Source organism: Esox lucius, chromosome 3 (assembly GCF_011004845.1).
Source record: "Esox lucius isolate fEsoLuc1 chromosome 3, fEsoLuc1.pri, whole genome shotgun sequence".
Taxonomy (NCBI): Eukaryota; Metazoa; Chordata; class Actinopteri; order Esociformes; family Esocidae; genus Esox; species Esox lucius.
In genome coordinates this window covers 26,848,570-26,977,602 of record NC_047571.1, presented here as the reverse complement: position 1 = coordinate 26,977,602, position 129,033 = coordinate 26,848,570, and the positions used below count along the sequence as shown (strand labels likewise).

The following is a 129,033-nucleotide window of genomic DNA, read 5'->3' as shown; positions in this document are numbered from 1 at the left end:
TTAGACACGTTATTAGCAACACCTTCATCTTTAAACCCCTAACTCCCTTATTTTTCCAAGTTATACCCGCTTTAAAGGGACAGCGCCACTTTTCGGGTTTATTGTCAACAATACGTTCTCGAATCCCCCTTAAATCCCTTTATTCACGACAAGATCTCAGGATCTCCTCAGCAAATTCACCCGCTGAAAGTTTTCGACCTGTCAGTTCCCTCTAAAAGCTGTACAATTCTCAATCCCTTTCTCTCTTTTCACCCTCCCCTATTTTATTCCTTGTCTCTCTATCCCTTCCTCTACCTCTTTTGCTACCCTCTGTTCTTTTTATATGTACCTTTTAAAAAATATGTCTTTCTCCCTCTCTCACCCCGTTTCTCTTTCTCTCACCATATACTTTTTTTTCTCTCCCTTCTCAACCTCTCTCTCTCTCTCTCTCTCTCTCTCTGTCTCTCTCTCTCTCTCTCTCTTTTTTTCTGGCCCGAATCCCTCAGCACAAGGCCCCATTGTATACTCCTAATCCAGAGGCAACACAGCTTCAGCGACATGGTGGGATAAAAGGCCCATCAAGCCCACAACTTTATGGGGGCAAATCTCTCCCTAATCCCTCGCTTTATCTAAACAAAAGCCCCTCTGCCTTAATCCACCTTCGCTACGAAAAAAGAAAAAAAGTGTGTGCTGGGGGACGACAAGAGGGGGTAAAAACATCTCACACACTCTGGGGTTAAACTGATCGCTAACGACCAAAAAGAGTGAGTTTCCTAAACTAACCATCACTGACAAGCTTTTGCCATCTGATAGAGGGTTGCCCTGGTAACTACAAACAGTGCTGAATGGAGCTACAGTTTTTTTTTTGTCATCCGCCGTTTGCATTTCTATTGAGAATATGCTATAGGTTAGTGGTTTAGTTTTTGGAGGCACTAAGAGTCTATGTCATAATGATCAACTTCATGTACAGTCATTCAGGAGTTGTCATTTTGCAACAAGCCTTAGAGTGAATCCTGGAATTTACACAAGCAGAACAATTCTGATATGTTTTTTTCCCCCCACATCAGTTCTGGAAGAAGTTCTAAAGTGACAAGATATGTTAACGGTAAAAATGTGTGGAAATTAATGGAAAGATGATCAGAAATTGGTCTTTCTGTAAATTCATTCCAAGTGACCGAGGGGTTTTGAGTTTGAATTGCATGGATTCTTTTGCACTGTACGTCTGAGTTGCCAGAGATTTTGGAAATGTCATCATATTTAGTCAATGTTTAACAATAGGTTTTCAGGTCCTTTCAGCCCAGTGAGTCCTATAGGATGAGAGGGCTCATTAAGGGTTCCACCAGCAGGGTAGAGGTGGGGCGTTGTTGGGGCAGCAAGGTTGAGGAGTGGAGTTAGTGGGCCAGCAGGGTGGGGGAGGGGTGTTATTAAGGCAGCATTGTAAAGGAGTGGTGGAGTGGAGTTAGTGGGCCAGCAGGGTAGAGGTGGGGTGTTATTGGAGCAGCAAGCGGAACGAATGGAGGCGGGGTGTTAGTGGGCCAGCAGAGTGGATGAGTGGTGTTAGTGGGCCAGCAGAGTGGATGAGTGGTGTTAGTGGGCCAGCAGGGTGGATGAGTGGTGTTAGTGGGCCAGCAGAGTGGATGAGTGGTGTTAGTGGGCCAGCAGGGTGGATGAGTGGTGTTAGTGGGCCAGCAGGGTGGATGAGTGGTGTTAGTGGGCCAGCAGGGTGGAGGAGTGGTGGAAGGGTGTTATTTGGTCAGCAGGTTGGAAGAGTGGTGTTAGTGGGCTGGTAGGGTAGAGGAATGGTGTTAGTGGGCCAGCATGGTGGAGGAGGGGTGTTATTGAGGCAGCAGTGTTAAGGAGTGGTGGAGGGGTGTTAGTGGGCCAGCAGGTTGGATGAGTGGTTTTAGTGTGCCAACTGGGTGGAGGAGTGGTGTTAGTGTGCCAGTAGGGTGGAGGAGAGGTGTTAGTGGGCCAGTAGGGTGGAGGAGTGTTATTAGTGTGCCAGTAGGGTGGAGGAGTGGTGTTAGTGTGCCAGTAGGGTGGAGGAGTGGTTTTAGTGGGCCAGTAGAGTGGATGAGTGGTGTTAGTGGGCCAGCAGGGTGGAGGAGTGGTGTTAGTGGGCCAGCATGGTGGAGGAGTGGTGTTAGCGGGCCAGCAGGGTGGATGAGTGGTATTAGTGGGCCAGCAGAGTGGATGAGTGGTGTTAGTGGGCCAGCAGGGTGGAGGAGTGGTGTTAGCGGGCCAGCAGGGTGGATGAGTGGTATTAGTGGGCCAGCAGGGTGGAGGAGTGGTGTTAGCGGGCCAGCAGGGTGGATGAGTGGTGTTAGTGAGCCAGCAGGGTGGAGGAGTGGTGTTAGCGGGCCAGCAGGGTGGAGGAGTGGTGTTAGCGGGCCAGCAGGGTGGATGAGTGGTGTTAATGGGTTTTAAATTATATCTGGGCTGTAATGAAGTGCATATAAATGTTTCCATTCTGCACTCATGTAGAGCTGAGCATCTTTATCAGAGGGCATGTCCCTACATCCCTTATTATTTGCGATCAAACGTGGACAAAAACAAATCTAGATTTTCTTTCTTATGTTGCCAAAACTCAACATAGCATGCCTGTATGCAAACTACACAGCTAGTTTAACGGCAGGTCTTCACTCCAGTAATATGGATAGCCAGAGAGGGCCATGCCCTTAAATCACCCAGATTCTTCCCCCAATTACATTGAGTAGGAGCTGATCTGCCCGACGATGACAATTCCTTGCAAAGCCCTCTGCTCCCCTGAGGCCAAATCCTTTCCTGTCCATCACCTAAAACATCTGTCTTTACTTTCCCAAATCCCTTTGTATCTGCTCGTCTTTGGAATATCAGGCCGTAATCTGGGCTGGGGGTTGGTGGTGGAGGGGGTGGCCTTCGTCGTTGGTGTCACCTGCTGCTCTCAGCAGTGGGGCAAGCTAGACGAACCACCGATAACTGTACACACTCAAATAGGTCCACACGTTTTAATCGTTATTTAAACCAGGTAGGCTGGATCCCCTTGAGGATGAATCCTCTCTTGCAAACGAGGTCTGGCAAGGTCGGCGGGCAAACTCCTGCTACACAGTATTTGTGTAAGTGCTCAGTAGATGACCCCTGCATGTTGTACTTGCTGTGTCTTCCCGGGTGGAGCAACGTGGATAGGGTACTGCTTTGACTAGTGGCCTACACGGACAGAGGAGCAACATGGATGTTTCCTCAGGCTTCTGGTGTTCAGCCCACCTGCTGTTCCCATCGTAAATAAGTCACTCTGGTTATGAGCTGAACCCCCGGCGGTCACGGTACCTTTGGCAGAACCTCTCATGCAGTTGATTTGGCCAAACTGTCCGGAATGTGATCTTGACCTGAGGAGAGGCTGCATGCTTAAATGCACTTGATTGGGGCATCTCTGCTGCATTTTATGGTTGAAAAAGAGCCTTTCAGAGACTTATTCATTCAAGAGTATGGTTACATTTCCCCAGACCCATCCTCTTAACTTGATACCAAAACACAGAAGAGGTGTACTTTTCAAGGGATCCCAGATTTGACGGAGCTAAAGTTAAGCTAATGAAGCGACTGGCGAGCCATTCAGGCCACTGAAAGCAATCCAGTGCAATCCAGCTCTTTAGGGGAACTGTTGAGGGGAGTCACAATGGTATCATCAATCACGCCACCTCCTAGGATGGTAGATTGCATGACTTGGGGTTAAGGGCCAATACCATTTTGGATCATCCGAGTACGACTGGATTGCAGGACTTTTTCTCTAGGTGGTACCTCCGCCATTTCGGATAACCAAGCTACAGCTTCTCTGCACACAGGGATTATACCTGGCCTGGGAGCAAATGTTTCTCCGTGAGGCTGCCTGATGTACTGCATTACCACAATAAGTATAAATCCTCTTCTACACAGTGTATTACGGGAATGAACATAAGGGATTGTGTTATTGTTGTCCCATAATCTGGGTTTAAACTCCTTGTTTTACAAATGGCCCTTTTAAAAAGCTTTTTTGCCTTGTATCGGGTATAAAAAAACCCTCATCCTGTATTAACCTACTGTCTCGTCATTTTCTGGAGATTGGCTTTTGTTTCTTGTTCCATTCGCAGTGTTTCAGACATGTCGCCATACGCTTCCCTTTATGAGCATCATAACTGTGTTGCAGGGGCGTTACAGCATTGGTCAGGCCTGATTCTGTCAAGGTGAGTTTCAAGGTTTTGGCACTTCTCTGAAGAACATGTTGTGTCAGCCTATAGGAGTTGGTCATGCAATAACAAAGTTGTCAATATATGAATCACACAGCATTCTCAAATGTTTTTTCATATGTCCTCGAAGGCTGAGTGTAATATTCAAAGTTTTTAAATTATTTGTTTAGAGGGTCCCTCCTCGAAGTAAGATTTAGCTAAATTACTCAAAATAAGGAATTCAGTGAACCAACTGTTGAAGCTAGAAATGTTTCCCAGAACCTTAACTTATCAATTAAGTCCAATTGCATCCCTCAATTGTTTTGGTTAGCACTGCTGCTTCTTAGGAAGGAGCTATTGATTTAGACGTAGGCCATTTTGTGGTAATCAAGATGTTTTGAAACCCTATCAGGCTAAGTAAAGTATTTATCTGTTTCCCATTAGGGTAAATTAAGTTAACAGATTGATTGGTCCAATACTTTTTAGTGAACGTGGAAATCTGGCAGATAATAGAAGTAAGTAACTGTGACTGATGGGGAGAAAAATAAGTATATTCAAGTAAATTATTTCTTTACTGTGGAATAAATTCAGTATTTTAATTTGAGCTTCCTTAAACAGAGCATCCTTGTTAGAGGGCAGAAACAGTTTCAAAAGACTGTAATTAAGTTTGTTTTGGAGTGGCAATGAAACATATAGAAAAACTATATATAAATGTCAATGATAGAAATGAATGTAAATGCTTAAGATTAACTCCAATGATTGGCCGTCACAAGATACCCCAGAGTCCCACAGGTCCATGTCGTCATGACAGTTGCCCACAATTATTGAGCACAGACCCCATCCTCCCTATCAGTTAACTACGCCCAGTGGGTTTCCTGGCACTCCAAGACTAACAGACAACACACACCTCCCATTATCTCCCAGATGCCTCTGTTTCGCAGGGCAGATTGTGCGAGGCCCAGCAGCAGGTCTGGTTCCACTCGGCTGTGCTCTGGGACCCTCCTCGCTTGTTCTGCAGTGTCTCTAAGGCCCCTTCAGTCCCGTCTCTGCCTGTCAAAGGAGTCTTGCTGGGCCCAACTGCCTGTGTAAAGAGGTGGGCTGGTCCGTCTCAGTGGGTAGAGTGTGTAATGTGTGCATATGTGTGTGTGTGTGTGTGTGTGTGTTTGTAAGCAAGGCCCTCTGTTTGTGATTCTCCAGCACTCTTCTCCAGTCGGGGGAGGGGGGGAGGGGGGGAGGGGGGGTTGATGGCGGTGGAAAAGTAGGAGGAGGTACAGAGCTAATGGACATATTTGTTTACCTATTTGTCCTTAACGTGATCAATTGATCAGCATGCTAATTCACTGCCACTATGGGGTCCTTACATTTCCATTTAAATTGCAAATGGATTTCTCCCCTGCTCCACTCCTTTTCATCGTTTCTGTAGCAGTTCACATAACACTTGTGCAGCGCGCACATACACACACACACACACACACGCACACACACACGTATTACGCATTAACGTTTTGAGTAAACATGAAAGCCCTGAAATAAACACAGTGTGGGTATGGTCTTCTGCTAAGGCTTCAATTTTTTATTTTAGGGAGCAGTTCATTTACAGTAACGATTCCCCCACATTCATAAAGGAGGCAGGTCTATTTCCCGGATGCCACTCCTACCGTGTGTGTCTGTGTGTGTCCCTGAGTGAGGAGGCGGTCTCGGGCCCGAAGGACGGCCCACTCAATTATCATGTCATTATGTCAAGAGGGGCAACGCCTGCCCAACATTCCTCCCTCCCCTCTTGTACTCATTGGGAGAACAACAGTGATAATTACCCACATCATGGAGATGTCAGTAATTTAGTGGTGGCCATTAACACACCCCTTATCCCATCACTGACACACACACAGACACAAGCACTCTCTCCCACAGTCCTCTGAGAGGAAAATGAGCTGATTCCTGGATAGAAAAGCCTTGTGATTAAGCGGTACTCGGGAGATTACAGTGAACGATTACTGATTTGGAATTAAACAGGGGTGGAAAAAGAGCAGCTAAATTGGGCAGCGGCGGGAGATCGCTAAGCTAGGCGCTAATTGATGCAATCTTGGATGAGCTACGGTATGAGCAGAGCTACGCGGTTACTGCACAGTCACATTGCTACCACAGACCCTACGGCATGTTAGCCAATTACCTGCCTTGGTCTTTGATGTCATACTTTTCAGTTTTATCTCTGTGATTTCTTCATTTCATAGTGGAGTACATGCAAATTTGGTAATATGTTTGGACCGTCATTGAATGTTTACCTTCACCACCCTGACACAATAACTCGGTTGACCTGATTTACTCAGCGGTGTGCTGGGCTTTCCTCACAACACACACACACACACCCTCAGCACAATCAATGCTCATACATTTGATCCCTGACAAGACTGTCACCTTGGCCCAAGAGCCTCTGCCATTCCCTTTCCCTTTTCACACCCACAGACCCTCCCCTCCCTCCCCTGATACACTTGTCAAGGACCTCGGCGACCCCTGACCCCACTCACTTGGCCCCTGCTATTGATTCCTCCCGTTGCCCCTCTCAATCTGGATGAAGTGGGCGCCGGGTGGCGTTAGCCAGGTATACAGGAGGGACGTCGGGGATGAAGGGCCGATCAATGTGGAGTGATGGTTGAGCTTGCGGCAGCAGAAACAACAGTGAGGAGGAAATAAGGCCTCCAGGCCTGGGTGGAAGCCGGAGAGGCCGAAGAACGAAGAGAGGTTTGTGTTGCGGTACGGGCTGCCCGGCAGTCCTCACCGCAGAGTGATCTCTTGGATCCACGTCAAGAATTAAGCGTAGACTGTAGCCCACGGCCCTGATGCCTGCCAAGAAAGGTTTATCAGGACCCACAGTGCCGGCGCTAGACTTTAGGGGGCCCTAAGCAAAATTAATTTTGGGGCCCCCTCTCCTCTATTGGTCAGGGGCCCTAAGCGGCGGCTTGTGTTGCTTATGCCTGGAGCCGGTACTCGGGACCCATGTTGAGATGTGCGGGAAAGCTATATCTAGACCAAGATATTTTTATGGATATCATTTCTTTTAGGTGTTTTGTATACTTTTTTTGGACAGAAAAGTGGGGGGGGTTTTTGCTGAAAGGGCAGTGCGTGGGATTCAAACCCATGCTGTAGCCGTACGTGATCCGGAGGCCGTGGCTAAACTACTGGAACACCCAAGGCCACAAACCAGAGATATATGATGCTAGATCCGCTGTACACGCTGAGCTTGATCTACCTAGGCATGTTTTCCAATCCAGCTCAGGCTCAATCCCAACTATGAGGGAAGAGACTGTATTGCTCATCTGCCTGTTGATAACTGTCTCTGGCTTGTAAGTGCGTGTGCATGTTCAACACCGATGTCTACATTTAGACACCCACTTGTTGTATCTCAAAGAGTTGACAAAAGTTACTTCTCTTACTTGATTGGTAGTATGTCCTAGAATACCCCAGCGAAGACCCAGATCATTTATGTAGTCCTGAGACCCAGGTCATTTACATAGTCCTAAAATCCAGATACATTATGTTGTACTGAGGCCAAGGTGATTTATGTAGTCTCAAGACCCAGATCATTTATGTAGTCCAGAGACCCAGATAATTTATGTAATCCCGAGACCCAGATAATTTATGTAGTCCAGAGACCCAGATAATTTATGTAATCCAGAGACCCAGATCATTTATGTAGTCCAGAGACCCAGATCATTTATGTAGTCCTGAGACCCAGATAATTTATGTAGTCCAGAGAACCAGATAATTTATGTAATCCCGAGACCCAGATCATTTTGTAGTCCAGAGACCCAGATCATTTATATAATCCAGAGACCCAGATCATTTATGTAGTGCAGAGACCCAGATAATTTATGTAGTCCTGAGACCCAGATCATTTATGTAGTCCTGAGAACCAGTTAATTTATGTAATCCCGAGACCCAGATCATTTATGTAGTCCAGAGATCCAGATAATTTATGTAATCCAGAGACCCAGATCATTTATGTAGTCCAGAGACCCAGATCATTTATGTAGTCCTGAGACCCAGATCATTTATGTAGTCCAGAGAACCAGATAATTGATGTAATCCAGAGAACAAGATAATTTATGTAGTCCTGAGACCCAGATCATTTATATAGTCCAGAGACGCAGATCATTTATGTAATCCAGAGACCCAGATCATTTATGTAGTCCTGAGACCCAGATCATTTATGTAGTCCCGAGACCCAGATCATTTATGTAGTCCTGAGACCCAGATCATTTATGTAGTCCAGAGACCCAGATCATTAATGTAGTCCTGAGACCCAGATCATTAATCTAGTCCTGAGACCCAGATCATTTATGTTGTCCAGAGAACCAGATCATTTATGTAATCCAGAGACCCAGATCATTAAAGTAGACCAGAGACCCAGATTATTAATGTAGTCCAGAGACCCAGATCATTAATGTAGTCTCTCTACCTTTATTTACCACAGCCCACCTGTTGCGGCGTCGTACCTGTAGCTTCCTGACAGTACCCTACCAGCGCCGCGGCTGGGCGGAGGCGCTCCCTCACTGTTAAGCGCCATGCCTTTCCACCTCCCTCTCCACAAGTGCTTCGTTTCCCCTCTCAGCGAGAGGCGGCGACACCAAGACTCAGAGTGGTTTGGTTGAAAAACGTGGCGCGCTGGCTGATTAGTGTCATACTGCACTTCACTGAGCTCCTATTTACTGCCACTCCAAAGGCTGCAGACACCCCGCTGCTGCACAGCAGTTTGGGGTGTGTGTGTGTTTGTACTGTCTGGGGTGTGTGTACAGTTTAGTATGTGTGTGTGTGTGTGTGCGTAAATTGTTGTGTGTGTATGTGTGTGTGTGTGTGTGTGTTGACAGACAAATAATGGGAGTGCGATTGAGGAGGTGTGGATTGGATGTGTGCTAATGTGAGGTGCAGAGTGCCGGAGTACATTTGTGTGCGTGTGTGACGGAGAGAAAGAGAGACACAGGATATGTGTGTGTGTGTGTGACAAACAGTGAGACACACAAAAAATGTGTGTGGGGAAGAGAAAGTGACACAGAGGATATGTGTGTGTGTCGCAGAGAGACACAGAGGGTGTGCGTGTGTGTCACAGAGAGATACAGAGGGTGTGCGTGTGCGTGCGCGTGTGCGCACGTGCAGTGGGTAAAGTCGGGTTTAAAGCCATGACAAGATGCCTCCTTTTGTTTTTGCCGGCTGTTCTTCCTCAGGTGTGTCATTCTGTAGGTTACATAGATGTTCTGCCATGTGTGTGTTCACTTCCGGGAGGCAAACCCCCTTTAAAGTACCTGGGCCCTTTTAAATAAGGCTTGGAATAATCCATCTCCACCTCTCTCGTCTCAGATCAGGTTAGGGATTTCGCGGTGACACAGTCAGACATAATCTTTAATTTCCCAGCATCGCCTTCCTTGATTCTCCTCCTGTCACTTTAGATGCGGCTAAAAAACTGATTTGGGTTCAGTCGTCCTCCCCTGCATTTTGCCACCTCTTAAAGAAAACCTTCGAATATCGTAAGGAGATTATTTCATTCCTAATTGATTGGGTGCCTTTCCAGCCACAGCCGGGGGCACTTCAAAGTGACTGAATTAAAGGGGTGGTGAAAAGACAGGGGGGGCTGAATTTGGAAGGCGCGTGTAAATGGGAAGGGGTGGGGGCTCGTGAAGCTGGGTCGACCGGCTAAGCCTCTTTTGGCTGGCAAATAAGAATCGAGACTGATCCCTAGATGGCGGTTAATTGGCTCACAGAAAGCATGTTGGTCAGGAGGATCTCTGTGATCCAATGACATGGTGGGTTTGGATCTAGAAGGTGACTGTTTATTGGAGGAGGAGGTTCAGAGGGAGGCTATCTACTTATCAAGTCGTGGCCTCAAGACTGAGTTTAAAGGTCTCCGGACCCAAATCAGTGTACTCTTTCTGATCTCCACACACTGGCCCTCCTCATCCATTCACCATAATGAAGAGGCCTTATTTGCCCCACCAAATCACCCCCATCACCCTGGGATCCTCCAATCTTCCCACCCAGAGCTGAGGATTTGACCATCACTCCATCACCGGGGAGATGGTTCTGGAGACAGGGAGCTCTGAGTGACTCACCACGGCAACCCTGTCTGACCCTCTGTTAGGGACATCTGGAACCAAGACCCCCCCCCCCCGCCCGAAAACCTGATTACCCTATCCCAATGATCCTTACCAACTCTATTGGCCCTGCCGTGTGAAGGAGGAAAGCAGCTTCTCTCCCTCGCGCTCTCCCTCTCCACTTCCTGTAGCTGCTATCAGCCCTGGTCCAATACTGATCATAATCCTCTTACCTGTCTGCTCCATTACCCAGCAGTCCTCGCTGACTTTAAGTATGAGGGGCCAGAATGCAGCCATAGGCAACCCCCCAATAAAGGCAGGAATATTCAGGTTTTTGGCAGACACAGTATTCCATATGAAAAGGATGAGTGTGTCTAAGTCCATAGAGGTAATGGAAGGAGAGGTTTAAAAAAAAAAAAAAAAAAAAAAGAAAGGTGGGTGGATGACACTTCACCATTCGCCCGCCCAAATCCTTGCACAAAATGAAAACCAATTAATGCCTTCCCCAGATGGGGCTGCGTTATGGCATGATATCCCATATTGTGTTGTTTTAATCTCTCCCAACCTCCTCTGTGTCATTATTGCTGGAGGGGCGTCTGTATCTTGTCATTTGATATCTTTAATGGCCCTGCCCTGTTTATGAAAGGGGTGTATACTGAAATAATGAAAATATTTAAAATACATTTGCATAGCAATTTTATTCGTATATTTCGGAAGCAATTTATCTGAAGCAATTTAATACTTTTACTTGATCACACTTTGATTTACTCTCTCTCCCTCTGGGGACAGATTAACCCCCAATCCCCCAGTTTCTCGTTAATTGATATTATTTAACAGTTTGGAGGCCACCGGGTTTCACATGGTTCCCCACAGAGAGTTTTATACACTTCTTTATACACTCCCATTCTCCCCCAGGAGTCGGCAGTCAACTGACCCAGCCCCTGGAGTCTGACGAGGTCATGTGACCATGGGTTTAATTGCACAGGAAATTCCACTACCATACAATGGAGGTACAGTGGTTTACATGAGTAGTGGTTAAACAAAGGCATCCAGTTTTGGGCCTAGTTCCTACTTAATTGCTTAAAACCTGAACAGTAATTTTATCTGCTAGGGAAAATGTACGACTCCACAAACAAACATCCTGTTGTGTCATCATTGCTTGTAATGGCTCTGCTGGGAGGGATATTGAATCTACTGAGACACCTTTATAAACGTTTGCATCACAATGCCTTCTACATGAACAGGTGAGAAGAGTATAGCTTTATAATGATGGCACAATGACCAAAGAAATGTTGATGCAAGTCAAACTGGCAATCATGAAGCAGAACAATCTAACAAGCATGATTGTAATGAGCATTGATGCTTCACAAAAAAATGAACACAGTTACATTTTTAACACTGAACACTGAACCAACAAAATGTGAAAGTCCACAGGAGGTGAATATTTACTCAATCCTTTGTAATGGTTCAGTATTTCAGTCAACCCACATGGGAGTTATCATTAGCAACTGGCTACACATGGAATGATAAACAAAGCTGTACACCACATGGACATGTAGAGGCTACATGCTAGAAATAAAGCAGCGTCTCAATGGAACGTTTGAAATGCATGTACTTTCACAATCATTTGGCGAGCTACAGTGGGGAGAACAAGTATTTGATACACTGCCGATTTTGCAGATTTTCCTACTTACAAAGCATGTAGAGGTCTGTAATTTTATCATAGGAACACTTCAACTGTGAGAGACGGAATCTAAAATAAAAATCCAGAAAATCACATTGTAGGATTTTTAAATAATTAATTTGCATTTTTTATTGCATGACATAAGTATTTGATCACCTACCAACCAATAAGAATTCCAGCTTTCACAGACCTGTTAGTTTTTCTTTAAGAAGCTCTCCTGTTCTCCACTCATTACCTGTATAAAAGACACCTGTCCACACACTCAATCAAACAGACTCCAACCTCTCCACAATGGCCAAGACCTGTGTAAGGACATCAGGGGTAAAATTATAGAACTGCACAAGGCTGGGATGGGCTACAGGATAATAGGCAAGCAGCTTGGTGTGAAGGCAACAACTGTTGATGCAATTATTAGAAAATGGAAGAAGTTCAAGATGACGGTCAATCACCCTCGGTCTGGGGCTCCATGCAAGATCTCACCTCGTGGGGCATCAATGATCATGAGGAAGGTGAGGGATCGCCCAGAACTACAAGGCAGGACCTGGTCAATGACCTGAAGAGAGCTGGGACCACAGTCTCAAAGAAAACCATTGGTAACACACTACGCCGTCATGGATTAAAATCCTGCAGCGCACGCAAGGTCCCCCTGCCCAAGCCAGCGCATGTCCAGGCTCGTCTGAAGTTTGCCAATGACCATCTGGATGATCCAGAGGAAGAATGGGAGAAGGTCATGTGGTCTGATGAGACAAAAATTTAGCTTTTTGGTCTAAACTCCACTCGCCATGTTTGGAGGAAGAAGAAGGATGAGTACAACCCCAAGAACACCATCCCAACTGTGAAGCATGGAGGTGGAAACATCATTCTTTGGGGATGCTTTTCTGCAAAGGGGACAGAACGACTTCACTGTATCGAGGGGAGGATGGATGGGGCCATGTATCGTGAGATCTTGGCCAACAACCTCCTTCCCTCAGTAAGAGCATTGAAGATGGGTCATGGCTGGGTCTTCCAGCATGACAACGACCCGAAACACACAGCCAGGGCAACAAAGGAGTAGCTCCGTAAGAAGCATCTCAAGGTCCTGGAGTGGAGAAAATCTTTGGAGGGAGCTGAAAGTCCGTATTGCCCAGCAACAGCCCCAAAACCTGAAGGATCTGGAGAAGGTCTGTATGGAGGAGTGGGCCAAAATCCCTGCTGCAGTGTGTGCAAACCTGGTCAAGAACTACAGGAAACGTATGATCTCTGTAATGGCAAGCAAATGTTTGTTCTGTACCAAATATTAAGTTCTGCTTTTCTGATGTATCAAATATTCATGTCATGCAATAAAATGCAAATTAATAACTTAAAAATCATACAATGGGATTTTCTGGATTTTTGTTTTAGATTCCATCACTCACAGTTGAAGTGTACCTACGTTTACAATGACAGACTTCTACATGCTTTGTAAGTGGGAAAACCTGCAAAATCGGCAGTGTATCAAATACTTGTTCTCCCCACTTTACATAAATTGGTGGTGCTCTACTTGCAGCTCGCAAATAACACGTTGGAGAGTCCTTTCCTGCTGGTTAGTATTGGGCCTGTAGCCAAAAGGTTGCATGTTTGAATCCCCAGGCTGACAGGTTAAAATTATGTTGTTGTGCCCTTGAACACCAGGATAAAAGCATCTGCTAAATGACTGAAATGTAAATGTATTGGCTTTCCACTTTCTCTTGACAAATAAGATTTGAAGATTAAAAGCGATAGAATTTGTGTTTATCGGCTAATAGCTGGATTTGCCGTGGGAAATGCCGGGAAATCCAGGGTTTTAGCCAGGATTTTGTCCCAAATCCTCTGTGGGAGTCACACTGGTCACTGGGTCTAAGCATTCGCTCCCTGCCACTGGGAGTATCAGCCTTTTTTTCTTTTTTGTTTACCACAACCTTGCCATGCCAACCAGACATCAGGACGTTGACATGTAGAGCAGGAGCATTCATTCTTCTCCGTCTGGTGATCTGGTCGAGGCCGGTTGAGTTTGTCTGTGATCTGCTTTGTTCTGACCCATACAGAACCTCCAGTGCACTTGGTCACACACGCTTTCAGGCCCTTTCATAGCTGTGTGTGTGTGTGTGTGTGTGTGTGTGTGTGTGTGTGTGTGTGTGTGTGTGTGTTTGTGTGTGTTTGTGTGTGTTTGTGTGTGTGTTTGTGTGTGTGTTTGTGTGTGTTTGTGTGTGTGTGTGTGTGTGTGTGTTTGTGTGTGTTTGTGTGTGTGTGTGTGTTTGTGTGTGTGTGTGTGTGTGTGTGTGTTTGTGTGTGTGTGTGTGTTTGTGTGTTTGTGTGTGTGTGTGTGTGTGTGTGTGTGTGTGTTTGTGTGTGTGTGTGTGTGTTTGTGTGTTTGTGTGTGTGTGTGTGTGTGTGTGTGTTTGTGTGTGTGTGTGTGTGTGTGTGTTTGTGTGTGTGTGTGTGTGTGTGTGTGTTTGCTCGCTGCATCAGTTTTTGGGTGGCAGGGGACCCATTTAAGAAGCTCTGTGTAGGAAAAACATCACTGCACTCAGCAAACTGTCAAAGTCAACAGAACCGCCAAGAGGTCTTGGAGTGGGGGCAAAGGTGCAGTGAGAGAAACAGAGAGAGGCGTTAGGGAGGGGGAGATGGAAAGGTGAGGCTTACAGGGATTTGGGTTACACCTTAAGTGCTTATGAACTGTTTATGAACATTGGGGTTTCTTATACTAGGTAACATTGTAAGCCTGCAGTAAGGCAGCAGTTGTTGGAGAACTAAGTCAATAAACTGAAAGGTTGCTGGGTTAAATCTCAGAGCCAAGAAGGGGAAAAATATGTCAATGTGCCCTTAAGGTTGTTACATTATGTTCAATACCCCTATAAGTTTCTCTGGTCTCTGAGCAATACCTTTAGTTTCTTGTCTAGTTCTTGCAAAGTATAGGATTGTGTAATGCTTTTTAAAACCTTATGGTGATTCAGTATTGTAACATGTGGCTGGTGGTTTTGTATTTTTATTCTAGGTAATTTTACATTCCTCATATACATCATTCAGCCTCTAAACCGGTGTAGAGTACTCTATTATCGGGGTTGTGTTGAAATGTTGCACTTGGACGACAAATACTTAGAATGAACTTCCTTTAGCCCCGGCTCTCCGCTCTGTCTGCTCTCTTGTATTCACCAACACACACACTTGTGTGTACACACACTCGCCCCAAACTGCCTACACTGAAACCTGAGTGGGTATCGGGGAAATCACTGTCATTTCTCACACATCAGTGGAACATTCTGCCTAGGTCTGAAATCAGAATGAATCGACAGGCACTCAGTCTGCTCTGAGCTCAGACATGTTTCTGTAATATGGTCACTCTCCACCAATGTGCTTTTATAAGCTACTGCTTTTTTTTTTTTACTGTCATGGTAAGTATCTGTTTCCCCTGGGATATGGTTTGCACTGGCTAACATTAAGTACAGGCAAGAGAGATAGCAGTAGGAGTAAAAAAAATCATAATAATTCAATACCAAACATATTCAACTAATATACTGAAAATACACACCGATCAGCTATAACATTATGACCACTGACAGGTGAAGTGAATAACACTGATAATCTTGTTATCATGACACCTGTCAGTGGGTGGGATTTATTAGGCAACAAGTGAACATTCTGTCCTCAAAGTTGATGTGTTAGAAGCAGGAAAAATGGGCAAGCGTAAGGATCTGAGTGTTTTTGACAAGGGCCAAATTGTGATGGCTAGATGAATGGTTCAGAGCATCTCCAAAACTGCAGCCCTTGTGGGGTGCAAAACTGCAGCCCAAGGAAGGTGAAGCCGGGAACCAGTGACAGGGACATGGGTGGCCAAGGCTCACTGATGCACGTGAGGAGCGAAGGCTGGCCTGTGTGGTCCGATCCAGACAAGCTACTGTAGCTCAAACCGCTGAAAAAGTAAATGCCGGTACTGATAGAAAGGTGTCAGGACACACAGTGCATCACAGTTTGTTGCGTATGGGGCTGCATAGCCACAGACCAGTCAGGGTGCCCATGCTGACCCCTGTACCACTGCCGAAAGCACCTACAATGGGCACGTGAACTACACCACAGACCACAGAGCAATGGAAGAAGGTGGCCTGGTCTGATGAATCATGTTTCCTTCTAAATCACGTGGATGGCCGGGTGCGAGTGCGTCGCTTGTCTGGAGAACACATGGCACCAGGATGCACTATGGGAAGGAGACAAGCCAGCGGAAGCAGTGTGATGCCTTGGGCTATGTTCTGCTGGGAAACTTTGGATCCTGCCATTCATGTGGATGTTTCTTTGACACGTACCACCTACCTAAGCATTGTTGCAGACCATGTGCACCCTTTCATGGCAACGATATTCCCTGATGGCACTGGCCTCTTTCAGCTGGACAATAAGCCCTGCCACAAAGCAAAAATGGTTCAGGAATGGTTTGAGGAATACAACAACGAGTTCAAGGTGTTGACCTGGCCTCCAAATTCCTCAGATCTCAATCCAATCGAGCATCTGTGGGATGTGTTGGACAAACAAGTCCAATCCATGGAGGCCCCACCCCGCAACTTACAGGACTTAAAGGATCTGCTGCTAACGTCTTGGTGCCAGATACCACAGAACACCTTCAGAGGTCTAGTGGAGTCCATGCCTCGATGGGTCGCGGCTGTTTTGGTGGCAAAGTGGAGACTTGGCACAATATTAGGCGGGTGGGCATAATGTTATGGCTGATCGGCATGTCTGTAAAGGGACTGCATGTTGAATGCCATCAGTTCCAAGCCATTCCTTTAAGCTTACTATCTGTCATCGTGTGTGTCTGTGTGTGTTTGTGTGTGTGTGTGTGTGTCTGTGTGTGTGTGTGTGTGTGTGTGAGAGAGAGAGACAGTGTGTGAAGGGGGTGTTAGTGGGATTCTTTGGCTGTATTTGGGAGTAGTGGGTAGGTGTTGAAGGAGCACGTCAGCAGAGGGTTGCAAGTGTTTTAGGATCCAAGCGTGTTTGGGGGTTGGAGATGATGACGGGTATGGCTAGTGGGTGTGTCAGGAGAGTACCTTAGCCTTTATCTCAAACCTTTCTCCTTTCTCTCCACTATTTCCTACTCCGTTTTGTCTTGCTCCTCTGGTTCTTCCTGCTTCTCTTGTTACTTCCTGCTCCTTCTCTGTTTCCTCATCCTCTGTTTTCTTCCTGTTCCTCCATTTCCTCATGCTCCTCCTCCTCTGTTTCCTCCTCCTCCTCTATTTCCTCCTCCTCCTTATCTATATCCTCCAGCTCCTCATCCATTGTTTCTTCTTGCCCCCCACCCCCAAGTTGTACCTGCTCCTCCACATCTGTTTCTACCTGCTCCTCCCCTGTTTTTACCTGCTCCTCCCCGTCTGTTTCTGCTTGCTCCTCCCTGTCTGTTTCTACCTGCTCCTCCCCTCTGTTTTTACCTGCTCCTCCCCATCTGTTTCTACCTGTTCCTCCTCCTCTGTTTCTTCCTGCTTCTCCTCGTTTTCCTCCTACTCCTCCTCTATTTCCTCCTGCTCCACCTCAAGTGTTTCCTCCTACTCCTCCTCTATTTCCTCAAACTCCTCATCCATTGTTTATTCTTGTTCCCCCCCGCTGTTTTTACCTGCTCCTCCCCCTCTATTTCTACCTACTCGCCCCTCTGTTTTTACATACTCCTCCCGTCTGTTTCTACCTGCTCCTCCCGTCTGTTTCTACCTGCTCCTCCCGTCTGTTTCTACCTGCTCCTCCCCGTCTGTTTCTACCTGCTCCTCCCGTCTGTTTCTACCTGCTCCTCCCCGTCTGTTTCTACCTGCCCCCCCCCCCCCTTTGTTACCTGCTCCTCCTGTCTGTTTCTACCTGCTCCTCCCCCTCTGTTTCTACCTGCTCCTCCCGTCTGTTTCTACCTGCTCCTCCCCGTCTGTTTCTACCTGCTCCTCCCCCTCTGTTTCTACCTGCTCCTCCCCCTCTGCTTCCTCGTTAGTCCCAGTAAGTGTTTGAGGTATTTCCACATGAGTGTGTCACTGTTAATATTGACTCTGCTCTCATGGCTCAACTGGAAAAGGGCTCTCATACCCACGTTCTCTGTTAGTCAGCCATGTTGCCTCCCACAAGGTGTGTTATGTTCCTGATTCTAAGAAAAGAATTAACAACGTAATGTGACTGTATTCCAAATACAACATTTATAAAAGAATCATGAATACAGTTGTCCCTAGAACGTTCTTTCATGTCTCTGGAAGGATACAGTGAATCAGTTTAAATCTGGTGTTTCTACGCAGCCCAAGAGGTTGTTCACCTGAGAAAGAAAAGGGAAGTGGTAGATCAGTGTGGTAGAAGAAAAGAAACTGCCTGGATGAGGAACAGCCAATCAGATCCCTAATACCCACGGCAGCCTGACTGTTCAGAGATCCAGGGCTTTTTCTGCTCGGCCTGGACTGAAATATGGCTGGGGAGATATTGAGACAAACCCTACCCCACCTCATTCATTGGCATGGGGGATTCCCTGGACCAGCTTGTCAAAAGATTAAGCTAAGTGTGTGTGTGTGTGTGCGTGCGTGTGTGTGTGCCTGACTGTGAAGCTGTTGTTTATCTTTTCATAGTGCGGTCTTCATGGAGTTTAGTGGTCTTGGGCCATGAGGGATCAAACCAACAGGTCACAGGTTGCAACCTCAGGGGTCATGAGTTCTAGCAAGAGAGCTCCCACTCCCCGACTCTGCCCAGTGATAAGCCTGGTTTAAAGTAGGATCTTCTGGACTTGGTCAGTAATATGGCATAGTCAAAAACAATCCCGGCTGACTTTATATTTGCTTCAAACTTTGTGTTGGAAATTATATTAAATGCATATTTCACCCTGTTGATTTGTGATCGAGCATCATCACCAAATACTACACCGTCCGGACATTTACTCATTCAAGTGGAGAGCATCGCCTATCGACAGTCAATTAAACGCAACCCCAATCAAAGAAATTGAGCCTTGATTTTGCATAAAGACTCAAAAAAACAACCAGCACTCTCTTTTCCTGCTGATTGAGAGCAGTGATGACTTTGTTAAACTGAAAATCCAATTCGTCCATCAGCCCGTCTGAGCAGTGCTGAAAAACACCTTATCCAGTTGATCCGGAAAAAAGGCTTCACTCTCTCTCCTTCTCAGAGAAGAAGGGATAACAGCCCGCGTTGAGGGAATATCCAAGCCTGCCAATTGCCGTAATGGCCTCTAATTCCAAATTAATTCAGTCTAAATGAACTGTCAGAGGAAGATTGATTTGTTGGAGCTGCTGTCTTGATGAGTGCCGTCTTGGGAGGGGGTGATTAGGCACTGAGGCCTGTGCGGCTCCCTCACAGCCTGGGGCTAGATTTCTTGAGCAGCCCCAGACTTGGGTATAGGCAGCAGCTGCTGACGGCTGAGGGGACGTTTGGTCACTTGGGGGCTCCGTTCACCTGGTTCTGATTAGAGGGTGCTGACCACGGTGAGAAGGTCGGGGTGGGGGACTGGGGGGGACTGGTGGGGGGGGGGGGGGGGCTACCTACTACACCTTCCATTTTGTTATTGTGTGTAAGTGACTCAAAACAACAAAGAAACCGATCCATCAGTTCCTCTCCCTACCTTCTGTTTTCTGGGTTATTTCTTTGGGTTCCAACAGATACGACAGGCATGGAAGTTGGATTTAGTTGTCCAGTGTGCCACTGACCACAACATATCGCTTGGCAACCCAACATCCTGTAGGTCGGAGTCTTTCATACTTACCCCATAACCGAAAGTGCAACTTTCTCCGTCAATGTGTTCGTCCTCATCTCCAAAAAATACGTCGATCTCACTGATCTTCTCCCAATATCGGCCGTGTGAAATACAAAATCTTATAGCCTCGGTTTTTATTATTATTATAATAGCTCTTTTTTTTTTTTTTTTTTTTGCCTTTTACCATTCTCATCTTTCATTTATGGAATTCAATAAAAGGCGTCCATTGCATTTGTACCAGTTGTCATGTAAAGAAACCTTATTAATGGGTCCTTCTCTGGCTCAATTAGCTGTGGAAAAGAGGCCAGGGGCGGAGCATTTGGACCCAGTGGGCTTAATGTCCCTGCTGATTCCAGGGCTAGGCTAATTATTTTCCAATAACCTTACTTACTGGGCGCTCTCTCTTCTGGGCCTTACCCTAACAAGCGTCACCCCTCCAGTCCCAGTATAGGCTGTTCTGGTTTGAGCTGAGCCTCCCCAAGATGATTTCCTTCCTTCTGAGAGGAAGTGACTTCAGAACTTCTAAAATCCACAGCCATGAAGGAAGTGCCCCCTTCAAGGTCCTGTTTGATGTTTAAATCAGTCTCCTTCAAATTCGCCATTAACGCTATAACTTAAAAGTATTGGACACACCCCGAAGAACCCAAATGGCATTAGGTCTAATGTTATTCATTTAGGGCAATGCCAGCCTTCCCCCAGATATCAATATTGAAAGCCTAAATATTTAACCTCATTATTGTAGCTATTATTTTTTTCCACTGTTTATTCCCCCCCCCACCACCAGACCTTAAAGTAGAAGTTCTGCACTCATGTATTGCAAATATGAATAAATATGGAAAGCAGATATTTGCGCTGGGAAGCTCTTTAACATGCAAAGACGGAACATCACAGGCTAACAGGGCCAATGAAATAGGAAGTACTATTAAAATGGATATTGGAATGCTGGAAATTATACATAAGCCTATTGTCTTTAAGTTTATTCTGAGATAATTTATAAAGGCTGTGCATCACACGGGAAATGTTTCCAAATTATTGAAATAGTTACTGCCGTTGTAAAATAACATTGTTCAAGGATATGATTTGGTTGCCTTTTGGCATGTGTTTACACAATGTGTTTTATGAAAGTGTTCTGGAGCGATGGTGATACCGATTGTCTTGTTGTATAATATTCTTGTTTGACTCAGTTAGTGTAGTTGGACACACTGTACATACATTGCTGTGTGCACACTGGCGGCTTTATATTCCTCGTGCTGCTTCATAATCTCTCTAAACCCCACCCTTAACGTTCAGGACCAGACATCAAAGGCCTTCTACTAGCTGTGTACATATCACTAGTCAGAGAAACATGTTTTTCTGCTTTATTGCCACTGATCATCCTCCTGATCAAAACAGATTTACTCCTAAGTTTACTCAATAATATCAATAAGATTCCGGTTGTTATGGTAGACCTTTCATTCAGACTGCTTAAGTCCTGATAAATCCTGATTACGTCCTCAACAACATCATTTTTGTTATTCGATATGAGATAAAGTAAAATCATTGATATTGCATGTGGTTTCATTGGTCCCTTTCTAATCTCTACTAAACAAAATCTGTTTATTTTATCATGTACTGTCAAGGTCAGTTGTCAGCAGACACTGGCACGAAATGTGATCATGCGGTCCTCATCAGTTCACTACTGGATGGGAACATGTACTGTATGTAAATCGTATTCCCTTCATAGTCCCATCAGAATGCTGCTGAAATACTCCTGTGTCACAGCATTCAGATAGAACCGACCATATGTTAAAATATCAATTTCCAGTTATTACATTGAACAAAACAAGTCATAAAATCAAAATGCACAAAATGCAAAAAAAAAAAAAATGAAATAGGAAAACCCGCAGTCCAAATGATACACTCAAGAAACCTATTGACATGTTGGTGTTATTTATCGCGATGTGAAATGTTTTTGAGAGGCAGTACCACTGTTCAGACGCCTTCTGATTCTGTCTTAACTATGCCGCTCCATTTCCTGGGCGCCAGCGTGAGGATATGAATATGTTCTGTGCATAATCTATCTCCCCAAAGTTTCTGTGTCCTCCCACAATGCACCTCAGGACATACAGAGGCCCATGTCTCATTCCCCTGATGGACCTCCTCTCCATATGACATCGCTGTCGATGAGCTCGTTAACAACTTTACTCTTTCGGTTGCCCCCCGGCGATGCAGGCAGCCGGGGACGGATGGACAGCACATCCCCTCCTCTAACCCTCTTTTTCTCTCCTTCTCTCCAACCCCTCGTCAGTCACCCCCCGCCTCCTGTCTTCTCCTGCAGTTCTCCTGTCTCTTTGTGTGTTTTATATTCTCTTCCAAACTCCTGAGCTATTTCAGTTTAAGCCCACTTTTTTGATCAATAGTGGTGGGGCTTTGCGACTGCATACATTATACACCTTGGCAGATTAGCTTATCAATACCATTTAAATACTCTTCATGGCCCAGGCTCAGCGCTCTGCATTATTTAGAAGGCCTCTGGCCAATTGCACATTATCTGTATAACATTAGCTGGTAAATGATGATAGCCTTAGCATCTTCATTAGACAGTCAGTGACGTAGCATTAGGTGCCAGAGACCTATTTTGCTCTCTCAAACCATCACTGCCCGTGGACAACCTGATATTAATCACAGTGAAGTGGCTTACTAAAAGCTAGAAAATGGCTTTGATTAAAGGTTACACCTTGCTATGTTCGGAAACCACGCTGACACACAGCTGAAGTGGTTTGTTTAACACTTCTTTTGAGAGTGTGAAAGTCCTCATCTACTTTCATTGTGGACAGCTTTGTTGAATCCAAAACAACAATGGAATATCACGTCCTTCACAATGCCTGAGTGCCAAACATTGTGACAGAACTACTTGGCAAAAAGGCTGAGTCTCATTTAGAGGCGAAATGTTTTCCCATCTTCCTGAGTTGAACTGGAAAATATTCATCAACGAATAAATCAAATGAGCCATGACTGCTACAAGGGTGCCGTGGAAATTCAATTTGTATTCATAAACAGCCACTAGCATGGGGCGATAATTCTGAGTAGTTCGGTTATTGAAGCCGTGTCTCAATTTTGCCTGTTATTTACAAGGCCTAAGTGTCTACCACAGCCTGGTAAAATAATGTATTCTGTCTAAAATCTAATAATGGTGATCATTTTCAAAGCATTATTTAACATCAGATCTTAACTCAGTCATAATAGAAGTAAACAAACACTTGAGTTAATGTAACCATTAATAGAACATCATACACAGTAGTTAGACAGAAATGACACATTTTAATAATGGCTTTAGCTGTTCCCTCGACAGTAGCACATCACAGAGGTACAATCGAAAGGAAGTCGGTATTGTCTTAACTAAAGTCTCTCTAAACTCTGCCCCTTGTTTCTCTGGTTACATCCAGAGAAACAATGTCCATGTTGTCTTCTGAGGTGTGAGCATAGCTGTGTGTAGGTATTTGTGTTTCTGAAAAAAGACACAAGTGAGGGAGGCAATGGAAGTGCGACGCAAGGCTTAAATGGGCCCGGTCTATTACAATGTGCAGAGTCTGCCTGTGTGTGGATAATTTGTTGCTCCGTTCCTACGAGTCCAGCGGAAGACAGGCCGGGGCGCTACTGTGAAGACGTGTCTCTGCGACTCGGTCAGGCCTAAGCTCTGGTTGGGTGGAGCCATTTGGCCGTGGCCTGCCTCATCCGCCCACGCTAACCTTGTGTTAATGATGCCCTCCGTCTACTCATCCACCCTACGCACCATCCTTTGACCTCGGATTGTTTTTTGCCGACATGCATACCCACACGCACGCACACAAACCTGCACGCACACAAACCCACAGACACACAAACCCTCAAATACTAACTCACACACACACACACATCAACTCAATTTTCAATGTTGTTTTGAAATGTTGATGGAGGTAACAGGTGTCAAATTAATTAAGTTAAATACAAAAAGACTGTGTTCAGTGACAGCGACAGCTGCCATTTTCACCTGCAGTATTCTCTAGCCCTGGGTTGGACTGCAGAGGTTTGAGTGCCGGTACCAAAGCAGACTTCAGGCAGAGATATTGGTTGCAGTTGTTTTATAGACCTTTCCTGAACAACTCCCCTTAAACCTCCTCCTATCCTCATAGTCCTAACTCTCCCTCCTTAAGAAGTGGCTGGCAGAAGAAAAGAAAAACATATTTAGAGCTGAGAGGGAAAGAGAGATAGAGAAAGAGGATGAGTTTTCTAGAATGCCAAAGAGGCTGTCAAAACCCATTACCTAAGTGTCCTTTATCTTCTCCATATGCTTTTGTTGCCTAATCAGCTTTGTATCTCTCCAAATCCTGGATTGAGATAACAAACAAATGGATAAGCCCTCGATTCAAGGCAGCGCTCCTCTCTAAGTACCTCAGTGCTGCAGCGCAGCACAACCTGGTGGTCAGGGGAGGAAGTGCAGGCTTAAAACATTTAAAACAGCAGCAATAAGGCGTGGGAGGGGGGGCAGTGATGCGACTAAATTGCTAACTCCGCTTTCCACTCAGTCGGAAAGATCTCCATGCATTCCTCTGGCCTACTCTTCCCCTGATCCTCTTGGCTTTCTCCTTCCCCTCCACTCTTTGCTCCCGACAGGATTGGAGTTTATTTCAGACAATCCACGGCAGTATAGCGGAGGGAATCAAGAGAATGCAGGATCGTCGACTGACTTTCCGAGGGAAAATCGCCTCACAACAGTGCAGGAACTCTTATCAGATTTAAGTGAGGGGTTTAAAACACGAGCCTGAGCTCCCTCGATAGTAAACTTTGGGGGCGGGGTGTCATATGGTGATTATAGAAAGCCGATGGCGAGAAGAGCCAGAGTAGGGCCTCTAATCGACCAGACGGGTGAAAGAGGGACATTTTGTTGTTTCGTGTCATGGTTTAGAATGCCAATTATCCCTCACGGAGACAGCGGTTAGATATGTACATGGTGGACTTACACTGTAAATGATTCAATGGGATGGAAATACAGGTCTGCTGATGATTCTGGAACGCGCAGCAACAGACAGACCACAGGTTTGAGGCCCCAGGAAAACTCTGTTTTTTTCTTTTTTCTATTTGGATCAATTGCAGACAAATGATTAGCAAGATGACAGCACAAACACACACACACGTGCAATCACAAACATACCACAAAAAAACCACACACAAACACACACTGCCTATGCTTACCCCTTCATCCACTAATCTATACCAGACAAATTAGGCGCGCAAACAGATTGGGGAGAGAAAAGATTGACTCTGGGTCGGCTAATTAGCTCTGAGTCATTAGGAGTCTTTAAGAGGCTGTGATTAGGGATGTTTGTTCACACGCCATGCTGTGCTTAATGGGCTAGATCAACAGCCAGGCTACTGCCCACGGGCAGAGGAGACACACATCAGCCTATTGACAGTCATCAATATTTAGAATAAGTGTCCATGGTGGGAGGGGGGAGATTTAGGTGTAGATTATGTGTGCTATTTACACTAATGAAGAGCCACAACAAAAAGAAGATGGCCTCTGTAGGTGGTGAAGAAGGTTACTGGTGGGTTGGAACCCGACTGTTAGGGGTACAAGAACAGAACCACAAACTGACTTTTAAAGAGCATACCGAAGTAGAGCCTCCCCTATTTACTACAGAGACGATATTGTTGTCAGCTTCTCAACACCTGCTTTTATGACTCCATTGTTGTCACTACACAAACACTGTTATGACTCCTTGCAAGACAACTCTGTCTCAATACCTCCGTCCAGTATTACACGGGACAGACTACCTGGAGGTGTGTCTTCTCTCCATGTAACACAACCCCCTCAACAGTAACACAACCCCCCCCCCACCCCCCACCTGCCCTGGGGCGACACACACTCCACAATGGAGAACGGAGTGGCTAGGGAAATAGGGGCCATTTATAACTGCCTGACGCTTGCGTTCCACAACCACCCCCCCCCCCCCCCCCCCACACACACACACACACACACACACACCCCCGCAAACACAGGTTTGGCGCATTGGTGGCAGCGTTGAGATGTGAGACAAAGCGAGAGCCCCCCCCCCCCCCCCCGCCCCCCCCCCCACGGCTAATGTCACACAATTACCTCTTAACCGCTCAGACGGGCGGGCGGACGAACGCAACCAAAGAGTGACATCAAATCATAATTGTCACCAGTGATCGAGTCAAGCCATTGAGTGAGCCCACCCGCGCCTGCTCGTCTGTCCGTCACACTGATGACCGTGTGATGCGTGTGATGTGTGGGGGGGTGGGGGGGTGGGGGGGGAATGAGAGGGTGATTTGAATTGATAACAGTACACAAATATCATATCAAGACAGCGATGTCATCACTCATGCTGCTCAGCCCTCAGTCAGAGAAAGATGGATCGCTTCCGCCCTTTTGAAGCTTCTCTGTCTCGCTCCCTCTCTCACTCACCTCTTTTTCTGCGCTCCCTCTTTCTCACACACACACACACACACAAGGGATTGGGCATGCAAGAATGAAAACAGAGTGATTTTTCACTGACAATATCTTTGGAATGATTTCAAGTAAGACTGAAAGAAGTCAACCAGATTTACCACGGCTACCTTTCAAAGCACTGACCTTTTTGATGTTTTTTTTTTAACCTAAAGAATGAGAGGTACTATATGTATAGTAGGTAGAGTGGTGACAGTTCTAAAATGTTGGCAGAATAATCTGCCAGTGTTTAACTGGAGAGAGGACACCCACAAATAGAAATTGACAGATATAGAGAGAATGAAGAAATGAAAAATGTATGAAAAAAGATTCAGTACATTCCAGTTGTCCTTGCATTAGCCGGGCAGTCAGGTGTCTCCAGCATGCTGTGTTTCCAGAAGCTGGTATGACTGCTCCTCTCTCGTCTCAGGTCTAGCTGTCACAGCACTGGATGGGCTGTCACTGTTCTAATTGCCTTGCTGTGACCCCGCCCCCACTTCATTCGGCTGACTAATTAGGCCGTCTTTAGGGTTAGCAATTCAGCTTTTTTTTGGCATGAAAAGTGTAGGGACCACAAATTATAACAAACTCTCTCTTTGTACAGAGTGTATTCTTGAGTATTTTGAATACTGGTTTAGTTGTTGAGCTCTAGAATGCTGGTTTAGTTGTCGAGGTCTAGAATGCTGGTTTAGTTGTCGAGGTCTAGAATGCTGGTTTAGTTGTTGAGCTCTAGAATGCTGGTTTAGTTGTCGAGGTCTAGAATGCTGGTTTAGTTGTTGAGCTCTAGAATGCTGGTTTAGTTGTCGAGGTCTAGAATGCTGGTTTAGTTGTCGAGGTCTAGAATGCTGGTTTAGTTGTCGGGGTCTAGAATGCTGGTTTAGTTGTCGAGGTCTAGAATGCTGGTTTAGTTGTCGGGGTCTAGAATGCTGGTTTAGTTGTCGAGGTCTAGAATGCTGGTTTAGTTGTCGGGGTCTAGAATGCTGGTTTAGTTGTCGAGGTCTAGAATGCTGGTTTAGTTGTCGAGGTCTAGAATGTCGGAGTCTGGTTTGGTTGTCGGGGTCAACAAAAAATTGGGACAACAAAATGTATTCTCCTTAAAAATCCTCTTTTAACTCCTAACCCTAACCTTATGCTAAGCTTAACCCAAAAATGTAACCGTAACGCCAATTTGTACTTTTAATCTAACCTCCTTAACACTTCTCCTGTGTGAACAACAGTTTGGACCGCACATCATTTCATCAAGTAAGAGAAGTTTTCATAAAAAGAGAACTGAAAAAGGTGTGAGAATCAGAGCGTAGATTGAAGCCATGCAAATGACATGCTAATGGGATGCTAATGAGCAGGGCGAGGGGGGGGGGGGCAGGCGGAGGGTAAAGTTTAGTTAGGGAGCGGGGTGGCGAGACAGCGGGCAAACGGGCGTCGCTTCGGTGAACAGTGAGTACCAACGCTGCCATGCTGAGAGAGGGAACATTTAGCGACAGGGAAGGAGAACGATTGAATGAGAATGAGAAAGAGAACGACCATAGAAGGCCCGAAGCCTAATGGATGCTGATTGATTCCCAAATTACATTTCACAACTTCGGTTCTGTTTTTTGTTGTTTTTTTTCCGACCCGTCCACCCCCTCCCGTTGTTGTACCGCTTCTCATCAGCTTGAACTGTCCTGTCTTCATGGCTCCTGTAGACACAGGAATACAGACAGGGAGACCAACACCATTCTTCAACTCAGTCTACAAAATCAAGTTGAACCTTGGGACCAGGGGGTGGAGAGTGTGTTTTGCCTGTTACATAAATGCAATCTGATTAATAAAACACTTTAAGTGTAATCCCTTGTTACTAGCAAAGATAGATAATTTTTAATCAGATTACATCCGTTTTTTTGGGGGAAAAAAACAGATTGGTTCCTTTGAATTCAGAAATGTTGTTTGTGCAAATAAAATTCTGTTAATTATTAATGACATTATTAATTAGTATTGAAAAAAGGCAGTTGGTCAAGTTTGTTTCACCTCCGTTTCATCACAAGCGACACCACCTTGATGGCACAACAATACACTTTATGGAAACTTAAAGTCTTCTAATGCCACTTATAGTGAAAGATTCTACATTTGGGTATTTGAAAATGTACATGATTAATTACATTTCTGGACAGGTTACTAGCAATTGTAAGGGATTACATTCAGGAAGTAACCTGCTCTGTCCTGTTTTTAGAGTTTCTACCCAGTTTTGTGGCACACAATTGTACTTACGACCTTCTCATTACAGCAACTCCCTAAGGCCTCTGGAAAGTCAAAGACAGTATATGCGCGTTCTCCAACAAACATGGTCCACCTAGCTGCTCTGCTCTTTTACATATTTTCTCGCTCAACCATGAAGCCAGTGGACTCATAATGTGAGAAGGCACCAACAACTTTAGTTACGCTTGCAAGTGCCTAACCTGAGTTGCAAAAGCTGAATACATCCTGTCCATAATGCCCCTCTGACTGTGGGCAGTGCAGGGCCAATATGCCAGCCAATGTGCCTGCCAGTGCTTTGATTGCTAGTGAAAGATTGGGCAAAATATCCCTTTGTCTTAATATTATTACATTAATTAATAAAAGCAGGTTCAAAAATGTATCTCTGCTGTGAAACAACAGGAAGTGCTGGCTGTGCATTTGGCTAGGTGACTGGTTATTTAGCACAAAGCCACCTGGCAAATGATTATTTGTGAAAAGTTATATAGATTTCAAGCACTCAAAATGAGTTATAGCTTGCATTTAGGAATGAAAAGGTTAGACTTAAACACCTGATATAAGTTCACTCAATCTCTATCAACAAAATGTGTTAGTTTGACAACCTGAGAACAAGGCATCCCATTATGAGAACGTAAGGTTAATCTGCAGAACTGACATCACTGCATGAAAATGTGTATTTTAGCCAACAAGGGCAACCAAAAACAAATCTTGACTACGACCAAGCGTTGGAATCTCAGCCATCCTATCTACCTATCTGACAGAGATGTCTTTGAAAGCAGGGACTTAGCATTTCTAGTCAGACAGATTAAGCATGACAAAGTGCAACAGCCTTATTACCCCTTCAGCTCATGCATTTGATTCTTCCTTGTTTTTTTGTTTAGTTTTTTTTGTCAAATACACACAAAGAGAGTCTGGCTGGGTTTGGCAACCTGCTAATGACTCCAATCTGTCTTCTCTGTCCTGACAAAACCAGGGAGGCCCATACAACCACTGTCTCCATTTCGTCTTTAAAGGGACTGAACAGGGAGAAATAGTTGCCAGTTTGTTTTTCAATCTGTTTTAAGGGTTTGCTGGCGGGGTAGTGGCAGGTTTGTCATTATCGAATAGGTCTTCATACATGAGACCACCGCGTGCCACGAAGGTGTGATAGAACACTTCACCTAGAGACAAGCGCGGGAAGGAGGAAAAAACAATATAAAAAAAGCAGGCGACGGAATTCTATTTTTTTTAAGCAAAATATTAATGATCTTTCATTTGGGTCTCATCAGAACGGCGGCCGGGGAAATTGCATTCTATTTGTCGAAAGCCTGGGAAACCGAAACTGTATAATGGGCAATAGGTGTGTAGCCTAGAAGAGAGAGAGCGAGAGAGGTGTGTGTGTGTGTGTGTGTGGGGGGGGGGGGGGGTGGTTGGGGGGGGTTGGATTCCGTGATGGGTTGGGGGAGAGAGCAGGGTAGAGCGGCTAAGGTTGGAGTAGGAAAGAGAGAAGAAAAAAGAGAGAGATTGGAAATTGAAATTTATGACATTGAAAATGACTATGACGGAGACAGGTCCCTTTACTCTCCTCTCTTTGGTAGCAGTCAACCTTGCAATGAGGGCAGATCACGCAGAAATAGGCTGTTGGGGGGTGCTGAGCGCCGCGGACGGGATGAATTGGGGGCGAGTGGAGGGAAGGGGGTGTGATGTTGAGGTTTGGGCGGGGTGAGTTGCCTGGTAGACGGGAGTGAAGGAGGACATTAGCGGGTGAGATGATGTTGTCAGTGACCGATGTAAATCGCAGCGCTACATAGTCAACAGACACAGTCGGCTGGCTGCGCGGTCCGGGGCCTGTCGCCACTACGATGGCACTGACAAATGGAATATTTTCGGAGGACTTAATCAGAGGAAAATGGGGTTTCATCTGCACGCCTCCCTGCTCCGCCGCCCGCAAATAGAGAAATGATTGCCTGTCCCTCTCCCTCTCGTTTCACCCTCTCGTCCCTCTACTTCCTTCTGTTCCTTCGACCGCTCGCTCTCTCTCACTGAACAGAGCCAACGAACCCTCGGAAGGTTACAAAAAAAGGGCGTTTATCTGAGGTGTTATACAAAAAGAAACACACACACACACAAAACACATTATGGTTTTAAGTGAGGACCTTGTGATATTGAAAACGTTTTTTCGTAACCTTAAGCCTAACTTTAACCTAAACTTTAATTCAATAACTTAATCTTTTTGCCTAAACTTAACCGTAACTCCTAAACCAAACCCTTAATGCCTAATTGTAATCCTAATTCTGAGAGTCATTTTACCCCTTACCCTAAACCTAGCCCCAGTTTCTTGTCAAAGTGAGGACCGGCTAAATTTACCAAATGTAGGCCTATAAGGAAAAACAAGATCACACACACACTCATTTAGACTGATTTGTTTTGTTGTCAAGGTGGGTTTTAAGTGTCTGAGCACCAATTAACTCAATGGTTGAAGAGAATTACCAAACACATGGTATTTCACACACATACTGTGTGCTTGTATATATCTGTTATTGAGACACACACACACATATTACCAATCACATACCTTCACACATAAACGTGTAGACACACTGGCCCTCTCCCTGTTCTGGTGGTATGCATGGCCCTGGTCTCTCTGCCGCAGGTGACCAGTCAGTGCTGCATAAACACTAATACATCTTCTTCCTCACCCCATCAATCAGTCTCCTATCAGCACTTCACTGAGTGTGGAGTGTGTGTGTGTGTGTGTGTGTCTGGGGAAAAATAGTTTTGTGGTATAAAATGCGTGTTATGTTTCAGAAGGGTTGTGCAGAGAAAGGTTTGTGTGTTTTTCTGCAGGGTGAGCAGGGAAGAGCAGGGATAAAAGCAATACAGGACACAAGTAACATGCCCGTTATACGAGATATCACTAAAGATAGGATCACATTTTAATGTCAGCTTCTTCTGAACAACTCAGAAATAAAATCACCTTAGACTGATCATGTTTTGCAGTTTTATTAACCAAATTTTTTATTGAGCAGCATAAAAAAAACTCACGTGTTTTTTGGCAGTAATGTAGATTTATCATCAAAGTGTTGTAAACCCATTTAGAGATTCGATAAAGCATTCGATCCTGATGCTAGCTAGACATGTGTGTTATCCTGGGAGAAGATACAGGAGAGATTTAAGTAACACAAGTATATTCTCTATGGTGTCATTACAAATACAGTGTTGCATCGCATCATCATCAGCTGAACACCTACTACCGTCTCATTAAAGAATGTCATGGTTAGGATACAAAGAAAGGTCTCTATTAAAAAACATTGTTTCATGTTATGTCTATGTTTTGTTTTGTAGACAGTGGAACGGACATTGGGAGGCTTTGATGAGAATGCAGTGGTCTGAACATAAACCCATTCTGCTGTACGTGTGGAGCACTGGACCACCAATAAGGCAAAACATTGGCACAACGTTGGCACAACACTGTGTGAGCGGACCGTGTCTTACGTCGGTTTGCTCTTAGGCGGGAAGGTGGAAAGAATAACGAGTCAGAGGCAGGTTTGATCCAAACAAAACAATTTCTCTATTGAGTTCTTCCCGAAACATGTGCGCACAACAATGGACTGTTCCCGAAGTACAACATAAAACCGGTAAACGGTAAACAAGCCAAATGAACAACTTTGAACTGCAACAGAAAACACGGGCGTGGCACCAGGCTGGAGAGCTCGCTTGCTACTGTGGCCTGTGTCCGCTTGTCCCTGCCGTGAGATGGAACCGTCTCTTTTCTTTGTTTTCTCGGGTGTATGTTACCCAGGTGGGGACCAAACGTCTGTCGTCTCCCCTTGCCCTCCCCGCTTGTGACCTGCCTGTGCCTTTTTGGGAGGAGGAGAGCAGGTGATTAGTGCCTTCAGGTGCCCTTGATCGGCCCCGATTCCCTGTACTCACATTCCCAGGAGGATGGGCTGCTACTAGGGGAGTAAGGCCTGCCACACTCAGTGGTCCTTTCACAACTGGCACAACCCTTGTTTAAGTGAAACCCTTTTTTAATGAATTGCCGCAAACATAACATTATCACAAGGACAAGGCCTTTGCTGAACGTGACTAAAGTAACAAACCAGAAGAGTAGAAGATATAACACTTTCTGCCAGCTGTTACTTATGACCCAAGCCTTTGTTACAGTGAACAGTACAACATTTATGAAACAGCCCCCTGAACTGATCTTTTAGTCTACTCATAGCAACCCCCCCCCCCCCCCCCCCATGGTTGTCTAGTTGGCTGAAATTAACATGCTGCATATTTAGTATATCTCTGGTATATTACATTAAAAAACCTTGTTCCTAACAAAAATCAGATATATTTCCTGTAACTTCCTATACATTATGTGGTGCAAAATTGAACCTGTCAGGCCTTTTTCCTGTAGCTGCATTGGACTTTCTACCGCCACTACCTCATCCATGGACCCGATGGTAGCGGAGAGGGCTTGGATGACATGATCTATTTCTCCCGTGATGAATGTAGCAATCTCCGTCTTCTGTTTCCCTGCCTGACTAATTTGTTGTGATGTGACACACTGGGGGCTTTGTCGACTTGTTGCCATTAGGGACCAGCAGCTAAGTAGGATGAGGACTCCAGGAAGACCATGAGGTTGACACTGTATTTCTTTCTTGTGATTGATTTGTGCTCTGGCGTCCCGAAGCGACCTTGCTGGTTTTGTGGCAGGCTAGCTTGTTACGTACTCAGCGGGGTTTCACTCCGGTTTGAGTCCACGGTAGTTTTGAGTATGAGCGCTAGTCGCAATTTCCAAATGCTTGGAAATTACAGCAAATGTATGTCGGATACGTGTTGCGTGATAGACCACGTTCTGGGAACATATTCGGAATATAAAGCATATTGTTTATAATTTGTTATTTTGGCGAAATCTTTGTCCAAGGCATGTGGGTAGACAGTCTAGTTCAAAAACACAATCTCAAGGCGCCGTACGATAGATTCGTCCCAGTGCAACGCTGGACCAACTAACCACAACAGAGCATGAATCACTGGGCAGAGCAACAGTGAAATTTGTCACCTTTTGCGGCCGATCAATGATAATTACCTCCATGACATGAGTACAGTTATTACTTTACAGGTTTAGGGACAGGAGGAGGGAGGGCTGTGAGCTGGTCGATACCCTCTAAGATATGGCTTCTGCCAGCCCCCGGGCCTTGCTTTATAGCGGCTCAACAAGCCGTTACTGCCTCCCCTGGTCTGGTAGGAAAACACTAAACGGCTGTGTGTGTGCAAGTACAATGTCTGTCTCTCTCAGTCTGTGCGTGCCTGTCTCTTCATGTGTCTGTCTGTCTGTCTGTCTGTCTGTGTCTTTATGTGTCTATCTGTCTGTTTCTGTCTGTCTGTGTGTGTATGTCTGTCTGTTTGTGTCTGTTTGTCTCTGTGTGTCTATCTCTCTATGTTTATGTGTCCATCTGCCTGTGTGTGTGTGTCAGTCTCATTGTGTGTGTGTGTGTGTGTGTGTGTCTGTCTGTTTGTATGTGTGTGTCTGTGTACATGTGTGTCTGTCTGTATGTGTGTGTCAGTCTAATTGTGTGTGTGTCAGTCTCTCTGTGTATGTGTGTGTGTCTGTCTGTTTGTATGTGTGTGTCTGTGTGCATGTCTGTATGTGCATTTGTCTGTACGTGTGTGTGTGTGTGTGCGCGCTCTATTCCAACAACATGCTGATTGAAGCTTGCACAGATGGAGGGGCGAAAAGCCCACCGCTTTATTAACCCAACTGACTACACTGCCCCATTAAAAACACATGCTGGAAATGCATTATAAGACTGCATCTTCCCAAGTGGCTCTGAGTGAATACATCCAAGTGATGTAATTCTTCCAGGGGGAGGACAGTTTCCCAGAAGCCCGAGTAATAACCGTAACCATGCACCTCCTGCTACCTGACTGCGGAGGAATATAATAACGCTCCTTCTGGGATTCTGTTGTTGCAGGATTGCTCAGAGCTGTAATGCTCAGGTATTCACTCCCCCGTAATAAAAGAGGCCCAGCAGAGATATGATGAGCTAGGTAACTTCACAGGTTACGAGGTTATGTCATCGCCGTGGACACTTGGTGGAGTACAAGTGTCATGTCACAGCTGGTCAGGCCCTAAATGTGTCTTGAGGTTGCGTGGAACAATTTTCCATTGCATCCGAATGATTAGTGGGACAGCTGAATGTATGATACAATGTAGGGAGACGTCCACCGGGCACCTCGTTCTCTGTCTTACAAAGACAGACCCTTTTAGCAGCCGCCAAGCCCAGGGCAGACTGTCTTCTTCCCTTTTCCCCTATTCTCCGGGGTTCCTCTCCATTCGCTGTGAGGGAGAAAGAGGGCGACGGTGACGGCGGTGGCGGCGGGGGGGGGGGGGGGGGGGGGGGGTGCTCGATGGTCATGGGCTGCGTAGCAGTGGCTCTCAGTCTCCAAGACGGGATTTGAATTGTTCGCCCCGGCTGTGAATCGGAGGGTTTTGGCAAGAAAAGCAGTCCGGCCAATCAGAAGGCCCTCCCCAGTAGGGGATAGAGGTCAGAGGGTATATATATATATAGAGAGAGTCCTCCACTTGATTCTTATCCTAGCGGCGGTCTGAAAATAACACTGTCTTTAATACGGTTGTGTAAATGAAAACTGCATAGATACAAGACCAGTTTTCCTAAAAAATCTAATACGCTGGACATATGTTGGACAGTTTTGTTGCTGCTGAACTCAGACAAGTTTTCTGTTTCATTGTGTAGGCCATACAGTTGAAAGTCCATTTGTTTTTAACTTTTAAGCATAGCTATACAGTAGTGTATTGTACAGTTCTGATGTGTTCTTATAGAGACTCTGGTTCAAATAAAGTGTTTCCCCAATAATACCCCACCCCAGCTGGCAGATTTTATGCAGCTTAAGTACTGGATACCAGTGTCTTTTGTTTTAGCATCTTATCTGACACTTCTTTTTAGACTCATTTGCAATTCTGCCCAGGCTTGTGCCTGCATCCTCTCTTATAACTTAAGAATATTTTGTTATCATCTGTTTCCTTTTGAGAATCTTAAACTTCATGACTTAAAACTGCAGTGGTTGGCAGAGTTTACGGTCTTTGGGCTTATGTTCTTTTCTCTGCAAGTAGTTAAGTTTCTTTGAATTTCCTACTAATTAAAGTGGTCCAAACTCTATTTTGTTATTGTAATGAAATGTAAAATTATGGAAAGTCGTACCTTACCAAAAGGCTAATGTTGGTATATGTTTGGTGAATTTTAGACACAATAATAGCAGTTTTGTAAATCAGTTCATATTTCAAACAGTATACAGCCACTCGTGCTACTCATAAAACCTCTCCCGGTTTGTTGACTATGGCTATTACCCATTTGTCCATAACACGTACCAGTACATTTAATTTATAATGAGGGCAGTTATCCTTATTGGAAAGTCATACACATTTCCTCTTGTTCTTATAAGGAGCTCAGTCTGGGGTATTTCTCCCCTTTTCTTACACATACATACACAGTCCCAGATCTACAGTCTCTCCTCTCCCTCCTCCACAGTCCCAGATCTACAGTCTCTCCTCTCCCTCCTCCACAGTCCCAGATCTACAGTCTCTCCTCTCCCACCTCAGTCCCAGATCTCCACTCTCTCCTCCACATTCCCAGATCTACACTCGGTCACACTCTGTCCCTCTGACTTTATTATACGACCTGTGCGTCCGTGTATGCTGTCTGTCCCTGGTGGCACCGTATGTTAAATTCCGTCATTAAAACCCAATACCCAACTATCAAAACCCCCCGTAATTCCAGCTAATGACCTCATTTCCTTAAGTGTCACCAGTGTCAGTCAACGGCAGGGCGTATGTCCAAAGGGGTTCGGTCGTACCCCTCCCCTCCATCTTTCAACCCCTCCAAAAGGACTTATGAGAAATCATCGGCCTAACAGAACTGAAACAGCTAAGTGGCAAGGGCACAGTGTGTGTGTGTGTGTATGTGTGGCTGATCAAATATTCCACTAGCTAGGCCAGATCAACCAGGGTCTGATTTTTGATACAACCTAAAGGCGGAGGAGAGGAGAGAACCGGGCATGAGGCTGGGCTGCTGTCCGACAGGAGGCCATTCTAAATCCCACAACCCATCCATCATACCTGACTGTTTATGTACTCTGCACCTGTGGTCTGAATCTGAATGCAGTGAAAGAGGGTTGGAGAGAGACAAGCTGTGGGACGCAAGTCTTTTCTTTTACCTCCTCTTCCTCCTCCTCCTCCTCCTCCTCCTCTAAGAGTCCTTCCTCTCCTCTCCCACTCTTTGGAAAATCATTCCCTGAATTGGAAAAGGGGCCCTGGGGCCACCAGGGGCCCAGTCACTCGTTTAAATATATATTTTTTACAGTGGATAATTGACTCCCTTCGCCTGGTAATTCATCTCTTGCATATGCCTGCTAATACATCAGTGGAAGAGAAGCTGCCGACCTCCCAACCTTGTCTACCCCCCAACACACTCCACCACCCACGTACTCAAACCTAACACACTAACACACGGGTCCAGGCTGCTTCTCTCCTAACTGAAGAGCCAGGAGCTTGGAGTGTGGAGTGGGGCGGTGAAGGAAAAACTTGAAATGATCGATGGGGTGCATTGTGGCATTATGAATGAATTATGCCTTCCAAATACCTTGAGCAGTGCCGACTGTCAGCCTGTATCTATACTAATCTGGGAGGAAATATGACTGTTTCCACATTAAAGAGGGCTGCAAGAGACCCAGCCGCAGAATTAATTGAGCAATCAAGCCATTAGGAGGAATGTTGTACATGGCTTCGTGGTTGCAGAGACCACATTTTTCATCGCAGACTGGCAATCCCATTCTTTTCTGTTTTACCCCCTCCCCTGGCTTATCGTTTTAATGTGCCTCCGTCACCAAACAGATTAGGATTATTGTGACAAGACAGAGGTATCTTTTGTCTTTTTGAAAGTGGTGTCAGCACCTGATGCATTTATCATAGGTGTTGCAGAGACCTATTCTCTTTAACTTCTGTGCCCGGCTCCATTTTTCTCTCAATGTGACACTATCTGACCAGTACAAGAAAATAAACTATTTAATGGGGCTGAAGGGTTTAATATTTGAATAATTGTTAATGCATTATTTCTTAATTAAAGACAAATGGCCATTTGATCATCTTTAATCATGAATATTAATTAATGTGCTCACCTGGTATAAATTTAGCATCATTTTTTTATGCAGGATGCTGTATATTTCAGAAGTAGATGTAAATAGTTGTTCATTTTAGTACTTACCTTTTAATCAATGCCTATCATACTTTATGATGCACCTCAAACATCCCTTAAAGCAAATTTTCAGTGGTAGTATTGTACTGGCACAAATATAAAACAAGTTGAGGCAGAAACGATACCAGTCGCGCTGAACAATGGCGTGATTTATCATCTGATGGCCCTGCACAGGAAGCACATTATGCTCCCTCTCTCTGGTGTGGAGCGGTGAAGGCTCCAGGCCACAGGGTTAACCTTGCCCTTGTCCCTGGCTGCAGGCTGGAGGGAAGACCAAAGTAAGAATGGGGCTGTTGGCCCCTCAAGGGTACAGTAACTACCACTGCTCCATGCTAAGGGACAGTTTGTAATTTGCTAGGGGTGTGAGGGAGGATTGAAGCGTAAAAAGAGGAAAAATATTTTTCTATGATCAGTCTCGACAAACAGAAAGTGGATCCCTCTCTGGCTTATCCACATGTATCAAAGGCTTGGCTCGACAATCTGGGAATCTCATTAATCTCATTTCTGCTGTTTTGAAACAGCTCTTCTGTTCATCAAATGGTTGGATGCTGAAATTCTAAGAGGAACGGAACATTGTGTGTAGGTAGCCTAAATGAGACATTTGAGATTAAGATTAATCAGATTACCATATTGTGGCTAGTCCTGTTTATTTCAGACATATAAGGTAATATATTTCAAAATGACAAATATTTGGGCTGGGTTGAAACAGTATGGTCTAGGTCAAGGAATAGCTGATTAGATCAAAGGATAGGCAGAATGTCCCTGATGCTTTTTTGAATAACTGGACCTGCTGGAAGCATAGGCTTGTGTGGTATTGAATGACTTTTGTTGTGCTGTATGCTAGGCTAGGTAGAATAATTTGACTATCCCTAATCAAGATCAATAGAGGAGTTGTTTGTACTGTGATTTGTCTTGACTTCTTCACTGCCTATCAGCAATTTTTTAACATTAACATGGGAAATTGGTGCAGATTGAAATTATGTAATGCGTGGTATAATTTCTAGTTAATCTATTGCAGATAAAGCAAACGGTCAATCTACAGTAGCACTAGATAAAGCACAGGAAAGACAGTTAAGTGGTGTACACACGTTGAACTGTGGTATAGTTGGCACCAGGAAAGACACTGTAGTTTGTGCCAAAAGAAAGCTTAAAATGTAAAAAAATTATATACCAGGAATAAACTACCCTCACCTGTGCCAAGTACAAAAAATACACACATCACAATAAAAAACATAACCCTCCCCATAGAGGAAAAGAGGACAGGTGGACCGTCCCCCTAAACTCAATTGAAAAGGGAGCTTTGAGCTTTGGCCATTAACCAAATCTCCCTGAGGTTCCAATAGATTCATAATACTTTTAGGTTTGATACAGTATTCATGGGCTCGCTTTAATAATGACATTCATATGATGTACATATTCTATTTGATTGCCATTTCTCTATGAAGTAAGGGCTGCTCAGTAACCCACAGTGGCTGTGGAAAAATATGAAAATGTATGCCTACACTACTGTTAAGGTTCTTTCAAGAAAAGCACCTATTAAATAACTTGAATGTAAAAAATAGACCAGGGACACAAAAACATTGTATACACATGACTGCACTGTTTCTATGTTATATATAAATGATTGTCTATTTTCTAGTGTGATAACAACAATAATGATTATTATAAAATAAATAGGTACTATAAATACATTTTAATTCTTGCCTACAGTCTTCTGATTACATGATTTGGTGGTAATTTATAAAAATAAAATAAAAATCACAAAGTAATGATTTAAATGAGTAAAATTGTAATTTACACTGATGTGCTCGACCAAATGTTTTACCATCTGTGAAAGTACAGTTAGGCATCAGACTATACTGCACAACACTGTGGGTTTTCTAAGACTTTCAATTCTGTTCTATGATCAGTGAAGCTTTGTGTCCCTCTAGTGTATAAAAATGTACATTACAGGTTGGAGTAAAAACTGACCTATGATACTGCAGAACTACAAAATGCAGAAAAACTGTCATATTGCTTTGCTGCAGGTCAAAAGTACAAGTAAAATGGACATTAGTCCTAAGGCAAGATGCCTGACTCATGCTCAATTTATTTACCCTTACGTTTTTTATATATTTTTTTAATTTAATGTTAATAATATTGATTGATATAGTTCGTCCTCTCGTTCCCTCACCAAAAAATTTTAATTAAGACACAGAGTCATTTTTTCAAACTATCCATTATTCAGCCCTGTCCTAGTCTGTAATTAGCGTTATTATATGGAGTTAGATGTGTCTCAATATTGATAAATATGTCTAGAAAATCACAACTCACGAATAAAAGTATCTGTTTCACAAATATAAATATAATTTGTGAATATGTAAAAACATATTTCACAAATAAAACACAAATCTGTAAAACATTTACAACTGTTGCTTATTATTTCTCGTGTCAATCCACGCTTACACGAAACAAATCACGTCCCGTATTGATTCTGCAAGGGACAGTGCATTTCATTTTACGGGAGGGGTGGCAATTAGATAACTTGGAGTGCATTAATTAGATTACTTTAGTTAAGCTACAGTAGCCTACTAACTGGCTAGCTGGCTGTAGGCTGACATAACTAACTGTGCTTAAGGTAGTTGCCTGAACTCGAAAACACCCTCGGCGTTGTATTACCCATTGGGGATGCAGTCAAAAATTGTTATACAAACAAACGCTATTCTCACATTTCAGGAAAAACGTGTTCTATGCACTCCAATCCACCAGGTTCCAGTCCGGATATTCCGTAAGTCCAACTCTGCCCTCTGACTGAAACCAAGCAAAAATTCTAAATATAAAATTCAGATCCGTAAATAAACTTAAGATTTGTAAATTTAAGTCAACACCTGTACATTTTAATCAGTAGTTGTAAATGTTTTACATATTTATGTTTTTTGTGAAATATGTTTTTACATATTCACACATTTTATTTATATTTGTGAAACATGTTTACATATTTACAGATACTGTTTTTATTTGTGAGTTCTGATGAATATACGCACGGATTGTTTAGATATACGAATATTGAGACACATTTAACTCCATATTATTAGTATCGTCCAAATTCATGAATGGAAACGTTTTGTGCCTTTATCGCAAAGCTGCATTGCAAGCGGAAAAGTACATCAAAACACCTCAAACTACATTCACTAATCTGTGTCGCGCTAGCATTGATTTTTCAAAACTGTGAACTGACGAAACAGCTAGCAGAATTGGCTAAATTCAAACTGGCACTAGCGAACTATTTCCTATAGCCACTGCTGCAGTTCTTCGGCAGTGGTCATGGAGGTGAGCGTGAACTTTAACCACAACAAGCTATGTGAAGATAGGTTGCTCCGCCTAGCTGGCCCCTTTTCGTAGGAGGACATCAGAATAATATTTCTAACTGTGGAAAATGTCGTGGCCATAAGAAAAGCACAAGGAACGTGGGAGAAGAAACTTGAGCTTTCACTCGTTGCCATCTCTGTAAGGTCTGATCACCGTTCCATCTCTCAACCCCCACACCAGGACGACATATAACCTCCAGGTCCCAAGTTCCTCCAGATCCCAATCACAACGAATCCTTTTGCTTTATATATTGTAATGATCCATTTCCATTCAAGAATTTGGACGGTGCTAATAACGCTAATTACAGACTGGGACAGAGCAGAATAATGGATTGTTTGAAAAAAAATGCTATGTGTATTCAGGAATATCCTTTGTAAGCGGACTTTGAGAAACTATACCTTTAAGTGGCTTTAGTATCAGCGTCCTGATTTGGCTCAGTGAAATAACTCGTTTTGCACCGCGGAGGGCACAGTGACAAAAATAACTGGACTCCCAGGATGCATTGACACGTTATGTCAAATGCAGTCATGATGTGTGGTTGCTGTCACTATTACATGGGGAAAGGAACGTTTGAACCAGCATGTTTATTAAAGCATTGATTCAGATTATAGTACAAGCTAGATCGTTTGGTATCTATTGTTTTTACAATGTAATGTATAATTTTATAGCAAACATGTTCAATTCGTACTTAAACTTATTAACTTGTGGAAATGTTAAACAAAAACAATTCCTTGATCCATATACCAAAAAATTTACTCATGTACAATTATGATTTGAACTGCAGTCGCATCCTTCTCGGGGCAATCTTTTTGTTGTACATAATACGTAATACATAATAATAATTATTATGTCTATGGTCTCCAGACCCAGTTTTTCCCCTAGTGGTTTATGAACGTGACCTCTTGACCGACATGTCGTCATATGATGGTTCTCGCCCTAACCCCTATAGTTCTGGGCAAATTTGGAGCGGTTTCCACTCTGCTTTTGTCCGTGTCATTTTCACTCACTTGGGCAACGTGTTCTTGTGTGGAACTAACATGTGGGCATATCAAATATAAAGTGTTCCCAGTCCAGATACAGAGCAAGTACAATTCGTGCTGTGTTCTGTTTCTAAAATAACAGATACACACGGACAGATAGGAATGCAAATCACGTATTTCAGCTACAAAATGCTACAGCTGGAGGAAAAACCACGCCTATCTCAAATGGTCCAATCGGGTTATTTTATCACTGTTGCTACTCATTTTACAGGCATTCCAAATACAGAAAGGCCAATGATCTTAAGTATGCAAATAATGGACATTGCGCAACACGCTTGCGCTTGCATTGTTCATGCGAATTTAACTGTGAGCACCAGTTAAGTTAATGCATTTCTATCTGGAAGGTTGGTGGATAACAGTCAGTGTCAAATACTCGCAGTAAAATATCAGCAAGCAATATAATCGTTTCGATTTGGATTTTATGTGCAAGATGACATTTGAGGAACTAAGCGGGGATTATTCTGCAGAAAGGTAATCTATACTTGAGTTATTTTACATCGCTACATCAGACGAGTGCAATCTACGGTCACATCACTGTTTTTACTGTTGTCAACTTGGCTAGCTAGCCAGCCATGCTTACACGTTTAAAAAAAGAATGCGCAAAGCGTCAGACTTTCACATAAGTTACTACAGTAAAAGTATCTAAGTAATTTGACAACTTTGACGTTACTGGTCAGCAAATTAGTTAGTCTTGAGTGAACTTTTTGCAGTATTTTAATCAGTACAGTACGGTGAGCTTTTCAGTTGAGCTCACGAGACACTCGGTCTGCTTGCCGGTCTCTTACTGTGAACTACTGTACTACCATAACGCCGGCTTCGAGTATTTTAGGAAAGCATCTTGTATTATATGTACTATATAGATATTATATTGGATTATCATTCTAATCGTAATATAGTAGTGTTTGATAATTTATGGAGTGACGTGCACCCAAAAACAAACGCAATTTCATTCTTGCAAATCAGTCAGTTGGCCTCACGCCTCGGCTACCTGAAGCAAGTTGCAACTAGCTAGCTAGCTTATGCAATCTTCTAGTGGCGCACATAGACGGCTACTGGGCTCGAGCGTAGTCTGATAGCTGAAAGACTAGCCCCGGTATGCACTTGGGGGGGGGGGGGGGGGGGGGTGTATTTGACCATTGGGTGAAAGTTATTGTGAGTTTGATGTTAGTTTATATAGCTAACAATGACTTCTTTATAGGATGGATACGGTTGCAAAAGCCTTGGAAGAGGTTCTCTCGTCGGCTTTACCCCAAGGATGCATAACAGTCGGGGTCTACGAAGCAGCGAAATCATTGAATGTGTAAGTAGGCTACTCTTAAGTACAATGTTGCAATTGTGTTATTTGAATTTGCATGACTGTTTGAAAGGTTTAGAAATCATGTGTCGTTACGGTGTCACTAACTAACTATAGGTATGTTTCTTTCTTCACCAGTGATCCAGATAATGTCGTTCTGTGCATCCTGGCTACAGACGAAGATGATGTGAAGGACGTGGCCCTTCAGATCCACTTCACCCTGATCCAGGCGTTCTGCTGTGAAAATGACATCAACATCCTGCGAGTTAATAACACCAGGCGTCTGGCAGAGATACTTGACGGGGGTGGAAAACAAGGGGGCGAGCCCATGGACCTGCACTGTGTGCTAGTCACCGTAAGTATCCATTCCCACTCATACAAAATGTTGAATGTAACATTCCAGGTGACTTTCAGCAGGAGAAGTGTGCTGCAGTTAGCTTCGGTGTTTGTGTTTTTTTTTCTTTTCTTTTACTGGCGCAAGTGAGAAATTCATGCTCAGAATTTGCCAGAACATGCTTGTGCCCACTAGCTTATTACTCCTGTCTTCCCCCTAGGACTTCAGTAGAGTATTCATTTATGGAATTTATTTTGTTCATAGATAGGAAAAAGTACTGTTTTCCACTGAAATCTGACATCATATTCGACCCATAGGCTCAAGATATGGGTCAAATATGGTCTTTCTGTGTTTCAGGTGCAATTATTTACTTTCTCTCATTTTGTCCTGTCTTCCCAGAGCCCACAATCCTCATCCTGGAAAGACCCTGCCCTAAGCAAGGTCAACCGTTTCTGCAGGGAGAGCCGGTGTATGGACCAATGGGTACCGATCATCAATCTCCCAGAGCGATGAAACATCACCAGCTAGGCCTGCCAAGGACTTTCTCTGAACGGGAGTATTGTGATCCCTGATGGACACACTACCCTGGTAAAATTCCTGAAGGGAGGAAGAAGGAAAAACAACATAATAAGGCATTTCGGGAAAAAAAAGATCAGGTCCTGCTATCCAGGTGGGATGCAAAAGGGGATGGATTTCCCCTGGGACTGGTAGACTTGAACACTTGGCTAAGGCTGCTGAGTCGAGATGACCAGGCACTTTTTGTGTTTGACCACGACACCGAAACCTATGTCTGTGCATTTAATGGAAGATGGACACACTGTACAGAAGAATACCATCATGTATGGCTGAGCACTTGACCTGGTGGGGAGTTAAGTCTCTGAGAGAAACAGAAAGAGGGTCTGTTTTTAAGCACTCTTATTAACTCCCTCTGCAGACACCAAGCACTTGTAGAAACACTGGACTTTTGCCAATGAATTTTGTATTCACACTGTTGTGTTTGTTACTATTGTTATATAATTATTTAAAAAGGGAAGGGCTAAATATCCAATGAGTAGTGAAATACTATGCATTCAGTCAGTGTTTCTAATGCCAACTGTTTTTTACTCAAGTTAATAGTTTTTTTTTTTTACAGTTAAGTTATTTCTTAAGATATTTAAATGTATTTATGTTTGAATTTTTTACCATTATCTAGCTGCATTCTCTACAAAAAGGCACAGATGTGTTATTGTGGTCAATAAATAGTATTTTTGAAGCTAGAACTCGGTGGTCCTTCTCATTCACTTAAAAAAAGGAAACAAATATTTTGGCACTTCTGGAACTGTTACAAAGCCGGCCCGTTTGACACCTGTATAGGCAATCACGTGTGGATTATAGAGGTCACACTGACCCGTATGGACTCGGTGACATCCTCGTGCTGGGCGACAATAGCCCCCTCCACTCGAGCTTTGTTCTGCTTGGGTCAGCAAGACTGTGCTCATTCATCCGTTCAGCTTCCCTTTTCACCCGTCCTGAGTTCAGCCCACCATTTAGTTGATGGCCCTTCCTGCATACCTCTTTGAATGCATCACACCTGCTCCCTGCGTAGGCTAGGGAAAAAGACTGCATGCGCACAGTTCACACTCAGTACATGGACACTTGACATTCTTGAGGTTTCTGCTGGGTACACATGCTTTTTCTTTTTCGTTTTATTACAAAACCAGAGAAAGGTGGTGTAATTACACCCTGGTTATCAAACACCTGCTGGCTGAAAAGCTTTTTGAGCCGGTTGCTGGCTATTGGTCTTTTGCACGGAGGGTGCGGTGGAAAGTGCATGACTGGGAGTCATTGGAATGTTTTGTGATATCAGCCGAGTGCATGCAGGTTCAATACTCTCCCCGTTCCTTCCTCCACAAACCGTGGTGTGACATTGTCACAAGATGACACTGAGTGTGGATGATGTCAGAGTTGATGCAAGGGAGACTGTCCTCGAGCTAATCATGCTTATGAGTGCTAGTCTCCTTGGCGCCGGAAACCCCAGTTTCCGAGATATCATCTGGCATGAATAGAATTGACCTTTGTTCACTGTAGATCCTGGACTGGTGAATCTGGAGCTTCTGGAATAATGATCGATACCAGTTAAAAATGCCAGTTTGTCCAAGATTGGTTTTTATAATGTATTACTATTAATGAATTTAGCAGACCCAACAACAGTGTGTTGATGCCTCTTTACTGCATGTTATAACTGATGTGTAGCACTGACAGGTCGAGGACGTGACACTGTCATCATGTGTTATTGTGTTGTTGACGGAAGGGTTATTTCTTGACAGAAGTAGGTGAAGGGGGATGTAAGAGCTGTGATGACACTATATTCCCTGGTGGTAGCAAAGAACTTGACATTGTCCGGTCCTTAGCGTCTAAACCCAACCAGCTTCTCAGGTACCTCACTCATCCTGGTGATCGGAACTGACGGACACGTTGCGTAAGGTTTTACGGCACTGCAAAGAGTCAGGTGAAGTCAAGTGAATTAACACTTAATATTTTCAAGGTAACGTTTATTTTTTTGGATTTAACTCCCAGTTTCTGTAAAAAAAAAAAAAAAGGAGTATTACAACTGGTACTGCAGAAAACAGTGCGCCAATACATTAGGCGTCTGGCGCGGCCCGCTGCATTGCTGAATGGTTAAGCGAGTGACTCGGTGAGGGGCTGTGCAGGGGTGGGACAGTGCAGAGGACAGTGCAGTCCTGGTCTAAATGCCGCCCCCACCCAGCTGCCCCACATCAGCACATTCCAACCCACTGACACTGTAACTGCCAGCCTTTCACTGAGCGAGGCACGCGGTCCGCGGTCTGTCCGAGACTCGGCTACGTGCCCACCGGGCCGGCCCCCGGGAATACAAAGACATTGTGCTTACCAGGATTACACTGTGCTTCAGTGTGCTCTGTGCAGGTTTGTACACAGCTACCGCGCCTGAAGGCCTCCGCTGTCAGAGTGGATGACAACGTACCTAGCTTCCCCAGCTCCAGAGATGATGCAAGACGGAACCAAAGCTCTGTACGTCAGTGACAATCCACGTATTTCCTCACCGGGGATAAAATGTGTTTACCTACCAGCTGCTCTAAAACGAGATCAGCAAATTAAGGGGAACAAGCTTCAGGCTGGGCTAACAAATCCTTGAAATTGTTCCTCTCGAAGGGCGGAAATTAGGGTTTCACCACCAGCTATTTTTAGCTCTCCCATTCTCTGATTCCTGGCGGATGTGGGCAAGGGCCTATTCTATCCTTTCCGTAGTGAGGTATAAATACATCTCCACTGGACCCCACGTAATTAGAGGAAGCCATAGAAAACTCTGTTTGAGCTACATGCTGCTGAATCAGTGGGCGTTCTGCAGCTGAGTTTGACCTGCATCACAGTTGAATTAATTTCCTCTAAGTGCTACAAAATTAACCTGATGTTTTCCGCATAAGTCATTGTTAAATGATCATTATCAAGTTTAGCGCAACTGACTTTTATACATGCGTTGGTATGTGGCTTACACGTCCTATTTCCCTGAAGGAAAACATACATTTTAATGCCAGAATGTACCGTTTTCAAAGAAGCAATGCAGACAGAACAAGGTGCAATAATAAAACTGTTTAATGACAGTAGGAAAGACCGCACAATAGCAGAGAGAACCAAGGCTCCATCACATATGAAAAACAAAGCCACATACAGACAGATGTCTTTAACCCACAAGGTTCGCACAGTCTTCGCAGAGGGTCAGAGAAAGGTCACGTGAGTCTCCCAAAGGTACATTAAGGCCATTGCTGGTATGCTGGTAGTATCAGAATTGTAACACGGTGGCACATTAAGTCACAGTTAGCCCCATTTGGCATACTGTAAGTGTTTATCAGTAAAACCCATTATTAGAGAGAAAAGCGGTGGATATTTAATTGTCATCGCTGAAGAATTCGTAATGGATTACTGGGTACCCCCTCAGATTTTGAGACCTCTACGACATAAGTACCTTTAGGAGGAGGGAGGCATAATACCAATAAAACAGTAGCACCAGGTAAATACAGTCAGACGGTTTCTTTTAGTGACAAGTCTGAGACATAACAATGGCACGATTCAGTTAGAAATCCCTACATTTCAGCACTGAAATAACTTTTCTTTGTGTGTATCTTCCCAGTAGGCACCATTTTACCGCCCAGCTTATCTATGTTAAACCAGATACAGCTGGTTCACCTCAATCTAAAATTTGTAACAGGGAACATGTTCCCAACAGCTGTTCAACAGGGCATACAGAACCTTCTGTTCATTAATATTCAACAGGCCACAGAGTACATTGGCGACAGCCCAAATACATTGTATAGTGCATATGGTTGGAGGGAAGTCCTTTTTAACATAGTTTATAACCCACATCAACCCAGCTGATGCACCATCTAATGGAATACTTGTACACAAAGCCCCTCTTTAATTTACCAACCTATGCACTGATTATATGAAAACTATCATATTGTGTTAAGTAAGGCGACTTGGCTCACAGTGTTCTGTTATGTAACACCTAGTTTGAATGGCTGGGTGGAGTGCTGCATACTAAGGTTGTCTAGGTGAATGACCTCTTCCAGGTGTAAATTGTCGTTTCCCATCTGATAATTGGTATTGAGTTACACTCAGAACTAACTAAATAATTATATTTACATTAATAGAAGGCTGAGGGTTATGATGCTAATCTATATTAGAACATATTTTGTCCCTGGACCTACTTTCTCCACTCGTTATGGAGAGGGATGCGAAATTACAGGAACTTTCCCCAAATTCAGTTTTTTTCTGAAATCCATGTTGGATGATTCTAGGAGGAATAAGGAGGAAAGCAGGTAAACCAGAATCCCCCAACCAGGATTTTGGTCAAATTTGGGATTTTTGCAACACTAGTCACTGACAACCCAGGTGACATCCTGCGTAACCAGGAAGTAAATAATAAACAGTCAATTGGCAAACGACAACACAGTCACATGTCCAAATCATGATTCAAAAGCCTAAAATACATTAAATTATGTAATTGTAATACAAAGGACAGCAGATAAGATTAATGAAAAATATAAAACAAACCTTTTTAAGGAATGGGCAGAAACCATAGCAAACCCGATAAGCTAAATCAAACTCTTGATGTTAAACGGTTCCTAACCCTGAAAGAAATCTATGGGCTGAAGTAATGTTTGAGCATGTTTAATTTCAGTCAACGGACCAAAATTGCTTTTAAAGTAACGTCAAACCAAAAATTATTTCATGTTTTTAAATGTGCTCACAGCCTCCCATCACTAAGATTGTAATTGGATGTCACATATCAAGAAACCTCATTACATAATTTGTGGAAATTAGCTATAAAGGGACAATTTGTCTCTCCACCTCATGGCAAATCAAGAACATTTGCAGGAAATTATCTGTAAAAATTGCAGCTTTTCTATCTGCCACATTGCAAAATGAATAAACCTGCATGAAATATGTTACAACATGTAAACATATTCTGTCTGCTGATTTGACATAGCATATCTGTCCTATAATAACATTTGTAGGATTGCATGAGATACGTTTTAAAATTTGATTGATTTTAAGTTAGCGGCTGGCTAATAGACTTCTTTCAGGGTGAGGAACCCAAAAAAATTTATTTCTTCTTAAACAGTCGCAGTCCCAAGGATTATTTCTAGGCAATATGTATTACTGCACGTTATGTCTGTAACTATGGCAAGTTAAAAGTGATCAAATATAGCGTTGTCATTAAAGAGTAACTTTACAGGCTTTTTCAAAGCATGACGGATGAGTAGTGGTTTTATATCACAGTTCTCCCCAGATAAAAAAAAAAAAAAAACACAGGCAACATTAAGAAGCAAACAGATACACGAAGAGGCGTTCACTACAATATATTGCAGGGCTTTTTGTCCTTGAAGGGGTTCTCTGAGGCAGGGATGCCCATGAGCAGAGGGTCGTACTTGGCGTGTTCCCCACAGTAGTGCATGAGGTCCGCCGAGGCCTTGGACACCTACAGGACAGACACATAAGAGAGTGTGGACGAGTGTGTGGATGAGTGTGTGGGTGACTGTGTGGGTGAGAGGGTTCCGCTCATACTGGGGCTGAACGGCCCTTGGGTTCAAGACTCCGAAGGGTCCTGACAAGCACTGAAATATATACGTGAACCCCACGGTTCATCACTTGGGGTGGGAAATGTGGCGTGATCGCTCCCTCGCCTGCATCAACGTCCCATAAATGCGCCGTGGTGAAGGTGCCGGAACATTCTGGAAGCAGCTGGCAGGACTGGCACATCCTCCGGCATAGCTGCCCTACCATCAGGACCTCATCAGGGAGGAATTATTCTGGCCCCAGAGGGGCAGCTCAAGGCAGCAGCAGAAGAGGCTGCAGAAAGCAGTAAGAGTGGGAAGCCAAGCCTTGCTGCCCACACAAGGGAGCCGTAGGAGGAACTGCCAGGAGATGCGGGGCACAGATCAGGCCCAGGTTTTAACCACCCACACCCATACTTCCTCCACTGCCACTGTTAAGGCCCCCCAGACAACACCACCTTTTCAGTATTTCGTGATTAACGGCATATTCCTTTATAGTTCATGGCAAATAAATAGCACTTTGAGAACGTTTTTAAGTCTGTCCCTGAATAAAAACAGTGCAGAGCATTATGTTAAAGACATACTATGTTTTATTGTAAACTATGAACACTGGACAGTGCATGGGCTGTCGTTTTCCAAGTTGTTCCATTAGACCAAGGTGTCACAGCGCTTGATTTTTGGCCGTAAAATAACTTAATATTTGTTGCCAATGTAAATCTAAATAGAATGTTGCTAGCCTCTGGTCCCATATTTCTGCCATCTCCTGCCACTGTGCTCTTAATCAAGGGACCAAGTTCAAAATATGCTGCTAGGCTACAGCATAAAACACATATTAGCCCCTCTACCCCAGAAGAGCTGCTGGGTGTGCAGGGATTTGAGTCAACCCTGAATCACACCTAAGCTTTTCCAAGGTATTGTTCCACAACTGATGTTTAGGCTACAGTGTAATTAGTGGGGGCCACAGGTCGGGGCCTGCACACAGTAGTTCTCCTGATAGATGGTTGGCCACCTTTGATAGATGCAACAATTTCAACAGAAACGTATGATGTGCATGTATTATGTGTCATACCTTTATCCTCTCAATGCTGGCCTCGATTCTCAGCTGCTGCACGGTCCTTCTGGCCTGGGCTATGTTGCTAGAGCTCGGCATCTTCGATGACATCTTGACCTCCAAACCACTGCCAGGGCAGCATACAGAAAGACCAAATAGATGTAATGAATACAAAAGATGCAAAATATAAAAGCAAATGCCATGGAATGTGTCCTAAAAACATATATAAAACATATATAAAAAGAGAGCTGATTGCTAGTTGATCGCTTTGGATAAGAGGATCTGCTAAATGTAAATGTGGTAAACAGCATCATTCATTCATGGTCAAATTGTTTTTTTTAAAAAGCAATGCGGAGACACTATTAAGATTCTGATGCTAAGAAGTTGGGTTCTTCTTTTTTGTGTGTGCGTAATCTAACAATGTTAGACACGTTTTCTGAGTCAATGTAAAGGGGATGGATGCGCAAACTGTGGCTACCAATCTTTTCTGGCTACCAATCTTGGCCTTCCCGTTCGAAAGCATGTGGGTATTGTTATTTCAATAACTTGTGGAACCTGGGGGGAAAACCTAACAGTTCAAATTTTCTGAGAAACATTGCGGAATGTTTCTCCGCTCTACATTGCACACGACACACATCCTAGTGTCTGACGGTAAAGACCAACAAACCATTGACGCATGAAAAGCAGTTACGACACTGCCCGGCTTGTGGAATGACGGTGCAAAAATACCATGCAACTAACCATTCTAAAAATAATGGGACGAAAGTGTAGCTCTCGCGGAGGAACGTTCCGTGTGTTGACTAAGTGCAATGTCAACTATTGCAGTGTAATATCCTTTTAGGATACATCCCTGTTTTATTAGCTGGATAGGCATGACGAGGCAGTGCAGCTGTTGCGCTGTGCAACCAGGCTAATTGTGAGGATCAACACTGCTCTTCCCTCCCCCAGGCTTTTAGCCATAAGCCAAATCACAAATGGCTGTCAAAAATCACTCGCCAGCACACACAATGCTCAGGCTCCTTAATTAACTGGTGGAAACTGCATGAATGTGAGCGAAGACGTACACTTCCAGTTAAGGGAGGGTGATTTAAGAGCAACAAAGTGGAGCAGTGAGAGCAGGCAGCAAGTGGTCTTGAACACCAGCACTGAAGTTCACAGTTGGCTGGAGGAGACGTTCACTTTGAGGTCTAATTCCACTTCCTGGTGGTAATCATTTACAGGGATGATGGGAACATGCCTCGACCCGTTGGCTCGGCTTCCTCTAATCTCTGGTTACAGGGTTTTGTTCACTCCCTCTCCCTCTTTGCGCCTCTCCCTCCCTGCTCTGTCCCTCCTTCACCCACACACAATTTTTTTACTGTAAGAGGCAGGAAGCTCTGGGCCCTTTTTCTCAGAACATATTGTGTAAAAACAGAAACACCACATGCAACAGAGAGGCCCACATAAGTGGAACACTACACCCGTTTCACATGCAAGCCTTGTTCCAAATGCACTTTGACACAATTCTTTAATGAAGTCAATCCTGCAGTTTTGATGGTCCAAAAACAGTGCAGAGGGAAATGTCAAGGCTAGGACTCAATCCATACTGTGGAAGATTTACAGAGGGATGGGGATTGAAAGGTGATGTTCAGTCACACTGTCCCCAGGACTAAAAGAACATCCACAGGACCAGAAGATGATCTTCTGTGCCAGATTATGTGCTCCGGTTCCTGAGTTGCATACTGTTGTACCCTGTCTGAAAGCACGATATTCCAGAATAAAAGCAGCTTCTCAGATATAGCAGCAGACAAAAACCTCTGTGAAACACTATTGGGTACATACAAATAGAAATGAACTGTTCAGCTCTAAGACAGAGGCACAAAATGTGTTGTTCAATTCAGACCTAAATTCAGTCTTTCTTAATTTAGCTTCCCCAGTACAATATGACCAAAGGAAAAAATACTGCAATCTACACCTATGCAGTAGGTGAACTTTACATAAAACTATAAAGGTCAAATGCAGTGTCTTAACTATTCCTTTAAGCCAAGACATCTGCAAACCCCCCCCGCCTTCCCCCTCCCTGTGTGTTTTTTATTGTGTCAGTCCCTGGTGTTCAACAGAAACAATGACACAAGCCAACAGAGCTGAACTGTTAATGCCGTGTGGAGAAAAAGGATGCAGTCATACTCCTCCTCTGAAGAAGAAGAAGAGCATCTGCTAAATTACTTAAACGACTTAAAATGTCAGACACACATTTCTCCACATTCTGGTAATAAATGACTAGCTCTTTGTTGTAAACAATATGTGTCTCCAGCTTTTTGGACCTCATATTTAATGTACAAACTTCAGGTCACAATGCAGTGACACAATGAAAGCAACCTGATCTGTTTATAGTCAACATAACAGGCTGAAGTAAGGATCCTTACTGTGTGCAGTAAACATCAAGCAGACATTCATTTCCCTCTACTAGACACATTGTAAAAAAAGCCAGCTTAGGGGACCTCAAAATGACAATAATTTGAACTAATTTGTTTGCATACGAGTCAAACACAAGGGCCAGATCCGGCTCAGCCAACGGTACGGATTGTCCATTCATCCTGCCCCGCGTCAAGCTGCACTACAAGTCCCAGCAAGCACCGGTACAACACCTCAAGCCAGCAACCAGCCTGTAATCATATCATTGTTACTACACACTGAGGTAATTTGAAAGACGTCTTTTCAACCAGAAAGAAGTATTATCAATGTCCTTCGCTCATTGGGCGAACTGTTTTAGGAGTTAAACTGTTTTGGCCGCCATGAACAAATTGGAATTCTCTACAAGTTCAAAGTACTATGCTACTAAGGAAACTAGAACATACTTCATTCAAATCCAGCTGAATTGGACTATGCATGTTGTACACATAACACAAATGCGTTTTCTCAAAATGACTCATATACATGTGTTGTTAAATGTATTTTTTTATTATTGTTACGCTACACAATAAATTCTTCTAAACCTCCAGTCTGTTAGCAGTGTGACCTGTTATCAGCATAAAATCCAGCGTAATGTTCTTTGCGGGCTTGATGTGGCCTGTAAACCATGAATTTAAGACCACTGTGTTAAGGTGTGACTAGGTCCTTGTAAATTATAGTTTCATTCTAAAAACGACAATCACGTGGGATGGGTAATAAAAAATAAAAAAAATCCGCAATTTATTAGAGTTTTAGAATATACTATATTTACTGGGCTCAGTCCCAAACCTCAAGGGATGGCTGGGGTACCAGGACAGAGCAGGGTTTTAACGGGGCTGCGCAGGAGCGGCCCTCGAATTTGGTGTGGGTCGGCCAAAAAGACCAGAGGCGGCTCAGTTCGGGATGTAGGGTTTCAGTATAGGCTGATGGTAGGCTGGGGCAGTTCAGCTCGCTGCTCTGCAAAGTGAGCCTCATGCTTTGGTTTTGGTCGCTGATGCGGCTTGAAACGTGTGGCTTTACTGAGAGGAGGAAACTCGTGTAGTTGCCGTCCCGGCACCCCGATAACACCCCAGAAACACCAAGGAGCAGGCCTACAAATGTTGTCCAAATACAGGCACACATCTATTGTGATCGGGAAGCGTGTAATCACAACGAAAAAGTTATACTGAAACCTTAAGAAAGCATCATTGTCTTGTGGTGGAGTGAGTCAAAGGTTAAACAGTGGGCGGAGCTACACTCTGAAAATAAATATCCCAGGGGAAGCGACAGTTGAGTTGAGAAATATTCAACTTTATGCTAATTTCCAGAAAGCGGGCAGTGACGGAGTTCAGCGACTACCAATGGCAGGGCAGATGTTTTCTGCGTCTTGATGCCCCCTTCTCTTTTCTACTCGGTAGCTTAAAATTCGCTCACTAGCTCCAAAAATGGACGAGAGACGTATTACTGCGGTGTCCGTGTTCCCCATAATGTATTATGTTTCTCTGGCTTCATACATAGATATAATTCAAAAAATGTATGCATATAAGAATGTTTCAGAGATCGTGAGGAGCACGGGTGAGTGATACATGCATAATGTAATAATAAGTAAATTGCTATTTTTCAACATTGACAAATCATTGACTTGGCATCATGTGGATAGGTAATACATTTTTAGTAGGGGAGTCACGCAAATAATAAATACTCACTAATAATAGTGGAGACGTTTGTGGAGATGTTTCCCCTATACTGATTGTCTGGTTGTCACTGACATAAATTAGGAAGACACGCCCCACCCAAGTGGGCAGAGCTCATTGCAAGGGAGGGGCCAGCGACTGCTCGCCAGAGCAATTTGCGAGTTGAGTGAGTGGGCAGTGCGCATGTAGGTTAAGAGTGCACAAAAGACATGGGTGAATCCAGCCTCCTCTGTTAATTTGATTTCTTTAACCCTCCATTTCCCCATTCCCCTAGTTTTTTCAAAGAATGAAGGTAGACCTGAATTAGTTGTTGCGTCAGAAACCCTTGTGTGGTTTAAGATCAGTCCCAACAGACATGGGGTTTTTGAGACCCGCTAAACATTAGTGACTAGCTCAAGTGAGTCGGGCTGGCAAGTCCTCTGATCTGACGCCAACCACCATGCTAATTGACTTTGGGAGGGCACCCCCATCTGCCCCCCTAATATCAAACGTGTGGGGCCACACAATTCTACCACCTAGGATCAGAGAGAGAGAGAGAGAGAGAGAGAGAGAGAGAGAGAGAGAGAGAGAGAGAGAGAGAGAGAGAGAGACCACCCGACTGGCATTCTACAACCCTCACAGGTTAACCTCAACAGGACCACCAACAGCACGAAATACAGCAGGGCCACAACTGTACCTTACACACACACTTGCACACACACACACACACGTGCTATTCATTAACATTACGTTCAAAGCACGATGCTTGGAAGTCCTCGTGAGTAACTAGAGAATGCAGTTAGCACAAGATGTGCAGTGTAAATTAATGTAACACATTCCGGCCACTCTTAATGCTGCCCCTGCTGGCTAGCAGGCTGGGGGCACTGGATGACTGCCGTTTCGGGCCGCTGTGTGGTCCTTTACTTTGAAAGGGTGCAAAAGCAGGTATGACAGTTTGACACGCCTGCTCATGTATGTGCCCCTATGTCTTTGACTGTAACCATGCGCCCGACGCCAGGACCCGTTAACAAACATTTTTGCACTGTAGCGTCAGCCTGATAATATCGACAGCGAAGCGATAGCTTATTGAGATGCGTTCACATATTGTAAGTTGTCTACGTGAGCCTAAAAATGTCCCGCTGCCAGACAAGGGGTGACGCCAAAGAGTCTTCACTTTTACATGGAAAACGTAGAAGGCGATATTTTTGGAGTCTAGACAGACGTGCCTGTTTGAACTTCTAAGGGTTCAAAGCCCTGGGCTGAGAGACAGAATTCTCCCCCCCCCCCTCTCCCCTCCCTCCCTCTCTCTCTCCCCTCTCTCTCTCTCTCTCTCTCCCCCCCCCCCCACTCTCTCCCTCTCTCTAAGACATACTCACTCCACACTTGCTAGACGAGTTCCCTTCTCTGCTGGTGAAAGCTAAAAGTAGCTTGCATCAGCGCTTTTCTGTGAATAAAAGAAAACCGTTTTGCACTACAAGACCCACATTATGGGTAAATAAAAATCAGCCCTGCCGACAACCTCTTATTTACAGTAAACGCTTGGTTGTGTTAACTTGGTTACCAAGTTTATCGAAGCCCATGACAGAGACGCCATCGGTTTTGCTGACTAAAGTGAGATCGCTTTACGACTCAATGGATGAGGAACAGAGAGGTGGCTGGTGATAAAAGCGGGGTGTGTTCTGTGAAGTGTGGGAAACACTGAGGCACTGAGCCGCTGAAGAGGATGACAGAGTTTTATTGCCACTGTTGTCATGCCCAACAGCTGGCACCGCACCAGTTCGGTCTTTCCGATAGAAACTTCTTGTAACCCGGGGCAACCAGACAGCCTGGTTGAAACCACCAAACACCACACAGTACCCAACTCAGCAGTTGGGCTTTCAGCGCAGGGAACGTTCTGTGACTTCTTAAACCTCGTCGGCTATCTGAGCCGGGCCAGCAGAGCTACGTAATTGACTAAACGGGAGAGGGCTGCTGAGTTGAGATGCAGGTCACTTCGGTTTTCTGGTGTTAGGGGAGAAGGAGAAAGCGAACCACCCAACGAAGAGCACATGGTCACAGAGATAACTTTGCGAGGGTGACCCCACCCAGTCTAGTCTGGTGGCGGCATTGGTGGCTGGAGAGTTGAATGCTTAAGTAATCATTAACTCAGTGTTATTGCTACAACCATGGACCATGGACTCAATCATTTTTTTTTCCCATGGTTGAAATAACTCACGGACTGGTCCTGGGCTCTATATGAAAACCTGCACGAACCTCCTAGAGTGGTCTTGGGTTCCGAAAACCTACATCTACTTCCAGAGTGACCACCCTGAGAGTTATGGGTTCTCTTTTCAAATTAGAAGTGTGTGGGTGTTGGGTGAATACTGTAAACCAAGACACTGCGTAAATATTGCTCTGGTGGCTCTAAATGAACACCGAGATTGTGTTGACCTGCTGACCTCTAGAAGCAACAGCACAAGTATTCAGGTTTCAGACTTGGTTGCTCGTCATGCCTGGGTGTGCTGATGAACTGCCTCCACCCACCAGGGAAGATTACTTGATATTTGTGTTTCACACACAAAAGACACACTTGTTCAGTACTGTACACTTACAGTAATTCCCTTGTCCGAACACACATTGAAAATACATGCACACACACACACAGGCTCTGTTGATTGAAAACTGTCCTGTTGCTTTTAGAGGTTGCACCCAAAGCTCCGTAAGCTCTGGTCCGACAGCACAGCACAGCTCTGTCTAGACAGCTGCCTGTAGACTGAACTCATTTCAGAGGAATCCACAAATCCCAAATTCCCATGTAATTACTATAGGCTCATTTCTAACCGGTTCTGCAGTCCTTGTTGAGTCCATGCTGACAAAGCAGTCAGAGCACCACCTTTTCCTCAAAGAAGCCACAACAGCGCGTCTTTCTCCCACGGGACACCAAAAAGATTTGGCATGGCCCCTCAGATTTGTTTTAGATCTGCACCAGGAAGCGTCTTGACAGGCTGCGGCACCTGGTGTCATCAGAACTGCGCCACCCTGGATGCCTGGCTCCACAGACACCCTATTTATTATTACTCCTGCTAGCATCCTGTTTTTCTTTTGTGTACACGTTTACATGCACTCCGCAACGGCCCTGATGGGCTGGTACTGACCCTAAATAGAGTTTCAGTTGTCCTGTGCACGTGACAAAGAAACCTTGATTCGATTCATATTTTGACATTTCACCTAGTGCTAGAAGACTCTAGCCGGCCGCTAGAAAGCAACGCTAGACAGTCAGCCAGATCATTCTTAAAATGGTATGATGTCTGCGTTCTAAAATGTTGTTGCAAACCATTAATTGCGGAATGTTTGGCAGTGAAATGCCGTTTGGGCTAATAGAAGGAAACAGAACAAAGTGCTGTCTAACAAAACCCATTAGGGGTCGACTCACACTCATCTTGTTCTTGCTTCATATTCAAAATGATAAAACCAGGTTTTGATGCATGAGATATAACCAATGATTTGTTAGAGTACAGTGCTGTACAAACAGTAGGTGTGGACTATGTGAGTACAGAGTTCTAGAGCACACACAGTGTTTGGAGACTGACTGACTTGAAGAGATAGCCTGTGGTCACACGTGTACTATCACCCCTGTGGAATGTGTCGATTACGCTCCATCCAGTTCTGACTTATGACCTAATTAGCCATGAATTAACAGTAAAACATCAGACTTTGCCCATTCACACAATGCTATTCTAAAAACAGAGCACCAAGTCTAGGCCCGGTTTATTACACATACATAAATGCATATTTCAAAAATCCTTCTTTAACTCGATGGGGGCTTTAGCACCTGACAACTGTGAAACGTTTTCACCTGTTCGGTATTCCAATCTTTGAATTTCAAAAAAAATAAGTAAGTACCGAAACCACAGAGACTTATTGTTGACAGGACACAAGATCTACATTTCTGAGAAGAAATTATTTTCTCCACTGCCAGGACAGCAGGAAAACGAGAAATGACCTGATGAACATCCAATTTGGTTAGAAAGAAAAGCTATAAATAAAAATAAATCAATGGGAGCATACCAGAGCTGCAGATATTTCTCTTTGCCTTGGATAAGACTTTAGGACCACTGAATGATTGCAAGAATTCTGAGCATGGAATTTACTCAATTAACCATTCATGGAAGTGTTATAAATAGCCTCTGTCAACTGACCGTTTCTTCTACATGACCTCATAGGGGATTTCATCACCTGCCACACATCACAAGACCATAACCACAAGGAGAACAGAGTACAGAAACTGGAAGAACAGAGAGCAAACAATTGAGAACTTCTTTAGAATATCTTTTGGATTTTACCGCCTGTTTTTACTGACGTAAGTCTTTCAAATTGTTTTCCGAAGGACGGATAAGGCCCCCCAGATTGGGCCAGTATACAACGTAAACCTGTCTGTTCGTCTCTCTGTCTGTCCTATGAACACAGTGTCTCTTCTTCACGACAGGTCTTGCAGTTTCACACACAGGACGTCAAGCCTCCTGTTACATCGTGAAACACTGACACAAAACCCAGCCAACGTGATGACATCATGAAGCCGGCCCTAAAAATAGCCCAGCCAGTGGGCAGCCTACGTGGCTAGCTCATGTTGATTAAGCAGGGACCCAGAGGAGTTGCCAGCTGGATGGGATCCAGATTCCAGACGCTGGGTCTTCCAGCGAACTGCACAGCAGCTCTAATTCTCCAGTAATGGGGCCATTAACAGCCCCTGGGCGGCACAAAACAAACAGAGGCTCGTAGGAGATAATTTTCCATTCAGACGTCACTCCAGACGCAAGAGGGTGACATGCGGTAGTCACGTCGGCTGAGTAGCAGAGCCTGGAAGGTGTGAAAAACAAATGGCAATCGTTGCGATAGCAAAGGCCCTACATCGCCACCTGGTCCTACAGAACAGGAGCTCGGAGGAAAGAGTTGAGGTAGCTGTGAATGGGCATGGACGTGGCAGTCGGGGTGTTTCGCATGAAAAGAGGCGAAGTGGCGAGGACTGGGAAAGCCAGGGAGAGGGTTTTGAGAGAGGAAAATATGGAAAATGTGTAGAGGGCATGGCTCTGATGGGAGTGTGAAGACAACAAAACAAAAAAAACCTAGAGAGGCAGAGAAAGAGAGAGGGTGCTTTTGAAACAGAAAGTGGGCAGAAACAGAGAGCTAAGTTCAGCCCAGCAAAGCGAGCTCTGCAGCTGAGGGCAAGCTGCCATAGGGCCTGTTGCCAAAAGTTGCTCCGGCAACAGTAGCACCGTAAAACATACTGCTATTGTGCGCTCCCGCTCCAGCCTCCCCCTTGCTGAATGCTGCTTTTCAGGGCACAGGCGGAGTTCCACTTTGCAATTCAACACCAATCCCCATCACTCGCCCTAACAGACCACGTTTGTATGTAACAATGAACACAGCATTGTTGTCTGTCCACATTTAGAGCGCATTACTACCTTAGTGTTTCCAGAGAGAGCAGGGGGCATTTATAAGGCTAGAGAGCCACGTGCACCATGCATTCCATTTAATTTTGCTCTTCTTACACCAATCCAGGGGACGGACGTGTGCGAGTGGAGGGGAATTGAGAGATAATGGGGTGTGTCATGCTCAGCATTAGGACAGAAATAGGGAACATCATAAACATTTGGTTAAGAGGAAGTTGGCTGGGTAAAACGCTGAAACAAAAAGATGGCAGAAATACAGTCATGTAGTGCCCATCAACACTGAATGGATCTTTCAGTTTGTTCTAGCATGTTCCACAACATTCTGCAGGACAATGCAGCCTCAGCCACATTCCCTGGCTATATTCATGACATACCACAATAAGGAACTATTAAGACACGCACGGAAACAAAAGAAAGAGAAAAAGAGAAAGGGAGTATGGGAAGTTTGACTATTTCAACTAACTCGGATCTTTTCGAGTCTTTTGAGTCATTTCGTTCATTTGAGTCAATAATGCCTACACCGCAACTACCACATTATTTTAACCTACCATATGTCCAAATATCTGTTACAAACATGTCTTTATTATGCTATTGTCTTGGTCTATTTTTCTTTGCGAACGTAAAACGAACAGCGTATCAGCATATGCCTTGGTTGGGTAGCCACGTGCTTGTTTTCATATTTTTTCATGGCATCAGTAATCAACTAACTTTATTAATTATTATAGTCTGGGTTCAATTATCGGTTATAAACATGTATTTATGATGTTCCTGCCTTGATCTATTTTTCTCTGCGAATGCACATAAGAAGTTGATCGGAGAACTGAGCTGGAGGAACTGGTATGAGTTAAGTGATCATGCTGTAGTAATCTGCTGTCAAACGTTCGAATGAACTTAACAATTGAACGAGTCACTAGAAAAAGAACTCATGAGTCCTGTGTCACTAAAAAGATTTGTTCAAAATGAACGATTCGTTTCGCGAACTGCTATTAAAGGGTCACTGTTTAGAATCCTCGAAACAATAAAACAACTTGTTTTGAGACTACAAGTTAATGCCCATACGGAAAATAAATATATTTTTGCAATGCAAAATGTATTTAGAATGTATGATGAATATATGTCGAATATATTTAACTTTATTCAAAATACATTTCAGGTATGAAAATGCATTTCACCTTTTATTTCCAAAATGTATAAAAACATATCAATTTTGTCCAAATGTTTTTCAAAACAATGAATGTTCACAGTCCAAAATGAAATTCATCTAACACTTATATTTTTTATGACCTACATTTATCATAGCAGACCTGAAAATGATTTTACTGTAATTTCAACAAGGAACACAAACTAAGACCAATATCTCTTTTACAGCTAAATACAAGTTGTATTCCCTTAGAAGCCTCAGTATTTAGTGTACATTGGGCCTGGCAAGGACTGTTGGGTCCCTTAGGTGTAACCCAGTGACAGGTTTTTTGCTGAAAACAATATTATATTACAGCCAATTATAGGACCAGATTTTCTAAACAAATAGGCACACAAACAACACTTTCAAAATGTTCATCAAGTATTGATGACATCTCTTTTAGGTGTTGAAATACAAACATACATACATATATACACTCACCTAAAGGATTATTAGGAACACCATACTAATACTGTGTTTGACCCCCTTTCACATTCAGAACTGCCTTAATTCTACGTGGCAGCAACAAGGTGCTAAAATCATTCTTTAGAAATGTTGGCCCATATTGATAGGATCGCATCTTGCAGACGATGGAGATTTGTGGGATGCACATCCAGGGCACGAAGCTCCTGTTCCACCACATCCCAAAGATGCTCTATTGGGTTGAGATCTGGTGACTGTGGGGGCCATTTCAGTACAGTGAACTCATTGTCATGTTCAAGAAACCAATTTGAAATGATTCGAGCTTTGTGACATGGTGCATTATCCTGCTGGAAGTAGCCATCAGAGGATGGGTACATGGTTGTCATAAAGGGATGGACATGGTCAGAAACAATGCTCAGGTAGGCTGTGGCATTTAAACGATGCCCAATTGGCACTAAGGGGCCTAAAGTGTGCCAAGAAAACATCCCCCACACCATTACACCACCACCACCAGCCTGCACAGTCCAATTTTGGTGAGCTCGTGCAAATTGTAGCCTCTTTTTCCTATTTGCAGTGGAGATGAGTGGTACCCGGTGGGGTCTTCTTCTGTTGTAGCCCATCCGCCTCAAGGTTGTGCGTGTTGTGGCTTCACAAATGCTTTGCTGCATACCTCGGTTGTAACGAGTGGTTATTTCGGTCAAAGTTGCTCTTCTATCAGCTTGAATCAGTCGGCCCATTCTCCTCTGACCTCTAGCATCAACAAGGCATTTTCGCCCACAGGACTGCCGCATACTGGATGTTTTTCCCTTTTCACACCACTCTTTGTAAACCCTAGAAATGGTTGTGCGTGAAAATCCCAGTAACTGAGCAGATTGTGAAATACTCAGACCGGTCCGTCTGGCACCAACAACCATGCCATGCTCAAAATTGCTTAAATCACCTTTCTTTCCCATTCTGACATTCAGTTTGGAGTTCAGGAGATTGTCTTGACCAGGACCACACCCCTAAATGCATTGAAGCAACTGCCATGTGATTGGTTGATTAGATAATTGCATTAATGAGAAATTGAACAGGTGTTCCTAATAATCCTTTAGGTGAGTGTACATAAATATACATATATATACAGCTCTGGAAAAAATTAAGAAACCACTCTTCATTTTTCTTAAATCAGCAGGATTACATCAAGTGACCTACAAAAAGAATGGCAAACAGCAGCTGGGTGAAGTGCACAGCGAGGACGATATGAAACAGGCTTCTAGGGGCAGGGCTGATGTGTTGCAAAGCTAGAAAAAAGCCCTTCATCAATGAGAAGCAAAGAAGAGCCAGGCTGAAGTTTGCAAAAGACCATAACGATTGGACCGTAGAGGATTGGAGTAAGGTCATCTTCTCTGATGAGTCAAATTTTAAGCTTTGCCCAACACCTGGATGTCGAATGGGTAGACTGAAGCCTGGAGAGGCCTACAAGCCACAATGTCTCACACCCACTGTGAAATTTGGTGGAGGATCAGTGAATATCTGGGTATGCTTCAGCAAGGCTGGTATCGGGCAGATTTGTCTTTGTGAAGGACGCATCAAGCCAAGGTTATCCTGAAAGAACACCTGCTTCCTTCTGCTCTGACAATGTTCCCAAACTCTGAGAATTAGTTTTTCCAGCAGGACAATGCTCCATGCCACACAGCCAGGTCAATCTAGGTGTGGATGGAGGACAAACCATCAAACAAAGCTGAGCTACTTCCATTTTTGTGCCAGGAGTGGCATAAAGTCACACAACAGCAATGTGTTTTTTTCACCAAATATTGATTTCTGAACCTAAGTTAAAACATAAGTATTTTGTTGTTGAAAAATGAATGTGAATTTGTTTTCTTTGCATTATTTGAGGTTTGAAAACAATGCATATTTTTTTGGTTATTTTGACCAGTTGTTATTTTCAACAAATACTCTAAATGACTATATTTCTATTTGGAATTTGGGAGTAATGTTGTCAGTAGTTTATAGAATAAAACAAATAAACTGTTCATTTTACTCAAACACATACCTATGAAAAGTAAAACCAGAGAAACTGATAATTTTGCAGTGGTCTCTAAATTTTTCCAGAGCTGTATATCACATTCTATAACTCCCTTCTATATCACATTCTATATCCAACAATAAATAAATTGTTTTAGATATTCGTTGTTATAACCATTTAAAGGAAAATTACAATAAACAAATATCATATTCCATGACCTAAATTTTTTATTATAATAAAATAATTGCTAAATCATCCCAGCGTTTTTGTTTTTCTTCTGTATGAGTATTAGTAATATAGGGCAACCATGTTTCCTTTAAAAGTTGGGATGCTGTGTAAAATGCAGTCTCCTTTGCTGTATTTGTCATTCCATAATGCGCCAAATGTTTTCAATAGGGGACAGGTCTGGACTGCAGGTCGACCAGTTTAGTACCCAGACTCTTTTACTAAAGAGCCATGCCGTTGTAATACTTGCAGGAAGTTTGGCATTGTCCTGCTGAAATAAGCAAGGCCTTCCCTGAAAAAGATATTGTATGGATGGCAACATATGTTGCTCCAAAACTTTTGGACTTTGTGCTGAAAACAAGCCGAATGGTCCCTCTCCTCTTTAGCCCAGTGTACATGATTCACGAAAATAATATAACATTTTGATTCGTCAGACCACAGGACAGTTTTCCACTTTGCCTCAGTCCATCTAAAATGAGCTCAGGCCCAGAGAAGGCGCTGCGTTTCTGGATGTTATTTACAGTGGATATAAAAAGTCTACACACCCCTGTTAAAATGCCAAGTTCTTGTGATGTAAAAGAATGAGACAAAGATAGAACTTTTTCCACCTTTAACAATTCAATTGAAAAACAAACTGAAATCTTTGAGGAGGAAAAATAAAAAATGTAAAACTCACAATAACCTGGTTGCATAAGTGTATGTATGGTTTCTTCTTTGCGTTTTAACTCGCATTTGTGGATGCAGTGACGTACTTTCTTCACAGACAATGGTTTTCGGGAAGTGTTCCTGAGCCCATGCAGTGATGTCCACTACAGAATCCTGTCTGTTTTTAATGCAGTGCCACCACAGGGCCCGAAAATCACAGCCATCCTATATTGGTTTTCAGCATTGTCCCTTGCATACAGAGATTACTCCAGATTCTCTGAATCTTTTAATGATATCTTTTAAACCTCTTAGCAATTTTACTTTTACTATTACTAATTTTACTATTCTTAAGTTGTGGCACAATTTGGTGAACACCTCCCCATCCTAACTTCTGACAGGCCCATCCTCTCTGGAATTATCTTTTAATACCCAATCATGTTACTGACCTGATGCCAATTGACCTAATTAGTTATATTAGTGATATTCCACCAGGTTTAGTTTTTTAGCATTACACAGCTTTTCCAGTCTTTTGGTGCCCCTGTTCCAGCTTTTTTGAAACATGAAATTAAAAAGTGAGCACATATTTTCCAAGAAACAATAACATTTCTCAATTTCAACATTTGATATGTTTTCTTGGGACTATTTTCTATTGAATATAGGGTTTAAATTATTTGCACATCATTGCATTCTGTTTTACTTACACAGCATCCCAACTCCTTGGGAAATGGGGTTGTAAATCTATTTGTGTGGGCATACATTTTTCAACTTAGCGCTGCAATGAGTCATGCATAAGAACAGCCCTTAGACGCAGTATATCGGCGATATGCCACACCCCTCGTGCCTTATTGCTTACAGTACATATAGAAGTCCTAAGCACAACACTGGGCCACGAAACTTACATGGAAAAGAGATACAGTAACAAACCTCACCTCTGAAAACAAGTTTCCCGTAAACTATGAAAACAGGGCAAGTTGATTAGTGAACAAAAACTAAGAGGTAGGGCGTGTTTCCATGTCAGCCCTTCTCTCTGCAAGAGCGAAAGGTGAAGAAGCGAATGTACCTGCCAAGTTTGCAAAATGTGTGTGTGTGTGTGTGAGAGACACACATTTACACCAGAGCGCTGCCAACATGTGATTTAATGGCATCATTAAATGAAGGGACACGGGAGAAGCTCACATAATAAAACTGTATCATCTGGGTCCAGTTCAAGTGTCAATAGTTTGTTGACCTTTGGCCCTAAAGGTCAAATGTCAAGTCCCTCAGTAGACTAGACTGCATATCTGTTTCTGCCACCCGCTATGTTGTGACAGTGTTAGATGTGGCGAGGATCAAAGCAAAACAGACACTCTTCAATGAAATGACACTTCAGCACTCAACCCTAATGGCTCCATGGTCGCTGTTAACAATGGCTTATGCTCACCTTTCAAGGGGAGTTGGGATATGTAAAAGAAATAAAATTCCAATACTCATATTTAGGCACTTCTAGAAGTGTGAAAATAATCAGCCCCTACTGGTTGAAAGTCAGTCAAAAGTTACACTGTCCTACACCTTCAGAACCGAAGCCCGCCAATGACAAACGTCAGCTAAAAGCAAGGTGACCATTAGAATAATTGTGATGATGGGAAGAGAGCTCTCTGTACAGAGAGCCCAGAAGAGCGCTGAATGGTCCATTATCTGCTAGCTGTGACAGACAGGCAGAGTATGAGATGCTTAAGGACACCGGAAGAATTCCACAAGTGATAAAAGTCAGGAGGTCTCACATTGAGTCTACTAGCCTTCCTTGTAACTGGCATGGGGAACATTCAAGGAGAATCCCATGACAGGGAAGGGTCAGAACTACCTAACTGTAAATGCCCACCCAATGTAACGGTGTAATGTGTAATTTGTGTTTTCCCAACAATTACGGTTGACCACACCTACTTTCTCAACAGAAAGTTGGAGGCATTTGCTGTCAGCAATGTTGCATCGGGGGCAATTGGCCCTTGCCGGTACAAATGTCCAAAGGGAATATTGACAGAGTTGCCATTGGACGCCAGCCGGCCCGTAATACATTTGAATCGGAATCAGAATCTCCTTCAGTCACTAAGAACATTCACACACATTCAGAATTTGACTTGGCGTTCCACTCCTGCCGGTGGTTGACCAAGATTCTAGGACAAGGACCCGTCTGCATCTGAGAGAAGTCCAAACCGGAAACACCCAACGAAGGGAAAAATCTAATGTTAACGACAACCATGTCCGGGAGAGCGGGTCAAAGGACTGCAAACAGATGTGCGAAGGCTTTGGATCATTAGGGACTTAATAATGCATCTGTGCTCAAGACCTCTCAGATATTATTACAGCATTAGGAAAAACACCCTTTTCAAGTCAGAGCTATTTCCTTTTGGACACTGAGGTAGAGGGGAAAATACCCAGAACATGGAAGTACCCACAACTCCACATTTGGTTTTGCTTTTCAGACATTCGGGGGAGGGAAGGAATAGAGGTACAAAGCAGAAGCATGACAAATGAAAAGGGAAACGGAAAGAAAACAATGCTTTCCTTCTCTTGCATCAGCGGTAAAGCAGACAGATAATTACTAGTATACATACAGACAGACAGACAACACTCAGATACAGACAGACAAAACTCAGATACAGACAGACAGACCTTCTAATCAAACACATACAGACAGACAACACTCAAATACAGACAGACAGACCTTCTAATCAGACACATACAGACAGACAACACTCAGATACAGACAGACAGACCTTCTAATCAGACACATACAGACAGACAACACTCAGATACAGACAGACAGACCTTCTAATCAGACACATACAGACAGACAACACTCAGATACAGACAGACAGACCTCTACTCAGTCTCACATAACAGACAGGAAGACAACTCTGCAAATCACATATATCTCGCTAGCTTAACATGCCTGTCTCTTTCTCTCTCAATCTGTGCACTCAATCGTTTCTCGCACAAACTGTCTTTGAGCCAATGTTATATGAGAACCATCTCCCACTCCTTGCCACCCATTCAGTAATACCGTAGTGCTCTGGTTTTAAAAACTTCAAAAAACATATTTGAAGTAACCCAATAGTATTCCAATCATAATAATAATAATAATAATAATAATAAGTTACTATTTGAATAATAAATGTCCAGTGGACATCCCTAATTCAGATACAGACAGACAGACCACTGTTAAAATACAGACTGACAGACACACAGACACCTAATGAGATACAGAAAGCCAGTAGTAGTTGGAGAAGTACTGTAGTGGACGAAATGCCAGTAGTAATACTAGTAAATCAGTAGTAATAGCTGTAGTAGTAGTGGTGATACTAGTGTAATAGTAATCATGATAATAGTAATAATAGTGATTGTAATAGTATTAGTAATAGTAGTACTAGTAGTAGGAGTAGTAAAAGTAGTAGTAGCTGCAGTAGTAGTGGTGATACTAGTGTAATAGTAATCATGATAATAGTAATAATAGTGATTGTAATAGTATTAATAATAGTAGTAGGAGTAGTGAGAGTAGTAGTAGCTGCAGTAGTAGTGGTGATACTAGTGTAATAGTAATCATGATAATAGTAATAATAGTGATTGTAATAGTATTAGTAATAGTAGTAGGAGTAGTGAGAGTAGTAGTAGCTGCAGTAGTAGGAGTGGTACTAGTTGTAGTAGTGTGAATCTAGATCCCAGATGAAAGCTTGTGTAACTGGCTCCTCTTCCTCTGCCCGTAACTCGATCTGTCTGAGATTTCAGCGATCCGAGAGACCGGGGGGAGGTTGTGTCTGTGTCTGATACCACAGGGTCAAACTCAGGTCACTTCCTGAAGAGGCCACCCTGATATCTGTCAAAATGTTCCTGTACCCCACTTCAAATTCCCTCCCTTTTCTAGGCACAAACACACGAGGGCCCCTGCCAGGGCCGCTTCATTCACACACCCATGAAGACTTGTGGCCAATTTAGTTTTCAGTTAAAGGTGGTGGCCTTTACAGAAAGCCAGATCGGGTTGCTACTTACACAAGGGACCAGTGTGCTGGTACACATTCTCCTTGGGGAAAGGTTAATGCAGCAGAATGCATGCTATTAGGCTGTGAATGAGATGCAAATAAAGTTTTGTGCACTTTGAATGTGAATGGAGCACCTGACTTGGCATCGGCTGAGACGGACACTGGTTGAGTCTGTGCACGTCTCCCACACCTGTGTCCTCGGCAGCGGAGGAGAACAGGAGACAAAAAACGTTTTTGGGGCCCAATATGCGGGGGAACTCCTCTCACACAACACACACAGGCAGGCCCGCGTGCGCACGCACGCATTTCTCACCGCGCTGACAGACAATGCTGAAAACCGTCCTTAACAAGAACTCACAAATAACCCACAATACATCTCTTTGTTTGTGTTTCAGGAGCACTCTTGGCAAAACAAATGAAATAATCAATCACACAGCCAGTTCTGAGCTCTGAAATGGATAAACACTTACAGAAGACGACAATGCAATTTGGCTATGAGAGAAAAACTTCCATATTCTCTGATAATTGTACCCCTATTATTGCTCAGGCTCTATTTAACTGGACTGTCATGCACCTTGAGCTTCCTTTTTAGAATGTGTACTATAAAAAAAGGCTTTGTCAATGTTATTATTCATACTACTTCCTTATCAGCCCCTCCTATAGGAGTTATTATGCGCTGTCTGGCGTTTACCTTTACGGGAAGGGCTAGAGGGACACACCTGACGTACAAAACGACGCACCGAAATATAACCCAAGTCACTAATTCTGTCATAAAATGAGGGAATGCTGTTTAGGAGTGTCCGTGTAGCCTTTTCATATCTGTACCTCTATGGCAGGAAGTGGGTGTGGTCTGGTGGTGTCTCCTACCCTTAAGATGTGGGAAATGCCCAAATAAGGACGCAAGGGTTATGAAATATTGTGGTGGACATGGACGTGGTTCAATATTACACCTGCCATTGTTTTATCAAGTAAACCACAAAGCTAAAGGCTTACTATCCATTGAGTCATCTTCTCCAAAAGTAAACGAGACATGCAGCAGCAGCCCACAGAGATTTACCAGAGCTATACTTTCAGCTGTGCCTAAGATTTACCAGAGCTGTTGACAGTGTAGTGGGATCAGTAAGCAAGAGACCCATCTCTAGGGGCCAGGGGAATCCTCTGCAACAAGCACACACATCTGTCAGTGTACACACCCCATTCACTCCACAGAGCAGCTAGAGGACACAGCAGTGGTGCCAGGCTGCCCGGGGACACAGGGTAAACTTTACCTCAGTACCCCAACTGTCATTTGCATCGCACGCACACGCACAAGCGCACACACAGGAAAGAAAACAAAATGAAAGGGCACTGGATGTGTCTGCTTACTATCCAGTCGCCACCTGCGGTTACGTTGAGTTAGCCCACAATGCATCTCTTCCCGTCCTGACTGAACTACTGTGAGTCTGAAAGCAAGCTACGCTAAAAAGACCCTGTTTCTGTACTGACCAGGCACCTTGAATATAATGCACGCCACCCGGACTCTCTCCTAACTGAACTAAACAAAGCAGCCTTGTTTCACGAATAGTGGCATTAGAAGCTTTCCACTGATTCATGTTTGGACTTATTTCGTTTAAGGTCACAACATTGGTGTATTCATATTTAAGGCACTTGCACACACACACACACACACACACACACACACACACACACACACACATCACATGTATGATTTTTTAAAACACAGTTTGCAGTGACCCATTTAAATCTGGATATTAGCGCATGCTCATCATCAGGAATGTTTCAGACGGGTGTGTGGTCTAGTGCGCCTCCATGTGGCTAAAGACAGGAATTAACCACTTGTATGAGCCATGCTAGTCTCGTGAGGCCACACCTCCAATCTCTTCTGACTCCCTTAGAGCAATAAGCCAGGCCTGGTTTAACAGGCTAGAGCCTTGACATACTATTGTGGCCATGTCAGCTGGATTTAAGAAAATAAATTGTGGTAATTTCATTACTCGAGTTTCTGCAAAGCTAATTTCATTTCAGGATTTCTTTTAAAGAATGAATAACTTTGCATAAGTGTCCCTTTTGGTGGCTATATGTATACATGGAAATCCAGAAAACAATGGCAACCAACATTCATGAACTGAGACTTATCTATCAACAGTCCCTACCAATCACAGCAATAAAGTTCCACAGTAAAAGTATAGTTTTTCCATGAGGAGCTGAGGGGCAGAAACCACAACTCAGCTTCCCCAGCAGGTGCTTACATCAGAGACGCTGTCATAGCTTTTAGGCGTTCATATTAATAACTGAATATTGCGAATCCTGATGTTGTGGGGTTACATTCTGTTGTAGCATAACAAAATGTAAACGTTTTAAATGGGGCCTGAGCCTGCAGCCAGGGCTAAGAACTTCTAAACAAGGTGACTCCTTCAACCTATAGGCAGGCTGTAGCCCCGCCTTGTCAACAGCAGGGGGCAGCAGAAAAACAGTCCACTGGCATTCTTCTTTCTTCCCCAATGGGAATAATGAACTAAGTCATAGTGATATAGTAATGAACTAAGGCTTGGACATTAACCAAGGCCTAGAGATATTAAAATGAACTAAGTCATAGAGATATAATAATGAACTATGTCATAGAGATATAATAATGAACTAAGTCATAGAAATATAATAATGAACTAAGTCATGGGGATATAAATAAGCAATAAGGCACGTGATATAATAATGAACTAAGTCATAGAGATATAATAATGAACTATGTCATAGAGATGTAATAATTATCTAAGTCATGGGGATATAAATAAGCAATAAGGCACGAGGGGATGTGTTATTGGGCCAATATACCACAGCTAAGACCCATTCTTATGCACACATTCTCTAAAGTGCCGGGACACAGCGCTAAGCTGTGGTATTTTGGTGATATACCACAAACCCACGAGATGACAGCCATTATGAACTGGTTACCAACGCAATTAGAGCAGTAAAAAAGTGAGGTGATGCCAAACCCGTGGTACATGGGTGGAACTGAAATTGAACTGATCCCAACTTTGATGTACACTATTATTAATGGCCATTTTATGTAAGGGTTGATCAAAGGCAAATCACTTCTCTCACATGTTTACATTCCTGCAACAACTAAATCATGAATGTGAGATATTTGTACAGGCAAAAATATGCAGAACTTATTGAGTGTCTTGAAATAAATTACAATGTGTAAAACACTATTGCATGCATGTTTTGCATGGTTAGTATATTTATATAACTCCATACTACAAAATATCTTTATAACTAAACCAACATAGCTCACAAACTGTCATTTTTACAGGAGACTAATTAAGATGATTTGGCAGAACCTACTAAAGGAGGTGGGCAGACTCAAGAACAAGCTAATGAGATCCTCTTAGGCAATACTGGCACGATATATGTTAGCAAACGCCTTCCCTGCGAAGCCTGCACAAAAACTTAGTACATTCCACTCTGACAACATTCAACTTTTGGGAAGAGAAAACTGTATGGAAATCAGATGATTCATGAATATCAAAATGAATTCCATCACGCTCCATAGATAGCTGCCCGGCCACTGGAGCCCTGTGAGTCTGCAACACCACGACCCGGAAGTTGGCCAAGGTTTTTATTCCCCGTAAACGATGAGTGATGTCAGCTAAAGAACAAATGACCTTTCAAAGTCAAGAGCAATGCCCTGTTCCATAACACGCCTCAGATTGAAAGCCAGCCCAGTACAATAACAAGGCGTTAGAACAGAGTGAAGAAGGTCTGAGGCCAGAGCGCCCAAGGGGAGCTCCATGACAACAGAAGGATGTTAGTGTTAGCCCCGACATTAGCCTGAGCGGCTCGCCGGAGGAGAGACTCAACAGCCCTGACAGGAGACGCAAATTAAAAAGCTATATTTTACCCTCCCCGGATGGGTTCAACATGTCTGCCTTTAGGGAATCAACGTCACACTTCCTGAGCTATCTGGTGTGGACTGGATGTCTTGTATCAGCCCCGGGGACTCTAAATCACCGTAGAAACAGAGCTTGACACAGCCTGTTTCCTCGGTGTGCCGCATCGTGCCAAACATACCACCCCACCTCTCAATCAGACACTTCTAGTCTCAATCTCTCTCAATCCCACACAGTGAATGGCGTCAGAGGTAATGCTGTTATGTCCTCGCGAGCCAGTTAGTTTACCTCAACGGAGAGGCCGTCTTGTCAGCTGAATAACAGCAGTCTTAACGAAGCCACTCAATGGTGTTGAATTTGACATTAACACACACTTGAGCAATAATTATATGATTATTATTATTATTATTTGTATTGCTATACAATGGCACTGTGTAAAATCCATATAAAAACTGAAGGCAATGATGTGCAAATCATTTGTCCTTATATTTAACTGGAAATAGTACACAGACGACATATCAAATGTTTAAACTGAGAAATGTTATTGTTTTTGGGGGAAATAGATTTTGAATGATGCCATCAACACAAATCAAAAAAGCTGCGACAGGGGTATGTTTACCAATTTCTTGCGTCACCTCTTCTTTTAACAACACACTGTGTTTGGGAACTGAGGAGACATTTTTACTATAGAGCCATGCTTTTGTAATATGTGCAGATTATGGTTTGGCATTGTCCTGCTGAAATAAGCAAGGCCTTCCCTGAAAAAGACATTGTCTAGATGGCAGCATATGTTGCTCCAAAACCTGTTTATATTGTTCAGCATTTATGGGGCCTTCACAAAAGTGCAAGTCACCCATGCCATGTGCACAAATGAACCCCCATTCATCACGGACGCTGGCTTTTGCACGGTACGCTGATAAGAAGCTGGATGGTCCCTCTCCTCTTTAGTCCACAGGACGAGGCGTCCATGATTCCCAAAAATAATCTCACATTTTGATTTATCAGACCAGGGGACAGTTTTCCACTTTCCACAGTCCATCTAAAATGAGCTAAGGCCCAGAGAAGGTGATGGTGTTTCTGGATCTTGTTTATGTATGGTTTTTCCTTGGTATGGTAGAGTTTTAACTTGCATTTGTGGGTGCAGTGACGTACTGTGTTCACAGACAATGCTTTTCAGAAGTGTTCCTGAGCCCATGCAGTGATGTCCAATACAGAAACGTGTTTGTTTTTAATGCAGTGCCAACTGAGGGCCCGAAGTTCACGGCCATCCAATTCTGGTTTTCGGCCTTGTCCCTTGCATACAGAGATATCTCTGGATTCTCTGAATTTTTTTATTATATTATGTACCGTAGATGATGAGATCCCCAAACCTTTTGCAATTTTACATTGTGATAAGTCATTCTTAAATTGTTGCACTTTTTGCCCGCGCAGTCTTTCACAGAGTGATGAACCCCTCCCCATCCTCACTTCTGACAGACCCAACCTCTCTGTAACAATCTTTTAATACTCAATCATGTTACTGGCCTGTTACCAATTTACTTTATTAGTTGTGTGATATTTTGCCAGGTTTAGTTTTTTAGCATTACACAACATTTCCAGTCTTTTGGTGCCTCTGTCACAGCTTTTTAAAAACACGCTGAAGGCGTGAAATTCAAAGAGATCATGTATTTTCCAAGAAACAATAACATTTCTCAGTTTCAAAATGTGATATGTTTTCTTTGTACTATTTCCTAATGAATACAGGATTTAAATGATTTGCACAACACTGCATTCAGTTTTTCTCGACATCTTACAAAGAGTCCCAGCGTTTTTGGAAACAGGGTTGTATCTGAAGTACAATTATCATCATGGGCATCGAGGTCAGTATGAGCACCATCCACAGCTGCTACCCTCACTCAGATGGATTCAAAAGGCCTGGCTGGAAGTGACTGAGGCTGGACGTGAGCTCCAACAGACTTCCATGTATTCACTGAACATGTAATTGTTTCATCATAACAAGTGTGTGTGTTTGTGTAAGAAAGAGAGACCGCCAGAGCACCAGGTGCAGGTTAAAGCATGTCCACTGTGGAGGTCTCTACATTTGCCAGCGACTACACACTGGGTCATTATAACCTGGTCGAGGTTCTCCGGGGCCATTGGCCATGATGATCTATGAAGACTCTTCTTAAGGGGGCTAACAGAAATATGGCTAAAGTATAATGTATTCATGTTCCTGGACACAGACCAGTTCATGAACAAACCTTTAAATATGGGAAAATAATAATATTGTGTTTTGGCACAACACAATAGTATAATCAGGTCATTGCAGCTCAACCACAACACTGAGAGGAATTTTTTTTTATAAACGGTATTGTCCGACTGCTTTGAAATGGTTTATTATTTCAGATGCACTCTGGTTTTATCCATCCACTTGAATAGATAAGGGTGTCCAAACTTTTGACTGGTACTGTGTATGAGCTGATAAATAAAATAACAAATTTCCGCAATCAAGCCCAACGGTGTCAGCAGGTAGCATCAGTGTTCAACAGGACCGATAGACTGTACTGTTGGGAGACCTGGGGACCAAAGTCAGGCAATAGGAAATACTGGTGCGCTCTGGGAAAATATTTATTTTTGCAGCAGTATCAGCAAATATATAGAGATGGGGGGGTTCAAGACTCTCTTGAGACACTGCAGTGGAACCGAGGGATGCACTGTGAAAGGAAACAATAACATGACCAAATATTGGGACAGATGGGCTGATCTGGGCAACCATGGAAAGTTGTAGTTGACAGTGATTGGATTAACTACAGACACTGCACCAGAGGATCACAGATGTCTACGGTCGGAGGAGGTGGGACAGAGTATGTGGGAGTAGGGGAAAATCCTTCATTGGATCTTTCTTATTCAAAGCAACAACCTGCAAGAAACTAGGGTTAACTGTCTTGCTCAGGAATTAGAACCAGTGACCTTTTGTTTACCGGTCTAAACCGCTTGACCACTAGGCTACTGTGCTAACTAGTAAGCTTGGTCTGATGGAGATAGGTTGAGAGAGAAATGGATGGAAAGGCATCTGTTTTACTAGAGAGTGTCACGTGTGAGAGCTAAACACAACATGTTCAGTGGCACCATAGATGATGACTATACAAATTAGGACCAAAATGACAGTTGGCTTTCACCAGCTTAGATAGTTGCTATGACAACCCATCAGTGGAGGTTGCAGCCCACATTTGGGCCACATTCAAATCAGATTAAAATATCAATCATAACAGACACACTTCCTGCATCCACCAGAAAGGAAGTGGGTTTTTTAATCTATTATACTGTCATTTCCTGTGAAGTAATATCTAGTTCTTTAAAAACCTATTATTTTAGGGTGAAAAAACTAATTCAAACAGGTTGTCATAACCCAACTCAGTCTGATAAATGTAATCATCTTTGTGCATACAATTAAAAGCAGAACTGCATCACATGACACCTCAGGCTGATCTATTGTTGGACCACTGGTTTTGGGTGTGACTGCTGTACATTCATAATGTCAATACTCATTGGATCATCTATGTTCTTCAGTTCTATAGTGGATCAACTTTCCCTGTATACCTCACAAGCCACCACAAACATCACATTAAACGCCACTCTGGATATCACAGCGCTTATAAGGACCTTATATTTTAGTTAGGTGACACTTTAAGTACAGAAAACTTATTTCTGCCAACTTGTCTTCATAGCTGAAGGCCTGGACTTTAATTCCCCCCAAACTAACAGAGTCATAATGTTTAAACAACCTAAACATCTTACAGACACTACGCAATTCAAGTATAAATGCTCAGCTCTTATTTGAGGGTATTTGCGTGCATACTGGAATTAATAATAGATTAATTCCTTTCAAAAATAATAATATATTTTGCAATGGCGTATATATCAAATGGATTTATTAAAATAGCCACACATCCAAATCTGCCCCTCATATGCAGGAATATGTGCAGGTGTCACACAGAACTGCAGGCCTGTGTGAGGATGGATCATGCTGATGTTTAAATATCTTGAGGCAATTTGTGTGTGAACGATGGCAAAAGGCTCATTTCCACATTAAGTCTAAATTCAATTTCATATTGAGTAAGTGTATTATGATATTGTCTTGGAGACACGAGTGGATAGATCTCATTAGGCTGGAGATTGGGGTAGTCATATCCTCTGACTAACACTAGTGATAGATGCACTCTATCACTCTATCTAATTATTGAGAAAGTTCATTAATCACCCACAGGCATATGAACTAAGTTTGTGTGTGTGTGTGTTTGTGTACACATGTCCATGCATGTTAATTACGTTTGAATCACATTTGATTCACGTTTGAATCACTGACCAGAGCATTAAACTGTACCAACCTGTGGGCTCACAAGCCCACACAAACTCACAAGCAAAGATTGCATAGCTTCTATTGCAGCACAAGGAAGCTTACCCTAACCCCAGAAAGCATGTGAAAATCTCTAAGCTCTGCCTTCCTCCTGCACAAACGAAGGTTTATTCTAGTCTTGTAGCCAAGGCTGCCAAGCAAGTTCTGCAGCATTCTTGTTCATTGAAGAAGACAATGACTTCCGTAACACACACAGAACCATGACTTGACTGCACGTGTGTGTCAAATTCATATGGAATCCCATTATTTTAACATGTGTTTTTGCTGTTACGTCTACACAGCATAGCTCCCCATGATCTGGTTAATACTTCTGCCAAAAACGTTCGGCAGGAAGGGGGTCAGGAAGAAAAAGTCTAAAGAGTTCCAACTTCTATGTGAAATTACTGGAACACTGGTGGCCTACATAATTTAAACGCTGATAATGGATGTTTAATAATGTTTAATAATGAATTCTTAGAATGACAATGACAATTCGTAGAATCATTATAAGAATCAAAATGTTTGGTTTCTACCAGTGTTTTATTTCAACTGCAATGGTACCAATATTCCAGGAAACAGGCACTGCAGTCATTTGACTAGGATGGTTTGACTTGACCACCCCTAGACCACCGCCCTTGGGAGCCACCGGTATTCCTGAAAACCATCACTCCAAAGATTGTTGCCAACAGCGTCAGGCGGTCTGTACCCCCACCAGCCTGAGGCTCAAGAAAAGCTAAACCAATTTTGTTGGTCTTTCTCTGCCCCGCAGATTGTTCTACACACAGTACTCTCTGAGAAAGATAACACGTTCGATACTATTACGCACGGGGGGCGATGTGTTGGCGTCATACCACACGGGGGATATAGGGTGAACTGCATATCCTCTATCAATCACTTCCCATTCCTTTTCATGGTGGCCATATAGTGAGCCTTTCATGAGAGCAAACAGTGTGCTAATGAGTGGGGCTAATCAATGCCATGCCTGTGTTTTCTCTGAGATGGGCGAAGGGACACAGAGCGGCTCCTTGTATGAACGCCACGGACCAGGGGCTCCCTCACCTCTGCTCCATCCGCTATCTCAGTTTGCTCTGGACGATGATGATGTTGTAAACTGTACTACGCCACCTTTGTTTTATATATGAGGGGAAGTAGAATACTGGCCTGTCAAATGAATCCAATAAAACGGGTTCCAAAGTGCCTAAGTTAATTAACATCCCAGAACAACCAGATCAGAATCTCAAGGTTTGTTAACATAATAGAAAAACCAGACGAGAATCTCAGAACGCAGCACACTAAATGTGTGTTGCAAATAGTGTTGTGCCAATACAGAAATTAAATGTAAAAATGCGATTCTATTTTTCACAACATTCTATCGATATTCTGATCACGACTTTTTACGTTAGATTGTTTCTGTGTTGTTTGATGATACGAGGTGAGAAACGTCCTTGAAAGGGATAATGATGTCGAGGTGAGTAAGAAATAAACTGTGGCTATACGTTTTGTGTTGTCCATAGTTTATGCTGTGAAATCTTGGTGATATCTTTTAGATGACAACAGCAACCCTGTCGTGATAACTTGATAGACAAGCACTTCATCTGTGGAGCTCTAATGGTTGCTTGCTCAGTCTTGCAATAGAAAGCGTTTCAGTAGCTGTGTCCGACTGACTAGTTGGTTGTTTTCCCGCGTTTCTTCCGATTTCATTCAAATATGTAAAAGGCCTTCGCTAACTAGACAACTAATTGTCCGGTTTGTTTAGTCTGTCGGACTAAAATAAAGTTGTCTGTCCGCCAATGTTTCGCTTGACTAGCTTACTTCCACTAGCTAGTCAAGAAGCAGTAATGTTGTGCTTCGCTGACGTCGTTGTCACTTGATCGCGATGATGTCCAGCATCTGCCAAAAGATGCCACATACTTCCCCTTCTCATTTATAGAAACTCGTATGTCTTGAGATTTGACTTGTGTTCAATTGATTATGATCATAATAGCTGTACAACCCCCTAGTACCATGTTACTTTATTTATATAGCAATTGTCAAGGACCAAAACACACTTACAGAATGGAACATGTAACAGAAACAAACAAAAAATACAGACAAAACAGACAGAGTGGGATTGGGCGTGGCTGTGGGTAGAATATTTTGAACCTATGAGTCTTGAGGCATTGCAATAAGATGGGGATAGTCTCAGAGTCACAGGGAAAGTTCCAGAGCCTGGGAGCAACCATGGAGAACGCCCTGTCACCAAAGCCTGGGAGCAACCCTGGAGAACGCCCTGTCACCAAAGCCTGGGAGCAACCCTGGAGAATGCCCTGTCACCAAAGCCTGGGAGCAACCCTGGAGAACGCCCTGTCACCAAAGCCTGGGAGCAACCCTGGAGAATGCCCCACCATCAAAGCCTGGGAGCAACCCTGGAGAATGCCCCACCACCAAAGACTTTGAGCTTGGACTTGGGGATTATGTAGTGGCATGCAGTACTGGTAGGGAGTGAGTGTGTAGGTTGATATGGAAGAAGGTCAGAGAGGAAGGCAGGGGCGGTATTGTTTAGGGCTTTCTTTGTCATGTTGGTCCATGCTGGCCTGATGGCATCAAGCAGTTGACACAATGCAAACAGCCCATTCCAAATCATCCTAAATATTCTCTACTGGGTTGAGTTATGGGGCCAATAAATCAAACTAAACTTCCCTGGAACCAGTCTGAGACACCACATGCTTTGTGATATGGCAAATTATTCTGCTGGAAGTATCCATGTGACGAAGAGTGGTAAATTATGGCCAGGATGGGTTGCACCTGGTCAGCAAAAATGGTCAGATACTCAGTAGCGTTCAGACATCGCGAAATTCAACTTAAGTTGTGTGAGGAAAACATTCCCAACTCCATTACAGCCCCACCACGACCTGTACCAATGACACCAGGCAATATGAATCCATGGACTCAGGCCTAACCACTGCTGTACTGCTCCCTTTTTTCTTGTTAATCTTAAGCAATTACTCATATTGTATTTTTAACCAATATAAGCCAATTAAACCAATATTTACCACTTCAGGTGTCGTGTTTATTCCCTAACATTTCTAGGTATCTAAACAAAACCTGAGCATGATGGCAAAATTACCTGAATTTAGCAACCACAACAGCAGGTCACATTAGTCTCACACTACACTGCATAAAAATGGCCGCATGGGTGGGGATCCAAGAAAAATCAACACACATGCTAAACACACAAAAACAATCCTGAAAAAAAAGTCTCTGTGCAGTAGAGCATGATGGGAATATGATAACGATGGGCATTGATTTCATGTGAAAGCTATTCTTCAAAGAAAAAAGCTCTGCTCTGGTGCAGTGACGCATAACAGATCTTGCGATTCCCGGATAGGTATTTTACAGTTGAGCTCATAAGTTTGCATACCTTGGCTGAAATTTTTGGCATTTATTTTGAAAATGTGACCGATCATGCAAAAAAACTGTCTTTTATTTAAGGATAGTGATCAAATGAAGCCATTTCCCATTGTTTTGTGGCTCCTTTTTAAATCATAGTGATAACAGAAATCACCCAAATGGCACTGATCAAAAGTTTACATACCCTTGAATGTTTGGCCTTGTTACAGACACACAAGGTGACACACAAAGGTTAGAATGGCAATTAAAGGTATATTTCCTACACCTGTGGCTTTTTAAATTGCAATTAGTGTCTGTGTATAAAAAGTCAAAGAGTTTGTCAGGTTCTGGAGTGGCCATCACATTCTCCTGACCTTAATATCATCGAGCCACTCCGGGGAGATCTCAAACGTGCAGTTCATGCACGACAACCAAAGACTTTGCAATGACCTGGAGGCATTTTGCCAAGACAAATGGGCAGCTATACCACCTGCATGAATTTGGGGCCTCATAGACAACTATTACAACAGGCTGCACGCTGTCATTTATGCTAAAGGGGGCAATACACAGTATTAAGAACTAAGGGTATGCAGACTTTTGAACTGGGGTCAGTTAATTTTTCTGTATTGACCTACAGTGGAATGTGAATCCCATAAGAAATAAAAGATGTGTGTTTTGCCTGCTCACTCATGTTTACTTTACGAATGGTACATACAGTATCTCACAAAAGTGAGTACACCCCTCACATTTTAGTCAATATTTGATTATATCTTTTCATGTTACAACACTGAAGAAATGACACTTTTCTACAATGTAAAGTGGTGAGTGTACAGCTTGTATAACAGTGTAAATTTGCTGTCCCCTCAAAATAACACAAAACAGCCATTAATGTCTAAACTGCTGGCAACAAAAGTGAATACACCCCTAAGTGAAAATTTCCAAGTGGGCCCAATGTGTCAATATTTTGTGTGGCCACCATTATTTTCCAGCACTGCCTTAACCCTCTTGGGCATGGAGTTCACCAGAGCTTCACAGGTTGCCACTGGAGTCCTCTTTCACTCCTCCATGATGACATCACAGAGCTGGTGGATGTTAGAGACCTTGAGCTTCTCCACCTTCCGTTTGAGGATGCCCCACAAATGCTCAATAGGGTTTAGGTCTGGTGACAAGCTTGGCCAGTCCATCACCTTTACCTTCAGCTTCTTTAGCAAGGCAGTCTTGGCGGTATGTTTGGGGTTGTTATCATGTTGGAATACTGCCCTGCGGCCCAGTCTCCGAAGGGAGAGGATCTTGCTCTGCTTCAGTATGTCACAGTACATGTTGGCATTCATGGTTCCCTCAATGAACTGTAGCTCCCCAGTGCTGCCAGCACTCATGCAGCCCCAGACCATGACACTCCCACCACCATGCTTGACTGTAGGCAAGACACACTTGTCTTTGTACTCCTCACCTGGTTGCCGCCGCACACGCTTGACACCATCTGAACCAAATACGTTTATCTTGATCTCATCAGACCCAGTACATGGTCCAGTAATCCATGTACTTAGTCTGCTTGTCTTCAGCAAACTGTTTATGGGCTTTCTTGTTCATCATCTTTAGAAGAGGCTTCCTTCTGGGACAACAGCCATGCAGACCATTTTGAGGCAGTGTGCGGTGTATGGTCTGAGCACTGACAGGCTGACCCCCCACCCCTTCAACCTCTGCAGCAATGCTGGCAGCACTCATACGTCTATTTCCCAAATACAACCTCTGGATATGACGCTGAGCACGTGCCCTCAACTTCTTTGGTCGACCATGGCGAGGCCTTTTCTGAGTGGAACCTGTCTTGTTAAACCGCTGTATGGTCTTGGCCACCGTGCTGCAGCTCAGTTTCAGGGTCTTGGCAATCTTCTTATAGACTAGGCCATCTTTATGTAGAGCAATAATTGTTTTTTTTCAGATCCTCAGAGAGTTCTTTGCCATGAGATGCCATGTTGAACTTCCAGTGACCAGTATGAGGGAGTGTGAGGGCGATGACACCAAATTTAACACACCTGCTCACCATTCACACCTGAGACCTTGTAAAAGTAACGAGTCACATGACACAGGGGAGGGAAAATGGCTAATTGGGCACAATTTGGACATTTTCACTTAGGAGTGTACTCACTTTTGTTGCCAGAGGCTTAGACATTAATGATTGTGTGTTGAGTTATTTTGAGGGGACAGCAAATTTACACTGTTATACAAGCTGTACACTCACTACTTTACATTGTAGCAATGTGTCATTTTATCAGTGTTGTCACATGAAAAGACATTTACAAAGTGTGAGGAGTGTACTCTATGTTGTGAGATACTCTATGTTACCAATTCTCCAAGGGTATGCAAACCTTTGAGCACAATTGTAAGTGTTGGCTAACCACATCATGTGGTACAGCAACCAATGTGTCGGTGACAGTCACAGACATATAACACAATCAAACTCTACCCACTACCAATTTTGACAGCGACATAACAAAAACAATGTCCGTGAAACACTAACCTATCAGGTTAGTGCAGTATCCTAATGTACTAATATGAAGACAAATATTGTATTTTACTTCACCGTACTTCAAAAATACTTGCATCCCTTTAATATTCAACATTTATTCACCTTTGATGGTCTGCAAAAAGACATTGCATGCCACCGGAGGAGCAAACACAACGGCTCGGCCAAAGGGAAAACAGTCAGTCCAAACTAATTTGAATGTGGCCCCAGTGGGAATCACAACCACAACTCTGGAGTTGCTAGTTACTACGCACTGAGCCACACTACAACACAAGCAGCAACAGCACAACACTGTCAAACACAACACATGATTACAATAAAGGTGGACAATGTGTGACTGCCATATCCATTAGCGAACCAAGCTCCTTCAGGCATGGATTCACCACAAAAGGTTTCTCCCCAGGTGCACAAACAATGAGGACACTGGCTGTAGTTTGAATGACGAGCTGTGGGATAAGACAGGCTAAATACAAAGCAAGTGCCTGGAAATATTATGCTTAATGTATTAAATTGCTTTAATTTTACCACGATACATCTATGCTGTAATATCTTTGCAATCTATTGTCACAATGTCACAATCACTTGTTTTAATCAACATGGGATAGAAATTCAGTGCGAGTGAAATATCTAATGTGAAAACAGTGCACGTGTTGTGATTTACACCAGCGTAGAATATTACATTCAAAGATAGATTTTTAAACCTTTATTAAACTGACATTTTATACCAATAGTTTGGTTTTAATACCAATGTACTCATTATGTTTAATACATCATTGGTTGTGTGGTGAAGGATGGGTACAAAACAAGGAAGTATTCACCAGAACCTATGCATCCAGAGGAGAGCGCACACTCCGGACTGAGCTTGCAGACACCCGACCCACCACAAGTAGATGGGCGCAATGGGACAATGGACAACGCTGTAAGTTATTCCTCCAAAAGTCCCCGAATGGTTCTAAGTCATGCCACATCTACTGCAGAAGTGTTTTACAATACGCCGCGCCAACATTGAATCAGCGGTTTTTTTCTCAAAGGACAAAAGAAAGCTCTCATTCAAAAACAATACACTACTTATCCATTCATCTGTCAAATTGAGATGTACTGCACAATGAGCAAAAGTTGGTTTTAATTAACATTTGTATAAGGATTCCATCCTTGTAAACATCATTTGTTTGACGACAAAGGAGTGGAGCAGAGCCACATTCATTTGCACTCTTTCTCTCCCCAACACCATCAGAACCTTTGAAAATCCTGAAAAGAAGGCAAGGAGAGGTTGAATAGAAAAACGGCGAGCAAAATCAATCGAGATCCACCCACAGTATGACCTGTGGGTGCACAGGAACTGCACACTGTCTTACAGGAAACCAACAGTCTCTCCCTCCTGAATATTTCCCCTTCAGGTATTTATGCAAATAGATCGCCTCATCTCACTATGGCCACTAGGTGCCACTGGCTACAATAAGTTACACATTGGACAGAACTGAAGACAGGTAGGTCATGCTGACCTTAAGGAGCCAAGAACGTGCATTTATGCAGTTTCTTTTAACAAGGCCACAATGGAATCTGGTCATAGAGCTGACATATACCCTGAGCCTAGTGGCTGTTTCACATCTCAGTGTAACAAGAATTAAAGTCTCCCTTAGCTGGTTTGGCCTACTGTAGTGTTGTCCTTTTCTGCAAAATATGATTGTTTGCTGTTTGCATAGAGTCAACAATATTTATTTCAAGATAACATGGAGGGTTTCTAGAGAAGCAATAAAACCAAATGTCTACTTCTAGAGCTAACTGTGCTTTCCTGGTCTGTAACATCTATGGAGAACCATTTATATCAACAGGTATCTTATCACTTGTTGTACGAACAAGTCGAAGTCGACCAGTGTCGGGTAGGCCTATCGAAAGGTTGACGTATACGAATGCAATAACTCCCGCAGTACAATGAAGATTGTGCTTCAATCTTAACAGCTGTTTATATTTTAAATAGTCTAGGATTATGGCAGATAATTTATCGACCAGATGAGCGATTACCATCGACACTCGTAGTGGCACAGAACGCAATGCTCACGATAATAACTGCATAATGAGCATTCATAACGTTATGCGCATATTCGTAACCAACATTCTGTTTCAACGCACCTCACGCAATAACTGTGTCGATATGTAATCTGTACCAGTGACACTGGAGTGGAATTAAATCGAAGACTAACATTTGAATGGCAACGGAACGTTCGGGACAAACTAAGACTGTAACATTAGGAAGGCAACAGTTACTGTACGTTTCCTAGCGCGTAAATGCCAAACAGTGAATGTGCTATAGGCCTGCTGATTAACCGTTGACTTCCACGGTACATTCGACACCACACACTTACCTGGACAGGATAATGTACAGGCTGGTCTCCCCGTGTCGCCTACTGTATCCGTCACCAACTAGGAGGAGACCTCAAGCAATAACGGTAGACGGCTATGAAAAGAAGATCAGACGACGGTTTTAGGACTGCCAACCGGTGCCACTTTCACTTTCTCAGTGTGTTCGCTGTCGATTTATCGCCTATTTCTTTTACTTTTTCTTTTCTCCACCTACTTGCCCGTAGGACTTGGCTACACTGGCCCCTCCGCTTCGCGACGAAAACAAACGAACCCCACCGGGTGTAGAGGTGTAGAACATTGGGAACTCTAGCGGATGTTTTGAGAATTCTGTTTTGCTGTGTGGGCTTTTGTGACTCCCAGACGCCCTCTGTTGGTACCAAGCATTTCTACAGCAATATTGATCACCTGGCTCACTTAGCGCCGACACTAATTACTTGTGAAGGTCTGTTTAGAAACATGTACACCAAGTTGTTGATCACTTATGCAATTCAGTCATATAATCAGAACGCTTGAACTCCCAGAATGTTTTGACTCCAAGACATAAAATTGAATAAATCAGTGTATGCTCATTGTTTTATTAAATTCTAAAAAGAAATTGTATAATTTATTTATCTGAGCCTCCTTTTGCGTTTAAAATGGTCCGTGTGTGCATTAGGACACACGTGAATATATATAAACAGACCTGACTGGTTAATGGTCGGGAGACCGCTCCCTTACCCACAATATCAATCACTGGTCCAATAGCCTATCAGCATTTCAACCAAACCGTTTCAAACATTTATTTGTAGAAAGGAAAATTGTTTTTCATTTTTTTCAACTTGGCCTTTTGCATTAGTTGCATTATTTCTTAGATACAGGGACCATACAACTTTGGTGAATAGCCTTTGGTGTGTGTTATAAGCATTCATCGTCCTTGAAGCTTTCAAAACGTTCTTGGTTTGTAGTGTTAAATAAGTCGATAAAGTTAAAACGTTTTTGTTATTGTCTAAGATGAATTAAAATACAAAAGCATGCCCCGCCAGACGCTACAATAATATAACTGAAAAATAAAATATGTAACAACATAACCTTATCTTAATTAGATAACTGTTGTATGCATATTGAAAACGCTTTTGGTAGCGATTGTAGTAGTGAGATTTCTTGGATAAAACATTCAAAACGTTCACTCGTTGTTAGTGTTTCTTTCCAAAAATTGTTCGCTTTCTGGGATGAATGGTTTCTACATTAATATATTCAACTTAACAGCAATTTTATCCTAATTCATATACGTTATGATTATTGAGTATCTTTTAATATTTTTCTCCAGCCATCTTTGCTAAATAAAGTCATTCTCCTGGAGCAATGGGTCGGTCGCGCACGAACGGCTCTTTTTGGTGTTCCATATGCCTTTTACCAGCAGGGTAATGTCAGTAAAAAAACTAATAATAATGCTTCTAATAATTACGTCAAGTATGATGTAATCTATTGGACCATCCATTTCACGCTCTAGCATACTTCTAGCCTTTTTCTCGTATTTATATTGAAGCCGTCTTTCAGGTGACCGGAGCCAGAAGAGCCGTCTCAGCAAAAAGACCCGGAATGCCAATCAATAATATACAACCGTAGTTGTTTATTTTTCGCCCTCTTGCTCTGCTGGTAGGATCGCGCTGCTGACCTTCCCTCAATACTGCGCACGTGTCATTAGTTGAAGAGCAATGTACTTGGTGTGAATTGTCTGGTGTAGGCCTAAAGCTTAGCTCATGCTTTACGTATGGGGGAATGATTAAGAATAATGTTGACCCCTACTATTTCACAATGTCCACTCGTGATTTGTTAAGGCACCTCATGTACGAATTAATTTAGACTTGCCAAGCCATAATGCTCATTACAATACTTAAGCGCTTTGGTGAGGTAATTAAGTGTGATTGAGGGAGCATGACGTCAAGTTACTGTAACGTGATATTCATAACGAAAATTTAATACCACAAACCTGGTGTGAATAGGTTATATCGTAGGGGAAAAAATTGAGAAATAAGAAAAAATGTAATACATTTCAAATCTGCTTTAGAACAATGTAAAACCAAAATCCAAGAGGGATGTATTTTATATCCTTTGCACACTCCTCAGTACTTTGAAAATATACAAATAATATACATTAAGTAAACGTTTTTATTTAAATAAGCATAAAAAGCACAAAATACACTCCCAAATGTGAAATACAATCATCTTAAATTCTTGAAAAGATGTAGTTTTTTGACAGTAAATGATACAGCATAGGCAAATATTTCATACAGTTGAAAATAAGCACTTTATAATATATATATCTACATTGTAACATAAAGAAATTGGTGTTTACAAAAAGGCCTGGTGTAAGTTTCCCCCAAATACAAAGAAAAAAACTGAAATCTCCCCACTTGGAAACATGACAGACAAATGAACGCAGTAGTCGAAAAAGTTCCATGGAGGTGAACAGGCGAGTGTGAGGGGGGGGTGGAGTGGGGTGGTAGGCTTTTGCACCCTCTCCCTCGCTAAGAGAAGTTGAGGATTTGGGGATGGTAAGCTGAAGCAAGATCTGTGCCAAAAGGAACAACTCTGAGAATTTACGTCCCAACTGCCTCTTATGACCACCAGATGGCGCACCAAGTCTTTCCAACTACTTCCCATCTCAAAGAAAACAACCTTGACTTCAGATGTGCAACAACTTCACATACACTGATCGTTAACAAACTGCCAAATGTCAGAGATCGGATTAGCATTCAGACCCCTTGTCTGCAAATGAAAGGACTTCAGGGCTACAGCTATGTAGCTTCTGAACTTCAGGGGCTGATGTGGGCCGGGATTATGGGTTTGAAACGGAAGCGCAGTCAGGTTCCTGAAAGAGCTTGGGGGGGCGGCGCCTACTCTTGGGCCTCCTTGCCTGTCATCTTGTACAGCTCGGTGGGTCCGTCCACATGGGTTATGGTAGTGGTAAGCTGGACGTCCTCTCCACTGGCCCCTGCGTCCCCTGCAGGGACCAACACAAACATCAGGGAACATTAACAGCAAACTGCCTAGGTCATCTGCATCCTGCTCATTTCAGAGAGCAAATCACTTTATCACAACAGGCAGAATATGACAGCGAGAACCTGAGTGGGAGAAGTAGATCGTGCTACCCCTCCAGGGAGAAAGCTCTAAACCAGACGACATTTCATGGGCAAACATTCAAGGGGGTGTACGTACTTTGAAAGTTTTTTTTGACACAAAAACACCAAAGCAAAGCAATAAGACAATGGCTCAAAAACAAGAAATTGAAGGTTAAAGCCCAGACCTCAATCAAAATGCTGTCGGGGAATCTGAAGTGGGCTGTGCATGCAAGAAAGCTCTCAAACATGACACCGCTGAAGACTGAAGAAACGGCAACCTGGAGTCATTTCAGCCAAAACACGGTACTCAAGCTAAGGGTTTACTTCTTATTTTCTATTTAATTTAGGTTCATCTAAATCTTCCATCTATCAATGGTGTTGAAGTGAATACTACCTTTTGTGCTTACCTTCACACATTTATCATCACCTCTGAAAGATGCAGAGTGATCTAGAGAGGAAAGTGACAACTTAGCACAAGGGTTTCCCCCAAAGCTCTCCTCAGGGCCTCTCGGACATCAGCCAGGGCCTGAAATGGCACATCTCTTAATGGCATGGAACCTACCTAACTTCTCTTTTCCACCGCCATGAACCTTCAGTCACCCTACAGACAAGCCACACCCAATCGGCTTCATGCGTCTAGGATCTTTGTAGGACCCTCTGAACAAACTGACAAATAAGTCCTTGTCACCGATTGTGAATAAGTACCTGTTGACACACTAAGTCAAGGTCCCCCCCCTTATATTTTAACGTTTTGGTTTTGGACTGTAAATAGGATCTTTGTAGGACCCTCTGAACAAACTGACAAATATATTTTAACGTTTTGGTTTTGGACTGTAAATTGGCACATCTGATTCAATTAGTCAACTGATCATTAAGCTTTTGATTGAATCAGATGTGCCTATTTACAGTCCAAAACCAAAACGTTAAAATATAAGGGGGGGGACCTTGACTTAGTGTGTCAACAGGTACTTATTCACAATCGGTGACAAGGACTTATTTGTCAGTTTGTTCAGAGGGTCCTACAAAGATCCTAGACGCATGAAGCCGATTGGGTGTGGCTTGTCTGTAGGGTGACTGAAGGTTCATGGCGGTGGAAAAGAGAAGTTGGGTAGGTTCCATGCCATTAAGGGCTTTGTAGACTTGTAGATATCTCAACTGTCAGGAAGGCAATAGGTCAGAATGAATGTGACTGTTCGCTTCAGTCAGAATCCATGCAGAAATTTTCCTAATGTAATCACGTAATAAATTGATAAAAAATAAATGCATGCATATTATTTTCTACACTGGCGGAAGATGTCCTTCAGGGGAAAGAACGAAGTTCAAAAAAAAAAAAAAAAAATATTCCAAAGTGTTTTTGATTCAGTAGAAAAAGTTAGTAGAAAGACGGTTTAAAGATAGGTAATGTCTGCCCCGATCATGGCTGATCTAATCAAGGCCTTACCGCTGGACTGCTGTTCCCCATAGCGTTTGTGCGAAGGAGCGTAGAGGAACATGATGGCGAACACGTAGAGGTTCCACATGCCATAGATCCCAGTGAAGAAAGCACTGTTCACCTGCACAGTATAGTCGCCCCAATGCCAGTGGCCCTCATTCACCTGCACACAGTAAGGGTCGCGTTAAGTCGGTACCACACAGAAGAAAGCAAATGTCTGTAGCTTAACGTTCAGTCCAACGTTGTGGTTTTCATCTTTATTTTATCACGGAATACCCCCAAGAGGAATGAAAACCAGCACCCACCTGACTGATGATGAAGAAGATAACAGTCATGGCAGCACAGGTCAGAGTGACCAACATGAGGAACTTGAACCGGAAGATGAGACCCTGAGAACAAATCATTTGTTACCACTACAATCCATGAAGAGGCACAACCCCTATTCTTAAAGACAACCTAATTAGGCACTAATTGGGGGGGGGGGGGGGGGTCAGACAGACATGAAAAGCACAGGCAGGTACATATGTGAATACAGAAAGGTACAAACACACCTCATAGATTAAGCGTCGGGCCTTGGTCATTGCAGGCAGGCAGGACCTTTTCCCACTGATGTTGCGGAAAACTTGAAACACCATGAAGCACAAGAACAGGAAGTAGAGACAGGCACAGATCCCTGCCACGATGATGAACGCCATCTGTTAATGATCTCAGTCAAGAAGCAAAACTAGCATTTCAGAGTAACAGAACGTGGTGTCAGGTGAATCCTTAAACTGAAAGTAACCCAAACAAAGTAATGCAGAGTATAGATTTCTTTAATCAGCCTTTAAAAATGTCAGCTAACTTCAAACACTCCTTGCTAAAAGTCATTGGAAGTGGGTGGGGGTGTTCACCATATTTTGGTTTATTAAATAGATATCAAAAACACACGACGCACATCAAATATGGATCCACAACACAGTGGTTAGACAAGCTACAAAAGACTGACAGAAACCCACGTCTGGTTTGAGACATTATGCTTGATTCTAGAAACATTCTCAGCTATATGCTCCTTAAAGCGCAGTGTTCTATTTGTCAGGCTTAACAGACACGACTGCCTCTTTAAAGGGCATTTCCCCTCACAGCACTGAAAGGCAATCTCGAGAGACAGAAACTGAAAAGGGGAAGGAAAGCTACAGAGGGACCGAGTGAAGATGAAAGAGAGAACAGAAAGAGAATCCTTCTGCCTCCGGTTTCTGACAGGGTAGTGGGGGGCTGGCGGGGTGTACTGATGAATGTTGCATCACCTAGGCCCGTGGGTTCCCCTGCTACAACCCTGCTCCTGCTGACCCCACTGACACAGGAGGAGACGGCAGAGGGGAGGCCCAGAAGACACGGCGCCCAAGGCAGGAGGAGGCACCGCAAGAACTACTGAATTATTCTGCTCTCCGAGCTGAAGTACAGAATAAATTGAGAGGACCAAAAGGGACAGCCTGCGATGCTGTGTGCAACTAATGGAGGAGACTTCGATTAATATTCATTTGTTTCAAATATTTATACACAATCTGGCCCTCCTTCGCAATGAAATGGGAAAATAATATTGAAGTCATTCTAGGATACACTAGAAACTTACAAAGTGACAAATGTACGTGATGTTTTCTTGTTAAAACGTTTGTCATAAAATTGCATGTGTAATAGATGGTTATGTGGTGTATGACTACATATTCCCCAAAGACCCATGTTTCAGACGGTTAGGTACTGTGCCTGTAGCATTAATACCATTCCTAGCCTTTAATTCCACATTCACAACATTCTCATGTAGCTCAAAGTTCTGACAGGATTCTAACGCTGTCTACAGTGCTGTGCTGCTGAACAGAGGAGGCTGATAAGTGACTGCACATTCACAAACAAAACACTGGACCGATTCAAAGCAATCCTGTGAGGGAGAGAAACAGGGACACCGGGCCGACATCAGCCATGAGGGGGGCCCCAAAATGACGGGGCCAGAAACAGCAGACCCACCCACATGCGATTTGGTCACCTGCGTCACACAACCACTTCTCAAATACGAGCTCCTTCTTCTAACACAACCTTACCTTAGGTCTTCATAACCCAGTAAGGCTACTTACACAAACGTTTGTGATAATTTCAACGTCTGTTTTTGGATTGTTTTCTAAACGTTAACAATTGCAATTTTATTTAACCTTTTCATGCGTGAGTTTCAAATATGCCTTAACGGCCCCCCAGCATGGGTTTTTTTGTGCGTGATTTCAGTCACTTAGAGTTCCAGAATTTGATTATGACGTCACAATACATTTAATCCGCAGCTTCCCAAACACACCATGCTGCTTACCAGTTATGCATCCATTTTTTATACTAAAATTATATTAGCAAATCTCTACCGGTAGTAACTGTTAAAAAAGTATATTGAATAATTATTGGCCAATCTTAAAAATGTTGTCCTTTTTCTAAAGATCACGGCGCAAAAGATACTGACACGCTTGACTAGTTGTATCAATAAAACATATGCCAACTATCCGGCATTTATTAACGTAATTATTCAGAAGCTCTGAAAAGTGACAAATTATGAATTCTTGCAATTAGTAATGGACAAATACAATCAGTGAAAACATTTATTTTTGAAGATTATGTTGACCTTTTTCCTTAACAAAAGTAGTGCTGTAATACTGTTTTAGTTTGCGCCATCGGTTTGCAACTAGATCTGCCAATTGAGCTATTGTGTATGAACCCTACCAACATAAACAAACTGACTGGATTAACCCCACTTTAGCTACGTGCATTGAGTGCCGTTCAGATGGTTGAAATGAACAGTCACCTTGCCAGGTAAGGAACACAACATACATTGCATTGCAAGCTTCTCTCATTGACTCGAATTCAAAGAACTGTTAAAGCTTGTTGATGTGTAACTGTAGCTAGCAAATGTCAGCTAACCGCTAGCTAACAAAGTGTGACCTGTAATTCAGTGCAGAAAAAATGAAGATTGGTGATGGTTCTAAATGCGTCTTATTGTTTTGAGCTGTAGATTAGATTCCCACACACAAACTGTAGTTATAGCTGCATGATGCGTCTCCACTGAGCACTATTATGAGGGAAAGAGCGGTGGGTCGCAATAATTTTAAACTTAAAAATGCGCTATTAAGTGTCTATATCCAGCACAAGTGCTTTCATTGCGTGTTATTAATACTATTGAAATCATGTTTTTATTTGTGATATATTGGGACAAATCATAGTTTTCCCAGAATGGCAAATCGGTCTGAAAGACTCAAATGTAAATGACCATCAGGTCTCAAAGTTACTCACCTTTCTTCCTCTTTGGTTGATAAAAAAAGCATAGCGGCGCCCACAAACGGGTAACGTAACTTCTAGAAGGTTTTTACAATGGTAAGCTTTTTCAGGAAATGGTTAAATACTCTATATTAGTCGCTAATATCATTCATTTTTGTGTATTAGTGTTGGCTGCCTGTTGGTACGTAAGTAACCCTTCTTGTCCCGATTTGAACGCTTGGTACATGGTTAATATCATAGTGTGGTCTTCAAGCAATTACAGTGAGGAAATAAAGTTATAAACACTGTTTGAGCTAAATGAGAGTAAATAACAGCGCGGTCTGACCAGCCATTGTTACGTCACTCGTACCTAGGCGTTCTAATGGTGCATTCTGAACAATACGTTCTAATCACACTGGTGTGACCGTACGCTTCAGGGACCACCCTAGCCTGATCACACTGGTCCAGTCACAGGGGCACAACAACAACTCTCAGGAAAGAGAGGAGCAGCTGCGTGGGTATAGTCTACATTGCGTGGGTATAGACTACATTGTGAGAGCACAGACAGCCTCGCATGAAGACTTATCTGCTCCTTGTCAAAACTGCACAGTAATCAAATATGATGGGCACCTACTGATCAATCACAAGGCGGCTTTTTGGTACAAAGACGTAATTAGGCTGGTTAAAGAAAAGCTTCTCCACCCCGTCCTGTGTTTTTTTTTGTTCATGCGCACGCTCCTGTGTGACAAAACCGTGTGCCCCTTAAAACTCCCTGAAGGGAAGAAGGATACAGCCAACTCAGTACCCACATCGGACGCCCAAATACTGTAGAAAGGATTCTTCAACTGCACACCCCTGGTGGAGAAACAACATGTCAGAAAGAGTCCATGCACAGCTGTGTGTGTGTGTGTGTGTCTGTGTGTGTTTAAGCCACACCTCTCACACATGTCGAAGATGAAGAGGCAGAAGGAGCCGAAGACGATGGGTCCCACCTGCTTCCAGTACACTGAGAAATGGTTTCTCTTCATCTCATCCTGGTGGGGGGGGGGGGGGGGGGGGGGTGTACAGTTAAGGCAACACATAGATATCATCGTCATGCTCAGTCAAAACCTCTACTCAGAGGATGATACTCGGTCTGAGGACGACCCAAGGTTAGTGAGGAAGACAGACCATGAGGTGCTCTCCGCAGAAGATGATCCAGAAAGAGAGCAGCATGGCGTAGAAGATGCCCTGCCGGATGTCCCCGAACAACAACATCCAGGTCCAGTTGAAGCCCACGGAAAACCACTCCACAGGGATGTTGATGAACGTCATACACATGCCAAGAGCGAAGATCACCCTGGAGGACATCATAATCATCATCATCATCCCTATCGTACTAAGCACCAACATTTCTATCAAAATGATCAAGATACCTTTCAAGATAATTGTATTAACACTCAACGCCAATAACACTACAGTGGCTTATATCAAATGAGTGAAATTGGTAACAGATGGGTTAAGATTGTTTAATACTTGCTATAGATTCATATGCCCACTCACTGACACCATGATGACAGCCATACAGGGACTGAGCACATAGATATTTCAGACAAAAACACTTCACATTCAATTAAAGGACAAACTACATAGCTAGTCGGCTAGCAAAAAAACCCTGACTGAAGTACAAGGGAACTCATAACACCACGTAAAATGAGTGAGACCTACAGAACCTCTTAGACCACTGAGAGTGACACTTACAGAACCTCTTAGACCACTGTGAGAGACCTACAGAACCTCTTAGACCACTGTGAGAGACCTACAGAACCTCTTAGACCACTGTGAGAGACCTACAGAACCTCTTAGACCACTGTGAGAGACCTACAGAACCTCTTAGACCACTGTGAAAGACCTACAGTACCTCAGACCACTGTGAGAGACCTACAGTACCTCAGACCACTGGGCCTGCCCTCAATACTTCTACATATTAGTGTTTCAGCTGATAGTCTTATTCAAATGATTTTCAGGAGGAAGTAGGGTTGAGTGCCTTGCTCAAGGACACAGTCACATTTTATTCGGGTCAAATTTGAGATTTAAACTGGCAACTATTTAGGTACTGGCTCAAGGCTCCACCCACTAAAGCCATCAACCAAACCATTAGTATATAAATACAAAAATACCCTCCTATTAAAAAAGGCCCAGAACAGAGCTGGTCTGTTCAATGGCTGCATGGCCCTGCATGCCAGGACAAGTTGAAAGGATAATGGAGGGGGGTGGGGGGGGGGGGTATAGAGGTATGGCAGGAGGGGGAGGAGGGGTGTAAGACAGCGGGGGATATGGCAGGGTGCGTATGAAGGGGGTGGGGGGGGTATAGATGTAATGCAGAAGGGGGAGGAGTGGGGTAAGACCGACAGTGGGTGGATATGGTGCTTTACAAATGGAGGCGGTGGAATTGCAACAGACTCAAAACATGAATCGCATTCCAGAGGAGGAGTCGGCAGCGAGAACCGTTCCGGCACTTTCCACAGAGCGACTAGTGAGACCACATTGGACTGGTATGCAGGGAATGTCTCGCGCCGCAACGGCACAGAGGGGAGAGGTGTTTAAATAAAAAAAACACATACACTAAACCAGTTCCCTAACTTATAACAAGGACAAGATGCCTCAACCTACGACCTGGGGAAAGCAAAAGCACTGCAAAACCTAGCTAGTCAGGGAGTCAACTCCAGCCGTGGGGGCCTGAAACGCTTCCGATTTCTGCTTCCACCTGGCAGTTAACTGCACTCAGTTGGTGTCCCAGGTCTGATTCAGGCACTTATTAAGAGAGGATGAAAAACCGAAGCGTTTCTAAGGCACTGGTAAAGACTGTGAGAAGAGAGGAGGAGCAAAGAACAGAGAGAAAAAGGCAGGGGAATCAAGAGATCAGAGGCAGCGGTACAGATACCTCATCCACCGCTTGGAGGGAACAGGTCCACACCGGATTTATATGGGTCTTTGGAAGCAGACTGGACTCACACCCAAAAACCTTCAGCCAAACAGGACTTCTTAAAAATAGAAAAACTGACTTAAAAAGTTAGTGAACAGACTGCTTGATGGCTCATGAGCCTGGGGAAATGCTGGACTGCGCCAAAGCTGCACTGTAGAAAGTGATTAACAGCTCTTACTACATTCCTTGGTCGCGTTCGATGTTGTGACCCACAACAGAGACTCACTCGGTTATAGAAAGCTGTGGACTCCAGCAGGACTTCTCACGCAGGGTCCTTTCCAGATATAACTGGCTGAAATGAGCATTGGCTTCATGCCACACAAAATTATGTAATGGACAAGTTAGCAGGAGTTTAATATATACAGTGTCACTGAAAACCATCCTTTGAGCATTTCCAAATTCCCCACTATACAGTATTTATTGTAAAGGGCCCGAGCCAACATACACTGTCAGCAAAAAAAGCAAAAAGTGTCAACCACCTTTTTCTATATAGAAAATAATCTTGGCCCAATTCCCACAAATCATACCATGAAAGACATGTTGATATGCAAGGCATTTCCAGATTACATCTCTCTTGTTAGCTTTAAAAAGATCTCCAATAAGATTTCCATCTCAACACCTCTAAGGACTACCATGATGCAAGACAACTCCACCGAAGCTCTCACAGCATGAAAAAATCATCTCCCCTATCCACAAATAGAGTTTGAGTGCCATTTCCTGAGATCTCAGCAGTCATTTGGAAACAAGGGCTCCAGGTTGGAGACGAACACATAGATGAAAAGCTGGGGTGGAAGTGTTAGCTGAGTGCTAGAAGATTGTGTAACGCACTTTTACGCCTTGTCAAACATTCCTGTGCGGTTGGATGCAGCGACATAAGGATATGCTCTCCTAGCACCACAGGGGGGGTAAAAGAACATTTAGCTCCCAGCACAGGGTAAAAATTTGTAATGTGCACGCTTCAATCTAGCGTTTGCTATTGTTTTAATCATCACTGCCATAGGCCTTGACCAAAATTACATTTGGCACCAACTACTGCTATGGGATCAGTTTCATCATAGGATGGATCCGTTCTATTTGGACGTGTTGAATTCAGTCACTGGACCGGTAAGATGTAAATATATAGTCTGACTAGCACGCACAGGTCATCTATAGTCACTGGCATGTCATGTCTTGTACTCGCTAGTCATGCCGTAAGCGGTTAGGGGCCACCAAAAGACATCCACGGTTGGCGAAGTCGAGCTGCGTTCTCAATGCACACATCTACGCGTCGCAGCAGGCCACAAAACGACCAACATCAACGGCAGACGGGAACTCCGCTTCGACGGCCCAATCTGATTTCTAGAATGGACAACGTTCCCGTCGCGGAGCAACAAAATAAGATGGCGGTCTTACTTCTCCAGCAGCACGGGGGGCCTGGTCATCAGCGTGATCCGCCTCCAGTACCACACCATGATGATGAGGATGCTGGGCGTGAGGAAGGTCTTCATGGCAAACCACACCTTGGTGAAACCGCCGTTCTGGTGAATACCCTAATGGGAAATTAAATGTCAGCCACGGCCTGTCATCTCAACATGCCGCGCTGCCATTTTGTAAATATGCAAAGACAAAATGGAGGGGAAAAAAATGAATAATACAAAGAATTTGCAGATTTGAGCATGCGCAGACGAACAACAGTAAAGAATAATTTCAAATCATGGGAAAATCACAGTAGAAAACATTATTGCAAAAAAAGTGCCATCTAATTCCAACCACTTCGTTGAAGAGGAGGAACCATACAAACACTTAAGCCTGATTTATGCTTCTGCGGATCTGCGTTGTTAATGTCATGTGTACAGAGATATGCTCAGCATTTACCGTTGCGCGGCCTTGTTATGGATAGCCATTACACTTCTTAGCACTAAGCGGCGATGTTGCACAAAATGTTTGTTTGTAAGCTTGTAAAGCAGGAAAGCTTCACAGAACTAGTAACTATATAGTTTGTAAACAATATAATAGGTAGCTAACCAGCTAGATCGGGGAAGACGATTTCTAGAATGGCGAGTTTGAGTGAACTATTCAAATTAAATGAAGAGGAGGAAGGAAAGAAGACGCTTGGCACAGGGTTTGTTCGCTTGTAGAGCAGGAAAACCTCACAAAAAGTATCTGTATAGTTGGTAAACAATATAATAGCCATCTATGCGTAAGTTGGACAAAGAGTCGTATTTAAAATATTTTAGCATGTCGGCTAATCGTTTCAACAATCTTCTGCATCGCCTGAAACCCTTTATCAAGCCACCCACTTCACGCAATCCTACTTCAGGGGACAATTGCTATCCTTCCACCAGCAAAACTTGCTGGGATAGGAGTCACCATTGCCATGACATTGTTGGAGATGATGATTTTACATTGCATGTAAATCTGATGAAGCCCTTTCAAATTAAGCAATTTATTTTTTGGATATTCTGAAAATATTTGGAGGGTTAAATCATAAGTAGATAATGTTAGATAAATAAGAGATGAATACTTAATACTTGTAAATGTTCTGCCTTTGCTTCCATTGCACATTTAGAATTGCCGTATGTAGTGTATTTGCATTAATTGCACATCTATACATACCACTTGTACATACATATACTTGTAAATAGTTTGCCCTCTGGTTGCACTTCTGGTTAGACACACACTGCATTTCTTTGCACTGCACTTGTTCACTGACAATAGATTCAACTTCCAGTACAAAAAAATGCAGTTAGAAGTTTTTTTTTATGTCATTTTAAATTTCAATGTATATTCTGCTTTTACCAGGTACCAATCTGGACAAAAGCAAGAGGATCTACAACTATCAACATTCACGGGCCAGACGTGTGATTGAGAACACATTTGGTATGACGGTCGCAAGGTGGAGAATTCTAGGCAGAATTCCTACAAGACATCTGGCCTATACAGATGCTGCCAAACACACCTGCAACAAAGTATGTACCACCTAATTTCAGAGACTCTGTTTTGAACAATGGCGAGACACAGCCAGAGAGTGGAGAAGACAGGTCTCAGAAGAAGGCACCTTGGCTGACGCAGGGAGAGCCTCTCAGGCTGCTGTTGGAGCCCGCAATGACCTGATGAGGTTTTTCCCATGTGCCATGGCAGGATACGATGTTACTGAACTCTCAGTGAAGTATGGACATAGACATTTAAAGAAAACCTTTATTTTGTAAAATATTTGTGTTTACAGTTGTAAGTGTAACAAAGTATTGCAAACAGTGAAGAGAGCAGACTACTTGGAACTTATTTAAAATGCAGAGAAAGTATTTTGTTCAAACGTGAACTTTCTCTGCATTTTAAATCAAAGAATATGAATCAAATTAAACAATACTGAATCAAATAACTCAAAAAGGTGAACATCCATAAAGTGTGCAAATTATTTTCACTCAAATTACAAACAAATGTTATTTAGTCACTTTGGAAAAAGATTACTTCAGCCACATCGAGGTGTGCACCTGGAGAGACACTGTACTCCATCTGCAATGACAACACATTATACTATTCAACAGGGCTACTCAACCTAAAGGGGGGAGAGGGGCATAACATAAGCTTGCTTACATGACTACAGAAAATAAACAGACATGCGCCTGCATTCAAGTAACCTTAAACGTATGCCACAATATCACTGTCTTTGTATAAAAGTAATATTTTTATTTGATCATTATCTCAATCTCTTCTCTCTGCTGTCTCCTATCCTCTGATCCACTATGGTCTACTCTCTCTTCCATGACCCCTATTGGCTCTCTGTACCATTCTGTCCCTCACTATCAAGACTCTGGTCTCTTTCCTGCCTACTAAAGTAATGCATACACAAAAAAAGAAACCACAAAGCATAACATTTACGAGATGGTAATAATAATTTTCTCTTTAAATTAACTAAAGTTGCCTGACACCTCCCCCCCTCTCTCTTTCGGCAAAAACTATTTACTAATCTGAAGACAAATCATGTTGAAAACTGACACTTACTTTACATTTAATGTGGGCTGAACAACTAGCTAGCATGGCCAAATAGTACTAGTGTTAGCTAGACAAACTTGCTTTTACCTAAAGCATTGCAAAACAATACTATTATTCTTAGCTAGCCAAACTTGCTTTACATAAAACGTCTGTTTCTACAGATAATATTGTGGCAGCAATATTGTTAGCTATGTCTAAATATAACCACATTTAACTGAGTAGTTAGCTAATTAACGAACCCATGCAAACAAACGAGTGGTACAGGTTAAATTAACAACAGTACTTGCAGTGCAGGGTGCAGTTTAGTTTAGTTTCTCAGACAACATGACTAAGATTTGTTGAATCCTAGTCCATTGGGATAACTCACTCTATTGAGAAAAATGTCAACAAAGTTTCGTTTGCGTTTCCTTTGTTGCAAATACAAATCTTTAATATGTACTGTCCAGTTAGCAAACGTTGTAGTTGAATTAATAAACACAGAATTTGCCAATTTGAAAAACTGAACTTACCTCGTTTGTGTCCTCGCCAAAATTGGAGTCGGTTTCACTGTGTTATGTTCCCGGACAGCCAAGAAAGCATTATATTAAACAGAGGTACTTTTTTTTCCCCTCCTGCATCGCCACTTTTACTCTTCAATTTCTTCTTTATTCTTACATATTTGTCACTTATCAGCTCCCACTTTTCTGGCAAGTTGCTGGCTCTTTGCCCAGAATTTCTCCTATACTATCAAAAGTTCCTTGATTTGAGCAATGCCTCCAGGGTCCATTGTTGCTTCATCTTGGTTGATACAGGAAGTTACATTTTGCTAGAAATCCCTACTGTGTGTAAAACCCACCATCTGCCGTCCAACCAATCACCGTTCATGCGGCTCTGCGGTTAGCGGATGCGTTTTGACATTGAAGCATAAATCAGCCTTAGTAGCCTGAGTAGCAAGCGCCATTTGAAACAGTTGACTGTAATTGACTGCACCACACAAACAGTGAACCTAACAGCGAGAAGAAAAGGCATTGCTTAAAGTGAAAAGGACCATAGCTTGGTGTGTGGGGAAAGCAACCGCTATAAGAAAAAACTAAAACCTGGAGCAAATTATAAAATAGACTTTACACACAGCCGATTGTTTCAAATATGGCCCGTAAATATTTGCGAATTCAATATGAATTTGATTAATTGTGCAGCCCAGGGAGGAGGGGTTTGCGGAAGGCCGGGGGAAGAGAATGCAGCCCAGGGAGGAGGGCTTTGTGGAAGGCCGGGGGAAGAGAATGCAGCCCAGGGAGGAGGGCTTTGTGGAAGGCCGGGGGAAGAGAATGCTCACCACTAGACGGATGTCCTTGACCTCGCCGATGCCCACGTTGACCTTCTTGCGTTCGCTGACAGGCAGGCGAATGTTGAGAAGGTAATACTTGTGGGCCACACTGCCCAGCTCCATGAACGGGAGCAGGTCACACTCATAGTAGCGGCCCTCATTCTCATAGGTCTACAGGGCACAAAAAAAAAAAAACGAACTTACTAATCTGATGGGACACCAATTCAACCGATATGTTTTTCTTAAACACTTCAAATACATCTACATCACATGTCCTAGTATGTCTTGCTAAAATGTCCTAGAAGTATCTAAACTATGCTATGAAGCTCAAAGAAAGGCACTTCAAGAAGATATACATTTGTCCACAGACTTGAAAGGAATTTCTGCCATAAATCCTAAAAGATGAGGGGGGGGGGGGGGCTAAACCAAAGCAAGGACTGCTTTCTAAATTAATCCACAATTTAAAGGGTAATGAAACCGATAATAGATTAATAGTGGACAAATGTATATCTTCTTGAAGTGCCTTTCTTTGAGCTTCATAGCATAGTCTATAATTCGAGTCGACTACCCCTTTGTGAACTGGGGAAAAAAATGTCATAATAATAATAATCATCAGGTGTGTGGACTTCAATGCTATAGTTAATAGATCAATCAAGTGACAAGGAACAACAAAAGCCAGTTCCACAACAGCCCGTGTGGCCTCAAGTGTTTGCTTCAGTGGGAAGAGAACACTCCACAAAGCTCTGTTTACCTTCGAGGTGGTGAAGTTGCAGCTGAGCTTCCTCTGTTCTATGGAGTGGGCCATCTCTGTCCACTCGCTGAGAGTGTCGTCCCTGTAGGCCAGACCCACATCGATGGTGGCCATTGCTCCATCCTCTGCGGGAGGACATCGTCAAATGATGAAACACATTATGACCAATCGGTTTAGAGCGCCAACTACCAAAGTTCACGCAGACACCGTGTAACCAAAACAGCACACACTGCACGTCCCGCTTTTACTCGGCATGTCGGAACAAGCAGACCAGCATTCAAGGTTAATCAAATTCCTCATTCACATCTGCACTTCCTTCATGTACCAATCAATACATCTGTGTAAACCATGCCTGAGCGGGATTACAGGAGTCTCCGACAGACAAGCAGTTGAGGCCTCCTGGGGAGACACCAGGGAAGGTCCGGAGCAATGAAAAGGATGCATTCACAAGCACAAATTTGTACCGTCGCCGGTAAACAAGCTCTGTGCTGAGAGATGTGTCGTTCTGAGGGGGTCAAATCGAATGACATGGCGAGACCTCGTTTGCCCCAGCGGCCCACGCCACTGCCTCCCACGCAAGTTCTGCTGCAGTGCAGATTTTAACTTTTGATCCCAAAGCACAAACTCTCCATCTTTCCACTCTTCTCTGTCAGAAAAAGCCAAAAGAATCCATGAAAATGTTTTCATATTTAAAATAAAGTATTTTTACTTAGTTTAAAATGTTATACATAGGCGTAGACTTCAATGTCCATTAAACACAATGACTAGCTTTCTGCTCCTCTATGCCACAACCCCCCCCCCGCCACCCCCCACCCCCAGGTCTGATTACTTTTTTTTCTCCAAACAAGCCAAGCAGGTGCACAGAAACGTGGATTACTTGGATCTAGGTGTTGGCCATGTAAGAACAATCCTGATTTTCAGTAGTGAACCTGGTATAAGCACTCTATGAAACAAAATGGCTGTCGGAATGCTGAGACAGGCTTTAGATCACATTGCAAAGGCAGTGTTCTGCACGCCATCCTTCTGAAGAAACTTTCTGCAGTTATGAAACAAGTTGGAGCCTCTCAAAAGAAACCCGGTGGCCTGACTGAGAGGAGAAACAGGAAAGGGGAGGGGGGTTATTAGCAATCCTCTCACCCCTACTGTCTCCATGAACCCATATATCCATCCCCTCTCAAGCGAAACACTGCCAAAGAGCCTGAATGTCAGCTTACTGCACACAAACATTCCACCCCAGTCCAGTGCCCGTCACCACAGCGACTAAGCTTTCTCAACAGCTGTGTTATTGCTGGACCCCTGCCAGGGGTGGCTGGTGCCAGGGTGGAGTGGGGTGGGGTTAAAGAAAGCAGGGCAATTCATCTCCAGGGCAAGCTTTATATCACTAAGAGGACAAGGTGCTGTTGGCAGGCTTCTTTAGGCATTCCGTAAGGGTCATCTAACTGAAGAGTAGAATCCACATACCTTTGGCATGGTACTTTCTAAATAAATAAATGGTTCTGGTTGAGTAAGACTGGCGGAATCCATTTTGTCAGACTCGGGCGGATCTTTATCCGCTACTTAGACAAAGCGATACTGTGAGAAAGTAATTAACTAAGGCTCTTGTCAATAAAGCTCTCTTCCTTGAACAAACCAGTGCAGCGCTAATTGTCAATGTAACAGAGGTAGTTTATCCCATACAGAGTATTCATGCTAGGACCATCTGACCTCGAATGAGTCCCAAAAAAAAAAGATGTGGCCTTGGGATCCACAGACTAGGAGTTTGATTTGTGATGGGTTACAGTGTCCGTGATTTGCTATGCAGCTGCATGCCAATTGACTCTTAAAGCCCAGGTAATCTGTCTAGCTCTCGTCTAGCTCTTTGTTGAAATGAGGGAGAATGCCACACACCTTAATACTGCTGGCAGGGGATCAGAGCCAGCCTGCCTGGACCCAGAGGCCCCAAAGGCTTAGAGTGGGGTTGATAACGGTCCCATTTCAAAGCATCTGTGTGGGTGGAATTTTGGGAAAGCGAGGTGAATCATTGGTCTGGCAGCACCAGCTGTAAACAACCCCTGGGAACTTCCAGCTTGCGACATTTCAGTGATTGCAGCAACTCACTGAGCACACACTGAAACCTAACTATGGTTTACTGGGGGAATAAACAGTAACAAAGTTTTTTTCTATTTTCATAAAAGGCTGCTTGGCGGTATCCAAATATCTGTTTGCCACAATTGTTTAGTGAGAGGAGGATGTTGGAGTCTCACACTGCTCCGAATGCCAAAAACCCTCCAAAAGGATAGCTATGACTGTTACACAATACGAGAAATTGGCCTCATCCCTGCCTCTCTTCTTCCCAATGGGTGAAGGCTCCTGAAACTTGAAGGAGCCTGTGTTCTGATCACTTTCCCAGGCCGGCCCAGCCCGCAATTCCCCTTCATTAGTCCTCTTTGTTATCCTTCTAATCCCTTCATTCACAGCCCAGACTTGGCGCAACCCCAATCCAACCAGTCACTGCCATCGCCATCTTATATTGCACTCGCTAGCATCTAGGAAAGTCAAGCCAGTTAAAGCATTCATATTACCCTTCCCTTAAACTCAGGCTAGAAAAGGGGTTTCCGCATGTGAATTGCTTGTCTGCATGTGTTAACTGTTCACACTTCCAAATCAAACCCTCTTCCCGATACTTGGGCTTTTCTGGAAGAGCTGGGAGAAGGGACTAGTTAGATGTGAGAAAGATGAAGGTACCACCAGTACCCATACAAACAAATGAAGGAAGTGCATTGGGTTTGGACTGGAACTGGGCACAGATCAACACCCAGTTCAAACATAGACAAGCAAGCCATTCCCGGGCCGAGCCATTCCCGGGCCGAGCCATTCCCGGGCCGAGCCATTCCCGGGACGCACATAAAATGAATGTTAAGGATAAAGGGAGGTGTGGGATGCCTTAGATTAAATGGAATAAGCTTAAAAGTTTGAAAAGATCAGTTTGTCTAGTCGTCACAAAAACTCCTGAAAATAATAATCTCAGAGCTTTTGTGATTGTGTCCTCATTTTACACTCCCTCAACCGTAAACTACTTTACAAAAAGGAGTGAGAAACTCCTCTTAAGCCCCAGGGTAGCATACAATACCCCCATGGTAAGATTAGCCTTAGATGGCAAGAGGGAGATACATATTTGCCCAGCGGCATTATTACACCACATATTAAGGCATTGCAAAGCTATCATCTTCCAGTCTGAGGCAGCCAATAGTAGGCTGGAGCCTCCCACAGCTACCTGTTCTGGAGGGACTAGAAGTCTCCGACATGGAGCCCTGGAGCAGGTATCAGTGCGGAGAAACGGCAGCTCATCCATCATTCTTAGGCTTTTCTCCCAGCGTGAGAGAAACTCAGACTACGGAGAGGAAAGAACAAGGCACATTCCTCTGGGTGCTCATGCGCGGGTAGTAGGCGGGACACAAGAAGGCACTACACCGAGATGCCATATAGGGACGAGAACATGAACAGCAGATACAGAAACAATACATGGTATCACAAAGAAAGTTTAAGGACCAAGGAGATTAAATGTTTCAGAGGTCAAAGAGAGGGGCTGGTGAGTGACTGACAAAACAGGCCACCAGACAGAGGGACAAAAAGACACTGAAAGAGATGACAGACAAAGACAATGCGCATACAAAATATGACACGCACAGAAACAAAATAATGAACAGCGCAACAGTTAAAAATGTCACAGACACACAATTTACATACGTCAGGCAAAACAGCCCGGCAAACAAGCCCGGCAAACAAGCCGCGCCGAATGCCAGACAGAAATTCCTCCCACCTATTTGGTTGTACATCTTGAAGGCGATGTCAAACTGCAGGATGACGAGCATGAACTGGAACCAGGGGCTCATTTCCTTGTTGGGCAACGGGATGTGGACAGCAAACACAATGTTGTTGGCTTCGATCTTCCTGGACATGGCCTCTTCCAAGTCCCGGATCTTGTCACACTGGTTGGGACCCCAGGGCATGAACCACTTGTTGCTCTGGTGGTGCCTCACAGAGTCCACGCATTTGGTGGCCAGGTAGTGGACCGCCGTGGTGGGACTTGGAGCTGCGGACGGAGGGGAAAGAGCAGTCAGCCGGTCCCGGTCACTGCCAGGTCGTTATGGTAACTGACTGGAAAACGTGTTACCGTAACAGACCGGTATGGTAACACGTATTCCAGTTCACCCCGCCTTAGGTTCACACTCTGTATTGTGGAAAATAAATCAACATTTGTTGGAATGAGCAGCACATTTTTTAATCAATTATATTTTTGGGTTAGTGACGATATCGTAATCTTCAGATGAATGCAGTGTAGCTTTGGTTGGTCCAGTGGTCAAAGCCACATCCCTCAGCCCACTTTATGCTGCAGTATTGATTTGAGTCCGGGCTAATGCTCTTTCAGCTAAAACTCCCCTCTGACTTTTTTAATTTACTGTCAAATAAACAAAAAATGCCTGATTAGTTTAAAAAGATGAATGCATTGCAGTCATCCTGGATAACTGCCACATGAGCTAAATGGCAAAATAATTTCACCATTTTGTTGCAGTTTCTTGTTTCAGACTGTCTAGTGTGAGCATTAATCATTATACAGATGTCCAGTGTATTCTTCAGTAAATATTTTCTCAGGGAATTCATAGCTTGGCTAATAGAGAAGTCTGAAAACAATACATTTCCATAACCAAAGCTTTACACTGGAGTGACACTGTAAGATTTACACTGGCAGACATCAAGTTCAACAAAGCAATCTTACATATGAACTGGTCAGTGAATTTTAAGTTGAGCTATAGCCAAAAATCAAGCATAAACAAAGTGCCAGTTATTTGTAACTATGCTGACATAATGCTCAAGCAACAGCCAATTCCTTTGAAGCTCATGGTCAGGAAAGTGTCCAGCACCATAACACTATCCACGTCGAGAGTCATGAGCCTTGACAATGACCACCCTCATCGGGTTTCACTGGTTGCTTTGAGAATAACCAAAACCAGAAAGCCGGCCTGTGATTGGCTGCAGTGTGGATAATGTGAGCCTAGAGGGTTGAGGACGGGATGTCAAACGGATTGAAAGGAATAAAAAAATATTTAAGATGCATGCTGTAAGTCTTGGGTGGGTGTTTGGGGGTCATGGAGAGGTCATGCTGATTAGGCAGCCGTTAACAGACCCTGGGTGTCTCTGGGGCAGACCTGTAGTCCATAAAGAATCAGGCTGTATTGGTAATACTTTAGAACCACAGCCAGACAATGCCCTCAGTGCCAGGGGCCAGACACCAGTCATGGGCAAAAGAGCCAGCCCATGCCCTCAGGGCTACCCATACAGAAACATAATACATGGCAATATATTGTAACTTATGTCTTATATGAGCATATATGTTGTAAAGATTTTGTTTGATCAACACATATGTACATAAGTCAAAATATACAAGAATTTGCCATTTGTATATGTCAGATTGAAATATGTAACAGACATATGATCATGTATTGTAAAATATATGTTACGTATTTTAATGCATTTGGCCATATATTGGATTTACATACGGGCAGACTACAGCCACAGGCAAAAGAGACAGAGTTTGCCAGACACAACTATTCAGCCATCAGTACAATACAACATTAGACCTCTGCAAATAGGAATGTGAGTCACATGCAAAGCACCTTGGGACCTTGGTAACATGTTATCATACCAGTATTTCAACTTCAAAGACTATACATAAGAATTGAAAGAAATTAAACATCCAACTTTCACACAGGGTCTTTGCAGATGGTCTCTATTACTTTCTGACATCAAGCCTATTTCTCTACTTTCAGTAAACTGACAACCAAACCACAGCATAAAAGCAGTCTAATGGCCAGGCCTTGGGCACCGCATTTAAAACTAATCCAAAGCAACTGTGCATCAGTGTCTTTGGTAGGCACACCAGTGCCACCTCACAATGGACTTTAAGGCCTAATCAAGAACAAGAACACGGACACCAAATTTAATTAAACCAGCTCTACGGAACCCCTCAGAGCTCAATTATCCTGTGGCCCCGAGATTCCAGGCGCACGCCCACGCGCACACACACACGCCTCAGTGTGTCAGCATTAACGGCCGCCTCTTCGCCCAGTGACCTCATGCCGTGTCGGAGTTGTCAAATAACAGGGAGAGACGGACATATTTCTACTCAATTACCCTGGCCGGGTCCGGCCACCGAGCAAACACAAAAGCATCCAGCTTCGTTAAAACTGTCCCAGGCAGGAGCAGACCAAACCAGCCAATTTATCAGCAGCCCTCCAGCTCTAGAAAAGCTGGGTGAATGGGGAGGGGTTTTCCTCCAACTAACCAGAGATGGATCTGTGACAACAGGCCTCATTGAACTGAACTATTCTAGCATTGAGTTTGAGGTGGAGCGTGTTTGAATGTGTTTGTGTGTAAGCATATTGGGAAAAGCTTTCATTAACTCTGGTGTAATCTTTGAGGCAGAACACCATTTTGACAGCTGTGTGTGTGTGTGTGTGTGTGTGTGTGTGTGTGTGTAGAAGAGCCTTGCGAACAGAACTGGCAAAAGAATAGAAAAATATGCAATGATGAGAGTGTTTGGGGATTTGGGGAGAGAGGGAGATGAACGAGGGAAAGAAAGAGATGAGGTCTGCCCCGGGGCGGAAGACAGACATAATGAGAGGAAGGAGGAGACCAGCGGGCCAGAAAACTGTCTGTAGAAATGTTTAGTTAAGGCTATATAATAATTCTTTCGATGTTTAACAGGAATGGAGAGTGTTTTAGAGAACAAACTTGAGTGAAATTTCTCCAATATTTAGGTTTAAAGGTATGTTTCGTGGCTTAGAAAATATAATGTTTCGGGTTACCACATTAAAACACTTCAGCGTCAGTCCAGAATCAAATATTTTCTTGCAACTTTAAAGAGCTCGGAGGGTGTTTGATAGGCTGTGATTTGGTTTAAGGATACACGATTAAAACTTCTATGAAGAGTTACTTCTAACATGTCACGATGAAGCCTGCAACAGACCTGAAGTCGCCATACTGTTCTATTTTATAACAAATCATAGCAGTGATTTTAAACTTTCAATACTCTCAAATGATAGACTACGGAATACGTTTTTTTTCTTATTACTACATTGATCGATTGTTCCGTTTACTCGATACATTATGGATAGTGAAGCGCGGATCACAGACCCAAAGGTTGCAACAAAAGCGAATAAAATTGGGGAAAAAACATGCTTACCAATCAAGCCACCGACCATGAAAGAAAACGCTTGGAACAAAAGCAGAATCACTCCCACGATCACCAACTTTTTGGTGCTCATGTTTTCAATAATTGCCCCGGCCATCTTAAAAAGTTGGAGAAAATTACACCGAGTGAGGAAAAATAGGGTGAAAGTCACCGCATCTAGAAAGCACTCCAGCGGCTGAGATTGAGGGAGACAGACCCAGCTCTACCTCGCTTGCCTTTCAACTTCGACGAAGGAGGAAAAAAGCTGAATCACATGACCGAATAGTACCCCTTCCTATATCACTCCACGGTAAAGGGATCCGTGAAGCGACGCGGCATTACAATAGCTGCTAATTATAAAGGTTACCTGGTATTATTAGCATATTGTGCAAAGGAATTTTGGTGTTCTGGTATTATCTCGGTCTCATTTTACCCCTTACTGGAAGTGTTAACAACTCTAGACTATAAGCCCACTCCATACACGTCAATTGCCATATGTGATGTTTGTGGGTAAGCTTTCACAAAATGTAGGCTACGCCAATTGCTTCAATTCAAGTCACGTACGACAATTAGTACGACGAAGACATTTCATGCAAATTTAGTGAAAAATCGTGGACTCAAATTCTTGTAACATTTGAAAGTAGGTTATATGCATCTAGCGTACCAGACGATGATCAAATCTCTGCAACGCTTGCTCTGCTTTGATGCTACTTTTAGGAAAACTGGTTCTGAAAGGATTCTTCGCCAATCGATGGGATTCTACCAAGAACCATTTTCATCCGAATAACTATTTTTGAACAAAGTGTTCAAGTGTTCTTTGTTGGGCTTATGTAAAACATTTTGCGATCAAAGAAACGTTCATGAAATAAAGGTTCTTTAGATGATTGTTTGGAATGCAAGGATATTTTCAGGAAACCAAGTAGTTTTTGGTTGGATTGAAACCTATGTAGATGTCCAAATTAAACAAACATTTATGCAGTTAATGTTCTAATGTTTCATTTCAAGGAACGAAAATTAAAACCTGTGGAGCGCCTTTGTGAATTGTTAGAAAATCTGATTCAATTCAATCAGTTAAAACTAGACAGTGTTGTATTGCTGAGATACATTTGAAACCAAATGCAGGTATCCTTGGTCAGGCCCATTGAAGACCGTTTTTTCAATAAGATTGAGTGATCTACTGTATCAAACGTGTTGGACAGTGTTAACTGAGCAGCACAGTTTAAATTTCACTTCCAAGATTTGTTGCCATATCATTGACACCCAATGTTGTTGCTGTGGCAGTACTGTGCCCAGCTCTAAAACCTGATTGAAATCTGTTTAAAATGCAATGATGACAAGGGACACAACTGTTGACTATAGAGATGTGCCAATAATTATCATGGACAGTAGTGGCCCCATCCTTATAGATCGCTTTCCTAACTTTAGGGGTGGACCCTGAAATTTATGTTATGTTAAAAATTTGTTTTAAAAATTCCAGAGATAAACGGTGAATTACCAACCAACAAGCCTGGATCCAGTTTCACCAGCCCCGGTGATGTTCCTGGTATCCACATCCAGTAAGGAATAAAGGACAGTGAACAGACTTACTAAAAACACTTGTATATTAATCAGTGTTCCTGCACAATTATTAGATTTTTTATTTGATATTTTCTCTGCTCTGCTGGAGCTGCTGGAGCTGCTGTCCCCGCGACCCGATACCGGATAAACGGATGAAGATGAGAATGAGATGAGATTTTCTCATTTCAAGTATGACCTCCCCCCTTCTTTAAAGTCGTAATTAAAGGCATCAACATTTGCATATTAATCAGTCATACTTACAGGGCCGGTTTCACAGACACAGATTAAGCCTAGTCTAAGTTCAATAGAAAACTCCATTCAGTCCTAGACTAGGCCTAATCTGTGTCTGCGAAACCGGGCCACAGTGTCCAAAACTACCTGTTGTTGCTACGTGCTGGCAATGCGGTTCTTCAGTGTTTTACTGTCTTCCACAATTTGGCACAACTTCTATTACATTTACCTAGTGTATTTACATAGTTGTCATTTTATACAACCTTTAAACATATATTTCTCAATTTCCAGTAAGCCAGCCAGTCCATGCTTGACTTTTTTTTCTAGCTCTTGCCCATACCACATTTCTTTTATTAATTTTCTTTTATGATTTTTCAGAATAAAACCAGGAGTTGGTTCTATTCTTCCCTCTTATCTTCATGTGCTTATCTGCTACTGTTATAGAAATACTAGTGAAATACAAGTTCAGCCTCTGGAATGTTAGAAATGCAGTCAAGGTCACTTTGGTACAGATCTTGTGTGAAATAGTGATGCATGCAATGGATGCAGAAACACCACCAACCTTGCATGGTAACTGGTAGTTATATAAGTAGTATTGTTAAATCTGATTGGATAGACAGTGAACGTTAGATTTTCTTCTGCTTTCTGAATATCTTTGTTCAATATCAGTGTAACATCGGGACTGTTACAGTTAACCTACGTAAAAAGATGAGATCAGCTTGACCGACCCACAGCTGCATCAGGTCCTGGAATGGCCTAGCCAGTCTTCATACCTGAACCCAATAGAAAATCTTTGGAGGGAGCTGAAAGTCTGTATTGCCCAGCAACAGCCCGGAAAACTGAAGGATCTGGAGAAGGTCTGTATGGAGGAGTGGGCCAAAATCCCTGCTGTAGTGTGTGCAAACCTGGTCAAGAACTACAGGAAACGTATGATCTCTGTAATTGCAAACAAAGGTTTCTGTACCAAATATTAAGTTCTGCTTTTCTGATGTATCAAATACTTAAATAAAATGATTTTCTGGATTTTTACAGTTGAAGTGAACCTATGATAAAAATGACAGACCTCTAAATGCTTTGTAAGTAGGAAAACCTGCAAAATCGGCAGTGTATCAAATACTTATCCTCCCCACTGTACATCTGTGACAGACAAATTCTTTATCTGACATTATGTTAGGGTACATTACAATGCACAACCAAAACATACATGTTTCGAATTTGCAAACAAGTTCTGTCACATTTGTCTCAACACATTTGTCTGAACTAAAGAGGAATACCCTAAATTAGGGTCTTCAGATACGTTTCTTAGGAAGTGCTAATCTAACAGCTAAAACCCGTTTCCAAATCACTTCTGTGTGGCATTAATAGGTTTCAGATTTTACTGATAGTAGAATTGCTGTATACCGCAGTGTAATTCACAGATCATTCAGACAGATACATAGAACAGGGGTGCGCCCAACAGTCTACATGATTTTGGAACATACAGACATGATACGAAATATGCTATGTGGAATATGCAGGCCTCTCCAACATCTAGATTAAGGAATCAGGGAATTTCTATCTGCAACGTTCTAGGAAATTACTGGAGGTTTTTAAAATGAGCCGATAACGCGTGTTCATATAGTATACAGTATGTATGTTTGTTTGTTCTGGTTGATGTGAGGACAGTTGTCGTCTTTCATCCATACTGTTGTCTTTTCTTTAAGGAAGATCCCTCCTATCTGGTTGGCTTGAGAAAGTTAATGTTATATTATCAAAGTTGTTCTGGATTCATAGAATTTGAATGATCACAATGATTCTAGCATTATGATCTAAAACATCCTGGTTCCGTTTATTACCACAAAGTTTTACCGTCGCTTTTGGCGACATGTAACACAGCTGATGTTGTTTTTAGGAGCAAACTGTGCCTACAAATAACAAGTTCCCACTGAGGACCAAAAGGGGCAACCCAATGATTCCTGAAAGGGTGTTTGTTTAATGGGATCGAAGTGTTCAGAGACAACACCACGGACAAACATTAAAGGATCAATACCAGTCCTTTTTCTGAAGTTCATTTCCAAAGGAGTGGTCCAAAGACATTATTTCTTGGGGGAGACATTTGTTAATGGTATTGAAGACCACAGCTCAATCACAGCACAGAGTGTACATAGTACCTCTGGGTCGACAATAGAATCTAACCTTACAGTCCTGGACACCAACCTCCATGATTTGAATTAATTCTGGATTATTACACAGTGTGTTTTGGGATTATGGGACATGGAGAATAACAGTAGTCAGTAGGTGATTTGAAACTGTTTAAAATATGTAATTATATCCCAAGAAAAATATTATTTTGATCTAGTAAATAATGTCAATGAATTAGATATTTTTGCCTAAATGATTTTGAGTTTGTTCAACAGATAATTTACTTTCTATGTAACAAGAATCAAAGTCTAGGCATAACCCTTAATTTTGGGTTCTATGCAGAACAATTGACAGCTACATAGAGGGTTCTAGGTAGGACCCTCTGCAAATAGTTCTACCTAGCACCAAAGACTGCTATAGGCAGAACGTGCATAGAATTTTGGGTTCTATGCAGAACAATTGACAGCTACATAGAGGGTTCTCTTTTTTTTGTTGCATGATTGCAAGCAATTACCACTATCTGAAGAGAATAGGAAGCATATTGATACAGGCCAAATAAAGGAATAATGTGACATCCCTGTTCACAGTGACATGGGTGAAAGAATAACCTATTCCAGCCAACTTCATGCGTTTGGAGACCTACTGTAAAGGAGTCCTAGATCTATTAAATAAAACTGTAGAGAGCTAAGCTACATTCCTGTGGCTGTAGTCTATTATTTCCATGTGCCAAAGATAAAAAACCTACAGTATCAAATACTTGGATGTAGGCCTAACCAAAAGCTTTTATTAAAAGGCACTCAGCCCATCCTAGAATGTCTTTACCGGCCCCAGGCAAGCCATGGGCCACTCATTCACTTATGGCCCATAGGTCTAGTCCTCTCTTGCAGTAATGGTACAGAAAGCTTTCATCTTTTTGTTTCACTATAAAACCTTTCTCAGTTTTGCTTGAAGCCCCTGTAGGCCTGTGTGTCTGTGAAAGCGCATGTATAGCCCAAAAAGCTTTACTGTCAAAGACGTAACAACCCATTTTCACTTCCGATGAGAAAGAGCTGTCGGCCCAGGCTCCCACAAGACTGTCTGATGAGCAGTTCAAACAAGGGCACCGCTCAATTAAGCCACGCCCACACTGCATCTGTAGATCTGGCAGAAGGATGACGACCATCTCTGACCAGGTGGTGCGTAAGAAGACAGCATCCCCCTGAGGGAATTTTCCATTGCTGTACTCGGTCAGAAAAAATTCTGCCACTTGACTAACTTCCAGAAAAAGAGATTAGAGAAATGTCATACATGAGCGTTTGTGCCGACATTAAAAGTGTGATGTCCTGAATAAAACTGCTGTTTTATATACGTTGGTATACGTGGTCACTTATCAACATGAAAACTGAGTTCATCCAACATGGTCCACAGCATCAAACACAATCCTTCAGACATTTATTTAAAAGCCAAAAACAAAAGCCTTTCAGAATCATCAATAATAAGGTAGAAAAAAGCAGACATAATTCCCCTAGATATGCAGTACCAGTCAAAACTTTAGACACACTTACCCGTTTACATGAATATTCAGAAACAAACTTTTGACTGGTACTAAATATATCCTGTTAAAATGCAGCATGCATCAAATAAGATGCAAGTCTATGTGGCATCACATGTCATGACTTCACAAAAGGAAAACAAAGTGCAACAAAACAGCAGTTGGATTCAATGAACTGCCAAAGTAAACAACAGGCCTCGCATAAAGACGTAGTTCGTCTTTGCTCCAACCGAAAACAAAAAAGACATACCAAGTAAATGTTCGAAAAGCGACAGTATGAAGGACCCTCTGAAACTAGAGTGAAATACCACTGCACAGCACTGTTAGGGAAGAGAAGCTGCCACAGAGATACAGGGAGTGATAGTGGCTTTTTGATCCAATCTGAAACAGCAGTGGCATGGGCGTGGTCGAATTGGCAATGGGCGTGGTCACATTGGCACGTACGGTTCGGGGGGGGGGGGCTGGGGGGGGGGGGTCTGGAGCGGCTGGCATTTAGAACTGGCTACGAATCTTATCCAAAGGGTCTGTTTCCCACATTTTGTGATCCCATGCCTGGAACCATCCAGTGAAGGTTGGGGGCTCAGCCCCTTGCTTGATGGAGACAATCGGCAGTCCTTTGCGTCCAGAAGGGTCTGAGTCCACATAATCCTTAGCTGAAGAGAGATAGTGGGGTGAAGGGAGACAGTGAGCGCACACATTACTTCGGTGTAATGACAGCCCGTGCCCCTTCGCTGAAGAGGGCTGACCAAAACAGTACTGTTATTACACCACAAAGGACACTCATATGTTTTGATCCGGAATATATTTCTTCTGAAGGTCAGGTTCTTCATACTCATGTTAGCGGCACTAGCAGGAGTTCTCTCCTTTTTTGTGTGTGTGTAAACTAAACGTAATCAGTGTAATGAACACGCACCACGGCGCCAGTCTGAGTCCTGAGGACACTGTCTCTGTGCGTGACATCATACCTATTTTTGGCGCACCGGTCTTCTCCTCATCATTTGCCTCGTTGCCAATCCAGATGAAGATCTGGGGGGGGCAGAAATTCTATTAGCTTATGGCCATTCTAATCCACTTAGGCAGATACGGTTATTGTCGGAGAGCTGAACATGACTAGCGGGGAGAATCACAGAGCAGAGGCATGTAGGTGGCAGGTGTTACTGATTAGCTGGTGAATAATCACGCTCCAGAGGACGCCGCTGGCGGGGGCGCTTCACTCACCTGGTCCCAGGTGTCCAGCAACATGACATCATCGGTGGCCAGGTCGGTCTGCTGAAAGTCCCCGGGAACCTCTTCCACCTGTCGAGTGAGTTTCATTACAACACAGCAGCCCACTAGACCCTGCCTGGGTGATATTCTGCCCTGTATTAACTGTGCACGTTAGGTCCTTATCTCCGTAAGCGTGTCACTGAACAGTCCAGAGGGGTCGACCTGAGTTCTCTAGCGATTCCAAGACAGACACCCTACGTCAGACACAGTCGGTGGCGATTCATATCTTACAATAAGGCGTCCGGTCTTGTTGGAGCAGCCAAAGAGGCGTGGGGGTTTGACCGTCTTCTGCAGGCTCTTGGAGCTCTGGTACTCATTCTTTCCTCCAAGGGCCAACCAGAACCCATCTAGGACAGGAAAGAGCAGGACAGATATGTTTCATTGGTTCAACCATTGAGTGTTTTGCTGTAGTATTTTGTTCAGGTGTGTGATGTTGTCTCTTTTCTGTATTATTTAGTGGCACATTTCAGTTGTTTAAAGGCTTTTCCTTTCCTGTTACCTTGATCAATACTGATCTGTAAAAACTAGACAAGCAAGCACATACATGAAAGGAACATTCAGTTATGTTCCCCCCAGTGCCCCCCAGATTTACTGCCTGGTCCTGCCCATTCTGTTCTAAGTCTGATTTACTGCCTGTTCTCACTCACTGTGTTCTGAGGGGTTCTTAGGGAAACAGAGGGCACACATTTTGCAGGGAATGTTATCCTTAAGGAATAATGTCATGCTACTGCGAAGGTTAAACCTTTAAAAAGCAACAGGAAGGAAACAGAAACCGCTTGGTTTTTTACAACCAAAATACTGGCTACCAGAGGTTAATCAGATAACAACCATATTACTGGTTACCAGAGGTTTATCAGATAACCATATTACTGGTTACCAGAGGTTTATCAGATAACCATATTACTGGTTACCAGAGGTTTATCAGATAACCATATTACTGGTTACCAGAGGTTTATCAGATAACCATATTATTGGTTACCAGAGGTTTATCAGATAACAACCAGACTACTGGTTACCAGAGGTTAATCATGTGACAAAAGTTACATGAAACTAGCTCAAATTTCTATCCAGATTCTCTTGCAATCCCCTTTTCAAATCAGCCTACTTGGGGACAATCTGTCCTGTGATTTAAGGCTAGTAGAGAAGAGGACGCCATGCTGGATTATTGAGATGCACCCAACCAATACAATAAGCACGGACAACAGAATAAAATTGTTACCTGGCTCCTTGTCCTCAGACACATTACTGGCACTGCCACCCAGGGTGGCCACTATGTGCTTGGATGCGGCCATTTCCTCCTCGCTGGCTCCCACACCACTCCACACAAACGTGCCGCCTGGAGATTTTAGCACAAACACGTCGTTGGTGTTCAGGGACGAGGCCAGAGGCTTCACCTGAGTGGGTGAGACAGCACAAACGTTCTCAGAAGTTGATCAGGCATTTTTATTGGATCATTTTGGTTGAGCCCTGTCACACTAACACACTTCCTCAAGCACAAAGACACACACACACACACACAATGACACACACAATTGTGCACCCAACTTGACAAACATATAAATGCACACACATTGGTATTGTGATACTTGTGAGGACTTGTGAGAAGTCTTGGACTTAATTGATTTATATATATATCCTCAATGATTTTTAGGTATGTGCATCTGATGCTTGGTGGAATATCATTTTTGTATTTCAAAATGTTATGAGGGCTGGCCAAGTGTACTCACTTTGCCAAATCTGCCAAGATATCCAATACTTGTGAGGACTTGAAAGACAGCAAACCAAGCCCAAACCTAGGCATGCACACGCAAAAACACCCACAAACGCCCACACGGACACACACACACACACACACACATGCCCACCCCATACACACTCAGAGGACTCACCTCTACAGCCCGGGTGGCGCGGCTGGAGGATTGACGGATGTGGAAGAGGCGCGTCGCGGCACTTTTTGCCTGGCCTCCTTTACGGGACGTCCCTCCCATGTAGACCACCATGGGCTTCCCCTGGAACAGACTCATCAGGTGTGCCGGCTCCTGGCCCTGGGTCACGCGCACCTGGAGGGGAACGTGGACAGACACGGAGGCTTAATGACGACAGTCTGGGAGAAACATGAAGCGTAGGGTCAGTCTGGTAATTCAGATTAGGAAAGATGGCCTTCTTCAGTAAGCCGAGCGGTTCGAGATGGAACATCATACCAATACGGTGTGATCAAACCTGTGCGCAACACACTGACTGTGACGACAAACTTGGAAGCGAAAACCGGGTGTGACTGCCCTCTGCAGGACAGTGATGAAATAACCCGCGCAACTATTCGGTTGGTCCGTGAAGACGGAACAAAAGTTCAATCACGTGACCTAATTTGTTTGAGACTTCACTGGCCGAGGGCCAAGCGCGACAGCTGCCGTTTGTAGAAAGACCGCGATTCACGCCCTCAGATTTATGAAGCACAATAAATGCCTGGCTTGACCACCTTTGGCCTACTCACTTGTGCTACGTTTGACTGGAAATGTCACACTGTCGTACCTATTTTGTCCCTCAGCAACCAGCCTTCTGTCCACAGAGACTAAGGGGACGGGGCTTACCTCATTCAGACGCCGCTGAACCAATAAACGAGCTGATGCTCTGTATTGCACCCAGAGATTTGTTCATGTACTGGAATCTGATTTCATGTTTTCTGTCCCTATAGGTTTTCTAACACCAGCAGCACCTTTTACACCAAGTAAAATTCTGGAAATGAGTGAAGGTAGTGAGCAAAATAAATGCGATTGTGATTTAGGTGCTTCCTGCTGTGCGCAGATGGTTGAGATGTTTGAGTGAAGTGGAGAGGTTGAAGACCCACCTGGACAGGCGCTCCACCCATAGAGTCGTCCAGCTTCACAGTCAGGAAGGCAGAGGCTGCCAGCTCATCCTGTGTGCACTTCAGCCCCTGCCTGATTCACACCCACACACACACACAATTATATGAATTGGTTAATAAACACAGACACAGATACAAACAAACACAGATGTATAGGCCGTGTTATGGCGCCCTCTGCAGGTAAAAAATGAGTGAGTCTCTTAGTCCTCGCTCGTTTTTGGAAACATTGTTTTTCTGGAACGAGGGCTATTTGTGCACATTTAAGGACATCACGAAATGTATAACATTTAAATAATGTCACCCTGGGTGTAATAAATTGTTTGGAAATGATGTCATGTAAACACTGGGTGTCGATGTCATCTGCACAGACCAAATGTAAAGTAGACGATTGGCCTAGTTACAAATAATGTCATTTGAACTGTATAGGTCTTAATTAATTCTGTCATCTGATGATTTCATGTGTATGTACAGCACATTTAGGAGTACAATATATGATTAGTCTAGACATAGAGGATGTCATTTTAACCATGTAGTAGTTAATACATTATATAATAGACACTGACCAGGTGTAAAGTAAAGGATTGGCTTAGAGGTAGAGGATGTCATTTGAACCATGTAGTAGTTAATAAATGGTGTCATAAATACTGACCAGGTGTAAAGTAAATAATTGGCTTAGAGGTAGAGGATGTCATTTGAACCATGTAGTAGTTAATACATGGTGTCATAAATACTGACCAGGTGTAAATGATGTGTTGCTCCCTGCCTCCTAGCTTGTAGCTGTAGAGGATGAGGTAACAGTCGCCTCCAAAGAACTGTCCATAGGAGGAGGCGTCTACAGCCACCTTATCGCCACCCTCCACGCGCCAGATCTGAAACCAAGGCAGTGGTTACAGGGGCACACGACATAAGAGCGCTTATGATATCATTTTCGAGGGGCCATGTTGCCGCCCCGAAAGGGCTTTACTGATTTTAAAGTGCGCCCTCTGAAGATTCCCGGCCATGCGGTCGGAGACGTCTGCTTCCAGGCAGACTCAGGGGGGAAGGGGCCGTGGCCTCATTTCTCGTCATTATTCACCTGGACTTTGCCCTTTCCATCGTCCACCATGCCGTGCTGGGCGGCCATGCTGTGGTTGGTGTGGAGGGTGGAGGCATCGAAGGGCACCTTCTCCACCTTGGCGATGCGGCCGATGGCGTAAGCCTTGGTGGGGCCCGTGGTCTGGTCTTTGTCCTTCCAGTCACTGAAGAACTGCTTGAACAAAGTGGTCTCGCCTCCTGCTGGTAGGACCTGGATCTGCAGGGACGACCGAAACAACTGGGGTCAGGTGGTACCGATCTCTCCCTCGCAAAAGCATTCCAGCGAGACTTTCATCCGGGGAAGACGCGGCTGCCTTCTGGGCCGCGGGTGTACCTGTGTCTTATTGGAGTAGCCCTTGTCCTTGATGAACTGCTGGGCTGCAGACATGGCCGCTTTGCGCTCCGACGTGTTTGCCTTGGGCCCTGCGAAGGAGGGACGTGGGACAATAAGTCATAGAACTCGTGTTCTTGTGTACCTCGGCGTCGTTCGTTATCAACCGCCAGATTTGCTCGAGGTGTTGCTCGGCTCACTGTTTGACTGTACGTTCTACAAGACACGCGTTCCTGTGAAAGGCTTGGAAAGCAGTCAAAAGGACTACCTTTCCACACAAAGAGATTCTGGTCCACTCCATTGTCCAGGATGTAGCACTCCTCCAGGTTCAGCATGGCCTGTTTGAAGGGGCTGGACTCAGCCACAATGGTCGACTTCATAGAGCCCGATGCATCGGAAATCTGTCAAACACATCGAAAATATGTCGGCGGTTACATGGAGTGACAGCACCTGTTTAAAAAAACACATTCCTCCCAAATGGATTTGAATGTAGAGGGTTTGTTTAAGAAAATTAACAGCTAAATACAGCACGTAATGTCTTCGAGTTGCAAAACATGCGACGCGACGCGGGAGACCGACAATGTGTTGAGGACTCAGAGAGACGGCACCCTTATCAGAAGAAGGGAAGGACAGAATGATCAGCGTGGGCTCGTCACGAGGTGGGTAGATGCATAAGGACATGTTACCATGTACAGGGAAGCCTTCTTCTTGTTGGAGATGTCCACCTTGTCATCGTCAGGAGTGCCAGGGGGAATGCTGGGTTTGGGGCCCAGTGCCTAGGGCAGATCCAAGATGGAGGATTAGCTTCATACAGAGACGCACAGCAGCCTCGTTACAGACTGAAACCCACTTAAAGACTGTCACTCTAACTTTCTCCATTTCTCTAATTAGAACGATTGGAGACATTTCCCTACTCTCGTTTGAGGGGCCCAGTTTAACGAGAGGCTATGGCACAGAGCTGGCACAGACATGGCACAGAGCTGGCACAAGCACAAAGAGTGTTTTTGTGCCTGTCTACATTCCCGCCGTCATGGGGATTTTAACAAACAGGAAATGTCTTAACAATGTATGATACCCTTCAGGATACACTAACGCTGCCACGTCCAACATTTGAATGTTGTTTAAATATTATTTGTATATTTTGCCTGTGTAAGTACAATGTGTGTTTTTGTTTGTGTGTGTGAGTGTGTGTGTGTTTGTGTATACAGGTTTTACTATAATCATTGGAACCAGACATTCCCCACTAGGATAGTAAAACATTTGACCATTGCCGACCCCATGAGGTAAAATGCAATTTCCGGCATAAGAGTTAGATTTAGGCTTAGGTGTTAAGGTTAGAGGCTCAGGTTTAGCGTTAAGGTTGGTTTCAGGAGTTATGTTCAGGTTTAGGTTTAATCTTAGGGGACAGAGAAAAACAAGACGTTGAAGGGGATCCATTTGTGAAATGTAAAAAAGAGTGTGCGTCCATGTGTTTGCGCGCGTGCTCGAATCCCTCACATCGATGAGCGCCTGTGGCTCCGCCCCTTCCTCCACCATCTGGATGGTGGCCCTGCCATTCCTCTCGTTGTCCCGGATGTCAATGGCCACCTGGGAGGCCTTCACAAGTTCAAAGCGATTGCACTCACTGCCACACCACTGGTAGATATCCTGAAGAAATGGGGAAGAGGAATCACAAAGGAATCACAAAAAATGCAGCATTCAGGTTGGTTCTGTTTGAGAAAGACTGTCTATTTAACGCCTAAGGAGTCCATACGTGTATCGGACTTTCTGGAGTATATCATTTTCAGTGCTACCTTTCCCAGGTCCACGATGAAGCAGTCTCCCTGGTTGAAGCTGGCCCAGGAAAAGGCCACCTCCGTGGCTCGAATGGTCCGCCTTCCCTTGATGTGCAACAAGCGCTTCACATTAGCGTCATTGGTCACGACGTGATGGAAGCCGGATGCCACGCCTCCTTGCTGTGATAGGAGGGGTCAAATGAGGTCAGACGCTTGTTCGGTGGTGAGCAACATGTTGAGCGATTGCAAACCTTGAGTGTCACTGTAACGAACATTTAAATAAAACAATTTCAAAAAGTTTCTTCCCACACTGCCAATTCCTATTGTTGCTTTTCCTCTCAAGGACATACAAAGCTTGTTTGCGTGTTATGTGTTTATTTATGAAAACACGAAATAGGAAACAGATCCACTCTTGAAATAGGAAACAGATCCACTCTTGTAATCGGAAACAGATCCACTCTGAGGAACAGAACTTTCCATGTAATCAACACAGACACATCAGGGCAGATTTTCATGGAAAGAATGTTGTATGTGACTGCAGGGAGACTAAACTTTCAGATAACGAGTCTGGCCTGCTCCCCTCATCACCCCCCCCCCCCTCCAATCTCCCTTCCACTCTCACCCTCCCTCCTGCTCTCTATCCCCTCCCCCTCTCCCCCTGGCTCCCTCCCACTGTCTCATTCTCTCTACCTCCCCCCTTTGCTCTGTACAAATGGATGGGAATTTTCTGGATCTTCTCTGGCCGTCAGACGACTCCCATTGAGAAAGAATATTTGATAGTTTAAAATCAGCAGTTCGACCAAGCCCTTAACGTCCATACTTCTTTAGGCCCAAATGTCTTTCTTTCCATCTCCCTCTTTCTCTCACTGTCTATGTGTGTGTCTTTCTCCTCTTGTTCTTAAAGAGAGCTTGCTATTCTAAAATGAAAGACAATTTTCCAAACGAACATTGCAAAATTGGCTCCAGAACTGGTTTAATTTACTATGATTGAAACCATGTTTCTGAAAACGTATAACACATGTTGAGGGGAACAACACACAGGAAAACCATCAAACCCCACGTTTGTAGTATTTGCATGGATTTCAAAATGGCTGCTGTTGCCAAGCTACACGACAACAGCGGTTTACAAGCATACTTCAGGATTTCAGCTGAAATCTCTGAACTTTAGACTCATTTAATTAACTTCAAAGTTGACAGGAGGTTGCTAATGATTAAACCAGTGCTTTGTCGGTTTTTTATGTGCATGTTCACATGGCTACTGATTTGAACCATTGGTGGTAACCCTGTCCAGTTTTTCTGTCCACCCGTCCTGTTCAAAAAATCGGATCAACAATGTGAAAGGGTCAGTCAGAGGATGTCCGTGCAGGTACCCCTCCTATTGCATTTCCCTAGACAGGTGCGACTGTAACAGCAAGGTTGCTACCAACAGCACTTACCCTAACCTATACAATTCTTCACACTATAAAACCACTTTCTTGTTATCAACTAATCTGTCGCTGCTCGCAGTAAAAATGCAGTGAGTGGATCTTAAATTGGGGGAAACGTGTTCACTTCCTCCTCCATAGCATTTCACGTGTAGTGCAGAACACTCACCTGGTACTTGATGCCAGACTTGAAGTAGCCTTGGAAGGTAAGAGACTCGTTGTTCTGGACCTCTCTGAACTGGACCGGCCCCCCACCCAGGAAATCATCCAGTTGGGTGGCAAAGATTGCTGCTGCTCCACTCTCATCCTGAGAGCACTCATCCCCTGGAAAGATAAGAGTAGAGTTAGAAATTATCCACAGATTAGTTTGCTAAAGAAATCCTGCATAGACAAAAGCCCTGCTTTGACCATGGCTGTTGGGTGTAGTCTTTCCTAACCTGTATTCAGAATGTCCTAATTTGTACTCTGAAGAATTGTCTGGGTAACTGCCAGTTTTGGTTCCAACCAACTCCTCTATAATTAGCTAATGGAAGGCAACTTCCCAGGGTCTACATATAAATAAAGACTTCACAAACTGGTTTGATCGGACAATTTTTTTTTTAATAAATACAATCCAACTAGAACCAGAATGTCTTCTTTGATGAGATTAAATTTAGTCTGAGTTTGTCCCTGGGGCACAAACGTGACACACGGTGAAACTGTGGGGTGGAGACGTTTCCAACTACACACTGATCTCTCTTGGATCTGGGACAGACGTTAGAACCACAGGGCTGCCACCACAACAGAGGAGCCCAGCAGGGCACCGCATCAACATGTCCAGACCCAGGCCCGTCAGTCCAACAGCAACAGCTGACTGACACACAGCACGAACGCGGCGTGCCTGAACTGGGCCTGGCACGAAACACTGCGTTCAGTCTTTGGCTTTGTCTCATTGGTATGTCTTGTATTAAACTCAAATTGACAGAACTGCATGTTTCCGGAGAGGACAGAGCGAGAGAGGAGAAAGTGACAGAAAGGAGAGTAAAAGAGAAAGACAGATAGTGTTTCCTGCACTTGCCTTAACCTTAGGGCTAATAAACAAGACAGGAAATCAGCAGAGGAAATACATTTACAAATATAGTATTTCACTCACTGATGTCGGTAAAAGGAGGAAGTTTCTACACTCCTTTTATCTCAACTAAAGCCTCAGTCATTTGGTCAAGTAGCATGAAACAGCAGTTGGCCAGTAACCAAAAGGTGGTCATGCTGTTGTTCAGTTCATGAGCAAGACAGTTAACCCTAATTGCTCCTGTAAGGAGCTCTGGATGGTCAATTCTGGTCAACGTATAAAAAATAAGAGCAACATAGTTAGGTATTGCTAGCATGTTGGTGTCCTACAGGGGTTTGCGTTTCTATTCCACACTCACTGACGCAGATGCACTGTATATGTATATAGTCTCTGTAAGTTTGTAAAATCTGCTGGGGACTAAATAGTAAAAAGAAAAAGAAAAAAAAGAAGCCTCTTCCTCACTTTCTGAAACATTAGCCTAAACTCACTGCATGAAGGTCTCCACTGAGATCAGTGTTTTTTTTTTGTTTTTTTTTATGTTTGTGCGTGGGGCGTTTGCATATGCGTGTACAGAAATGGTGCTTGTACAAGTGTGCGTGCATGTGTGCGTGTGTGCGGGTGTGCGTGTGCGCGTGTGTGCTACGGGGCATCTCACCCAACCACATGTGTATGTAATGAGAAGGGGCTGGCGTGGTGTAGAGGAGCACGTAGGCATCCCCTGTGAAGAAGTTGCCAATCAGGGCCTTGGGGACAGGCTTCAGGTCCATGTTCTCAATACGCCAAGCCTGGAGCCCTGGCTTCTTCCCCGCTGTTTCAAACTCCTTGTGGGACACCATGATGGCTCTGCAAGAGAGAGAGAGAGAAGGGGGGAGAGAAAGAGAGGGGTAGAGAGGGGGGGGGGGTGAGTAAGAGAAAAGGGAAGGAAACAGAGACAATTATCATCATGAACACTTTGTTCCTCAAAACATTTCTCTGTTTCTCAATAATTGTATAGTCATTGTTCCCTAAATGTTGTTGTCTTTTGCAATTTGACACCTTTCTAGGAGGATGTCAGACACAAGAGGGAGGGGTGGACAAAAATGGAGCTTAAATGATCAGCTGTGGCATTTGTGACCACTGCTGGCTGTGTTGGTCGGGTGGTGACACGGCTTGTCTCAGCGGGGACCTCAGATCGGGTTTGTTAGTCATGAATTCAGGGAGTTGGCACATCTCGTTAATAACTGGCTCAAAATAATGATTCCCCTCCCTGCCAGGTGACTGGACCGGTAGGAGAGCACTTTCTGAGGAGCCACTGTATTTTAAGCACATCACAAACGTGTTGCATTATCTGTAGCCCTGCGCTCTTGTAACAATCCCTTGAAATACACAAAACCAGCGTTGACTTGAATGATACCACACAAGATGACGCCGCACACAGCTTGTCAGTCATTTTATAATGATTTGTTGGCTGCGCAGGCGTGTTTAATTACACAGTGAAATGCATGACCAGATAACACAGTGCCCAATACACCTCTATTACTGTCAACCCATTATCATGAAGCACAACATAATAATTTCCAGATAAGAGAGATCCCATACACCTGTGCCGCACATTTACGGGGAATGAAAATGTCAGTTTTGGGACTTTATAATTAGTTTTTCCTGCAGTTGATCGTGTGATGTAGCCTGTGACTCACAGGTTAACGTCACTCAGCTCCTGTATGCTGATTGTGTATAAGTGTTTCATACAATGTTACGAATGCATAATTCAATTCAGACAATTGTCATCTGTAGGCCCCCCAGCACAGCGCAAAATAGTAACATTGTACTTATTTTGGTCAGGAGATTGATTCAAAGACTGTGTTGGGTTACAGTGGCTTTTACACATTGCTTAATCTATGCAGGAAAACCCTGAAAACAGCACTGATAGTCCAAGGAGAGATTGTGAAGGGATTATGCAGAATACAGATTATGTTGCCTTTCCAGATGTCTGGATTTGTTACCACAGGCCAAGACTGTGATGACATGACATAGGCTTTTGTATGCTTTCTTGACTTTTAAATGACACATGGAATAAGAGGGAGGCCAAACTGGAAAAACAAGCAATCTCTGAAACTACTGCTTTTAATGGTAAAAGACAATTTATTCTACGATAACAGATGTGGTCATTAGTCTACAAATAATCTGTTGTGAACAGACTACATCCAATTAAACTGTAGTGTAGATCATAAAACAACAGCTCGCATGAGATCATGAGCAGCATCAGTTCCGGTGACTTGGATGAACTCGGAGATTTTAGCATCATTTGAATTTTGTAAGGGGAGGGGAGATTTAACCCCTAGACTTGCTGGTAATTTTCAAAAAGGGGGTTCAGAAATGTTCAGACAGATGTGAATTGTTCTGTCTGTGCACAAACTAGCTGCCTGGTTCGTCTGTCTGAGATGATCTGTCTGAGGGAGACCCTGGAGGTCAAGAGTGCTGGGCAGGTCACTAGTTCGAATACAGTGGAGGTTAAAAAATATATTTGTTGTGCCCTTGAGCAAGGCACTTAATCCTTAAATAAAACATTGTATTTCACTGTAAACTTTGTTATTTGAGCAAGGCACATAAACTTAAATGCTGCTGTGAATTGCTGTAAAATTAATAAAATGTACAAAAAAGCACAGATGAAATTCATATGAAACTGTAATTGCTCAATCAATAATATACTAATAGGTTAAAATATAAATGTTAGGTGACAAGTGATGTTTTGGAATTTCAATTTACCCTTTTCCTGTGAAAAATGCAATGAAAGCAAAGGGAGCATCACTTTTTTTTTTTACCCTTAACAGCAATTAGTCTACATACCAATTTATTGTGCATGCCCAAACCTTTCATAAAGATACAAAGACACTAACGCGTGTCTTTTTCATACACACATGGGGATAATATGAATTATATTAATAATCTTTCATTTTTAGTAGACAAAAAAAATTATAACGCAAAAGAAGCTTACACTAGGAAATGTTATCAAGCACGACTTCTACTAAAACTGGGACTTTATTATTATTAAAAAATATACTTTTTTTGACAACTCGACAACTGCGTTGCTTCATTTTAAGCACCGTTTAAACGTTCTTGCATGAATATCTCGAATTCAAAGTCCGTCGGGCACATCTGGATATGAAATCATTTGAAAAATTATATAACGAATAATGAACGTCCACTAAAATATAATGCAAAATATATTTTGTTAAAAATAACTCACGGTTTGGCAGTGTAGCGGAGTTTAAGTGAATGGTCTTGTGTTCAGTAACCAGAAACAGATGTGGACGTGGATCTGCCTGCTCTATTTAGAGGCAAAGCGCCTTTACTTATAAGAACCCAGTCCAATCCTAGTAGATTCCTAGGGTCTTGCCTTCAAAATAAAAGTGTGTAATGAATGTGAACCCTAGATTCTACACCCATGAAAACGATTTTTAATTAACTCACTACCACAGGCCTACACGAACACAACATACGAACACAACTGTTAAGAGTTTGAACAATTATTGGCGTCCTGCATCTTTTTATACGTCTTTAAATAGCTAGCCACAATAAGGATTTGCGTGATTTTGTACCCATTAAATTTCACGTCTTGTGCATTGTTTTCTTAGTTTGTCCTGGTGATCAGTAATGCTTTACATCTTTCAATTTGTACATTCCAAAGGCAAAATCCTGATTGTAGCTATCTTTTTAAAGACCTAAACGAGCAATTGTAATTTATTATGATTCAACAACATTCCAAAATTGCATAGCATTAGCCTAGCAAAGCAAAATGCGTAATATTTCAAAAGTTTTTTTAATCCATTTCCAGTGTTTTAAATAATGGACTTTTATTCTGAAGGCAAAACGAAGAGAAGACACTTAACCACTTTTGCGGCTCACGCTATAATGGTTAGGTTCTTACATATTACATACGCTTTGTATTCAGATAGGTTTTATATATTAACAAAGGACAGACATTTTAGATTATTTGTTTAAATGCATTATGGTCATGATATCCAAGTGTATTCCTGTGAAAATGTCAGTCAGCCCACATGTGTTACAGTCATTATTTTCTCTCGATTTCTCACACGGTATAATTTTATATGATAATTCAGAGGAAATGTCCAATGCATACACATTTAGAAATGCAAATGCATTATGGTTCAAAGAGGAGGAATTCAAAGACAATACTATAGACCCAATGATTAATCATCCATTAGATTAAAATGATATCATGTTGGTACCATCCCAGATTGCCCCTTTAATGGTAGAGGGCAGTCCGCAAAAGATAAACTGTCATGAGGAGATCCTAAAAGATGTACACCCACATGCTAAATATTTGTTTGGCTGCTATGCCAACTTGGTGTGATGTTTACAGTGCCCTCCTTCATAACTACTGTAATAGTGCATAACTACTGTAATAGTGCATAACTACTGTAATAGTGAAGCTTTTTTTTTTTTTTTATGTACACCAGTAGTTTGGATTTTAACTACTTCCTGAATAAAAGAAAGCTGAAAGTTAAGATTCTTAGCATTTATTTGAGGGTCAATTCATGGATTTGGGCGGCAGTAGCTGCATTCACTCCATCAGGTGAATATAGCAGTGGACTCAT

The 129,033-nt window shown here is 43.3% G+C and overlaps 4 protein-coding genes across 8 annotated transcripts; 1 reads left to right on the top strand and 3 right to left on the bottom strand.

Moving 5' to 3' along the window:
• The first annotated feature begins 42,228 nt into the window (after nt 1-42,228).
• On the top strand, nt 42,229-44,822 carry gadd45aa (growth arrest and DNA-damage-inducible, alpha, a). The gene is made up of 4 exons (XM_010893759.5): nt 42,229-42,416; nt 43,144-43,245; nt 43,378-43,594; nt 43,973-44,822. Exons 1-4 carry the CDS (start codon nt 42,367-42,369, stop codon nt 44,084-44,086), a joined length of 483 nt encoding a protein of 160 aa, XP_010892061.1. The 5' UTR covers nt 42,229-42,366; the 3' UTR covers nt 44,087-44,822.
• Nucleotides 44,823-47,167: 2,345 nt separating this feature from the next.
• On the bottom strand, nt 47,168-85,557 carry gng12a (guanine nucleotide binding protein (G protein), gamma 12a). Of its 3 annotated transcripts, none has more exons than XM_010893739.4 (4): nt 85,414-85,557; nt 85,222-85,313; nt 50,717-50,825; nt 47,168-49,571 (listed from the first exon to the last, which is right to left on the bottom strand). In XM_010893739.4, exons 3-4 carry the CDS (start codon nt 50,807-50,809, stop codon nt 49,446-49,448), a joined length of 219 nt encoding a protein of 72 aa, XP_010892041.1. In that variant the 5' UTR covers nt 50,810-50,825; nt 85,222-85,313; nt 85,414-85,557; the 3' UTR covers nt 47,168-49,445. The 3 variants fall into 3 exon arrangements, with proteins under 3 accessions (XP_010892041.1, XP_010892051.1, XP_010892031.1); XM_010893749.4 differs by having other exon boundaries at nt 85,434-85,557; XM_010893729.4 differs by having other exon boundaries at nt 85,222-85,557.
• Nucleotides 85,558-87,375: 1,818 nt separating this feature from the next.
• Nucleotides 87,376-109,731, bottom strand: wls (Wnt ligand secretion mediator). Of its 3 annotated transcripts, XM_010893710.4 has the most exons (13): nt 109,227-109,548; nt 105,804-106,076; nt 102,005-102,129; nt 101,263-101,424; nt 97,371-97,507; nt 94,184-94,352; nt 93,950-94,047; nt 93,805-93,868; nt 90,304-90,447; nt 90,058-90,141; nt 89,762-89,915; nt 88,728-88,768; nt 87,376-88,202 (listed from the first exon to the last, which is right to left on the bottom strand). In XM_010893710.4, exons 1-13 carry the CDS (start codon nt 109,330-109,332, stop codon nt 88,155-88,157), a joined length of 1,605 nt encoding a protein of 534 aa, XP_010892012.1. In that variant the 5' UTR covers nt 109,333-109,548; the 3' UTR covers nt 87,376-88,154. The 3 variants fall into 3 exon arrangements, with proteins under 3 accessions (XP_010892012.1, XP_019901041.1, XP_010892003.1); XM_020045482.2 differs by lacking the exons at nt 88,728-88,768; nt 109,227-109,548 and adding an exon at nt 109,582-109,731 and having other exon boundaries at nt 87,377-88,202; XM_010893701.3 differs by lacking the exon at nt 88,728-88,768 and having other exon boundaries at nt 87,377-88,202; nt 109,227-109,547.
• A 4,806-nt stretch (nt 109,732-114,537) lies between these two features.
• scinlb (scinderin like b) lies at nt 114,538-127,769 on the bottom strand. The gene is made up of 17 exons (XM_010893680.5): nt 127,662-127,769; nt 125,091-125,278; nt 123,557-123,711; nt 121,982-122,143; nt 121,686-121,835; nt 120,875-120,964; nt 120,457-120,589; nt 120,192-120,280; nt 119,859-120,074; nt 119,519-119,652; nt 118,766-118,856; nt 117,810-117,980; nt 117,140-117,314; nt 116,152-116,267; nt 115,873-115,950; nt 115,620-115,680; nt 114,538-115,307 (listed from the first exon to the last, which is right to left on the bottom strand). Exons 2-17 carry the CDS (start codon nt 125,269-125,271, stop codon nt 115,147-115,149), a joined length of 2,163 nt encoding a protein of 720 aa, XP_010891982.4. The 5' UTR covers nt 125,272-125,278; nt 127,662-127,769; the 3' UTR covers nt 114,538-115,146.
• Nucleotides 127,770-129,033: the final 1,264 nt, after the last annotated feature.

Coding starts and splice junctions, on each gene's coding strand:
- wls (XM_010893701.3), bottom strand. CDS start 109,332: ATGGCCGGGGCAATTATTGAAAACATGAGCACCAAAAAGTTGGTGATC. Junction 106,077..109,226: donor CATGGTCGGTGGCTTGATTG/GTAAGCATGTTT, acceptor CTCCGTCCGCAG/CTCCAAGTCCCACCACGGCG. Junction 102,130..105,803: donor CAAGATGTACAACCAAATAG/GTGGGAGGAATT, acceptor GTCCTCCCGCAG/AGGATGGAGCAATGGCCACC.
- scinlb (XM_010893680.5), bottom strand. CDS start 125,271: ATGGTGTCCCACAAGGAGTTTGAAACAGCGGGGAAGAAGCCAGGGCTC. Junction 121,836..121,981: donor TCATCGTGGACCTGGGAAAG/GTAGCACTGAAA, acceptor CCATTTCTTCAG/GATATCTACCAGTGGTGTGG. Junction 116,268..117,139: donor GTCTGAGGACAAGGAGCCAG/GTAACAATTTTA, acceptor TTCCTGTCCTAG/ATGGGTTCTGGTTGGCCCTT.
- gadd45aa (XM_010893759.5), top strand. CDS start 42,367: ATGTGCAAGATGACATTTGAGGAACTAAGCGGGGATTATTCTGCAGAA. Junction 42,417..43,143: donor GGGGATTATTCTGCAGAAAG/GTAATCTATACT, acceptor ACTTCTTTATAG/GATGGATACGGTTGCAAAAG. Junction 43,246..43,377: donor GCAGCGAAATCATTGAATGT/GTAAGTAGGCTA, acceptor TTTCTTCACCAG/TGATCCAGATAATGTCGTTC.
- gng12a (XM_010893729.4), bottom strand. CDS start 50,809: ATGTCATCGAAGATGCCGAGCTCTAGCAACATAGCCCAGGCCAGAAGG. Junction 49,572..50,716: donor CCAGCATTGAGAGGATAAAG/GTATGACACATA, acceptor TCTGTCCTGTAG/GTGTCCAAGGCCTCGGCGGA.